At 46.1% G+C, this 144,179-nt stretch overlaps 1 protein-coding gene across 1 annotated transcript; it reads right to left on the reverse strand.

Moving 5' to 3' along the window:
• Positions 1 to 33,680: 33,680 nt before the first annotated feature.
• Positions 33,681 to 113,650, reverse strand: LOC148135804 (putative G protein-coupled receptor 139). The gene is made up of 2 exons (XM_087984223.1): positions 113,434 to 113,650; positions 33,681 to 34,591 (listed from the first exon to the last, which is right to left on the reverse strand). The coding sequence occupies exons 1-2, from the start codon at positions 113,648 to 113,650 to the stop codon at positions 33,681 to 33,683; spliced, it is 1,128 nt and encodes a 375-aa protein (XP_087840349.1).
• Between the last annotated feature and the right edge of the window lie 30,529 nt (positions 113,651 to 144,179).

Here is a 144,179-nt window from a genome sequence, read left to right on the forward strand (position 1 = left end):
CCCTCTCCTCCCTCTCTCCCCCTCTCTCACCCCCTCTCACCCCTCTTTCTCCTACCCCTCTCTCGCACCCTCTCTGTATCATCCCTTCTCTCTCAGCCCCTCTCTCATCCTGTATCACTCTCTCAGCCTGTCTCTCTCTCTCATCCCCTGTCTTCCTCACGCCTCTCTCTCCCTCACCCCTCTCTCTCACTCACCCCACTCTCTCAATACCCTCTCTCTCACACCCCTCTCTCTCACCCCCTCTCTCTCACCACCTCTCTCTCTCACCCCTCTCTCTTACCCCTCTCTTTCAACCCCTCTGTCTCATCCCCTCTCTCTCACCCCCTCTCTCAGCCTCTCGCTCTCTCTCAGCCTGTCTCTCTCTCAGCACCCTGTCTCACAACCCCCCACACCCTCTCTCTGACCCCAACTCTCCCACATACCCCCCTCTCTCCTCCCCTCTCACTCTCACCGCCCTCTCTCAAAGCCCTCTCTCTCTCAACACCCTCTGTCTCTCACCACCCTCCTGCACCTCCCCTCTCACCACCTGCTCTCTCTCACCCCTTCTCTCACACACCCCTCTCTCACACACCCCTCTCTCACACAACGCCCTCTCCCCCCCACACCCGCCTCCCTCTCACCCCTCTCTTTCTCGGCCCCTCTCTCTCTCACCCTCTCTCTCTCTCACACCCGCTCTCTCACTCACCCCTCTCTCTCACTCCCCACTCTCTCAACTCCCCCTCTCTCACCCTCCCGCACCCCTCTCTCCATTTCTCTCACCCCTCTCTCTATCTTCCCCCTCTCTCCTGCACTCTCTACCACTCTCTCTCATCCCCCATCTCACCCCTCTCTCTCTTACCCCTCTCTCTCACCTCCTCTGTCTCATCTTTTCTCTCTCACCCCCTCTCTCACCCTCTCTCTCTCAGTCTGTCTCTCTCTCACCCCCTGTCTCCCTCACGCCTCTCTCTCCCACACCCCTCTCTCTCACTCAAGCCTCTCTTTCACCCCCCTCTCTCTCACTCCCCTCTCTCTCACACACCCCTCTCTCTCAGCCCTCTCTCTCTCACCACTTCTGTCTCTCTCACCCCACTCTCTCTCACTCCCCACTCTCGCACCCCGCAACCCTCTCTCGAATTCTTATCCTCTCTCTCTATCTCCCCCTCTCCTCATCGCTCCTCCCGCTCTCCCCCTCTCTCCCCACTCTCTCTCATCCCTCTTTCTTTCTCACCCCTCTCTCTCACCCCCTCTGTCTCATCCCTTCTCTCTTACCCCTCTCTCGCCCTCTCTCCCTCTCAGCCTGTCTCTCTCTCAGCCCCCTGTCTCTCTCCACCCCAACACCCTCTCTCTCACCCCTCTCTCTAACACACCCTTTCTCTCAACCTCCTCTCTCACACCCCAACTCTTTCGCAAACCCTCGCTCTCTAACACACCCTCCCTCTCACCGCTTCTCTCACACTCTCACCCCCTCTCACTCTCAACCCCACTCTGACCCCCTCTCTCTCAAACCCCTCTCTCATCCCCTCTCACACACCCCTCTCTCTCACCCCGTCTGTCTCATCCCCTCTCTCGCTCGCCCCCTCTGTAACTCTCTCACACCCTCTCTCTCAACCCCCCGCACCCCTCTCTCCATCTCTCTCACCCTCTCTCTCTCATCACTCTCTCTCACCCCTCTCTCTCATTCCTCTCTCTCTCACCACTCTCTCTCACCACCCTCTCTCTCCCACCTGCTCTCTCTCACCCCTCTCTCCATCTCTCTCATCCCTCTCTTTCTCACCACTCTCTCACACCCTCTCCCTCAGCACAATCTCTCACCACCCCCTCTCTCTCTCACCCCCTCTCTCTCAACCCCTCGCATTCTCTCACACCCTCTCTCTCACACTTTCTCTCTCACCGCGCTCTCTCTCTCATCCCGCTCTCTCCCCTCTCTCTCACCATTTCTCTCTCACTCCATCTCTCTCCAACTCCGCTCTCTCTCATCCTGCTCTCTCCCCTCTCTCTCTTACCTTCTCTTTCTCACCCCCGCTCTCTCTCATCACAATTTCTCTCTCACACTGCTCTCTCTCATTCCCTCTCTCTCTCACACCCAGTCACTCTCTCTCACACACACACACTCTCTCTCGCTTACCCCTCTGTCCCGCACCACTCTCTTTCTCTTTCATCCTCTCTCTCTCACAGCCCCCCTCTCTCTCAGCCCCTCTCTCTCTCATCCCCTCTCTCTCTCTTACACCCTCTCTATCTCACCCCCTCTCTCTCACACCCCCTCTCTCTCAGCCCCTTTCTCTCTCATGCCCCTCGCTCTCACACCTCTGTCTCTTACCCTTCTCTCTCTCACACACCTCTCTCTCTCACCCCCTCTCTCACCCCCTCTCTCTCAGGCCCTCTCTCTCTCTCACCCCTCTCTCTCTTACACCCTCTCTATCTCACCCCCCTCTCTCTCACACCCCTCTCTCACCACATTCTCTGTTACCCCTCTCTCTCAGCCCCATTCTCTCTCACCCACACTCTCTCTGACACCTCTCTCTCACCCCTCTCTCTCTCACACCTCTCTCTCTCTCACTCCTCTCTCTCTTACGCCTCTCTCTCTCACACCCCCTCTCTCTCACCTTCTCTCAGGCACTCTCTCTCTCACCCTTCTCTCTCTCACACCCCTCTCTCGCTCACACCTCTCTCTCTTACCCCCTCTCTCTCACACCCCCTCTCTCACACACCTCCCTCCCTCTCTCACCCCTCTCTCTCTTACCCCTTTATCTCTCAGCCCCTTTCTCTCACCCCATCTCTCTTTCACTCTGCTCTACCTGTCATCCCCTCTTTCTTCGGTCTTTCTCAACCCCTAACCCTCTCTCAATCTCTCACACGCTCTCTCTCCGAGATCTCTCACTCTTTTACCCACGCCTACTCTCACTACTCTCTTTATCTCTCACCCATCTCTCTCTGCATCCGGACTCTCATCCCTCCACACCCTCTCTCTTACCCCCTCTCTCTAACACACCATCTCTCTCACACCCTCTCTCACATCCCAACACTCTCACAACCCCTCTCTCTCTAACATACCCTCGCTCTCACCCCCTCTCACTCTCAACGCCACTCTGACCCCCTCACTCTCAAACCCCTCTCTCATCTCCCTCTCACAAACCCCTCTCTCTCACACCGTCTGTCACACCTGCTCTCTCTCGCCCCATAACTCTCCCACACCCTCTCTCAACCCCCCGCACCCCTCTCTCCATCTCTCTCACCCCTCTCTCTCTCACCACTCTCTCTCACCACTCTCTCCCATCCTCTCTCTCTCAAACCCCCCGCACCCCTCTCTCCGTCTCTCTCCTCCCTCTCTCTCAGCCCTTTCTCTCACCACCCTCTCTCTCACCACTACCTCTCACCACCCCCTCTCTCTCAGCCCCTCTCTCTCAACCCCTCGCATTCTTTCACACCCTCTCTCTCACCCTCTCTCTCTCACCCCGCTCTCTCTCTCATCCCGCTCTCTCTCCCCTCTCTCTCTCACTTTCTCTTTCTCACCCCCGCTCTCACTCATCACCCTTTCTCTCTCACTCTGCTCTCTCTCATTCACTCTCTCTCACCCAGTCACTCTATCTCTCTCACACACACACACTCTTGCTTACACCTCTGTCCCTCACTACTCTCTTTCTCTCTCACACCTCTCTCTCTCACCCCTCTGTCTCTTACCCATTTCTCTCACCCGCTCTCTCACCCTCTCTCTCTCAGGCCCTCTCTTTCTCTCAGCCCCTCTCTCTCACCCCCCTCTCTCTGACACTTCTGTCTCTCTCACCCATTCTCTCATCCCCTCTCTCAGGCCCTCTCTCTTTCTCACCCCTCTCTCTTACCCCCTCTCTATCTCTCAAACTCTCTCTCTCACCCTCTCTCTTTCAGCCTGTCTCTCTCTCACCCGTCTCACTCTCACCACTCTCTCTCAGCCTGATCGCTGTCTCTCATCTCTCTCACCTCTCTCCTCCCTCTCTCCCTTCTCTCCCCCTCCCTCTCCCACTCTCTCTCATCCCTCTTTCTCTCTCACCTTTCTCTCTCTTACCCCACTCTCACACTCCCTCTCTCTCTTCCCCTCTCTCTCATCCCCTCTCTCTCACCCCCTCTCTCACCCTCTGTCTCTCTCAGCCTGTCTCTCTCTCAGCCCCTGTCTCTCACCACCCCAACACTCTCTCTCTCACCCCTCTCTCTCTAACACACCCTTTCTCTCACTCTCCTCTCTCACACCCCAACTCTCTCACAACCCCTCTCTCTCACCCCCTCTCTCTCCAACACTCCCTCGCTCTAACCCCCTCTCTCACACCCCAACTCTCTCACTCCCTCTCACTCTCAACCCCACTCTGACCCCCTCTCTCTCACCCCCCTCTCTCGCCCACTCTCTAACTCTCCCACACCCTCTCTCACCCCCGCACCCCTCTCCATCTGTCTCACGCTCTTTCCCTCATCACTCTTTCTCTCACCTCTCTCTCTCACCCCTCTCTCTCACCCATCCATTCTCTCACCACTATCTCTCACCACTCCCCCCTCTCTCACCACTCTCTCTCTCAACCCCTCACATTCTCTCACACCCTCTCTCTCTCATCCCGCTCTCTCTCCTCTCTCTCTCCCTCTCACTATTTCTCTCTCACCCCATCTCCCTCTAACTCCGCTCTCTCTCATCCCGCGCTCTCCCCTCTCTCCCTTTCCCTCTCTCTCTCACCCCCTCTCTCTCATCTCCTCTCTCTCACACCTCTCTTTCACACCCCTCTGTCTCTTACTCTTCTCTCTCTCACACACACCTCTCTCTCTCTCTCTCCCTCTCTGTCACCCCCTCTCTCACCAACTCTCTCTCTCAGGCCCCCTCTTTCCCTCAGACCCTCTTTCTCTCACACACACGCCTCTCTCTCTGACCCCTCTCTCTCTCTCACCCATTCTCTCATCCTCTCTCTCAGGCTCTCTCTCTCTCTCTCTCACCCTTCTCTCTTACATTCTCTCTATCTCACACCCCCTCTCTCTCACACACCCCTCTCTCTCAACCCTCTCTCTCTTACCCCTCTCTGTCAGCCCCATTCGCTCTCACCCACACTCTCTCTGACACCTCTCTCTCACACCCATTCTCTCTCATCCCTTCTCTCAGGCACTCTCTCTCTCTCACTCCTCTCTCTCTCACACCCCCCCTCTCTCTCACACCTCCCTCTCTTACTCCCTTTCTCTCTCACACCTCCCTCCCTCTCTCACCCCTCTCTCTCTTACCCCTTTATCTCTCAGCTCCTTTCTCTCACCCCAGCTCTCTCTCACCCCGCTCTACCTGTCATCCAGTCTCTCTCCCGTCCTCTCAATCCCTAACCCTCTCTCGCTCTCTCACGCCCTCTCTCTCTTAGATCTCTCACTCTTTTTACCCCCGCCCACTCTCACCACTCTCTTTATCTCTCACCCATCTCTCTCTGTCCCGAACTCTCATCCCCCCACATCCTCTCTCTCACCCTTCTCTCTAATACACCCTCTCTCTCAACCCCTTCTCTCACACCCCAGCTGTCTCCCACCCCCTCTCTCTCACCCCGTCTCTCTCACCCCCTCTCACTCTCACCCCATCTCTCACCCCCTCTCTCACACCCACTTTCTCTCAACACCCCACTCTCTCTCTCATCCCCCCTCTCTCTCTCACTCTCCCCGTCTCACCCTCCGCACCCCTCTCTCCATCTCTCTCACGCTCTCTCTCTACCTTCCCCCACTCACTCCTCCCTCTTTCTACCCGACTCTCCCCCTCTCTCCTCCCTCTCTCTCATTCTTCTCTCTCTCTCACCCTTCTCTCTCATCCCTCTCTCTCTCACCGCTCTTCTCTCTCACTCACACGTCTCTCTCACCCCCTCTCTCTCTCACTCCCCTCTCTCTAACACACCCTCTCTCACACCCACTCTCTCTCAACACCCTCTCTCTATCTCACCCCCCTCTCTCTCACCCCCTCTCTCTCTTCGACCCCTCTCTCTCTCTCACCGCCTCTCTCTCATACCCCTCTCTCTCACCCCTTCTCTCTCACCCCTCTCTCTCACCCTCTCTCTCTCTCAACCCCTCTCTCTCAGACCCCTTTCTCTCTCACCACCATCTCCCTCTCACCCTGCTCTCTCTCTCATCCCGCTCTCTCTGTCATCCCCCTCTCTGTCCCCTCTCTCTCACCCTCTCTCTCTCGCCCCGCTGTCTCTCATCCCGCTCTCTCCCTGCTCTCGCTCTCACCCTCTCCCTCGCTCCCCGCTCTCTCTCATCCCCTATTTATCTCACCCTGCTCTCTCATCCCTCTCTCTCAACCCCTCACTCTCCATCCCTCTCTCATTCCCCCCTCTCTCACTCCCTCTCTCTATACCCCTCTCTCATCTCTCTCATCCCTCTCTTTCTCACCGCTCCCTCTCTCTACCTCTCTCCCCACTCTTCCCCCTCGCTCTCAGCCCTCTGTTCTCACCACCTCCCTCTCTCACCCCTCCTCTCTCACCTCCCCCTCTCTCTCTGACCTCTAACTCATGCACCCACTCTCTCTGACACCTCTCTGCCCTCTCCCCACTCCCTCCTCTCTCTCCGCCCTCTCTCAACACCCTCTCTTACCCCCGCTCTCTCTCACTCCCTTCTCTCTCCCCCTCTCTCCCCTTTCCCATCCTCTCTCTCCACCTCACTCTCCCCCTCTCTTTCCCCCTTTCTCTTTCCCCCTCTCTCTCACCCCTTCTATCGCTCACCCCCTCTTTCACTCACCCCCTCACTCTCTCAGCCCCCTCTCTCAAACCCCTCTCTCTCACCCCTCTCTCTTTCTCTCTCACCCCGTCTCTCGCTCACGCCCCTCTCTCACACCCCTGTCTCTCTCAACCCCTCTCTCTCTCAACCTCTCTCTCTCTCAGCCCCCTTTCTCTCACACCCCCTCTCTCTCAACCCCCTTTCTCTCTCAGCGTCCTCTCGATCTCACCCTGCTCTCTCTCATCTCTCCCCTCTCTCACATCTTCTCTCGCTCTCACCACCTCAGCCTCTCACTCTCTCTCTCTCCCACCCCCCCTTTCCCTTTCACCCTCTCTCTCCCCCCTCTCTCTCACCCCGCATTCTCTCTCACCCCCTCTCACCTCCTCTCGCTCTCACCCCGCTCTGTCTGTCATCCCCTCTCTCTCAAGCCCTCTCTCTCACACCCCTCTCTCAACCCCTTCTCTCACCACCCAAACACCCCTCTCTCACACCCCATCTCTCACATCACCCCTCACGCCCCTCTCTCATATCCCCATCACTCCCACACTCTCACCTCTCTCACCCCTCCCTCGCTCACCCCCACTCTCCTACCCTCCTCTCCCACCCCCTCTCTCACAACCCCTCTACCCCGCTCTCTCTCTCACCCCTCTCTATCTCTCTCACACACCTCTCTCTCACCACTCTCTCTCATTCCCCTCTTCCTCTCTCACCACTCTAACTGTCTCACCCTCTCTCCCCCTCCCCCTCACCTCTCTCTCTCACCCCTCTCTCTCTCACCCCTCTGTCTCTCACCACCTCCCTCTCTCCCCACCTCAGTCTCTCACCTCCTCCCTCTATCAACCCTCCTTCTCACCTCCCCTCTCTCTCACCCTCTCTCTCTCACCCTCTAACTCTCTCACCCCTCTCACTCACTCACCCCTCTCTCTCTGACCTCTAACTCTCTCACCCCATCTCTCTGACTCCTCTCCCTCCCCCTCCCTCATCCCCTCGCTTTCATCCATTCTCTCTCACCCCTCTCTCTCACCCCTTCTCTCTCCCACCCCCCATCTCTTACCCCGCTCTCTCTCGCCACCCCTCTCTCTCTTTCACCCTCTCTCTCTCAGCCCCTCCCTCGCTCACTCCCACTCTCTCTCACTGCCTCTCTCTCACACCCTCTCTCTCACCCCCCTCTCTCAGAACCTCACTCTCAGCCCCCTTTTTCTCTCACCCCCCTCTCTCTCACTCTCCTCTCACAGCCCTCTTTCTCTCTCAGCCCCCTCTCTCTCACAGCCCCCTTTCTTTCTCAGCCCCCCTCTCCCCGACCCTCTCTTCCCCGTCTCACATCCCACTCTCTCACCCCCTCTCATACCACCCTCTCTCTCGCCCCCCTCCATCACCTCCCCACTTTCTCATCTCACCTCTGTCTCACACCCGTCTCTCACCCCTCCAACTCTCTCACTCCTCTAACTCTCTCTCCCCTTCTCTCCCCCACACCCTCTTTCTCCCCCTCCTCTCTCAACACCCTCTCTTGCCACAGCTCTCTCTCAACCCCTCATCTCTGTCCCCTGTCTCATCTCTCTCTCTCTTATCCCGCTCTATCTCTCATCCTCTCTCTTTCATCCCCTCTCTCTCTCACCCCTCTCTCTCACACCCACTCTCTGTCACCCCTCTCTCTCTCACCCCCTCTCTGTCTCTCACTGCCTCTGTCTGATCCCGCTCGCTCTCTCCTCTCTCTGTCTCTCAACCCCTCTCTCACAGCCCCCTTTCTCTCTCAGCTCCCTGTCTCTCAGCCCCCCTCTCTCTCATCCCCCCTCTCGCAGCCAACCCCTCTCTCTCCTCTCTCTCACATCCCACTCTCTCACCCCCTCTCACACCACCCTCTCTCACGACCTCTCCCTCACCTCCACACTGTCTCACCCCCTCTCTCTCACCCCACTCTAACTCTCTCACCCCTCTAACTCTCTCTCCTCCTCACTCTCCCCCTCTCCCCCTCTCTCCTCCCCTCTCTCTTTCCTCCCTCTCTCACTCCCTCTCTCTCAACCCCTCTCTCTCAACCCTCCCTCTCACCTCTATCTCTCTCTCTTGCCTCTCCCTCTCTCACCCTCTCTCTCTCTCACAGCCAGTCTCTCTCTCTCACCACTGTCTTTCTCGCCTGCTCTCTCTTCCAACCCGCTCACTCTCACACCCTCCGCTCCCTCATCCCTCTCTCTCTCACCCCTCAATTCTCTCTCATATCCCTCTCTCTCACCCCCTCTCTCTCCCTCTCTCTCGCAGCCTGTCTCTCTCACCCCTTTATCTTTCTCTCCCGCGCTCTCCCTCAACCTCTCTCCCCAGTCTCTCGCACCCTGATCTCTCTCTCAGTTCCTCTCTGCATCACCCCTCTCTCTCTCATCCCTCTCTGTCTCCCCTCTCTCTCTCTTACTCCCTCCCTCTCACACACCTCTCTATCACCCTCTCTCTCACCCCGTCTCTCTCACCTCTTCTCTCTCACCCTTCTCTCTCTCTCACCCCTCTCTCTCTCACCCCTCTCTCTTACATGTCTCTCTCTCACACCCCCTCTAGCACTCACCCTCTCTCTCTCTCTCTCTCGCACCTCTTCTCTGTCACCCCTCTCTCTCAGCCCCGTTTCTCTCTCACGACCCCTCACCCCACTCTCTCTCTCATCTCTCTCCTCACTCACACCCTTCTCTCTCTCACCGTCTCTCTCACTCTCACCCTCTCTCTCACACCCTCTCTCTCTCACACCCTCTCTCACCCCCCTCTCTCCCTCCCGCTCTTTCTCTCAGCCCCCCTCTCTCTCACCCCTCCCTCTCAACCCTCTCTCTCACACCTCTCTCTCTCACCCTCTCCCTCTCACCCCTTCTCTCTCACCCCCCTCTTTCTGTCCCCCTCTCTCTCTCACACCATTTCTCACCCCTCACCCCTCTCTCCCCCTCTCTCCCGCCCTCTTCCTCTCTCACCTCCTCCCTCACTCACACCTCTTCTCTCACCGCCCCTCTCTCCCACCCCCTCTTTCTCTTTCCCTCTCTCTCGACCCTCTCTCTCTCACCCTCTCTCTCTCACCCTCTCTCTTTCAGCCTGTCTCTCTCTCTCACCCCTCTCTCTCTCTCTTACCCTCTCTCTCACACTTCTCTCTCGCTCTCACCCCTCTCTCTCAGCCTGATCGCTGTCTCTCATCTCTCCCCTCTCTCACCTTCCCTCTCTCTCACACCCTCTCTCTCACCTCTCTGACTCTCACCCGCTCCCTCTCTTATCCTCTTCCTCTCTCACCTCCTCCCACTCTCACCCCTCCTCTCTCACCTCCCCTCTCTCCTGCCCGCTCTCTTTCTCATTCCCTCTCTCTCGCCCCAAGCTCACACCCCCTCTCTCTCTTACCCTTCTCTCTCTCACACCACTCTCTTGCTCTCACCCCTCTCTCTCACCCTTTCTCTCTCACCCTTTCTCTCTCACCCCTTCACTCTCACCCTCTCTCTCAACTCCCTCCCTCTCTCACCCTCTTCCTCTCTCACCTCCTCCCTCTCTCACCTCCCCTCTCTCTCATCCCCTCTCACTCACCCTTTTACTCTCCCACCCTCTCTTTCACCCCCTCTCTCTCTCACCCCTCTCTCACACCCCCTCTCTGTCACCCCTCTCTCTCTCAGTCCCTCTCTCTCAACCCCTGTCTCTCAGCCCCCTTTCTCTATCACTTCCTCTCTCTCATCCTACTCTGTCTCTCTCATCTTCCCCTCTCTCTCTCTCTCACCCTCCATCACTCTATCACACTCTCTCGCTCTCTCACACACACCCTGACTCCCTCTCTCTATCTCACACCCCTCTCTCTCACCCCCGATCTCTCACTTCACTTTCTCTCACCCCTCTCTCTTTCACACCCCCTCTCTGTCACCCCCCTCTCTCTGAGCCCCTCTCTCTCAACCCCTGTCTCTCAGCCCCTTTTCTCTCTCACACCCTCTCTCTCTCACCCCGCTCTCTCTCATGTTTACCCTCTCTCTCACCCTCCCTCTCTCTCACATTCCCTCTCTCTCACACACACACCGTCACTCTCTTTCTCCCCTCACTCTCACACCCTCTTTCTTTTACCCTCTCACTGACTCCCACTCTCTCACCCCCTCTCTCTAAGCCCCCTTTCTCTCTTACAACCCTCTCTCTCAAACTGCTCTCTCATCTCTCCCCTCTCTCTCATACCCTCTCTCTCACACACACTCTCTCTCTCGCTCACCCACTTCTCTCTCTCACCTCCCTCTCTCTCACCCCCTTTCTCTCAGCCCTCTCTCTCTCTCCCCCCTCTCTCACACCCTCTCTCTCACACACTCTCACTGTCTCTCTCACTCTCTCACACCCTCTCTCTCACACCGGCTCCTTCTCACCCCCTCTCACACACTCCCTCTCACACTCTCACCCCTCTCTCATCCCCTCTCTCTCTCAGCCCCTCTCTAACGACCCCCTCTCTCAGCCCCCTTTCTCTCTCACCCCCTCTTTCTAACCCCGCTCTTTGTCTGTCATCTCTCCCCTCTCTCACCTCCCTCTCTCTCTCACACTCTCTCTCTCACACGGACACCCTCACTCTCTCTCTCTATCTCACCCACCCCTCTCTCTCACCCCTATCTCTCACCCCCCTTTCTCTCAACCTCCCTATTTCTCTCTTTCCCCTCTCTCACACCCTCTCACTTCTCTGTCTCTCACACACCCCTCTCTCTGTCAGCCCCCTTTCTCTCTCACACCCCTCTCTCTTTCACGCCGCACTCTCTCTCATTTCTCACCTTTCTCTCACACCCTCCTTCTCTCTGACACTTTCTCTCTCCCCCTATCACCCTCTCTCTCTCACCACACTCTCTTTCTCACCCCCTCTCTCGCCCCTTTCTCTCACCACCTCCCTCTCTCACGTTCTCCCTCTCTCACCCCTCTCTCACTCTCAACCCCCTTGTCTCTCATTCCCCCCACACGCTCACTCTCACCCCTCTCTCTAACGCTCCCTCTTTCTCACACCCCTCTCTCACCCCCCAGCTCTCTCAAAACCCCTCTCTCTCACCGCGCTCTCACCCTTATCCCCTCTCTCATTCACCTCTCTCTCTCACCCCTCTCTCTCACCACCCTCTCTCTATACCCCCCCACCCCTCTCTCCATCTCTCACACCTCTCTCTCCCCTCTCTCCCCCTCTCTCATAACCCTCTCTCGCAAACCTCTCTCTCACCCTCTCTTTCTTATCCTCTCTCTCTCTCACACCTCTCTCTCGCTCTCACCCCTCTTTTTTTCTCTCTCACCCTCTCTCTCTCACCCCTTCTCTCTCACCGCTCTCTCAACCCTTTCCCTCTCACCGACTGTCTCTCTCTCTCTCTCACACCTCTCTCCTTCTCACCCCACTGTCTCTCACCTCCTCTGTCTCATACCCCTCTCCCCACCTCTCTCTCTCCCCTATCTCCACCACTCTCTCCCCCAACCACCCCTCTCTCTTACCCCCTGTCTCTCACATCCCCTCTCTCTCTCACCCACTCTCTCACCTCATCTCTCTCGCCCCTCTCTCTCTCTCACCCCTCTCTTTCTAACACCCACTCTCTCAACCCCCTCTCTCACCCCCCAACTCTCTCACATCTCCTTTCAGTCACTCCCCTCTCACTCTCTCCTCCTCTCTCTCTCGCCCCGCTCACTCTCATCCCCATTCTCTCTCACTTTTCTCTCTCTCATCCACCTCTCTCTCTCTTAACTCCTCACTCTCTCTTCCTCTCTCGCACCCTCTCTCTCACACCCCACCCTCTCTCCTCTTCTCCCTCCCCCCTCTCTCGCTCACCCCCTCTCTCTCACTAATCTCTCTCACGCCTCACTCACGCCTCTCTCCCCCCTCTCCACCTCCCTCTCTCACCCGTCTCTCTCTCACCTTCTCTCTCTCTCTCAGCCCTCCTCTCTCTCACACACTCTCTCTCACCCCGCTCTATCTCTCATCCCCTCTTTCTCTCCCCTCTCTCTCTCCCCCATTTCTCACCCCTCTCTCTCCCTCCCTTTCTCTCACACCTCTCTCTCACCCCCCAAACCCCTCTCTCTCACCCCCATCTCTCACATCACCCCTCGCACCCCTTCTCTCAGACCCCCTCTCCCCCTCACACCCCTCTCTCACATGCCATATGACCCCACTCTCTCACCCCCTCACCCTTCCCTCTCTCACCCCCACTATTCTACCTTCTCTCTCTCATACCCCTCTCCCTCGCTCAACACTATAACTCTCTCACCCGCTCTCCCCACCTCTCTCTCGCCCCCTCTCTCCGCCCCACTCTCTCCCCCCTCACCCCTCTTTCTCACGCCTCTCTCTCTCCCCTCTGTTTCTCACCACCTCCTTCTCTCACCATCTCTCGCTCTCTCCTCCTCCCTCTCTCACCTCCTCCCTCTCTCACCACTCCTCTCTCACCTCCCCTCTTGCTCTCACCTCCCCTCTCTCTCACCCCTCTCCCTCTCCATCAACCCTCCCTCTCTCTCCTATCCCTCTCTCACACACTGACCTCTAACTCTCTCACTCACTCTCTCTGACACCTATCTTCCATCTCCCAACTCCCCCCTCTCATCCCCCTCTCTTTTCCCCGTTCTCCCTCACCCCCTTCTCTCACCCTTCTCTCTCACCCCCTCTCTCACCCCTCTCTCTCATCCCCTCTCTTTCATCCACTCTCTCTCACCCCACCTGATTCACCCCTGTCTCTCTCAGCGCCTCTCTCAACACATCGCTCTCTCAGCCCCCTTTCTCTCTCAACCCCTCTCTCTCTCACCCCGCTCTCTGTCTCTCATATCTCCCCTCTCTCTCTCACCCTCCCTCTCTCTTTCACCCTCTGTCTCTCACCCCGCTGTCTCTCACCCCCTCCCTTTCTCAATCTCTCCCTCTCTCACCTCCTCTCTCTCACCTCACCTCATTCACCCTTTCTCTCTCAGCGCCTCTCTCAAACCCTCTCTCTCACTCTCAACCCCCTTGTCTCTCATTCCCCCCACACGCTCACTCTCACCCCTCTCTCTAACGCTCCCTCTCTCTCACACCCCTCTCTCACCCCCCAGCTCTCTCAAAACCCCTCTCTCTCACCGCGCTCTCACCCTTATCCCCTCTCTCATTCACCTCTCTCTCTCTCCCCTCTCTCTCACCCTCCCTCTCTCACACTCCCTGTCTCTCTCACACACACACTCACTCTCTCTCTCACCTCACTCTCACACCCTCTCTCTCTCACCCTCTGACTGACTCTCACTCTCTCATCCCCCATTCTAAGCCCCCTTTCTCTCTCAAACCCACTCTCTCTCACCCCGCATTCTCTCTCATCTCTCCCCTTCTCTCACACCCTCACTCTCTCTCGCACTCTCTCTCACCCCCTCACTCCCTCCATCTCTCACCCCCCTCTGTCACCCCTCTCTCTCACACACTCTTTCTCTCTCACCCCCTCACTCTCTCTCTCTCTCATCCCACTTTCACCCTCATCTCTCTCTCCCCTCTCACACCCTCTCTCTCTTAAAACCGCCTCTCTCTCAACCCCCACTCCCTCAACCCCCTCTTTCTCAGCCCTCTCTCTCAACCCCCTTTCTTTCACACCCCTCTCTCTCACACCCCTCTCTCTCACAACACTCTCACACCCCTCCCTCTCAATACCGTCTCTCTCACCACGCTCTCTCTCACCCCTCTCTATTGCTCTATCCCCCCTCTCTCTCACCGCCCTTCTCATCCCCCTCTCTCACATCACCCCTCACGCCCCCTCTCACGGCCCCCCAACCCCCTCACCCCCTCTCTCACACAACCCTATCACACCCCTCTCTCACCCCCACACCCTTCCCTCTCTCACCCCACTCTCCTTCCCCCCTTACGCACCCCTCTCTCACACCCATCTCTCTCACCCCCTCTCGCTCACCACGCTCTCTCTCTCTCACCCCTCTCTATTGCTCTCTCACCCCCTTCTCTCTTAACCCCCCCTCTCATACCCATCTCCCTCTCTCACCACTCTAACTCTCTCACCCTCTCTCCCCACCTCTCTCCCCTCTCTCCCTCCCTCTCTCCTCAACTCTCTCTACCCCCTCACCCCTCTCTCTCACCAATCTCTCTCTCACCAATCTCTCTCTCACCCCTCTGTCTCTTACCACATCCTTCTCTCACCACCTCCCTCTCTCACCTCCTCCCTCTCTCACCCCTCCTCTCTGACTTCACCTCTCTCTCAACCGTCTCTCTCTCTCACCCCTCTCATTCTACCACATCCCTCTAACTCTCTCACCCCTCTCTCTGACCTCTAACTCTCTCACCCCCTCTCTCGGACACCTCTCCACCCTCTCTTACCCCCGCTCTCCCTCACCCCCCTTGTCTCATCCTCCTGTCTCACCCCTCTCTCTCACCGCCTGTCTCTCTCATCCCCTCTCTTTCACCTCCTCTCTCTCACCCCTCTCTCACACGCCCGCTCTTTCACCCTCTCTCTCTCAGAACCTCTCTCTCAACCCCTCTCTCTCAGCCTGCTTTCTCACTCACACCCTCTCTCTCTCACCCCGCTGTCTGTCTCTCATCCCTCCCCTCTCTCTCTCATCCTCCCTCTCTCTCCCACACCCTCTCTCTCACCCCACTGTCTCTCATCCCCTCCCTCCCCCCTCTCTCACCCCTCCTCTCTCACCTCCCCTCTCTCTCAACCCCTCTCTCTCTCTCTCACGTCTCTGTCTCTCACACCGTCTCTCTGAAACCCCCCCTCTCTGTCTCAGCCCCTCTATCTCAACCCCTTGGTCTTTCAGCCCCCTTTCTCTCTCAACCCCTCTCTCTCACCCCACTCTTTGTCTCTCATCTACCTCTCTCTCACCCGCCATCACTCTCTCACATTCTTTCTCTCTCACACGCACACCCTCACTCTCTTTCTCTATCTCACACCCCTCTCTCACCCCCTGTCTCTCACCCCCCCCCACTTCTGTCATCTCCCTCGCTCTCTCTCTCCCATCTCTCACACACTCTGTCTCTCTCACGCTCTCACTGTCTCTCTTTCTCTCAGCCCACTCTCTCTCTTAGAGCCCTTTCTCTCTCACACCCCTCTCTCTCTCCGCTCTCTCTCATCTCTCTCCTCTCTCTCACCCCCTCACTCTCTCTCACCCCTTCTCTCTCAACCTCCTCTCTCTCAGCCCCCTCTCTCTCACCCCACTCTCTCTCTCACCCCTTTCTCTCTCACCCCTCTCTCACCACCTCCCTCTCTCACCCCCTCCCTCTCTCACCTCCTCCCTCTCTCACCCGTCCTCTCTCACATCACCTCTCTCTCTCACATCTCTAACTATCTCATCCCTCTATTTCTCTCACCCCTCTCTCTCTGACACCTCTCTGCCCTCTCCCCACTCCACCACCTCTCCCATTCTCAACCCCCTCTCTGACCCCCTCTCTCTTTCACCCACCCTCTCTCTCATTCCCTCTTTCAACCCCTCTCTCTCACCCTCTCTCTCTCATACCCCCTCTCTCTCACCCCTCTCTCTCTGTCCCTCTCTCTCAACCCCTGTCTCTCAGCCCCTTTTCTCTCTCACCCCGATCTCTCTCTCAGCCTCTCTCTCTCAGCCCCCTTTCTCTCTCAGCCCCTCTCTCTCAGCCCCCTTTCTCTCTCACCCCCGTCTCTCTCGCCCACTCTGGCTCTCACCACTCTCTCTCTACCCTCTCTCACCCCTCTCTCCCCCTCTCTCTCCCTGCTCTCTACCCACTCTCTGTCTCACCCCTCTCTCTCTCACCCCTCTCTCTCTCACCACCCCTTTATCTCTCACACCCTCTCTCACCCCACACTCTCTCCCACCCCTTTCTCTCTCATTCCCTCTCTTTCAACCCCTCTCTCACCCTCTCTCTCTCATACCCCTCTCTCTCACCCCTCTCTCAACACCTCCCTCTCTCACCCCCTCCCTCTCTCTACTCCTCCCTCTCTCACCCGTCCTCTCTCACATTCCCTCTCTCTCACACACCTCTAAATCTCTCATCCCTCTATTTCTCTCACCCCTCTCTCTCTGACTCCTCTCTGCCCTCTCCCCACTCCACCACCTCTCCCATTCTCAACCCCCTCTCTCACCCCCCCCTCTCTCTCACCCCTCTCTCTCATTCCCTCTCTTTCAACCCCTCTCCCTCACACTCTCTCTCTGCCCCTCTCTCTCAACCCCTGTCTCTCAGCCCCTTTTCTCTCTCACCCCCCTCTCTCACCCCCCTCTCTCTCTCACCCCCATCTCTCTCTCAGCCTCTCTCTCTCGGCCCCCTTTCTCTCTCACCCCCCCTCTAACCCCACTCTGGCTCTCACCACACTCTCTCTACCCTCTCTCACCCCTCTCTCACACCTCTATCTCCCTGCTCTCTACCCACTCACTGTCTCACCCCTCTCTCTCTCACCACCCCTTTATCTCTCACACCCTCTCTCTCGACCCTCTTTCTCTTACCCCCTCTCTCTCACCCCCTTTTCTCTCAGCCCTCTATCTCACCCACCCTCTCTCTCACCCCACTCTCTCTTACCCCTCTCTCATAACCGCCCCCAATCTTATCACTCTAACTCTCTCACCCTCTCTCCACAACTCTCTCTCGCCCTCTCTACCTCCTCACCTCTCTCTCTCACCCCTGTCTCTCTCACCCCTGTGTCTCTCAGCTCATCCCTCTCTCACCTCCACCCTCTCTCAGCTCATCCCTCTCTCACCTCCACCCTCTCTCACCTCAACCCTCTCTCACCTCCCCTCTCTCTCACTCCTCCCTCTAACTCTCCCTCATCCCTCTAACTCTCTCACCTTCTCTCTCTGACCTCTAACTCTCTCACCCCCTCGCTCTGACACCTCTCCGCCCTCTCCCCACTCCCCACTCTCACTCCCCACTCCCCTCTCTCACCTCCCTTTCACCCCCTCTCACTCACACCCCCTCTCTCTCACCCCTCTCTCTCTCACACTGCTCTCTCTCATCTCTCCCCCTCTCTCTCACCCTCCCTCTCTCACACCCCTCTCTCTCAGCCCCTTTCTCTCTCAGCCCCCTTTCTCTCTCAGCTCCCTCTCTCTCTCAGCCCCCTTTTCCTCTCACCCCCCCTCACACCGCTCTCTCATCTCTCCCCTCTCTCACACACCGTCTCTCTCCCTCACCCTCGTTCTCTCTCACCCCCTCACTCTCTCCCTCACACCCACCCCCTCACCCCACCTCTCTCTCCCCTCTCTCACACCCTCTCTCTCACCCCCCTCACTCACACCCCGCTCTGTCTCACCCCCGCTCTCTCCCAGCCCCTCTCTCTCACCCCGCTCTATCTCCCATCCCCTCTAACTCTCCTCACTCTCTCACTCTCACATTTTCTCTCATCCCCCTTCACACTGCTCTCTCACCCCCCAAACCCCTCTCTCTCACCCCCTCTCAATCCCCTCCCGCCTCTCGCTCACCCCCCTCACCCCTCCCTCTCTCACCCCCACTCTCCCACACCCCTCTCTCACCCCCATCTCTCACACCCCCATCTCTCACATCCCCTTTGTCTCTCACCACTCTCTCTCTCTCCCCTCTCACTCTCACCCCTCAATCACTCCTCTCTTCCCCTCTCTATCCCCCTCTCTAATCACTCTCTGTCTCACCCCCTCTCTCTCGTGCCACCCTCTCTCTCTCACCCCCCCCTCAGACCCTCTCTATCAGCCCCCTTTCTCTCTCACCTCCCTCTCTCTCATCCTGCTCTATCTCACATCTCTCTCACTCTTACCCTCTCTCTCAGCCCTCTTTCTCTCTCTCAGCCCCCTTCTCTTTCAGCCCTTTCTCTCCCCCTCTCTCACATCCCATTCTCTCACTCCCTCTCACATCACCCTCTCTCACGCCACGCTCTCTCAACTCCCCACTCTCTCAACTCCCCTCTCTCTTAACCCCTCTCTGTCTCACTGCTCTAACTCTCTCTCCCTTCTAAATCTCTTTCCCCACTCTCTACCCCCCTCTCTGCCCCCTCTCTCCACCGTCTCTCACCCCCTCTCTCTTTCCCCCTCTCTCTTCTCCCTCCCTCTTCCCCCTCTCTTTCCCCAATCTCTCTCACGCCCTCTCTCTCACCCCCTCTCTCTCAGCCCACGCTCTCTCAGCTCCCTCTCTCTCAGCCCCTTCTGTCTCTCTCCCCACTCTCTCTCTCACCCCTCTCTCTCTCACCCACCGTCTCTCTCTCTCTGACCCCCACTCTCACACATCCGTCTCTCTCTCTCACACCCCCTCTCTCACCCCACTCTCTCTGAGCCCCTCTCTCTCTCAGCCCCGTTTCTCTCACAGCCCCCTCTCTCAGCCCCCTTTCTCTCTCACTCCCCTCTCTCTCAGCCCCCTTTCTCTCTCAACACCCTCTCGTTATACCCTGCTCTCTCATCTCTCCCCTCCCTCACATTCGCTCTCTTTCTCACCCTCTCATCCTCTCACTCTATCTCTCTCCCCCACCCCTATTTCTCTCTCACCCACTGTCTCACCTCGCCTCTGACTACTCTAACTCTCTCTCCCCTCTAAATCTCTTTCCCCATTCTCTATCTCTTTCTCTCCCCCTCCCTCTCCACCGTCTCTCCCCCTCTCTCCACCATCTCTCAACACCTCTCTCCTTCCCCCTCTCTCTTAACCCCTCTCTCTTCCTCCTCTCTTTCCCCAATCTCTCTCACGTACACTCTCTCACTCCCCTCTCTCAGCCCGCGCTTTCTCAGCCCGCGCTCTCTCAGCCCCCTCTGTCTCTCTCCCCACTCTGTCTCTCACCAACCATCTCTCTCTCTCACCCCCCTCGCATCACCCTCTCTCCCTCACCCGCTCTCTCTCTCACCCCCCAGTCTCTCTGAGCCCCTCTCTATCAGCCCCGTTTCTCTCTCAGCTCCCACTCTCTCAGTCCCCTTTCTCTCTCACTCCCCTCTCTCTCAGCCCCCTTTCTGTCTCAGCACCCTCTCGATCTACCCTGCTCTCTCTCATCTCTCGCCTCCCTCACACTCTCTCTCTTTCTCACCCTCTCATCCTCTCACATTCTCTCACCCTCCCCACCCCATTTCTCTCTCAGCCCCACTCTCTCACCTCCCCCCTCTCTTCCCCCACTCTGTCGCACTACTCTAACTCTCTCTCCCTTCTAAATCTCTTTCCCCCACTCTCTACCCTCCTCTCTCTCCTTCTCTCTCCATCGTTTCTCTCCCCCTCTCTCTCCACCGTATCTCACCCCCTCTCACTCACCCCCTCTTTCTCACCCCCTCTCTCACACACTCTCTCACCCCCTCTCTCTCACACCCCCTCTCTCTCTCAACTCCTCTCTCTCTCTCACCCTCTCTCTTAACAAACTCTCTCAGCCCCTCTCTCCCTCTGATAACGCCTCTCTCTCATCCCCTCTCTCTCTCTCACCCTCTCTCTCACCCCCTCTCTCTCTCACCCCTCTCTCTCTCACCCCTCTCTCTCTCACCCCCTCTCTCTCACCCCTCTCTCCCTCTTTCAACCCCTCTTTCTCTCACCCCTCTCTCATCCCCTCTCTCACACACTCTCTCTTAACCTCTCTCTCAGCCCCTTCTCTCTCACTCCTCTCTCTCTCAGCCCCCTTTCTCTCTCAGCACCCTTTCGATCTCCCCCCGCTCTCTCTCATCCCTCGCCTCCCTCACACTCTCTCTCTTTCTCACCCTCTCATCCTCTCACATTCTCTCACCCTCCCCCACCCCAGTTCTCTCTCACCCCCACTCTCTCACCTCCCCTCTCTTTTCCCCCACTCTGTCTCACTACTCTAACTCTCTCTCCCTTCTAAATCTCTTTTCCCCACTCTCTACCCCCCTCTCCTCCTCTCTCTCCACCGTCTCTCACCCCCTCTCTCTCACACCCCCACTCTCTCACCCCTCTCTCTCTCCCCCTCTCTCTCACCCCTTTCTCTCACACCTCTCTTTCTCTCACACCCCCTCTCTCTCAGCCTTCTCTCTCACCCCCTCTCTCTCACCCCTCTCTCCCTCTTTCAACCCCTCTTTCTCTCACCCCTCTCTCATCCCCTCTCTCACACACTCTCTCTTAACCTCTCTCTCAGCCCCTTCTCTCTCACTCCCCTCTCTCTCAGCCCCCTTTCTCTCTCAGCACCCTTTCGATCTCCCCCCGCTCTCTCTCATCCCTCGCCTCCCTCACACTCTCTCTCTTTCTCACCCTCTCATCCTCTCACATTCTCTCACCCTCCCCCACCCCAGTTCTCTCTCACCCCCACTCTCTCACCTCCCCTCTCTCTTCCCCCACTCGGTCTCACTACTCTAACTCTCTCTCCCTTCTAAATCTCTTTTCCCCACTCTCTACCCCCCTCTCCTCCTCTCTCTCCACCGTCTCTCACCCCCTCTCTCTCACCCCCTCTTTCTCACCCCCTCTCTCACACCCCCACTCTCTCTCAACCCCTCTCTCTCACCCCTCTCTCATCCCCTCTCTCACACACTCTCTCTTAACCTCTCTCTCAGCCCCCTTTCTCTCTCAGCACCCTCTCGATCTCCCCCTGCTCTCTCTCATCCCTCGCCTCCCTCACACTCTCTCTCTTTCTCACCCTCTCATCCTCTCACATTCTCTCACCCTCCCCACCCCAGTTCTCTCTCACCCCCACTCTCTCACCTCCCCTCTCTCTTCCCCCACTCTGTCTCACTACTCTAACTCTCTCTCCCTTCTAAATCTCTTTTCCCCACTCTCTACCCCCCTCTCCTCCTCTCTCTCCACCGTCTCTCACCCCCTCTCTCTCACCCCCTCTTTCTCACCCCCTCTCTCACACCCCCACTCTCTCTCAACCCCTCCCTCTCACCCTCTCTCTCAACCCACTCTCTCAGCCCCTCTCTCCCTCTGATAACGCCTGTCTCTCATCCCTCTCTCTCTCTCACCCTCTCTCTCACCCCCTCTCTCTCTCACCCCTCTCTCTCATACCCCCACTCTCTCACCCCCTCTCTCTCACCTCCTGTCTCACACACCACCCTCTCCCTCACCCCTCTCTCTCTCCCCTCTCTCTCTCACCCCCTCTCTCTCACACCTCTCTTTTTCTCTCACCCCCCTCTCTCACCCCTCTCTCCCTCTTTCAACGCCTCTTTCTCTCACCCCTCTCTCTCATCCCCTCTCTCTCACACACACTCTCTCTCTTAACCTTTCTCTCTCAGCCCCTTCTCTCTCTCTCTCTCCCCTCTCTCTCAGCGCCCTTGCTCTCTCAGCACCCTCTCGATCTCACTCTGCTCTCTCTCATCTCTCCCCTCCCTAACACACTATCTCTTTCTCAACCTCTCATCCTCTCACTCTCTCTCTCCCCCACCCCTATTTCTCTCTCACCACCTCTCTCCCACACCCGTCTTTCTCACCCCTCTCTCTCCCACCCCAATCTCTTTCACATCCCCTCTCTCACACTACTCTCACACACCCTCGCTCTCTCACCCCCTCCATCTCTCCCACCCTCTCTCTTTCTCTTTCTCATCCCCTCTCTCTCGTTCTCACTCCCTCTCTCACCCTCTCTCTCTCATCTCACACCACTCACCCCTTATGTCTCCCATCCCCTTCTCTCTTCACCCCATCTCTCTCACTCCTCTCTCTCATCCCTTCTCTCTCCCACCCCTCTCTATCTCTCAACCCCTCTCTCTCATACACCTCTCTCATTCCCCCTCTCACAAACCCCCTCTCTCATCCCTCTCTCTCACCGCTCTCTCCCTTATCCTCTCTCTCTCTCACTCCCTCTCTCTCATTTCCTCTCTCTCATCCCCTCTCTCTCACACTCCCTCTCTCACTCACCACCCCCCTCACCACCCTCCTCTCAAACCCCTCTGTCTCATAACATCACTCTCTCACATCCTCAATCTCTCACCCTCCGCTCTCTCACCCCCTCTCTCTTCCCCCTCTCTTTCCCCAATCTCTCTCACTCCCTCTCTCTCACACCCCCTCTCTCTTACCAACCCCTCTCTCAACCCCCCTCACTCTCTAATCCCTCTCTCTCTTACAGCCATCTCTCTCTCTCACCCCCCCTCTCTCACCTTTCTCTCTCTGTCACACCCTCTCTCTCCCACCCCAATCTCTTTCACATCCCCCTCTCTCTCACTCACCCTCTCTCTCAACCCCCCTCACTCTCTCACTCCTCCTCTCTCTCACCCCTCTCTCTGTCACACCCTCTCTCTCCCACCATCTCTCTGTCTCTTTCTCATCCCCTCTCTCTTTATCACTCCCTCTCTCTCCCTCTCTCTTATCTCTCATCCCCCTTTCTCTTTACCCCTCTCTCTATCAACCCCCTCTCTCTCACCCCCTCTTTCTCTCATCACACCCTCTCTCTCAACCCCTCTCTCTCACCCCTCTCTCTCAACGCCCTCTCTCTCACTCCCTCCTTCTCACCATTCTCTCTCTCACCCCCACCTCACTCCCTCTCTCACTTACCACCCCCTCACTGCACCGTCTCTCAAAACTCTCACTCTCTCATCCCCCTCTCTCTCTCACACCCTCAGTCTCTCACTTCCCCTTTCTCTCACCACCCACTCTCTCACCCCCCTCTCTCTCACCCTCTCTCTCTCCCTCTCTCTCTCTCACTCCCTCTCTCACTCCCCTCTCTCTTGCCACCCCCTCTCTCATCCCCCCTCTCTCACGCCCATCTCTTTCTCACCCCTCTCTCTCAGTCACACCCTCACTCTCTCCCACCCCAATCTCTTTCACATCCCCTCTCTTTCTCACACACACTCTCACACACCCTCGTTCTCTCCCACTCTCTCCCACCATCTTTCTGTCTATTTCTCATCCCCTCTCTCTCCTTCTCATTCCCCCTCTCTCACTCTCTCTCTCATCTCTCACCCCCACTCTCTCCCACTCCCTCTCTATGTCTCACTCCCACCTCCCTCACACCTCCATCTTACCTCGCGCTCTCTCTCTCTCACCCACCTCTCTCACACACCCCACACTCTCTTCACCCGTCTCTCTCTCACCCCTCTCTCTCACCCCTCTCTCTCCCACCCCACTCTCTCTCACCTCTCTCTCTATCACCCCCTCTCTCTCCCACCCAACTATCTCTTCACCCCCTCTCTCTCACCCCTCTCTCTCATTTCCTCTCTCTCTCGCTTCTTCTCTCTCGCACTCCCCTCTCTCTCACTCACCCTCTCTCTCACCCCCTCTCTCAACCTCCTCACTCTTTCATCCCCTCACTCTCTCATTCCCCCTCTCTCTCACCCTCTCTCTCTGTCATACCCTGTCTCTCTCCCACCATCTCTCTGTCTCTTTCTCATCCCCTCTCTCTCTTTCTCACTCCCTCTCTCACCCTTTCTCTCATCTCTCACCCCCCTCTCTTTACCCCCTATCAACCTTCTCTCTGTCACCCCCTCTCTCTCCCACCCCTCTCTCTCTCAACCCCTCTCTCATCTCCCCCTCTCTCATCTCCCCCTCTCTCAACCCCTCTCTCTCCCCTCTCTCAACCCCTCTCACTCACTCCCCCTCTCTCTCACTCCTCCCTCTCGCTCATCCTCACCTCAATCCCTCTCTCAATCACTACCTCCCTCACCACACCCTCTCACAAAGCCCTCACTCTCTCACACCCTCAGTCTCTCATCCCCCTTTCTCTCACCCCCTCACTTTCTCACTCCCTCTCTCTCATCCCCTTCTCTCTCTTACCATCCCCTCTCTCAACTTCCCTCACTCTCTCATCCTCTCACTCTCTCACACCCTCACTCTCTCACCCCCCCTCTCTCTCAACCCTTCTCTCACACCACACTCTCTCTCACCACCCCCTCTCTCAACCCCACTCAGTCTCTCATCCCCTCACTCTCTCATCCCCTCACTCTCTCAACCCCTCTCTCTCTCACCCCCTCTCTCTCACATCGCCTCTCCCGCAACCCCTCACCCCCTCCCTTTCTCACCCCCTCACTCCCTCTCCCTCTCTCACACCCTTTCTCACTTGCCCCTCGCTCTCTCTCTCTAACCCCTCCCCCTCACCCCTCTCGCTCACACCCTCTCTCTCACCCACTCTCTCTCTCACACCCTCTCCTTCTCACTCCACTCTCTCTTACCTCCTCCCCACTTTCTCTCTCACCCCCGACCCCCTCTCTCATACCCCTCTCTCTCTCCCTGATCTCTCTTTTTCACTCACTCTCTCTCTTTCTCTCCCCTCTCTCTCACCCCCTCTCTCCCTCATCCTTATCTCTCAACCCTTCTCTCTCACAGACCCTCTCTCTGACTCCCATCTCACCCCACTCTCTCTCACCAAACTCTCTCTCTCTCTCTCTGTTCCAGCCCCTCTGTCTCACAGCCCTTCTCTCATGCCCCTTCTCTCTCACACACCACTTCTCTCTAACAGCCATTCTCTCTCACACCCCCTCTCTCTCACAAACTCTCTGTCTCTCCCCACTCTTTCTTCCCTCTCTCTCCCGCTATCTCGCCTTTCTCTTCCCCTCTCCTTCTCTCTCTCATCCCCCTCTCTGTCACCCCTCCCTCTCTCAGCCCCCTTTTTTCTGTCACCCCCCTCACCCCACGCTCTCTTATCTCTCCCCTCTCCTACACACCCTTTCTCTCCCTCACACTCGCTCTCTCTCACCCCCTCGCTCTCTCCCTCACACCCATCCTCTCTCACCCCACTCTCTGTCACCCCACTCTTTCGGACTCCTTTCACTTTCACCCACCTCACCCCGCTCTCTCTCATCTCCTCCGTCTCTCACACCCTCTCTCTCGCCCCCCTCTCTCCCACCCCCTTCTCTCTCACCCCCGCGCTCTCTCAGCCCCCCTCTCTCTCACCCCGCTCTGTCTCTCATCCCCTCTCTCTCCTCACTCTTTCACTGTCTCATTTTTTCTCATTCCCCTCATACCGCTCTCTCATCCCCCAAACCCCTCTCTCTCACCCCATCTCTCACATCACCCCCACAACCTCGCTCTCACACCCCTCTCAACCCCCTCACTCCCCTCGCTCAGCCCCCTCACCCCTCCCTCTCGCACCTCCACTCTATCACACCCCTCTCTCACCCCCATCTCTCACACCCCCATCTCTCATCCCCTCTGTCTCTCACCATCTCTCTCTACCCTCTCTCTCTCACCCCTCTATCACCCCTCTCTCCCCCTCTCTCTCTCCCTCTCTCTAATCACTCTCTGTCTCACCTCCTCTCTCTTTCGCACTACCCCTCTCTCTCTCACACCCCGCTCAGACCCTCTCTCTTTCAGCCCCCTTTCTCTCTCACCTTCCTCTCTCTCATCCCGCTCTCTCTCACACCTCTCTCTCTCTTACGCCCCCCTCTCAGCCCTCTCTCTCCCCCTTCTCTCACATCCCCTTTCTCACTCCGTCTCACACCACCCTCTCTCACGCCCCCCTCTCTCACCTCCCCACTCTCTCACCTCCCCTCTCTCTTACCCCCTCACTGTCTCACTAATCTAACTCTCTCTCCTCTCTAAATCTCTTTCCCCCACTCTCTACCCCCCTCTCTCCCCCTCACTCTCCACCGTCTCTCTCCCCCTCTCTCTCCACCGTCTCTCTCCCCCTCTCTCTCCACCGTCTCTCACCCCCTCTCTCTTTCCCCCTCTCTCTTCCCCTCTCTTTCCCCAATCTCTCTCATGCCCTCTCTCTCAACCCCTCTCCCTTGCTCACCCCCTCTCTCCCTCACCCCTCTCTCTCACCCCCACACTCTCTGAGCCCCTCTCTCTCAGCCCCCTTTCTCTCTCAGCATCCTCTCGCTCTCACCCTGCTCTGTCTCATCTCTCCCCTCCCTCACACTCTCTCTTTCTCACCCTCTCATCCTCTCGCTCTCTCTCTCCTTCTCCACTATTTCTCTCTCACCCCCTCTCTCTCCCACACCTCTCTCTCTCTCAGCCCTCTCTCTCTCCCACCCCAATCTCTTTCACATCCCCTCTCTCTCACACTACTCTCACACACCCTCGCTCTCTCAGCCCCTCAAACTTTCCCACCCTCTCTCTTTCTCTTTCTCATCCCCTCTCTCTCTCACCCTCTCTCTCATCTCTCACACCCCTCACCCCTCTCTCTCCCACCCCCTTCTCTCTTCACCCCATCTCTCTCCCACCACTCTCTATCTCTCAACCGCGCTCTCTCATACCCCCTCTCTCAAACCCCCTCTCTCACCCCTCTCCCTCACCCCTCTCTCTCTTACCCTCTCTCTCTCACTCCCTCTCTCTCACTTCCTCTCTCTCACACCCCTCTCTCTCCCTCTCTCACTCACCACAACCCTCATCACCCCCTCTCAAACTTCTCTCCCTCATAACCTCACTCTCTCACACCCTCAATCTCTCACCCTCCTCTCTCTCACCCTCTCTCTCACCCACTCTCTCGATCTCTCTCTCACATCCCCTCTCTCTTACCACCCCCTCTCTCAACCCCCATCACTCTCTCATCCCCTCTCTCTCTCACACCCATCTCTCTCACCCCCTTTCTCTCACCCCTCTCTCTCTCTGTCACACCCTCTCTCTCCCACCCCAATCTCTTTCACATCCCCTCTCTCTCACACACACTCTCACACACCCTCGCTCTCTCACCCCCTCCCTCTCTCCCACCATCTCTCTGTCTCTTTCTCATCCCCTCTCTCTTTTTGTCACTCCCTGTCTCTCACCCTCTCTCACATCACTCACCCCTCCAACCCCCTCTCTCTCCCACCCCTCTCTATCACTCCCTCTCTCTCTCACCTCCCTCTCACCGCGCCCTCTCTCTCTCACACACTCTCACACACCCTCTCATTCTCACCCTCCCCGTCTCTCCCACGATCTCTCTGTCTCTTTCTCATCCCCCTCTCTCCTTCTACTCCCCCTCTCTCACTCGCTCCCACCCCCTTTCTGTCTCTCACTCCCACCTCCCTCTCACATCCCTCTCACCTAGCTCTCTCTCTCTCACCCACCCCACTCTCTCTCCCACCCCACTCTCTCTTCACCACCTCTCTCTCACACCTCTCTCTCATCCCCTCTCTATCCCACCCCTCTCTCTCCACACCTCTGTCACATCCTGTCCCTCTCTCATCATCCTTCCCCTCTCAACCCCGCTCTCTCGCCCCTCTATCTTGTCCTTATCTCTCTCACTCTTCTCTCTCACCCTCTCTCTCATTCCCTCTCTCTCTCACTTCCTCTCTCTCGCAACCCCCTCTCTCTCACTCACCCTCTCTCTCAGGAGAAAGTGAGGTCTGCAGATGCTGGAGATCAGAGCTGGAAATGTGTTGCTGGAAAAGCGCGGCAGGTCAGGCAGCATCCAGGGAACAGGAGAATCGACGTTTCGGGCATAAGCCCTTCTTCAGGAATCATTCCTGAAGAAGGGCTTATGCCCGAAACGTCGATTCTCCTGTTCCCTGGATGCTGCCTGACCTGCTGCGCTTTTCCAGCAACACATTTCCAGCACCCTCTCTCTCACCCCACTCTCCCCACCCCCTCTCTCAAACCCCCTCACTCTCTCATCCCCTCACTCTCTCGCTCCCCCTCTCTCTCACCCCTCTCTCTCTGTCCAACCCTTTCTCTCTCCCACCATCTCTCTGTCCCTTTCTCATCTCCTCTTTATCTTTCTCACTCCCTCTCTCACCCTCTCTCTCATCTCTCATCCCCCTCTCTCTTTACCCCCTCTCTCTAACAACCCTCTCTCTCACCCCTCTCTCTCCCACCCATCACTCTCTCATCCCCTCCCTCTCTCACACCCATCTCTCTCACCCCCTCTCTCTCACCCCTCTCTCTCTGTCACACCCTCTCTCTCCCACCCCAATCTCTTTCACATCCTCTCTCTCACACACACCCTCCCTCTCTCCCACCATCTCTCTGTCTCTTTCTCATCCCCTCTCTCTCTTTCTCACTCCGTGTCTCTCACCCTCTCTCATCTCTCACGCCTCCAACCCCCGCTCTCTCACCCCTCTCTCTCACTCCCTCTCTCTCACACCCCCTCTCACCGCCCCCTCTCTCTCACACACCCTCGCTTTCTCACCCTCTCCCTCTCTCCCACGATCTCTCTGTCACTTTCTCATCCTCTCTCTCTCCTTCTCACTCCCCCTCTCTCACTCTCTTCCACCCCCTTTCTGTCTCTCACTCCCACCTCCCTCTCACCTCCCTCTCACCTAGCTCTCTCTCTCATACCCACCTCTCTCTCTCCCACCCCACTCTCTCTTCACCATCTCTCTCTCACCCCACTTTCTCACCCCCTCTCTCTCCCACCCCTCTCTCTCCACCCCTCTCTCACATCCTGTCCCTCTGTCATCATCCTCCCCCTCTCAACCCCGCTCTCTCACCCCTCTCTCTTCTCCCTATCTCTCTCACTCCTCTCTCTCACCCTCTCTCTCATTCCCTCTCTCTCTCACTTCCTCTCTCTCGCACCCCCCTCTCTCTCACTCACCCTCTCTCTCACCCTACTCTCCCCACCCCGTCTCTCAACCCTCCTCACTCTCTCACCCCCTCACTCTCTCACTCCCCCTCACTCTCACCCCCTTCTCTCTGTCCCACCCTCTCTCTCTCCCACCATTTTTCTGTCCCTTTCTCATCTCCTCTCTATCTTTCTCACTCCCTCTCTCACCCTCTCTCTCACCTCTCATCCCCCTCTCTCTTTACTCCCTCTCTCTAACAACCCTATCTCTCACCCCCTCTCTCTCCCACCCCTCTCTCACTCATCCCCCTCTCTCTCACCCCTCTCGCACCCCTCTCTCACTCCCTCTCTCTCATTCCTCTCTCTCACCCCCACCTCACTCTCTCTCTCATTCACCACCCCCCTCACCACACCCTCTCTCAAAACTCACTCTCTCATCCCCTCTCTCTCACACCTCAGTCTCTCACTGCCCCTTTCTCTCACCCCCTCTCTCTCACCCTCTCTCTCACCCTCTCTCTCTCACTCCCTCTCTCTCACTCCCCCTCTCTCTTGCCACCCCCTCATTCAATGCCCCTCACTCTCTCATCCTCTCTCTCTCTCTCACCCATCTCTCTCTCATCCCCTCTCTCTGTCACACCCTCTCTCTCTCCCACCCCAATCTCTTTCACATCTTCTCTCTCTCACACACATTCTCACATACCCTCGATCTCTCACCCTCTCCCTCTCTCCCACCATCTCGCTGTCTCTTTCTCATCCCCTCTCCTTCTCACTCCCCCTCTCTCCCCCTCTCTCCCATCTCTCTCCCCAATCTCTCGCACCCCCTCTCTGTTTCTCACTTCCACCTACCTCAAACCTCCCTCTCACCTAGCTCTCTCTATCTCACCCGCCTCTCTCTCCCTCTCCCCTCTCTCTTCACCCATTCTCTCTCACCCCTCTCTCTCCCCCACCCCTCTCTCTCAAACCCTCTCTCACACTCTCTCCCTCTCTCATCTCCCTCTCTCTCTCAACCTCTCTCTCTTATCCCTCTCTCTCACCCTCTCTCTCATTCCTTCTCTCTCTCACTTCCTCTCTCTCTCACCCCCCTCTTTCTCACTACCTCTCTCTCTCACCCACCTCTCACAACCCCCTCCCTCAACCCCCCTCACTCTCTCGTCCCCTCACTCTCTCACTTCCTCTCTCTCTCACCCCCCTTCTCTCTCTTACTATCCCCTCTCTTAACCTCCCTCACTCTCTCGTCCCCTCACTCTCTCACACACCCTCACTCTCTCATCCCCGTCTCTCAACCCCTCTCTCAACCCCACTCACTCTCTCATCCTCTCACTCTCTCATACTCTCACTCTCTCATCCTCTTTCTCTCAACCCCTCCCTCTCTCTCTCACCCGCCTCTCTCTCACATACTCTGACCCGCAACCGCTCACCCCCTTCCCTTTCTCACCCCTCACCCTCTCTCACACCCTTTGTCTCTTGCCCTTCACTCTCCCTCTCTGACCCCTCCCCTCACCCCTCTCGCTCACCCCCTCTCTCTCACCCACTCTCTCTCACACCCTCTCCTTCTCACTCCACTCTCTCTCGTACCCTCTCCCCACTTTCTCTCTCACCCCAAACCCCCTCTCTCTCATACCCCTCTCTCACCCCGATCTTTTTCACTCACTCTCTCTTTTTCTCACCCCTCTCTCTTACTCTCCCTCTCTCTCTCACGCTTATCTCTCAACCCTTCTCTCTCACAGACCCTCTCTCTCACTCCCATCTCACCCCACTCTCTCTCTCACCAAACTGTCTCTCTCTCTCTGTCCCACCCCGTCTGTCTCACACCCCTTCTCTCATGCCCCTTCTCTCTCTTACACCACTTCTCTCTAACACCCATTCTCTCTCACATCCCCTCTCTCACACAACCCCTCTCTCTCCCCCCTCTCTCTGCCTCCCCTCTATCTCTGCGCCCTCTCTCTCTCTCCGCCTTTCTCTCACCCCTCTCTCTCCCCCTCTCTTTGCCCCCTCTCTCTGCGCCCTCTCTCTGCAATCGCTCTTGCCCTCTCTCCCATTCCCTCTCCCATCCATCCCCCTCTCTCGCGCCCCCATTCCCCCTCTCTCTCTCTCACTCTGTCTGTCTGTCTGTCTCTCTCTCTTGCTCTCTCAGCTCTCCCTCCGTTTCTCGCTGCCTCTGTCTCTCTCTTGTGCCCCCTCTCTCTCTCTTATTCCTCTGTCTCTCTCTTGCCCCCTCTATGTCACTCACACTGTTTGACTCTCTGTCTCTCTCTCAGCTCTCCCTCCCTTTCTCACTGCCTCTGTCTCTCTCTTGCGAACCTCTCTCTCTTTCTCTCATCCCTCTGTCTCTCGCTCACCTCCTCTCTCTTCTCTCTCCCGATCTCTCGCTATCCGTCTCTCTGTCCCCCCCTCTCTCTCACATCCTGTCTTTCTCACTCTTTCTCTCGGTTTCTCTTTCTCATGCTTTCACCCTTCCTCACGTTCTCATGCTCTCTCTCTCTATTTCCCTCCCTCTCTCTTTCTCTCTTGCCTCCCTCTCTCTCTTCTCTCACTGTCTCTCTCGCTCGCTCTTTCACTTGTGCTCTCTCTGTCTGTCTGTCTGTCTGTCTCTCTCTCCCTCACTCTAGCTCTATCTCTCTCTCTGTCTGTCTGTTGCTCTCTCTCTCTCCGTCTCTCTTTCTCAGTCCTCCCCTCTCACCTTCTCTCTCTCGCACCCCTCTCTCTCCTCCCTCTGTCTCTCGGTTGCCCCCATCCCTTGCTCTGCCTCCTCTCTCTCACCTTCCCCGTCTCTCTACCTCTCGCTCACTCTCCCTCGCTAGCTTCTGCTATCTCTATCTCTCTCTTTATCCCCCAAGCACTTTCTATCCCTTTCTCTCCCCCTCTCTCTCCCCTTTCTCTCTGTGTTGAACCTCTCTCGCTCACTCTCTCCCTCTCCCCCCACCTTCTCTCCCACATACATCTCACTCTCTCCCACCCTTGCTCCCTTCTCTCTCTTGCTCTCTCACTCTCTCTTGCACCTCTCTCTTGCGCCTCTCTTTCTCTATCTCTTTCTCTCTCTTTCACCCCTGTCTCGCCCCACTTTTGCTCACTCTCTCCCGCGCTCTCTATGACCCCCCTCTCTCGCTCTGTCTCGCTCATCTCTTTCCAATCTGTTTCGCTCTCTCTGTCCCCTTCACTCTGTCGCCCTCCCCTCTCACTATCCCTCCCCCCACTCTCCTTCTCCTCTCACTCTCCCTTTTCTCTCTCGTCCTCCCCTCTCTCTCTCGCCCACTTCTCCTTCTCTCGCCATCCCCTCGCTCGCCCTCTTCTCTGTCGCCCTCCCCCTCTCTCCCTCCCGTCTCTCACACTCCTGTCTCTCGCCCTCCCCTCTCACACTTCCTCCCCTCGCACTCTCCCTCCCTTCTCTCGGCTTCCCCTATCTCTCTCACTCCCTCTCTCCCCGCCCCTCTCTCTCCGTCTGTCTCTCTCTCTCCTCCCTCTGTCTTCTCCCCTCTCTACCCCCTCTCTCTAACCCCCTCCCTCCTCACCCTCTTTTTAACCCCCTCTCTCTACACCCCTCTCTCTACCCCCTTTTCCCCTATCATCTCTCATGCCCTCCTCTCCCCTCCTCTCTCACTCTCCTCTCTCCCTATCCTCTCTCCCCCACCTCACTCCTCCCTCCTCTCCCCCCATACTCTCTCTTGCTTCCTCTCCTCCCTCTCTCCCCTCGTCTCTCTCCCTTCCTCTCTCTTCCCTCTTCTCTCTCCCCTCCTCTATCTCCCCTCCTCTCTCTCTTCCATCCTCTCTCTCTCCTACCCTCTCTCTCCCACCCTATCTTTTCCCTCTCACTCTCTATCTGCTCTCTCCTCCCCCCTCTCTCCACGCTCTCCCCTCACTCTCCTTCCCATCTTTCTCTCCCCCACTCTCTCTCCCCCCACTCTCTCTTCCCCCTCTCTCGGTCCCCCCCCCTCGCCCCACTCTCTCATTGTCTCCTCCCCTGTCTCTCTCTCTCTCTCTCTCTCTCCCTCTCACAGTATCTCTCTCTTGCCCCTTTCTCTCTCCGTGCTCCTTCACTCTCTCCAACTTTTCTCACTCTCGATCCCCCTCCCTTGTTCTCTCTCTCTCTCTCCCCACCTCCCATCGTTTCACTTTGACTGAATCTCTCTCCCGCCCTCCCTCTCTATCTGACACACTATGTCTCCCTGCTTCTTCCCTCTCCCTCTGACCCAGAGTTTGGGGTTTGGTGGTGGTGAGGCTGCGTGTGGGAGGTGGGGGTGGGTGTGGGATGTGGGAGGTGGGAAAATTGGGTACAGACGGAATTGTGAGAGGGAGACAGAGACGGCAGGAGATGGGGAGGGGACAGGGAGGAATGAAGGCAGGTGGAGAAACCGGGGTTGGGGGTGTGTGAGAGAGAGGGGGAAGAGGGAGAGTGAAAGGGAGAGGTGTGAGAAAGACATAGTGTGCAGAAAGAGAGAGAGGGGGGGGAATTGAGGAGGAAAAGTGGGGGAGAGGAAATGGAGAGGCCAGGTTGGAGTGGGGAGACAGAGGGAGTTAAACCCAGCTCCTGAGCTCAGGGCGTGGTGCCCTCCCCTTCCCTGAGGACCAGGACTTGGGGCTGAGTCTGTCTCTCTCCAGCTCAGCTTCTCCAACACAAAGACACACAACAACATCGGTCACTCTGCTGCTCGGCACGCTTTAATGAACATTTTTATTGTTTACAAATGGAAGTGATGGATACAGTCAGTGGGATGATGCCTTTTATCACCGGCCCCCGAGTTGTGAGAAACATTGAAATGTTTCCCTGAAACCCCTCTGCGGGATAAGGTTGGACAAATCAGCGCTACCCTCAGTCTGTTACCATAGCGACAGGCTGCTCCATCGCTGAAACACTGAACTGAAATGAGAAAATCCCGGATGGATTGATTAGTGAGGGAATTTGATGGATGGATGGATTTGGGTGAAGGGATATATCAGCACATTCTTCAGCTGCTGCCTGAACTTAGTCTGGGTCACGGCATAAATCGCAGTGTTTGTGCAGCAACTGAGGAGCTGCAGCATGAAGCCCAATTGCTGCACAATGCTATGGAGAGACACAGGGATATCCACAATCCAATACATCCGTAACCATATAGAATACAGCATTAACGTTGACCATAACAGGATGAAATTGGCCGAGATCACAAACAGTAAAATGATAGATTTTTTTCGGTTTCTCATTTCTGTGTCAGACTGACCGTCCCCATTGGTGTGAGCGCGGAGTCTCCTGCGGGCTCTGCTGGTCACTAAAATGTGTCTGACAGTGAGAACATTGAGCACCAGAATCAGGAGAAATGGGACACCCGGGGTTAGAATGTAGTGGAGGAGCTCGATTGCGGCCCAGACAATGGATAATAGAACAGCGGCTGTTCCAACACAAAACCAGGGGACGTTCTGCAGCCGATACAGACCCGTGAGCATAAAATACCAGTAAATGTTCTTTAAACAGCTCAGCACAGTCACTGCTCCCAGAACCACAGCCGCCGTTTTCTCACTGCAATATTTACTTTTCAGCTTCTGGCAACAAATGGCCACAAACCGATCAAAGGTGAAAGTGACGGTGAACCAGACAGAGCAGTCAGTGGCTGCATAAAGCAGGACAGCGTGGATATTACACACGGGGACGGAGTCCCTCAGGAAATAAAACTGTTCCCGATAAACAATAGGAATGTGTCTCAGGATCAGGTCGAAGATAATGACCAGGAGATCCGCCGCTGCCATGGCCCCCAGGTAACGTCTGACACATGGAGACAATCCACAATCTTTATAAAGCAGGACGTAGATGGTCACTACGTTAACTGTGAGGAAGGAAAACAAACCCATTATCCATCAGCCTGGAGGCAAAGGGACCCGTTTGATCAGGGACCCACTGAGATTTTCAAATGTGTCCCTGTATTCAGGGATTTATTAAAATAATTTGAGCTGGAATAACAAATGGGAAGGTCAGAATTACTGACAAAAATGTGACATAAACCACAAGAAACCCTCCCTCCCCAAACACACAGACACACATCCATAAGGACAGATGGTTTCTAGAACATTCCCACACACTTGATCACTCGAGAGCAGACACAGGTCACTCCTTCCCAGTTCCTAATACGGAGGGTGGAAACGTTGCTGCCCTGAAGGATTATCTCCCAGTTTCCTGAAGACAAACGGAGTTTGGGAATTCCTGTATTTCGGTCTAAGTTATGTTCTATTCTGTGTCATGAAGAAATGTAAACGCAGGGAAAACGTATTCACCCCTTTAACTGCCGGAGGGGCCTTCGGAACAGTGTCTCCTTCTCTCTGGAACGGGATCTCTTCCCTCGGGATCTTATCGTTTATTCTATTCACTGACGTCCGGCCGTTCACAAACAATGTCAGGGACAGAACGTTCCGGGGAATGTCAGCTATAGAATGTCAGGGACAGAACGTTCCTGATGAAGGGCTTTTGCCCGAAACGTCGAATTTGCCTGTCCTCGGATGCTGCCTGAATTGTTGTGCTCTTCCAGCACCACTGATCCAGAATCTGTTTTCCAGCATCTGCAGTCATTGTTTTTACCTGAGAGACCGAGGGTCCAATCAAAGGAATGGGAACTGAAGGCATTGCCAGATCCGCTGAAATTGTTCGATATTCTACATTCTCAATCCACCCCACAGAACCAGCCCAGACACCATAAACCCAGAGGAGATACCTGTTCACCGTGGAACACTGTGTATGCCCGGCCAGTGTACTGCTCAGTACAACCCAGCAATCTGTCCAGATTCATCCATTGCACTGGTCAATACAATCCAGCAATCTGTCCAGAGTGGAACACTGCGCAGACCACAGCAGTGCATTGACCTATAAACCCTGACCATATGTCTGTCCATCACTGGGAACTGTGCAGATCACAGCAGGACACTAATGTGTGAACCTGAAACATCATTACATTATCTATAAACCTCAACCAGAATGACTGACCAGCACAGCGACCTGTGCAGTGATCACCCGTGAATTAATTTGCAAACCAGGAGCAGTTACCCTCCAAGTGAGTAGGACTGTGTACCCCATCCCAGTGCATTGATCTGCAATTCAGGAGCAGTTAACCTCCCAGCATGTAGGACTGTATACACCACCCCAGTGCATTGATCTGTAAACAAGGAGCATTTAGCCTCTCAACATGTAGGAGTGTGTGCCCCACCCCAGTGCATTGATCTGTAAACTAGCAGATGTTAGTCTCCCAGCACGTAGGACGTTGCACCCGACCCCAGTACAATTATCACAAAAGCAGGAGTAGTTACCCTCGCAGCATGGAGGACTGTGCACACCACCCCGCTGCATTGATCTATAAACCAGGAGCAGTTACACTCCCAGAATGCAGGACTCTGTTCACCACCCCAGTGCAATGATCTGTAAACCAGGAGTAGTTACCCTCCCAGCATGTAGGAGTGTGCACACCACCCCTCTGCATTGATCTGTAACCAAGGTGCATTTACGCTCCCAGCATGTAGGACTGTGTCCATCACCCCAGTGCATTGCTCAGTAACACTTTGTTAGATCTCTGCCCAGCATGGGGAAACTTGGAGCCCATGCTGGAAGTGACAGTGTGCAGCTAACACCCATTTACAGCTCCATATCTCCACCGTGCCCTGACAACGGGGTGCTGTAGGTTTGAACATCACTGCCACAGAGAGATGGCGGGTGATTCAGTTTAAATACCACCACATGGGAGGGGTTTGGGAAATAGTCAGAGATGGGGGATACTGAGAAACAGTGTCATGGAAGGATATGTTCCCAGGTTGCAGAATGCTGAAGTGTAGACACTTCGATAGCATCCTGTAACATGAGCCAGTCTTCTCAGGAAAGCTGGGGAAAAGGGATATTGGTGTGAGGTCAGCTGCTGTGTGGTTTTGAAATTACGTTCATGTAATTTTAATAAGTGTCTTTTTGAAACTGTATATTGTTGTAGAGTTGGGTTAGGGTAATAAGCAGTTAAGAGAAATGGGGTCTCAGAGTTGTGAATAGTTGGTGTAAAATATTCAGTTTCAGAGTTAAAAAAATAAATTGATGGTTTTATTTAAACAGTGGAATTTGGGAGTTCTCTGTCACTCATATTTTAACAGTTTACAAGGCAAATTGAGCATTTCTTTGTGTTTAGTTTAAATTACCAGATGAGCTCAATGTTGTGTCCTAACGATTGCTGTGTGTGTATCTGTGTGTGTCTGTGTGGGGCAGGTCTGGCAGTCTGTGTGGTTCCTAAAGTGATACAATGCCACCCTCTGCTGACCTACCCACGCCACTGCACAGGCATTGGCAGAGGGTGAAAACCAACAGGGATTCATTCAGAGAGGGGGAGGGAGAGGGCAGCTGCTCACAGCACCATCCAAACTGATGTCTTACCATTGTACTGATCTAAATGTCCTTCAAACATTGTAAGTGTCCCTGCTTTCATCACTTCCTCTGGAAGTTCATTCCACACACAAGCCAGATTCTAACTAACACAATTACCTCTCATGACTTTTGTAAATCTTTTTCCTCGCACCTTAAAATATCCCTCAGTTTTGAACCCCCAATTCTAGGGAAAAGACATCAGCCCTTCAGCTTATCTGTACCCCTCATTATTTTATAAACCTATGTAAAGTTACCGCAGAATCTCATATTCTTCAGTGAAAAAAAGTCCCAGCCTATCCAGCCTCTCCTTGTAGCTCACTCCCTCCTTTCCCAGCAACATCCAGGTTAATCTCTTCGGAACCCTCTCCAGTTTAATAATATCAAGGTCAGTAATATCAAAGTGAATAGTCAAGGCATTTTCTACGTGTACGGGGAGTCCAAAACGAGAGGACATAGGTTTAAGGTGAGAGGGTAAACATTTAAAAGTGACCTAAGGGCCAGCTTTTTCACCCAGAGGGTGGTGTGCCGATGGAATGAGCGGGCAGGATGACCAGACTGGACACAGTATTCCAGAAGGGGCCTCACCAATGAACTGTTCAGCCACAATATGACGTCCCAATTCCGATACTCAAAGGTCTAACCGATGAAGACAAGTGTTTTAAACACCTTCTTAACCACACGATCTATATGAGGTACAAATTTTAAAGAATTGAACCTGACAGCCTAGGTCTCTGTCCTACAACACTGCCAAAGGCTCTACTTTTAATTGTATAGGTCCTGTTCTTGTTTGATTTACCAAATCCAGTACCTCGCATTAATCCAAACTAAACTCCATCTGCCACCCCTCAGCCCAGTGTGTGGTATTACTGCCTTCTCACCCTCCCCCTTCAATTTTAAAATGCCCATCTCTCGCCAGGATGCCTACACACTCCGGCCTTGATTTTCACAAAGACCCCGAGCTCGGTTTGCCTTGTGTGGTTAGGGGGAGGAGGGATAGATTGCAGACACAGTCAGTTGGGAGGAGAGGCTGGACAGTAATCAGCGGCTTGGTATCATTTCATGGTTTTAGGAAGAGGGCAGTCGCACGTTTGAGGTGGGTAAGAGTGATCCGTGTTTTGGAGTCAGAAATTAAGCTCTTCCTTCGTCTCTGGTGTTCAGTCATAAATATCTATTTGAGACCCTTCATTGGGCAGAGTGTGTCTGCAGGATTTCTTTCCTTAATATTGCAGACTACAGATAATAGCAATTAAAGATGTTTATAATTAATTTCGATAGCATAGCAAGTACACTCAATATCTGACAGTTGAGGCAAATATCTTGCATTTGTTTAATAATACAAAGTGTTTTTTTTGTAGTTCAGTAATGGTAACCTACTCATAATAAATCACACCAAGCTGAAAGTGGGCACTTAAAATATGACCAAAATATGGTATGGTAGTTTTAGTGGGTTATGTCCCTGTCTCTAAGCCAGAACTCTGGATTTGATTCCAATTCCTGAACTTGTGTGGTAGTGCTCCTAGCTCAGGAATAGAAGGCCTGGATTCAAGTCCTGCCTGTTGTAGAGGTATGTCACATCATGTCAGAACAGGCTGATGAACAAACACACAGGAGAATAATGTTACAGCTTTATGGGTATTGCTGAGTGATGCTAATATCCCTACTTCTGGGCACAAAGGTCTAGGTGTAAATCCCACAGAAGTGTCTCATGATACATTTGAACAAACTGATTAAAATGGATTTAGAATTGTGACCTGATGGAGAAGGAAGAGGTGTCAATATTGCATTTCGGAATTTAGGCCCAGGATGACTGAAAGTACAGCCATTCGTGTTGATTGAAGTCACATTTCGCAGCAGTGAAGGTTTATAAAGTCAGAACGGTCATGGATAGGTTGAGTCGTCAGGGTTTTTCCCCAGGTTAGGGGGGTCCAAAACTAGAGGGCATTTGTGGAAAGTGAGAGGGGAATGGTTTTGATGAGGCCGAAAGGGCACCTTTTCACACAGAGGGTGGTGTGAGTATGGAATGAGCTGCCAGAGGAATTGGTGGAGACTGGCACAACTACAGCATGTAAAAGGCATCTGGATGCAGACAGACCAGCCGAGCTTTTCCAGCAATTTCTGTATTTCTTTAAAAAATGCACCATTTTAACAAGGTATTCTGAATAAATAAAGCATTTTTATTTTTTAATGACGCAGGGACATATAAACATATCTTCAAATCGACCAAGACCATTTTCTGCTAGGGGTATGGCTCTGTATATGACAGCAACAATGATGCATCTACATGGAACAGGGAATGTGATGGAGACATAGTTTGGACAATGTACAAGGAGACCTCACATGGTCCAGTTTGGGAGAGGATGACATTCCTGTGTGATTCAGCTCAGTGAGGGAGAAAATACAATCTGCCTGAGAGGGAAAGGCCTATTGCACTTTCTCTCCATTATTCCTCATTTCAACAATGTGTGCAAGCCAAAAAAAAAAAAACTCTAAAGTCATCATTACCATTCTTATTTTTATGGAATCCCTTCAGTCCAACAAGTCCATACCAACCTTCCCAACCCATTTCCCTATATTTACCCCTGACTAATGCATCTAACCTAGAAATCCCTGAACACTACAGACAATTTAGCATGACCAATCCACCGAACCTACACAGTTTAAGCTGTGGTAGGAAACTCGATCACCTATTTAGAAGCTCACAAAGACAAGGGGAGAATGTGCAAATTCCACACAGACAGTCACCCAAGGCTGGAATCGAACCCAAGTCCCTGGTGCTGGGAGGCAGCAGTGCTAACCACCGTGCTACCCTTTGGGTGATCCCTGACCAGAATTCACTGGAATATCCTCACTGCCTAAAGCAAAGGGAATTCAGCCAAATCCAAACTCTGCCAGGATGAAATCCCATTGCTAGCAGCTATGTGAGTACAATATCTTCAGAAGCAGAATAACGTTTTAGACAATCTCACAATTTTTCCTTTGTCATGAGTTTCAATAATATCTGGACAAAGTTCTTTCAAGTTAAAGTTGCAGAGATTTTGTGTGAGAGAGTGTGTGTGATAGTGTGTGTGAGAGTGTGTGTGTTTGTGTGTTTGTGTGTGTGTGTGTTTTTAAAAAGGGAAATATTGATTATATATTGACAATACCCAAACAGTTTGCCATTCATCTTTCCATCATAGTTTGAGTAACATTGCACTGGATCATAAACGTGTTGTTTTAGCAGATTAAAGAAACTAGCCTGACTTGTTCCTAAAACTGACCCTGACCCAGTCTGAGACCGACATCATCTGTCATATCACAAACCTGGTTACATTTAACATTTGATGGGAGCAGTACAACCAGAATACAATTAGATGGGATAAAGGGGCACGGAGTGACAGATGAAATTTAGTTTAGATAAATACGAGGTTTTGCATTTTTGGAAGGCAAATCAGGGCAGACATTATATACTTAATGGTAAGGTCCTGGGGCGTGTTGTGGAACAAAGGGACCTAGGGCTGCAGGTGCATAGTTCCTTGAAAGTGGAGTCGCAGGTAGACAGAGTGGTGCTGAACACATTTGGCACATTTGCCTTAGTCAGAATATTGAGTATAGGAGTTGTGGTGGTATGTTGCATCTGTACACGATGTTGGTGAGGCCACTTTAAGAATACTGCGTACAATTCGGTTTTCTGCAGAAATGACTTACACACAGATGTTCCAGGACTGGAAGTTTGAGCTTTAGGGATAGGTTAATTAGGTTGAGGCGTTTCCCCCTGGAGTGCCAGAGGCTGAGGGCTGACATTATAGAGGTTTATAAAATAATCAGAGGCATGGATATTCTGAACAGCCACGTTCTGCTCCCCAGGATAGGGGAGTCCAGAACAAGAGAGCACAGACTGAAGGCGACAGGAAGAATGATTTAGAAGGGACCTGAAGATAAATGTTTCACACAGAGAGTGGTGTGTGTACAGAAAGTGCTGTCAGAGGAAGTGCTGAAGGCGGTTACAATCGCATATTTAAAAATTATCTGAAAGAGGAGGGATATTGGTCAAATGCTGGCAAATGGGACTGGATCAGATTTGATATCTGATCGGAGTGAACAGATTGCACTAACATGTCTGTTTCCGTTCTGCACGACTCTCTGATTCTATAAGAAGGATGACGAATAATTCTGAAAGGAACTTTCAAGTGGGAATTCTCATCACTGGAAGTTTATCATACCTCTATGTTCACATTGATTGAAAGCTGCGTTAGTTAAATATTTGACAGGGGAAGTGAGTCACGGTTAATGGGACACAGACAGGAAAGTGGGGCTGAGACCCCAACCTGATCAGCCACAATCTTACTGCCTGGTGGAGAAGGATCAAGGTATCTTATGGCCCACTCCTGCTCCTCAGTCCCATGTTTCTGTGTTCCATTCAGCCCCTAAAACCTGCTAGACAGGAACAGTTGGAGGCTACTTACTCCTATAACCTGGTGCACAGAAACAGAGGAGACCATTCAGTCCCTCAAGACTGTCACACATGCTTTGAGGTGATTTGGTAAATGTAATTGGAAAATCCAGGCTGGGTATGAAAGAGGCCCCTTATCTCTCTTTACAGAGCTTCCCCTACCTGCAACTTGTGCTCCATTTGTTGGTCATGCTGTAGACCCAGATTCACTGAGAATACAGGCCCTATACCTCACCCAGAGATGGCTCACAAAATCATCTTGTCTCCCTGATTGCAATATTCAATAACATAACATTCATGAAAATAACACCCACTAACTTTCCAATAACAGAATGTGAGAACATCAGAAACATGGGCAGGTCGTTCACTCCCCAAGCCTGCCTTGCCCTTCACTAAGATCATGGCTGATCTGCTCCTGGCCTCAAATCCTCTTTCATACCCAATTCTTCATAGCCCTCAACTCTCTGACAGGTCAATTTCCATCTACCTCCTCTTCAAATACTTTCAGTCACCTAACTCCCAGAACACCCTTGAGAACAGAAATCCTGACATTCAATCCCACCTGTTTGGAGAAAACATTTGCTGCTCCTATATCATGATCTATTGATATGAACAAAAGAGGTTGGCTCAAGGGTTCAGCATCAAGAGAAATTTCAGAGAGAGTAGCAGCCAGGAAACATTCACTGAAGCTTCCAACTCTGTGGAGTCCCCAATAGTTTCTGATGTTGCCGAGAAACCAAAACCCAGAGATCCTAATCTGTGAGAGCTGGTCACACCCATTCAGGCTGCATTAAAATAAACCTAAGGCGTCCCTAGCTGTTTACTCAAGTGGTCTTACCTAGCCAGCTTGGCAACGGTCATTCAATCTCTCTTAAAAGAATCCAGAACAAAATGACCTCTTAAAGCTACAGTATCATCACACTTGTCAGCACATCGAGCTGTCAAACAGGAACCAGCGGTAACCCAATCAGGCCCTTGGCCCTGTCCAATTGGACGAGGAAGGAGCCAGTCAGTCCCGTGCGTCACTGACACAGCAACAGGATGAGGCCATTCAGCCGCTTCAGCCACTTATACAGGAACAGGAGGAGGCCATTCCCCCTCAATGCACTTACACAGGGACAGAATGAGATAATTGATGCTGATTCCTGATGAACGGCTTATGCCCAAAATATCAATTCTCCTGCTTCTCGGATACTGCCTGACCTGCTGTCCTTTTCCAGCAATCCACTCTCTACTCTGTTCTCCAGCATCAGCAGTCCTCACTATCTCCTAATTGATGCTCTAACATGATGAACAAGTGGAGCAGAGGCTGCACAGACGGACTGCTCCACGTTGTTCCTCCTGGCTCCGTTGCTCATGACACACACGTGGGACTTTAACGTGGTTTTCTAGTGTTGAGGAGGGAAGCCAAATGTCTTGTGTGAAGTCTCAAGAAGTCATTGTTCATCTCTGAGAAGCCAGCCTGGTGTTCTCTATGTAGGGTGGAAGCTGGTTAGAATGGCTACCTGTTTCAGATGGAAGGTATTGTGGGTGCTGTTGGGGATTGTGAACAACATGCATTCAGTACGGGTTCACACGCCGACTGCACAATAACATGGGGAGAGTTAATTTAGGCCTAGAAACTATTAGGAAAGTCACGTTAGACTGATGAATGGACTCTCTAAGTTCAAATAATGCTGATCTTGCTCATGTTGATCTTGTCTAGTGCACGTCCTGTTCAGTGTAACCTGTATGCCTTACTCTGTCCAAGACTATTTCCACCCTATGATCTGTCTAGCCATGCTTACTGTGATCTGCTGCTTATAAATAAAGTGTTTCCCTGTACTGAGGTACACGTGACAATAAATGAAACCAATCAATCCTGGGTAAAGTATGGAATTCCTCTCCCTGTCAATGTCTCTTTTGGAATAAGTGCTCGCTGCCACTCCTCATGTTTCAGCATCACCATTTCTTCGTCTCTCATAGCTCTACAGATTAAACACTCAGCTTATTCACTCTATCCTCATGTTACCATCACCCATGTCTGTGGTAAGGAGATCATTCCTTACAAAGGAGATCAAATCTGTAGAGAGTGCCCCAAAAGCTCTCTCCGCAAGGCTCTACAACAGCAGGAAGATGGCTTTGCTTATGTACTCGAATCATCTTACAATGAAGGACAGCATACAATTGACTGCACCCATTACTTACACAGGGTTTGGTTCAGAGCAGTCAGCATAGATTTGTGAGTGGGAGAGCATGCTTCCCAAATTTGTTAGCGTTCTTTGATGAAATGACCAGCAAGGTTGATGAGGTCAGACCGGTAGATGTAGTCTCTATGCATTTCAATAAGGCCTTTGATAAGTTTTCACGTGTTAGGCTGCTCAGGAAGGTTACATCACGTGGAATGCTGGGGGGACTGACAAATTGGATGCACAGTTGGCTTGATGGTAGGAAGCAGAGGGTTTAGCGGAAGGATGCTTGTCAGACTGGAGGCTGGGTCCATAGCTGTTTGTTATCTATGATTTGGTTGAGAATGTACAAGGCATGATTAGTAAGTTTGCAGATGACACTAAAATAAGTGGGAGCATGATCAGTGAGAAAGTTTATCAGAAATTGCAGCAGGACCTTCATCAGGTGGGGAAGTGGGCCGAGAAACGGCAAATGGAATTTAATATAGATGTGTGAGGTCTTGCATTTTGGAAACTCAAATCAGGGTAGGAGTTTCACGGTGAATGGGAGGGTCTTAAGGGGTGGAGTGGGCAGAGAGACCTTGGTGTTCAGGTGCACACAGTTCTCTAAGAGTGGAGTCATAGGTAAAGGGCAGTGAAGAAGGCTTTTGGCACATTGGCCTTCATCAGGCAGGATATTAAGTATAGAAGTTGGGAATTTATGTTGCAGTTCCGCAGGATTTGGGGAAGGCCGCACTTGGAGCATTGTGCTCAGTGTTGTCACCTTGCTATAGGGAGGATGTTATTAAATTAGAAAGAGTGCAGAAGAAATTCAGAAAGACGTGTTGCCAGGACCCAATGGTCTGAGTTATAGGGTGAGTTTGGACAAGATAGGACATTTCCTTTAGCATGTAGGAGACTGAGAGAGTCCTTGTAGAGCTGTATAAGATCACGAGGGTTAACGAGAGGGTTAATGCTCTCTTTCTCTTTCCAAGATGTAGAGAATCGAGGATTAGATGGGATCAGTTTAAGATTAAAGGGGAAGGAATAAATAGGAACCTGAGGGTTCACTCCTTTACACAGAGGATGTTACGTGGATGAGCTGCCAACGGATGTGGTTGAAGGGGATACATTAACAACATTTCAAAAGCATTTAGATAAATATGTGGATAGGAAAGGACTAGAACGATATGGGCCAACTGCAGGGAAATTGGGTGAGCGTGGATGGACATTTACAAGGTGGAGTCAATTAACCTTTCTGTTAATTGAAACCAAACATCCAGAAAACCCCCCATCTCCTCATAATCTGTTAAAATATGAACGACACAGGTCTCCTACATTCCACTATTTAAACAAAAAATAACAAGTTAGTTTATTAACTTTAAAAGTGAATACTAAACAACAACTATTCACAAATACAAGCCCCTCTTTTCTTAGCTACTTACTATCTGACTCCAACTCTGTAAAAAATTCTAGTCCAACAACCCACATGTTAAACATTACAATCTCAAGACCACACAGAATCCATCTTCCCCGCTGTGTTCACTCATCCAGCTGTAAATCTCCCTGGGTAGTTTTTTTTATTGCAAGTAGCTTTTACATGGACAAGTATCTTTGAGATGGTCAGTTCGCACTCCTGCTCTGCAGCAGTTACTCTGCTGTTGGGTGGCAGTGGCTCTCCATCTAGTGTTCAAAATGCTGGCTTTATATATTTCCAATGATATAATCATTCTCATAACTTGATTGCTTTCCAGGTGTCCAAATAATAACATTCAAATTCCGTTGGCTTCTGGTATCCTGAGCGTTATTTAAACTCTTTGGTTGTATTTGAATTATTGTCAAAACAGCAACCAAAACTCAGGTATCCATTTCCCAGCTAATTGTTACATTTGGAACAGTCTGACCTTTAGCTGGCATCTGTGGCTGTACTTTCTATTCAGCAAAACCCGTTCTGTCTTAAAGTGACCAGATATGCTCTCGGCTTCCCCCCTTCAGATAAAGAAAATGAACCAGCAGAATGAAGAGATGGCTTCATTTCTTTTCCTCTAATTCTCAATTCCATTATTATGAATTACAAAAGTATTAATCTCAGCTATACCATACATATTAATTCTGCACACATATATAACACTGCAATAAGTCAAAACTTATCTCAACGTTTTCCTTTAAATCTGCGATAACACATCTGCTATCACATTTTAGGACCCACAGCATATACATTTTGTAAGATTAAAGTCGGTAAGATAAGACTCCAATTAAATACTCTCACATTCTGGCCTTTAAATATTCAAAAAATGTGAGAGGTTTGTCTTTATCCACAATCATCACCGACATTTTTTTGGCATAGAAACATTAAAATACTGTCAGTCCAGTGCGAAACTTAATCATTCTTTTTCAATAATGGAAATTTTGTTTTTCTTTCTGGTTGATATTGACAAGTATCGACAGTAGCCAATTGGCCATTCAATTCCATCATCAACTTTCTGTATCAGTACATCTCCGAGCCCTATATCCCTAGTATCAAAAATACAATTTTCCAAGATTTTCAAAATATTTGGTGCAGCTAAAACTGGTGTGGTGATTAATCCTGCTGTAAAATTCTCAAAAGCCTCCTGGTATTGTTCTGTCACCACAATTCTGTGATCTTCTTTAATAACTCCATCAGTGGTCCAATACGCTGCTGAAGTTTGCAACAAACTTCCGATAGAATCCACTCAGTTCCAAAAATCGAAGCACCTCTTTCTTCGAGGATGGTCGTGGAAATTCCTCAAAGCCCTTCATCTTTGTGTTCCATGGGGTCAACCTTCCATGTCCAATGTTTTGTCCCAAGAACGTCACCTCTGCCATCGCGAATTCTGTTTTCTTTAAGTTTATTACCAAGTTTGCTTCTTGAAATCGTTCAACATGCTCTGCCAACTGTAACATGTGAGCTATCAAGCACTTGCTAAAATACACTACATCATACAGATAAACTGTACAATTTGTTCATCTGGTCACAACTCTGTTCCTCAGTCTTCAATGCGTCTGGAGCATTTTTCATTCACATGACATTCTCGAACATTTTTTGTCATATCCGGTAGCTTTACCAGATAGTTTAACTGTTAGACTCAACATTTTTTTAATTTGAAAGGGGTCACTAAACCTGACTTTGAAGGCATTTCCTACCACTGGTGGCAATACTAATACGTCATCCCTACGGGAAATCGTCAAAGTTTCAGAGTTTTTACCTGCCACCTGCTTCAATCAGCACTGTGCCCTCTTCAGGTGTTGTTTAGTTAACTCACCTACTCCATCTAAACTCTCCCTCATCTCAGATACATAATCCAAGTATGAGATCTCTGACTTCGGTCCTGTCATTTTATATTTAATTAATTTCAAAAGACCTCTCACTTCATGTACGAATATTAAGACAAAGGAAGTAAAGTGAGTAGATTTATATGGGACATCTTAATGGCAAACAATATAATGAGACGCCTTCATTCCAATCATTCGGGGAATTCTGACAGAACGTTGTTAATATTGCCTTCAGCTTCTAATGCCAAATTTCCGAGGCCCCCTGTAATTTGGGATGCGATGCACTTGGTTTAAACTGCTGTGTGCCGAAGCAATCCATGACGGCCTTAAACAGCTGAGCGGTAAAATGAGACCCTTGTTCTGACTGAATCACACTGTGTAGCCCACAGTGAGTAAAGAAAGCTACCAACTCCTCTACCTCTCCTTTTGCCTTTACACCCCATAATGGAATTATCCATGGAAATTAGGTAGACACATCCATTATGATCAACAGATATTGGTTTCCACTTTAATTTGGAAAGTGGAGCTCCACAATTAATCATAACCCACGTGAAAGGTTCTTCAAATGCAGGAATTGGCAACAAAGGTGATGGTTTTATTACTGCCTGTGACGGACCTACCATTCGGCATGTATGACATGTACAACAAAAATTAACCACGTCCTTGTGCATTCCAGCCACTAGAAATGCTTTAGCCTGAGTCTTCCGTGCATCAACTCCTTTGGCTTTTTCTTTCGGTTTTCCTTCCTGTTGGAACGTTTGACAGTGGGATCGTGTTACTACACAGTTTGGAAAAATCCCTGGGTATTTTTCTTTTAAATGCCCAGTTTCCTGGTCTTACTTTGGCTTCTCCACCACAAGGGGTGCCTTTCCCACCTTGGATCCTGTAAAATCATTCCCAACAACAAACTGTATTCCTGGAACTGACACTCTGTCAATCAATCTCATCGTTACTTCCCCAACCTTGATTTGGCACTCCAACCTAATGTTACACAAGGGAATGCTTAATTTCTGTCCCCATTTCACAAATTATCACGCTGTTGATTAACATGCCAGAAAGAGTGAAAATACTTCCATCTCTTACTATTGGAGGCCGAGGGAAAGTGAGGACTGCAGATGCTGTAGATCAGAGTTGAAAAGATTAGTGCTGGAAAAGCACAGCAGGTTGGCAGCATCCGAGGGGCAGGAGAGTTGACGTTTCAGGCATAAGTCCTTCATCAGGAAAGTGGGGGGTAAGGGAGGGGGAAAGCGGCTGAAAATTAAATAAGAGGGTGGGGGTGGAGCTGGGTGGAAGGGAGCTTGGAAGGCGATGGGTAGATGTAGGTGGGGTCAGATGATGATAAGTCGGAGACGAGGGTGAAGTGGATAGGTGGTAGGACAGCTGGAACCCTCAAACTATACAGCATCAACGTTGAATTCACTAATTTCCAAATCTCCCCTTCCCCAGCCTCAACCCAGATCCAACCGTTCAACTTAGCTCTGCCCTCTTGAACTGTCCATCTTCCTTCACACCTATCCACTCCACCCTCCCCTCCGCCCTATCACTATCACTCCCACCTACATCTTCCTAACGTCCTCCCAGTGACCATCCTGCCAGCCCAGCTCGTACCCTCGTTTTTATCTTTCAGCCCCCTTGTCCCCCCGCCACATTTCTGACGATTGGTTTATGCCTGATGTGTCGATTGTCCTGCCCTTCGGATGCTGCCTGATCTATTGTGCCTTTCTGGCCCCTTACTTCTCAATATTAGAGACTGAGCCGATCCCATATCTTGGAAAATTGTAAGTACTTGTCCTCCCCCAACACCCCGGTTTTCCTTATTAAGGTTTATCTACGGAGGCGAATTTTTTATAGAGACCAGGCACTGACTCCATACACAGCCCCTGCCTCGACTGTGCACTCTCCTGCAGCTACTCGGCTCTACTTGGGCTCTCCTTTACCAGGTTCACTAATGCCACTGGCTTAAACTCTTTTACCACATCTTTTCCCAAAGTGTCTTTCTTGAATGCCCAGCACTGTGTGTCCCAGCTTACTGCAGTACAAACACCTTTTCTTAGAGCCCTTCTTAAACCATCGGCACTGTTATTTTTATGTGTTCCACTACGTTATTGTAAGAACACCTGAGGCCTTTCACTTCCTTTCAACTCCTTGGACTTGTTTATTTCACCTGTGCTAAACTATTTGCAGTATGCTTTTCTCTATGTTTTGGAGTATAGGATCTCCCTTTCTCCCAATTTCTATCCCTCACAGGATGAAATTCCTCCCAGAAGCTAAATTTCATCTCATGCACCAATGCATACTCACCTGCCATTTCTGCCGTGCTTCTCACTTCTTGAACTGTCTGTTCATTCACGTGAATTCTTACCATCTCTGGAAGTGAGTCTTTAAACTCCTCCAGCAGAATAGTCTCCCTTCAGGCCTCACATGTCTTATCCATTTTTAAGGCCTGCACCCATCTATCAAAATGACTGTGTTTAATTCTTTCAAACTCAATAAAAGTCTGACCTGGTTCCGTCTCTATATTTCTGAACCGCTGCCTATATTCTTCTAGTACCAATTCATAAGCACTCAGCATAGCCTGTTTGACATCTGCATAATCTCTTGCTCCCTCATGTGACAGCACTGCATTTACCTCTCAAGCTGTACCCACCAGCTTCGTCTGAACTCGAATTACCCACAGGTTCACTGGACACGCCATCTGCCGAGCCAATTTTGCAAATGAAATAAAAACGGTTTTGGCATTTTTCGGACCGAAATATGGCAATGTATTAACATAGTTGTATACATCCGTCCATTCTCCCTTCATCTTCATCCTGCTAATTTAACTTTCGTATCTAATTCCAAACTTCTGAATTTCAAATTCTCCCTCTCTTCCTTTTTCCTCTCTTTCTCTTTCTCTATCTTCTCTCTCTTTCAGTCTCTCTCTTTATCTTCTAACTGCAGTTGTCATATTTTCAATTTGAGTTTTTTCGAACTCGACTGCAGTTTCCTGCTTCTCTGATACATCAAAGTGCTTGACCAACTCCATTATGGTGACAGCTTTCCTTTTGTCTCTGGTGAAACCCAATTCTAATCTACATGTTAGTTCTAAAAGTATGTCCTTCCTTTGTCTTTCTACACTTTCTTGGAAAATTCGGGTACCATCTTCAAATCTCAGAACCTCTTTAGTAATATTAAAAGCCATTTCTTTTAATTTAACCAACCACAAGGAAACAAAATTAAATGAATTTTCTCACCTGTTTTGTTTGAAGGTCGAGGTCACTAACTGCCAAGTGATGGAATCTGCTGGGACCTTTTGTACCCCAAATCTGTTCAAATCCCATACCTCAAGCCCTCAAACCGTTATGATTTCAATGTTGAACCATTCTGTTAATTAAAACCACACACCCAGAAAAGCTCACTTCACCTTGTTATCTGTTAAAACATGAGTGACAAAGTAGTCGCAAATTCCATGATTAAGAGAAAAATAACCATTTATAAGTATGTATGTCAACTCGCTGAGCTTGAAGGTTTGTTTTCAGATGTTTTGTCACCATGACTGGGTAACATCATCAGTGAGAGTCTCTGGTGATGCACTGGTGGTATGTCGTGTCTTTCTATTTCTAGGTCTTGGTTTCTTAAGGTGCGTGATGTCATTTCCAGTTTTTTGTTCAAGGGAAGGTAGGTAGGATCTAAATTGATGTGTGTATTGATGTACTTCTGGCTAGAATGTCATGCTTCTAAGAACTTTCGTGCGTGGCTTTGTCCTAGAAAGTGTGTGTTGTCACAGTCAACGTGGTGTCCTTCTTTTTCTGTATGTATGGAAACTAGAGAGAGTGGGTCATGTCTTTTGGTAGCCAGTTGGTGTTCATACATCCTGCTAGCACGACAACAGGACAGTCTGAAATGGAGGAGAAATGATTTTTTATGCACTGTTTAATCAGTGTGTGTTCAGATAAGGAAGATTGTTCATATGTGTACAACACATTCTGAATGAACAACGTAGACACAGGTAACGAAAAATGATGGACACGATGTATAACATTTATAAAGCATTAAAACATTATTTGATCCTTATCTGAAGTGATACCTTCCCTTTTTCTCAACGTTCCCCCTTTTCTGGGATTCCCAACTCTAGCCTCTCATTCTTATCACGATGTGTGTTATAAATTCTTGTTTCTGGTTTCCCAACTTATTTCAGTTAATCCCCTTTCTACCAGGAACTAAATATGTTGGCCTGCTGGGTTCTTTCCAAAGCTAGTGACTGTCATATTGTTGGAGAGAAAAGTTATGGCATCAGACACAGCATTTGAACATATTGCTCTGTTGTACGTGCACTGTACAAAGGACCACAGCACACAGGAATTGCCAAAACATTGAGGGAAGCATCTCTACTTCTTTTGATAATATAGTTTTCTCATTTTCCACATCTCCATATCTATATACTCTCTCTCGTTCTCCCTTTGTATCTAGTTAAGAAATCCACCAATTATTCTTCGTGGCCCATCTCTCAAAACTCCTTCTTTCAGTTTATACGCAATGCTCACTTCAAGATGTAATGTGTTTATAATTGAGCAATGTAACTACAAAGACATGCGGGAGGAGCTGGCCAGAATTAATTGGGAGGGGAGCTGAGCAGGAAAGACCATGGAGCAGCAACAGCAGAGGTTTGTGGGGATAATTCGGAAGATAATACCAGAAATGCAACCCCAAGAAAATGAAACATACTCATGGGAGGACAAGGCAGCCATGATTTACAAGAAAACATACAATATGGTGAAGATGATTGGGAATCCAGAGAATTCATTGGCTCTGAAACTACATACGGCTGGCATCACTGACACTACAGAGCTCTTAATCATGGTCAGGAAGAGAAACAGAGGAAACACATTCACTTTAAACACAGAAGGTGGCATTTCTCAATGAAAAAGATTCAGGTGAATTAAATATTCGAGTTAAGATCAATTAAATGCTTTTGCGGAATGTGTCAGATTGGAAGCAAGACCCGGGGAGACAGACCCTCAGCAGAATGAGAGTTTGAAAATGGAAGCATTTCCACATCAGAAACCAGGTTAGGTCACTGAGTGCAGGGCTGATGGGTGAATGGGTCTCAGTGAGAATTGGGGAACACACAGCAGAATTGCATTGCAGATATTGCAGCTCGAAACCGCGTATTCATGTAGTGCTGTAGACCACAGCAGCAGGATAAGCAGACCTGCATTCAATCACAACCTGTAACATTTTGCCAGGATAACACCTCAGTCTGCCATTACCATCAACACCATCTTTAGCTCGGTGACGAGTGTGGGTGAACATGTCAGAGTCCGAATCACATAAACCTTAAACTGATGCTAACTCATTAAAACTACCGGTCTTGACCAACAGATCTGAACGAAGTCCTGCAGTTCTGCCAAAGTCAGTCATAAATGGTGATGGAGAAAGTGAGGTCTGCAGATGCTGGAGATCAAAGTTGAAACTTTATTGCTGGAACAGCACAGCAGGTCAGGCAGCATCCTTCCTGAAGAAGGGCCTGTGCCCGAAACGTCGAATCTCCTGTTCCCTGGATGCTGCCTGACCTGCTGTGCTGTTCCAGCAATAAAGTTTCAACCATAAATGGTGATGGACGATTAAACAAATGACTGGAGGAGAGGGCTCCACAAACATCCCCATCCTAAATAATGAAACAGACCTGTACATCAATATAAAAGAGAAGGATGTTTTATCTGCACCATCCTCTGCCAGAAGTGTTGAGTCGATGATACACCTCACCCTCATCATGATGCCCACAAAATCACAGATGACAGTCTTCAACTAATTCGATTTGCTGCACGTGACATGAAGAAACAGCTGAACACAGTAGATACGACAAAGGCAATGGGCGCTGACCCCATTTCTGCAACAGGACTGAAGCCTTGTGCTACACAACAAGCCGTGTCTCTGGGGAAGCTGTTTCAGTCCAACTCCAACTGTAACATCTCCCTGGCAATGTGGATAATTACTCAGCTATGTCCAGTCCCCTAAGAGTAGATTAATTACAATCTGACCAATTATCACCCCCTCAGTCCCATCACGACAGTCAAGTTGGTGGGAGTTCTTTTTGACAGAGATGTCAAGCAGCACAGAAATACCCTGCACAGTGTGGTTTCCGACAGGTCCCCATATGAAGATCGTGTTGTGGAAATGTCACTGGATTACTAATCTAGACAAGGCTAATGCTCTGGCAGCGGGTGGAAGTTAAAAACAATTAATAAAATATCGAGATCTAAAATCTGGTGTCAGTAACAGTGACCTTGAAGCCAATATGGATTCAGAATTTCCTTCGCCAATGTACTTTTAGGAAGTGAATCTCCCATGATTTCCTGGGCTGGCCTAAAACTGACTCCAAAGACGCTGACATGCGATAAACATTTCAATGGTCTCTGAAACGGCCAAGCAAGGGCACGCATTTGTATCTAACTACTCCGAGGTCTGAAAGGATGAAACCGGGCAGAACATCCGGTCTCAGCATCAGTGTCGGAAAAGGGAATGGGAACACAGTCCTGTCGACCCTGCAGAGACCTCCTTCTTAACATCTAAGAGCTTGTGACAACATTTTCCGAGCTTTCCCAGAGAACAGAAACAGCGGGAAAGGAGTAGATCATACAACACATTGAGCCTCCCCCATTCTAGTTCATGGAAAAGATCTCCTCAATGCACTTACCCCACGCGATATACATATCCGTTAATGTGAGTAACCTTGGGAAGCTATAAAATAGGCAGTGCAGTAGTACGTTTGGTCCATCGAGTTTGCAACCCAATTCAATGTCATGATGGTTGGCCCTTTATTTCCACACCGTACTCCTGCTCTCCCATCATCCCTTTACTGCCTATAAATCCTTATTTATAATCAGTGTCTCGGTTTCCAGGTGCGAGCGAATTCCCCAGGTTCACCAGTCAGTGAGTACAGGCATTTATTCTCATCTCAATGCAGAGTGGCCTGGCTGTACCGAATACTGTGGCTCCTTGATTTAGACGTCCCAGCCAGGGGAATTATCATCCCTGCTTCCAATCTGTCTCACCCTGTCAGAGTTTTGTATATTTCACTGAGATCTCCACTCATTTTCCTAAACCCCATGGAATACTGGACCAGTCTTCCAAACTCTGCTCCCACAACAAGCCCGTCATCCCAAAGACCAGTCTGGTCATCCTTCACTGCTCTCCATCAATGTCAGGTTTGTTCTTTATAAGGTAAGGAGACCAAACCTGAACACAATACTGCACAATGCTCGATATGGGGTCTCTCCAAGGGCCTCTACAGCTGCAGTAAGACACCCTTTCTCCTGGACTCGCATCCCCCTGAAATGAAGGTCAACACACCATTTATCTTCCTCACTGCTTTCTGTTTCTGCAATAGTGCTTTCAATGACTGGTGTACAAGGAGATGCAGATCCTTTTCAATGTTATAGCTCCCCACTTGCTGGTTGTATATACACTGGTCAGCGCACCAATGCCATGCCCAGTATTGACTTCTGGTTACAGAACTCACTGCGCTGCAGGGGCCTCAGAGGTTTATGCAGAAGGAAACAACAAAAAGGAGCATATGTCCCTTTGTAAATCAACATGTTTCAACCAATCCTTTTCAAATGGTAGGCAGCCAATTTATCGTTTCCACCAAAGGGCACACCGTCACCTCTATCCACTTTGTTCTCCATCTGTCACATGTTTACCAATTCACTCCACTTGTCTTAGTCTTCTCGGTGCCTTTTTACATCCTCCTCAACCACTCACAATCCCACATCAGTTAGTGCTGTCAGCAGGCTGGGATATATTGCATCTGATTCCAGCAACCAAATGTTTAAAGGGCATTGTGAACAGCTGGGCCCCAAGCACCGATCCCTGCGACACCTCAGCAACTGTCCTCTGTTAATTTCTATTTATTTATTTCGTGAATCTGGGTGTCACTGGCTGGGCCAGCATTTATTGCCTGTCCCTAGTTGCCCTTGAGAAGGTGGTGGTGAGCTGCCTTGTTGAACGCTGCAGTCAACCTGCTGTGGTTGACCTCCAATGCCATTATGGAGGGAATTCCAGGATTCTGACCCAGCGACTGTGAAGGAGCGGTGATATATTTCCAAGTCAGGATGGTGACTGGCTTGGAGGGAACCTGAAGATGATGGTGTTTCCATACATCTGCAGCCCTTGTCCTTCCAGATAGATGTAGTCGTGTTTGGGAAGATGGTCTCTGAGGATCTTTGGTGAATCATTTCATTGCAGCATGTAGATAGTAAAACACTGCTGCTGCTGCTGAGCGTTGATGGTGGAGCATTGTGGATGAAGGGACAGTCAGACTGGCCGCTTTGTTCTGGATGGTATAAAGCTTCTTGAGTGTTGTTGGGTCTGCACTCATCCAGGCAAATTGGGAGTCTTCTATCACACTTCTGACTTATGCATTGTAGATGATGGGCAGACTTTTGGAAGTCAGGATGTGAGTTACTCGCCGCAGTATTCCTAGCTTCTGACCTGCTCTTCTAGTTGCTGTGTTTATGTGGCGAGACCAGTGAGTGTCTGAGTAATGATTACCCACCAGGACTTTGATACTGGGCGATTCACTGATAGTAACACCATTGAATGCCAAGGGGCAGGTTAGATTGTATTTTAATGGTGATGGTCACGGTCTGGCATTTGTGTGGGCTGAATATTACTTGCCACTTGTCAGATTGGATACTGTCCAGATCTTGTCGCATTTGAACATGGACTGCTTCAGTATCTGAGGAGACACAAATGTTGCAGAACATTGTACATTAATTGGCGAGCATCCCCACTTCTGACCTTAAAATTGAGGAAAGCTCATTGATGAAGCAGCCCTGAAGAACTTTTCGGCCACTGCTCGAGGGACTCCTACAGACTTGGAGCTGAGTTGACTGACCTTCAACAACCATGACCACCTTCCTACGTGTGAGGTATGATTCCAAACAGCGGGGAGTTTGCCTCTGATGCCCATTGATTCCAGTTTTAATATATCCCCTTGATACCACACTTGGTCGAAGGAAACCTTGATTGAAAGGGCTATCGCTCTCACCCCACTTCTGGAAGTCAGCTCTTTTGTCCATGTTTGAACCACGATAATGAGGTCAGGAGCTGAGTGGCCCTGGTGGAGCCCAAACTGGGCGTCATTGACCAGGGTATTGCTGAGCACGTGCTGCTTAAAAGCACTGAGATCTTCCATCACTTTACTGATGATCGAGAGTAGGCTGATGTGGTGGTAATTGGCCGGATTGGATTTGTTCTGCTTTTTTATATACAGGAGATACTTGGGGAAATTTCCACAGAATCGGTGAAAGCCATTGTTGTAACTGTATTGAAACAGTTTGGCTAGGGGAGTGGCAAGTTATGGAGCACAAGTGTTCAATACTATTGCCAGAATGTTGTCAGATTATGGACTCTATGGAGTATCCAGTATCTCCAACCGTTTCTGGATATCACGTGGACTGACTCGAATTGGTTGATGACAGGTAACTGAATCGCTGCGGTTTACTGGAGGAGGCTGAGATGGATCATCCACTCAGCACTTCTGACTGAAGATTGTTGCGAATGCATCAGCCTTATTTTATACACTGAAGTGCTGGGCTCTTCCATCATGGAGGAAGGGGTTATTTGTGGAATCTCTTCCTCCAGTGAATTGTTTAATTGTCCCCAACGTTTCTCGACTAGATGTGGAAGGACTGCAGAGCTTAGATCTGATCCTTTGCTCGTGGGATCACTTAGCTCTGTGTATCACTTACTGCTTATGCTGGTTGGCGCTCAGGTAGTCCTGTTTGGTGGCTTCAACTGGCTGACACCTCATTTGCAGGTATTTCCAGTGCTGCTCCTGCCATCCTGCACACTCCATTGAACCAATGTTGATCCTCTGGATTGATAGAAATTGTTGTGAGGGGGATACGCCAGGCCATGAGGTTGTGTGGTGTACAATTCTGCTGCTACTGATGACCCACGGCACCTTATGGACACCCAGATTTGAGCTGCTCGATCTGTTCAAAGTCTGCCCTATTTAGCACCGTGATAGTACCATCCAAAATGGTAGAGGTTATTCTCAATGTGCAGGTCTGACTTTGTCACCACAATTACAATGCGGTGGCTGCTCTTACCGATACTGTCATGGATACAGGCAGATGAGTAAGGCTGTGGTCAAGTATGTAATTTCCTCTTGTTGGTTCCTTCACTACCTGCTGCAGAACCAATCTCGCAGCTATATCCGTTGGGACCCGGCCAGCTCGCTCAGTATTGCTGTAGCTGAGATACTCTTGGAGGTGGACATTGAAATCCCCCACCCAGAGCACATCTCACGTCCGTGCTACCCTCAATGCTTCCTCCAAGTGTTGATCAACATGGAGGAGTACTGATTCATCAGTTGAGAGAGGTTGGTACATGGTAATCAGCAGAAGGTTTCCTTTCCCATGTGCAAACTAATGCCATGAGACGTCATGGGATACGGAGTCACTGCTGAGGACTCCAAGAGCAATGCCCTTCCAATTGTATCCCACTGTGCCGCCACTCCTGCTGTGTCCGTCCTGCTGGTGAGACAGGAGATATTCGGGGAAGGTAATGGGGTGTCTGGGACATGGTCATACTCACAGAATCATACCTTACACACAATGTCAGGCTGTTGCTTGACGAGCCTGTTTATTTCTATTTACTGTTTCCTACCAGCTGTCCAGTTCTAGAAACATGACCAAACATTAGCTGCAATCCACTCAGATTTGATTTTGTAAACTGGGCTTGGAGCTTTACCAAAATCTTTCTAAAAATGAACATGTTTTACATCCGTTGCTTCTCTTTCATTTGTCTCTCAGTCTGTTTCTCAAACACAATTCCCATTTCATAAATCTATGTTAGTGTTGTCTATGACCATTACTTTCAGTCCCAATAATTTCTCCCAAACCATGAACTTACTATGTTCTATGTTCCATACTCTACCATTTTCGCACACCAGACTTGGTTTTCCTAGTATTGTTAGAAAGTTTTGTGAAGACAGAACTGAAGTAGTAGCTTCATAGTTCTGCCATTTCCCTGTTCCCCATTCTCAATTCCCTGGTTTCAAACTGTAAGAAAACTGCATTTGTTTTTTTCATATTTCTCACATTGACATGATTTAATAATTTATTAGAGTTATTCTTATAACCCTTGTGAATATACTCTTCAGAAACTCATCAATTCCTGCCTTAAAATGCTCAATAATTGACCTTCCACACGGTACACTCACAGGGGCATAGACTCTGTGCCTACAGAAGTACAGCACGATCTATATTAGTCCCACTTTCTACAGCAGGCCCACAGCCTAAAATGTTATTACACTTCCAAATGCTCGTCCAAGTACTTTTTTACGATTGTGAGGTTATCCGTGATAATTGCCCTCTCAGGAAGTAATCCCAGAACCTGAAATGCTCTCTCGGTAAAAATAAAAGTGAAATCCTCTCCGAACCTCACACTTTTCACTTTAAAAGTGTGCTCCTTTGTTCATGACCCTCTGACTAAAAGGACCAGCTGCTGTCTATCCACCCTGCCCGTGTTGTTCATAAACTTATCCTTCTGAATCACTGACTCCTCAGCTTTCTCTGCTCCAAAGTAAACAACCCGAGCTTATCCAGCCTCTCTCCATAGCTGATATAGTCCATCCCAGGGAACATCCTGGTGAATCCCTCTGCACTCTCTCCAGTACAATCACATCCTTCCTGGAATGTGGCTCCCAGAACAACATACAGTACTCAATTTTGGCCGAACCAAAGCCCTGTATTACTCTTACGGTCTACGCCCTGATTAGGAAACGCAACACCAAAGGTCCAATTCTTAACCTTTTCCATTTGCCTGTCCAGTCATTCAGGGATGTGTGGAGAAGCACACTCTGAGGTTCCCAGTGTGCTGCCAATCATTGAGTCCTCCCCTGCCTGGTTCTTTCCCCAATGTGCATCACCTCATGTTTATCAGGATTACATTCTGTCTGCCATTGATCTGCCCATCTGACCATTCCTTCTGCATTTTTCTATAACTTAAGGCCTTCCTCCTCACTGCTAACCACCCAGCCAATCTTTATGTCAAACATACACTTACTTATCACACCTTCCCCACTCTCCAACTAGCCCCCTCCACATTCACATATTGTTTTTATGAATAACACAAACAATAAGGGCCACAGCACTGATCCGTGTGGTACACCAGGAGACACTGGTCTCCAGTCACACAAACAGCCTTCTCCCACCACTCTCTGTCTCCTGCCAATAAGACAATTTTCGTTGTAACTTGTCAAGTTATTCTTCATGTTGTGAGATTTTACTTTATTTTTCAGTTTCCCAGGTGGAAATTTGTCAAAGGCCTCCCTACAAAACTAAACATTCGACCTCCTCAAACTAATTCAATCAAATCCATTGGATGTGACTTTCTTCTGATAAAGTCATGATGATTATCCATGATCAAACCTTTTGACTCTGATTGGAGTTCGATTTTCTTCTTCCCAATTTTCTCCAGTAGTTTCCTTAACAGTGATCTAATACTCGCTAGTCTATAGTTCCCTAGTCTATCTCTCCCACCCTTACTGTGAAGTGGAATCGTATTAGCAGTTCTCCAGTTCTCTGGCACCTCCCCTATGGTCAGATCCTAATTAAAATATTCAGTCAGGGTCTTTCCTCTCTTGGCCCCAACACCTGCCTGTGATTCAACTCATCCAGACATGGAGATTGGACGAAATTTACAGAACAAAACCTCAAATCCCTGCTCATATTTTACATCAATCTGTTCAAGAGTTTTCCAGTCCATCTTCTTGAATTCTGTACCTGCCTCCTCCTTCTCCCAAGTAAAATAGATGGGAAGGTCTCATGTAACAATCCATCAATGTTCTCCAGCTTGACACACAGATCGCCCCCCCTTAGTTTCTAATGGACACGAACTGTTTGCTGATTATTCTGTTCTACTTGTCCGTGTAGAATATTGTGGGATTTTCCTTGATCTCGCCTACTTGTACTTCTCCATGTCCCTCTGTTATCCTGTCTCCCCCCCAAGTTTCTAAGTTTCACTGCAATTACCTCTCATGTTTTGAAACTCGAGATCACAGGCTGAGTTTCCACATCAAACAATCTTGCCATTTTAGGGATTAATCTGGATAATCAATTTAGGGATTAATCTGGATGATACCTTTTGCAGATCCTCTATAGTCAGTATGTTCTTTCTGAGATTGGGACTCCGAACGATACACAATACTCTCAGGTTAGCCTCACCAACATTCGATGCAACTGGTTCACTACATCCTCTATATTCCAAATACATTCACATGAATGTAAACCTAATTTTTACTTTCCCATTTGCATATGTTCTTCCCAATACCTCTCGCTTTAACTTTTTTATGAGCTTACTGTGTGAGTTCTTAAAAAAAGAGCTCCTGAATATCCAACTATACGTTACCCATTGGTTCTTCATTGCCTATGTCTCCAAGAATCATCTTCAAACTGTTCCAAAAAATGTTTGCCACTTCTGGTTTTCCTTTCATCGGTACATTCTCACACTCCCCAGTTATGTTATTACCTTCCAAATATCTAGTAGCATGTTCTTTATAATTGAGTCCAACAGACACCCGACTGTGAATGACAAGTTACTGATCTGTAGTTCAACACTCTCCACCTTCATCCTTTCTTAAACTGTTAGATAATATTTGTAACCTTTGCTTTATCCAGGTTGGCTAAATGCCTTTCGGGAATGTGTCGGAAAAGAAAGTGAAAATCCGCCATGCAATCAACATGTCTATTTCTGCTTCCTCTGAAATTCTTGTATGAAGTACATCTAGTCTGTCAGATTTACAAATACTCAATCCAGTTTTCTTTTCAAAGATGACCTCAACATTGATAAGAATGATCTTAAAATTTACTTACACAATTCCCATGGTCACTTGATATTTCTGGAAGAATTTCTTTATATTCTTCCATGAAGATAGACACAAAGTAACTGTTTCTTTTCTCTTTGATTTCTCTGTTCTCTGCAATAAATTATCCTGAACGCACACTAACTGTTCCACATTTGACCTTGTTTTTATTTTTTTTTCATACATTGATAGACGCTTTTTAGCAGTCTTTATGTGTTTCTTTCGTTTGCACGCTTTTTCTCTTCTTGATTTTCTTCTCAGTTTCTTGGTCATCCTTTGCTGGGTCCTACATTTCTCTGAATCCACTGGCTTACTGCAACACTTGGTATTTTTCTAAGCTGCCTCCATTCGTCTAATAGGTAGATGAAGGTGGGGTTGAAAGTGGTAGTCAGAGAGGAGGGTGGACACATAGGAACGTTCAAAAGGGCGGTGCTGACTTGGAAGGGTGGAGTGGAATAAGGTGGGATTAGGGAAAATGGGGAAATAGGGAAATCCACTATGATCCCCTGTGATTGGAGGGTCCCAAGGCAGAAGACGAGGCTTTCTTCCTCTAATCTTCTGGTGGCTCTGGTTTGGCGATGGAGCATGTCTCGAACACTCATGTCCTTTGCAAAGTGGGAAGGGGAGTTAAAGTGCTCATCCGCAAGGCGATTGAGTTGTTCAATGTGGCTGTCCCAGAGATTTTCTCTGAAATGATCCTCAAGTTGACCTCCTGTCTCGCCAATGTAGGGAAGACCACATTGGGTTGAATGGATGCGGTAGATGAGGTGTTCTGTCTCCCTTCGTCACCTATCACTTTCAACCTCAGCTTCATCTACCTATCGCAATCCCAGATAACTCCCCCCTGACGCACCCACTTGTCATTTATCTCTCAGCCCCCTTGGCTCATAAGCTTCATTCCTGATGAAGGGCTTATGCCCGAAACATCGATTTATCTGCTCTTAGTATGCTGCCTGACTGTGCTTTTCCAGCACCACATTCTTCGACTCTGATCTCCAGCATCTGTAGTCCCCACTTTCTGCTCACACCTTCATGGCTTGCATGACTCAGATTTATAACGGTTACTTCAAATAAAACAAAAACTGCCGTGTACTCAAACAGCATAAAAGAAAACCAATGCATTTTTGTCACTGTTCCCAAAAGGTTCCTTACAGCAAATGTTTCAATTAGCTCTTCTGATCACTCAGCACCAATTCCTAAATAACCTGATCTCGAGCTCAGTGCTCGTCATAATGTTAACGTAAACCATCTCACAAGTGGCCATGAAATCCATTTTTCCCGGCATTAGCATTCAGTTGGGTTAACACAGTTTAGATATAATTTAAATAGTACATTATTACTAATGTACTTCCAACAATAATCTTCCAACAATGCTCTGTATTCCCCCAGAGAGCTGAGACAGCTCTAAGCTGGGTGGGAACCTTACAACAGGCTGGTAAAGTGTTGTTGCTGCTGTACAGGGTCTTAGTGAGATCACGTCTGGAGTAGTGTGTACAGATTTAATCTCTTCAATGAAGAAAGGATGTTGTTATATTGGAAGAAGCTCATAGATGGTTCCCTCAACTGATTCCTGCAATGAAGGTGCTAGCTTATAACGAAAGGATGATCAGATTGACCCAGTAGCCATTGGATTTTACATAAATTAAGGATGATCTTATTTCAACATAGATGACAGAAGGAGTTAACATGTGAAGTGAATTACACAGATAGTGGAGGAATCCATTCCGTTCTCCAGCCTGTTACACAGGAACAACAGGAGGATATTCAGGCCTTCGAACCTGTTACACCAAAACAGGACGAGGCTAGTCAGCCCCTGGAACCCGATATACATTTACAGAAGGAGGCCAATCAGCCACTCGAGCCTGTAACAGTAGGCCATGCTGCATCAGTATCCTGTTAAACAGCAACAGGATCAGTCCATTCAGCCTCCTCAAGTCTGTAACGTAGGAACTGGAAGAGGTCACACAGTGACTGGAGATTGTTACACTGGGATAACAGGAGGCCATTCAGACCCACCGAGCCCATTGCAAGGGAATTGGATAAGGATAAAAACTATCTGAGACTTCTTTCATGAAAAAGGAAGAGGTAATTTAGACACATGTCTGTAGTATGGGAACAAGATAAGACCAATCAATCCTTCGGTCCCATCTCCGGGATGCATGAGGAGACCGTTCAGTATATCCACCTGTCATGGAGAAATATGAGAAGACCGATCAGCCCCTCAAAATGTTACACAGCAACGGGAAGATTCCATTATCCCCCAAACCTCTAACGCATCAACAGGAGGAGGTCATTCTGGTCTTGGAGACGACAACATGGGAACACCAGAAAGATGTCAGCACATCGATTTTGTACACCAGCAGGATGATGAGTCCATTCAAGCATACATGGCTCTTACACAGCAATTGGAGCAGATCTCTTAAAACCTTTTGCCCATTAAACAGGAATTCAAATAAAACATAAAGCGTTTCAAAATGGAAGAACTTATAATAACTGTATACATTAGGGAGTAAAACGTAACGATAATCTATTGTAATTTAAGACAATTATTAGAATCCATCGTTGAGGACATTTGCAAAGTTAAACCTCAATCCATCGGAGTCAACATGGTTTTACAAAGGATAAATCGAGTTTGAAATGTTTGCTTGAGTTACTTAAAGATGTGACAAACAAGCTGGATACTGGGAATCCTGGAGATGGAGTATATCTGGTCTTCCAGAAAGCATTTGATATGTCGCTTCTCCAAAGAGTAAGTGGTAAGATCAGATAACATCGGTTGAGGAGTAATTTATTAGCTTGGATGAAGGATTAGTGAACCAACGAAATGAAATCAGATGGAATAAATGTGTCATTTTCTTTTGGCAAATGCAATTTGTGGGGTGCCATTGATTTCAGTTCTCATGCCCAACCATTTGCAATTCATAGTATTACTGTGCTCGATTTATTGGATAGAAAATACGATACCACATTTTCAGACGACACTAACATCGGTGGGAAATTACTTCGGAATGATGATGCAAGAGATTTTAAAACATATGGATAGGTTGGGTGAATGGGCCAACATTTGTCAAGGAAAATTAAAGTGAATAAATATGGGACTATTCAAGTTGGTCAGCATAATAAAAAGACAAATTATTATCGAAATGGAGAGAAAGTTCAAAGTGCTTAAGCGCAGAGGGACCTGGGTGTCTGCTTGCATATCACAGAAAACCTGCATGCAGGTACTGCAAATAATGAGAAATGCAAGCACAATTTAAGTGTCTATTTATAAAAGTTTTGGGTAGAAAGGTAGGGAGTGTTCGTGAAGCTACACGAGGCCTTAGTAAGGCTGGAACTGGAGTACAGTTTGGGTTTCCTGCAGAATAAAGTATTTCCATTGGAAGCAATTCAGTAGAGCTTCATTAGATTGATTCCATATTTGAAGTGTTTGTCTTATGAAGAGAAATTGAGCAGTTTCGACTTATACTCTTGAGTTTATAAGAATGAAATGAGATCTCATTGAAGTCTATAAAATGCTAAATGTAATTGAAAGTGTAGATGTGGAGTTGATTTTTTTTCCATGTGGCGCAATCTACAACAAGAGGCAAGAGTTTTAGGATGGAGAGATGGCAGGAAAGTGGAACAGAGGCTGCGACGACATCAGCCCTGGTTGTATTCAATGGCGTAGTTGGTTCGAGGGGTTGTATGCCTCACAGATACTCCTTGTTCTTATTCAACCCTTTGACTGTGTTGCACAGGAACTGGGGAGGACTGGGTATCATACAGGAAGCAGGGACTCCGGATAAAGCAGTCTTAATCAGTTTGACAGAACGTAACCAGTGGAGTCACACAGCGACCAGTGCGAGGACCTCAACTATTTACAATCGATATTAATGATCAGGAGGATGGAACAGATATACAGATACTGAGGTTGATGATGTCGCTATGATAAGGAAGAGATTAAATTATCAAGAGAGCGTGGAGAGTCTGCAAATACATTCAGAAAGGTAAAGGCAATGGCGAATAATTTCGTAGGTGGAATTTAACATGATATAACCTGTCATTTCATTTATAGCAATAAGTATGTTACTGAAATGGAGAGGGATTACAGGACTTAATGATACTGTGTACTGGGGGGTTCACTCAGATCCGTTCAGACATGGGAGGTTTTGTTCCATCCCTGATCGTCTGCTCCTTGACACTCCAAGTAACCCCATTGCTCTCTGTACACATGCAATATTTTGATGTGGTTGGTTGGTGGTGGGGGTGGTGTTTTGAAACGTGCATCAAGGGGACGGCCTTTATCCAAGATATATTCATTTCTTTCTACGTGGAGACCCGATGACGAAGGGAATGGCTGACTGCTTCTGAATGAGGAGGCCGTGACTGCTGCCAGGACAGTGGGTATTCACCAAAATGATGTACTGTGCATGGGCACGCTTCAACATTAATAGAGAGAGCTCATTCAGTTCCTCTACCCCTCCCCATTGACATGGGTACTCCGCAAATGCCATGTACACCATCGGGAATCTCACTATACTGGATACACTCGGCAGCTCCCTGCTGTGGGAGAAACCATTTATTTACACATCCACTATATATATCCACCATCACCGAATGCTGACATTGATGTTGAGATACTGGTAAATGATGGATATGTCACCTAGTCCTGCCTGGAAAGTTCTGGATCAGAGAAGCTGAATGAAACTGTGACCCTCACAGCCACTGGTAGCACCCTCCTCCCCCTGGTGTGAAGCTGCAGGTCGTGTTGAAGGAGGTAACACTGCTCTGTGACCAGCTCCTTGTTCAATCAGTGTCCCTCACAATCTGTTCCTGGGTTAAGTGGATCTTGGGAAGCTGTTCCTGGAATACTCGGGGTGGATACAGCAGATCCCTTTCCCCATACACACTTACTCCTTGGTTTCAGAGCTTCCGCTCTCTGCAGCCTCTGCTCCATTTGTTGTTCATGTTCCTGATCCAGATGCAGTAACTACACTCCCCATGCTCCAACCAAAGTTGAGACACCAAATCTTCAGGTCTCCCTGAATGTCTGAGGCAGCTCACAGTACAACCTCCAGCAAACCATCTCCAGCCCCTTCACTAACCTTTCAATAACAGGAGTCAATCAGAAACCTCTCGGCTACAAGTGTTGTGGACCAGACCAGGTCCCCGCAAAATAATTTAAGAAGCCACTTAGACCCAAACCTTTCCTTATTTTAAACATAGATGTGATATGTGCGTTCCAGATATGTTGTGACTGGTCAAACCACTCAAAATTAAGCAAAATATATTCTATTCAAATGCTTTATTTAAAATCCAATCAAAGAAAAGAACATTTTGGGATAGCTTACATGTTTGAACACTTACGCATACAATGGATACCGTACCTTCTTGGTATACACCACTTGACACAAAGATAAATTCAAATACAGATTCCTACATGCAATTTTCCGATCCAGGAGAAATCAACATCACCAGAGATCTCAGAGAGAAAGGCAGCTGGGGATCTTGTATTGAAACTCCCAGCCCTTCTAGGATCCCCAACAGCTTCTGAATGCTGCAGCTAAAAACAAAACGAGGAGACCTGGTCTGGGAGAGCTGGCCACTGCCCTTCCATTATTACCACCATTTAATGAAACCTAAAGGCCTCCTCAGTTATTTACTTAAACTGTTTTCAGACAGCAGTTCTGCATCTCTGCCTTTAGAAACTCTTTTCAAAAACAACCTAAGACAACATAACCACCTTACAGTGACAGTATAGTCACATCTCCATCTTTAATAAAATGATCCATCAATATACAAAGATGGATTAATTTTAGACCTCCTAATTATCCTCTATTGCATATATATTACATTGATTCTGAGCATACAAATGTTCATAACTAGATTCGATTTCAATCGTTTTACACCTGCGACAGAACGACTTTGTATTTCTTCATCCACGTCTCCACAACATGTCAAAACTTAGATTTTCTCGCCCTGTCAACTGTATAATTTCAAATTGAATGGCAGAAATAATAAGTTCAATCGAAGCAGACTGTTATCCTTCTCCCTAAACGACTCCAAAAACTTTAAGGGGTCACGATCAGTGAAAAAGATTTTTCTCATGTATGTTATTCACAATTTAAATGCTGAAATATTGTAACGCCAACACCAAGCTCAAGGCCTCCTTCCCCATTGTGGAATAAATCTGTTGATGTTTCCACTGGACACTCCAACCACACGTTACATAATGGAGCACTTCTCATCTCTCCAATACTCCCTCTGAATGACATAGTTTCTCATATCTCAGCATAAAAGAAGAATATGCTTCTGTACCTCTTAATGCTGTAATCTCTTTACCTGTTAATCCTGGCCTATGCCAGTAAACCTTACTTTCACAGGTAAATGTTCTAAGAAGATCTCGCACATTCTTCTCAATCCCTCACAGAAACCAAAATTTGATTTCTGAACCAAAACATCATCATCAGCCATTTCAGTTTCTAACCTTGCCATTGTAACTCTCTGCTCTTCCACACGAGTTCTCACGACTGCAGGAAGTGAATTGTTGAACTTCTCCAAAATAAGAATTTCTCTCAGAGTGTCATAGCTTTGCTCTGTTTTTAATACCCTTACCCACCTTTCAAAATTACTTTGTTTGATTCTTTCAAACTCAATGTGCGTTTAACCAGGGATCCATTTTTAGATTCCTGAAACACTGTCTGTAGGCTTCTGGCACAAGCTCATATGCACTTCCGATGGCTTTCTTCACTTCCTCATACTCCCCAGATACCTCATCCGATCGGGATGCAAACACCTATCAGCTTTGTTTGAATCAACTAAATCCACATGGTCACTGGGCACTGCATTTGTTTCACCACTTTCTCAAATGAAATTAAAAAGGCTCCCCAATCCTTATCATCAAATTTAAATAATGCCTGGACGTATTTAAACAGATTTCCATCAGGCCTTTGGCTACTATAGGGTCGCTCATCCTCACTATCCTCGTCATCCAGCATAGCGTTTACCTTCATCACCACCTTCTATGTCAACTTTCCTCTCTAATTGCTAACTTTTGAAGTTAAAACTCTCTACTTTTCTTCTCTTTTTCTCCCCTTCTTCTTCATTTCGTTTTCTTTTACTTCTACTTTTCATCATCATTCAAACTGTTTCAATTCCTTCTCATGTTCAAAATGCCTCATTTGAAATTAAATTCTAGCCATTTCCAAAGATTCTGATGGTCGTTCCATTAAATGTAATTGCCAAGCTCTAGCTGTAATTATCTCTCATTTTCTCACAGACAGACACAACCCCAACTCCTGATTGTCTGCCAATTCCTACAGCTTTGCCTTCATTAACTTTTGTAAAACCCCCAACTTCACTTCTTCCACACCCAGAGAACTGTCAGTGACTGAAAGAATCTTTATTCACAAAACACTGTTTAAACCAACCGAATTCAACATCCGGAACCAAAGACACGAACAACTTCAATATGCGAACTTTGAACTCAATAGTCTCCCGGTGCATAACCTCCAGTGTCTGCATGAGCTTATTCTGGATTCTCTGGTTTCCTCCCATAATCCAAAGATGTGCATGTCAGGTGAATTAGCCATGATAAATTGTTCGTAGTTTTTAGGGATGGTCAGGATAAATGACAGCCATACTACTGCGACCACTAGGACACAAACCAACAGCCACTCTCAGACAACAACTCACCAGGGCGAAGGACCCGATACCCAGCATGAGCAAAACCAATTTAGTGTATAAAGTCCCATGCAAGGACTGCACAAAACACTACATAGGAAAAACAGGAAGACAGCTAACGATCCGCATCCATGAATACCAACTAGCCACGAAACGACATGACCAGCTATCCTTAGTAGCCATACACTCAGATGACAAGCACCATGAGTTCGACTGGGACACTCTACTATTACAGGACAAGCCAAACAGAGAACAGCCAGGGAATTCCTAGAGGCATGACACTCATCCACAGATTCAATCATCAAGCACATCGACCTGGACCCAATATACCGGCCAATGCAGCGGATTGTTGGAACTGACAACCGGAAACGGCAGATACAAATCACTATAAATGCCGGAGGAACATCACAGAAGCGCTTCACAGGAGGCTCACAAGCACTGAGGATGTCACCTAGGCAGGGGACGAAATGTCTGCAACACAAATTCCCAGCTCGACGAACAGAACCACAACAGATGGATGGGACTTTAGCGTGAGTTCGAAACAGATTTGCTTGGGCAGGTTGAAGCCGAGAGCGTCAGCAGCAGATTATTGGCTTCATTAAGACGATACTTCATAACTCAAGATTCAAACAGCAGATGAAATAAACAAGTGAGATATATTCTGTAGAGGTGAGTGTTTCAAGTTAGAAATGGTCAGGGAATGGTGTTAGGAATCAGATCATGGTCAAAGGGACCTCCCACAGTTGTGACTTGTCTGCTTCAGCTGCAGATATTGGCCGGGGATGGGATGGAAACAATGGAAGGAAGTTAAATTTGTAACCAGAACAGTAGACAGTGACCTCCATGCTCTTAGTATTTACATAACAAAGGCAATGATACAACACATTGCAGTTCTCCGCTTTAACTGAGTAGGTCAACATAGAGACCCATGAGTAACACTGCCAGAGAGGGAGACAGTAATTGAACACCTTCATTGATGCAGTTAGTAGTGGTCTGGAGAGTGAATATCTGGATTGAGAGTTTCAACAGGAACAGTAATAGTGGTGAGAAGTGTAGACTATATGAAAGAACAGTAATACTGTCATAATTGTTTTATGGAAAACAAAATCTGGGCAGTGACGCTTCCCAGGAACACCAACGATAGCCAGGAAGGGATAATAAAAGTATTGAATAATGAGAAGACCGGAATAGATCTGTGATGATAATGACAACCAATAAAATGCAGAAAGATAACACTCATAATCAGATAAGCGTCTGTCCATTGTTGGAACATTCCAGTCTAATGTTCTCAGATTCTGATCCATTGTTGGAACATTCCAGTCTAATGTTCTTAGATTCTGATCCATTGTTGGAACATCCCAGTCTAATGTTCTCAGATTCTGCCCATTGCTGAAACATTCCAGTCTAATGTTCGCATATTATGATCCATTGTTGGAATATTCCAGGACAATGTTCTCAGATTCTGATCCATTGTTGGAACATTCCAGTTAAATGTTCTCAGATTCTGATCTCTTCTCCCCTTTCTCTGGAGCTGCTGATCCCTGTCAGTGCTGTCGGTGATGCTCCCGCTCATGTTATGGTATAACACATTGAACAGCGCCCATTTATCATTAAAAGATGGAAACCCTCCACTGGCATAATTAGAATCCATGGTGACTGGCATTAATCATAGTCACTGCACAAATAGGCTCAATTAACCAGTTCCATACATCACTTTTCAGAACACGATATTGGGTTTGGATGGAATGGTTGAGGGTTGCTGAGGGATGGATCATAAATCTTTCAATCTTTTTAATCTTTTTTTCTTTGTATATGAGAGTATTAACAGAACACTGCAGGTGTCCATATATATGTTCCACTCTGTTTATGAAAGGAGGCAGTTATAAAATAACAGATCATCTGCATAAAAAAAAATGTTGGGTAGGCAAGTTTCTAGATACCCTAACACAAAGTACGGTACTTATTGACCAGTGTGAGGCTACTCCTGGTTTTAATGCCCTATTATCAAATCCTTTCATAACCTTGAGACAGAACATTGAGACTGCTGCTCAGGAACAGGCCGAAGCAATTCTGTCCCTATGGACCTCTTACAGAGGGATAAGAGAAGGCATTCAGCCCATATTAGCCTGTTGCTACTTGAAAGGTGGAAAGCTGGAATATTGGCACATTTTGTCAACAGAATCATTCAGAACGAAGAGATGTGCCGCTGCAGCTGCATGAGGTGTTACTGAGAGGGTACCTGGAGAACATTGTGTTGTTTGTGTTTCTGTAACTGAGAAGGAATGGGCCTCCATTAGATACAGTTTACTGGCTGCTCATAATCCACGGGTTGCAGTGTCATTTCATGTCTCGGGTCTGTTACACAGGGACAGGAGGAGGCCATGAAGCCTCTCGAGTGTGCTATAGAAGAACAGGAAGAGGTCATTCAGCCTCTTGCGTCTTTGACAGAGGAACAGGAGGAGGTCATTCAGCCTCTCCAGTCTATTACAGAGGGACAGGAGGAGGCCATTCAGCCCCTCAAGCCTGTTACACAGGGTCAGGGAGTGTCTATTTAACATTTCAAGTCTGTTATGCATAAATATTAGTTTTACACTAGTTGTGGAACAGGAAAGACTTGATGTAAGCATTCAAGTTCTAAATTTGAATAAGGCCAATTTTAAAAGTGTTAGGCGATCCTTGTGAAAGGCTGATTGGGATACCCTATTCACAGGTAAAGGAATGGTTGGAAAATGCAAGGCCATCAAAACTTGGTTTCCGAGAGTCCAGAGAAAACGTGCTCTGGAATTTCTGAAGAAGGGCTTATGCCCGGAACGTCGATTCTCCTGCTCCTTGGATGCTGACTGATCTGCTGCATTTTTCCAGCAACACATTTTTCAGCTCTGATCTCCAGCACCTGCAGTCCTCAGTTTCTCAAAGATGGCTTGATAGCTGGTAGGGCTGTTTGTTCTAGTTTTTGCATTACCGCTTCTGCTATGAATCCTGATATCGGATATTCCATGGGTATGCCGTTGGTATGTTTGTAGATTATGTTGTTGAAGGTGAAGTGGGTGGGGAGGCAGAGGTCCACTAGCTTCATGATATTTTCGTTGGTAATGTGATAGATGGTAGTTGGGGTGCGTGTGATCGTCTCTTCTAAAAGTGTGGCAAGTGTTTCCTCTGCCATGTTTATGTTGATAAGGTGAACAGTGCTGTTACGTCGAATAAGATCATTGTTTCGTCTACATCTATTTTGCTGTTCTTGATGATATTTAGGAAATCCTGGGTGGAGTGGATGGAGTGTTGTGACTCTTCGACTAGGTAGATGGCTTTAGAAATAGCGTTAACGCGGCATTGACGAAATTCTACAAATCCTTTAATGGAATAAGATTAATTAGGCAGAGAATAGGTCTCCTTAAAGATCAGTAAAGCTACCTGTGTGTGGAACTACACGAGATGGGAGGGATACGAAACAAGTATTCCTCCTCAGGATTTAATGTGGAGGGGATTATACAAGAGCGAGAGAATGAAGAAATACCTTTCAAGAAAAGTCAGGGCAAGACAGAAAAGTAGGGTCCTGTCGAAAGTTGCTAATTAAGGAGAACTCCATAGAAATGATAGAATCTATACAGTTAGAAAACAGGCTATTCGGCACATCGAGGCCACAGCGACCATCTAAACAGCATCCCACTGGACAAACACCTGCCCTATCCCTCTAAGCCTGCATTTCCCATGGCTAATCCATCTTGCCTACACATCCCTGGGTACTATACACAATCTAGCATGGCCAGTCTACCCTTATCTGTATATCTTTATACTGTCGGAGGGAAACATAACATCCGGAAGAAAGTCATGCAGACACGGGGAAAATGTACAAACTCCACACAGCCAGTCATTCAAGGATGGAATTCAACTCCAGTCGTTGTCCTGTGAGGCAGCAAAGCTAGCCTTGTGGTGCAGGTTCTCCGTTCCTTGAAAGTGCTGTCACAGGTAGATAGCGCAGTGAAGAAGGCATTTGGTGATCTTCCCTTTATTGGTGCGTGCTTTGAGTCGAAGCATTTGCATAACATGTTAAATCTGTACAGGACATTGGTTTGGCCACTTTTGTAATATTGCCTTTAATTCTGGTCTCCCTTCTTTGGGAAGGGTGTTGTCAAACTTGAAGGGTGCAGAAGAGATTTTTAAAAATGTTGCAGGTGTTAGAGGGTTAGAGTTACAGTGAGAGTTTGAATAGGTTGGGGGCTATTTTCAAGTGTTGAAGCTGAGGGAGGACCTTAAAGAGGTTTATAAAATCATGAGGGGCATAGATAAGGTAAACAGTCAACGTTTTTTCCCAGGATAGGCGAGTCCAAAATTAGAAGACAAAGGTTTAAAGTGAGAGGAGAAAGATTTAAATAGGGACATGAGAGAAACATTTTCACACAAAGACTGCTGTGTGTATGGATTGAAAAGCCAAGAGAGATGGTGGAGACAGGTACAGTTACACCATTTAAAAGGCATTTGAATGGATACATGCATGGGAAGTGTGTAAAGGGGGATATGGGCTAACTGCTGGTAAGGGGGACGAGATTAATTTAGGATATTTGGTCGGTATGGATGATCTGACCGAAGGATCTTTTTCCATGCTGTACATCTCTAAGAGTCTATTGAAGCTTGAGTTTTTAACACCGGAACAGGAGGAGGCTATTCAGCTTCTGAATTCTGCCAGTCGGCTTGTTTGCTCAATTCCTGACAGTCAAATACAAACATACATCATTCAGATTTTGATGGCGTTTTACAGAAACAGGAGAAATGCTTTCAATCAAGAAAAACCGTAAAGAATGTGAAGAGGCTAGTCAGTCCCTCAATTCCATTCCACAGCAGCAGCAGGAGAGCACAGAGTTATTGCAGCCTGTTAATCTGGAGCGGGAGGAGGACATCTATTTTCACAAAACTTGGATTAAGACTTAGATTGGGACACAGGGACAGGAGGCAGTCATTCAACCGCTCGAGACTGGGGCAAAAGTCACAGGAGACAGTCACTCAACTGCTCGAGACTGGGACACAGGAACAGGAGGCAGTCACTCAACTGCGCGAGACTGGGACACAGAACAGGAAGGAGTCATTCAACCGCTCGAGATTGGGACACAGGAACAGGAGGGAGTTACTCAGCTGCTCGAAACTGGGACACTTGAAATCTGGAGGCTAGTGAGGCTGAGGATCCTGTTACACAGGAACTGGAGGAGGTGACTCACTCCCCACCAGTATGAGACACTGGGAGAGAAGGGGAGTTTGCTTGGAACAAGCAGAAATATATGAATAAGCTGCATTAGTGGTCCATTCAATCCTGCCCCACCATTCACTAAGACCACGGCTGATCTGATTGTGATTCTGCCATTCCATTTTACAGAGTCTCCCCTCTCTGCAGTGTCTGCTCCATTTGTTGGTTGTGTTGCAGACCCTGATGCTGTAACAACAGTCACCATGACTTACCCAAAGGGATGGGTCCAACCAGATGAGTCAGGATTTGAAGGGTCAAATCGCAAGAATGAAAACACAAAATAAAGGTATTGCCAGATGTTTAGTTCTCTCACATTCGCAATCCAACTCACATAACCAGCCCATCCATTATACTTTCAGGATGGAGCACTGTGTAGATATGGCTAGTGTACTGCTGAATACAACCCAGCACTGTCCAGAGTGGAACCCTGTGCAGCCCACACTGTTTGATCTATAATCCTGGGCTAAATGTTCAGTGTGGGGAGCTGTGCAGACCGCACTGTTTCATTCACATATAAACCCAGACTGTTGCATTGTTTGGTAACACTGTGTTAGATCGCTGCCCAGTGTGGGGAAAATTGCAGCCAATGCTGGAAGTGACAGGATGTGCCGCTCCCATCCATTTACATTTCCATATCTTCACTGTGCCTTGACAAGGGGTGCCATGGATGTGAAAATCACTGCGAGGGAGAGATGCAAATGGAAGCAGTTTAAATGTCATTAGTTCTAATTAAGGCGGGTATCACTCCAGTATTTAAAGATGAAATAACTGAGATCGTATTCAATGAGGTTTCGTGAATGGAGAAAAGTAATTAGTGGGGAATGGTAATGTTATAGTGGTTGCACTATAAACCCCCAACTCATCAATAGGAATTAGAGGAAGAAATATGCAGATAGACAGTGGAGAATTGCGGGAACAATAGGGTTGTTATAACAGGTGATTTCAATTTTCCTAACATCGACTGGGACTTCCAGATGGTTAATAACTTAGATGGAACGTAATTTCTAAGTGTGTTCGGGAAAGTTTCGACAAGCAATATATAGAGTATCCTACTCGGAAAGGGACAAACTCGACCTACTGTAGAGAACGAGGGCAGGATAGGTGAAGGAGATAAAGTTGGGGGGCATTTTGGGAAAAGTAATTAGAGTTGTATTAATTTTATAATAGTTATCGGAGGGACAGATTTGGTCCACAGATTCAAGTTCTAAGTTGGGGCAATGCATATGTTGTTCGAATTAGACTGGGGATTGCAGGGGATGATTGGAATAGTTTGTTTCAAGGTAAAAGGATCTCGGGCAAGTGGGAGGGCTTTAAAAGTGAGATAGCTTGAGTTCAATGTTTCAACTTTCCTGTGAAGGTGAAGGCAAAGTGAGACTGGAAGAGAGAACCCTGGATGTCAAGAGATATTGAGGCTTTGACCAGAAAAAAGGAGGCGTAGTTCAGGTTCAGGCAGCTGTATCAAGGGAATCCCTGGAAGTATACAGGGGATAGAGGAGTTTACTGAAGAAGGAAATCAGGAAGGCGAAAAGGAGGTATGAAATATACTTGGTTGCGAAGATTAGGGTGAATCCAAATTCAGGATAGTAAATAAAAAGAACAACTAGAGAGAGAATAGGGTACCTGAAAATCCAAAAGAGGCATGCATGTGTAAAACCTGAAAAGATGGGTAAGGTCCTCATTTTCCCCTCTGTGTTTACCATGAAGAAAGACATGAAGACCTGCAAACTTTGGGAGGTTAATTGTGATATCTCGGTACTGTCCATATCACAGTAGAGGTGTGTTGGAAATATTAGAATGCACAAAGTCAGACAAATTTCTTGGTCCTGACCAGATATATCGAAAAGCACTGCAAGAGGCAAAAGAAAAAGTTTATGGGCCAAGGTCCCAGAAGACTGGGTGGAAGCAAATGTTGTGCCCTTATTCAGGAAGGGCTGCAAAGAAAAAACCTGAGAAATATAGATCAGTATGCTTCACACTTGTTGTCGGTAAATGACTTGAGAAGGTTCTGCGAGATAAGAGAAAGGGTGTAGGTTTGCTCGCTGAGCTGTAGGTTTGATATCGAGACGTTTCATTACCTGGCTAGGTAACATCATCAGTGGCGACCTCCAAGTGAAGCGAAGCTGTTGTCTCCTGCTTTCTAACGAACAGGAAATGACATCACCACAAACCCCAGGAACCCCATCCATGAGAAAGATATAAATAGAGAGCAGGAGACAACAGCTTCGCTTCACTTGGAGGTCGCCACTGATGATGTTACCTAACCAGGTAATGAAACTTTTGGATATCAAACCTATAGCTCAGCGAGCAAACCTACACCCTAAACCTCAATCTGAGCTACAAACCTTCACAAACCTTGCAACAGATAAGATGTGCATGCATTTTAAAAGACTGAGTTTGACATGGAGTAGTCAGCATGGTTTTGTGTGTGGCGGATCATACCTTACAAATTTTGTCAGTGATTTTTGAGGAAGTGACCAGGAAAGTTGACGAGAGCAGGGTGGTGGACATAGTCTATATGGATATCAGTAAAGCCTTTAATAAGGTTCTACATTGTAGGCCGCTCTACAAGGTTAATCGCATGAACTGCAAATTGGTGACATAATTGGCTTGACATTAGGAAGCAAATGGCTATGGTTGGAGGCGTGCTTGTCAGAATGGATGCCTGTGACAATTGGAGTGCTTCAGCGGACGTTGCGGGGCCCATTGCTGTTTGTTATCTATATCAATGGTTTGGATGAGAGTCCACAACGCAAGGTTAGTAAGTTTTCAGATGACACAAAAATAGGAGGCATCGTTTACAACGAGGAACATTATCAGAAATTGCAGCAGTACCTTGACCAGCTGGGAAAGTGGCCTGAGAATTAGCAAATGGAGTTTAATATAGATAAGTGTGACGTCTTGAATGTTGGAAAGTCAAATCCAGATAGGATTTTAATGATGAATGAGATGGTCTTTAGGAGTGTAGTTGAAAAAAAGGACGTTGGAGATCAGGTGCACGGTTGTCTGAAATTTGAGTCTCGGATACACAGGATAGTGAAGAAGGCTGTTTGCACACTGGCCTTCATCAGGGCATTGAGTATAGAAGTTGGGACGTTATGTTGCAGTTGTACCGGATGTTGGTCAGGCTGCAGTTGGAGTATTGTGTTCAGTTTTGTTCACCTTGCTCTAGAAAGGATATTATTGAATTAGAAAGAGTGTAGAAGAAATTTACAAAGGTGTTTCCTGGGCTAAAGCGTCTGAATTATAGGGAGAAGTTGGACACGTTAGAATTTATTTCTTTACAGAGTAGGAAACTGAGGGGGTTCTTCTGGAAACTTCGATCTTATCAAATAATGAGAGGCATGCACATGGGTGAATACTTCAAATTTGTTTTGCAAGTTTGGGGAATCGAAGACTAGAGTATATCCGTTAATGTTTGGAGAGGAAAAAATTAAAATGGAACCTGAGGGTCAACTGTTTTACACAGAGTGTGATACGCATATGGACTGAGCTGCCAGAGGAAGTGGTTAAAGTGAGTACAATAAGAACATTGAAAAGGCATTTGGACAAATACACAGATAGGAAAGGTTTTGATGAATACTGAGCAAAGGCGGGCATACGGCAGATTGACAGATAAGGGTTTGTTGACGGAGCACGGCGGGCATATTGGATGGGCGAGTACAGAGGGAGAACATTCCCATCCCAGAGGGTGACACACCACCAGACCCACCGAGCATGGTCTGAGTTCACCACCCAGCTTAGTGCAGTATCTGAAGTCTAATGAAATGTCCAGCAATACAGGACAAGCATCAATACCCTTCCCCACTCTCCCAGAATAAGTTACCTCGTATTCTCTCTGCTCCCTCACACTCACTGGACATCTGTTATAGCACCGGCCCCTGAACAATGCTCATGGTCCCCCACTCTCACTACTGCAAACAGCAGCTTCACTCTCTCTCTTTCTTTCTCTCTCTATGTGTCCCCTTTGCAATACCTCCCACACAGTTATAGAATATTCCAGAGAATGCCGATTATGGAATGTTCCAGATAATGTTCCAAATAATTCCCAGTTTCAGCAAAATGGCAGTGTCCCAGTGTGTAACACATAAGAGGAAGAAGTAGAGATGTACGTTTTTCAAATCACACACAATTCAAACCATGCTGAAGCCATTCAGCCCTTCAAATGTGCTCTAGTATTTAATAAGGTCCCCGCTGATCTGATGGTTTTCTCAGCTCCATGTTACGGGAACTTTCAATCATTCAACCCCCTGGGTTCCTGTCACTGACCAGACAGCACAAAGGCACTTTTACCCCGGTTTTTTCAAGCACCTGTTTGAGGGCATTTCCCATGGGGATGGGCACTCCTAACAATATATTCAATTAGCTATATACAGTCATGCGACGGTCAGCATGCTTTACACAGATCAAGCAAAAATCTACACTTATTTTATGGTTATTGATATCCAATCACACTTAGTAATTCTGGTTATTTCACTTGACTCACCTTAATGATATTAAACCAAAGACAGCTTCTAAGCACGTCTTGTTATAAAGTACAATTTAGAGCAGAGAACGTTTTTACCCTCAGCCATTATCTTGATCGTTACCTGAACTGAATCACTTTCCTTGTTATGAATGTTTCTCTTTCCCTTTGTCTGTGACTGTTTCTGTCTGTAACAGTTGCACAGTCTCCCACTCAGTTGGCTGGATGGCTGGTTTGTGATGCAGACGGAGGCAACCAGTGCAGGTTCAGTTCCTCACACTGACAGAGGTTACACTGAAGGGGGCGCTCTCTCAAAATCACCCCATCACCCGAGGTGTGGTGATCCTCAGGGTAAACCACCACGAGTGGTCTCTCTAATGAGAGTTCTATGGACTCTATTCTATCAACTTTTAATTTTAATTTTTTAAAAAAATATTTTATTGAAAAATATATTTTTAATATTATAATAAACCAATAACAACACAACTCAAATAACTGATCAAAATTATACCCATGTGCATGTAAATACAAAACTAGTAAAAAAAAACACTAAACAGACAGAAGAAAAACAGAAATAAACAATAAATAATGAATAAATAATACAGCTCAGTACAACAAATCGATAGCACTCGTTCTTCAGGAGCATTAACTGATACACATTTTTTAAAGTGCAGTATTCTTCCTATCTGGATATAACTTTCATTAGATAATATCGTCATCGTTTTATAAAATCCCTTCTGAGAGTGGCATATAAGCCTGTCTCACGGTAATCCAAAAAACGTCTGCCATGTCTGATATAAATCTCTGTTTTTGGTGCACCATGCTGGTGAGAAAGTCGAAAGGGATATTTGCAGAAGACCTTACGATGACCCAACAGACCCGGGGGGTTTTCAGTCATCCAACAAAACAGAATGCTTTTCCTTGCACAGAAAGTAAGGATTTTTTTTCCCATGTGCATGTGTGTAAAGTACACTGGGCAGACCAAGGAAAAGAAAAAACAGGTCCATCTCCAATTCAGTCCGCTAGACCCACTCTATCACACCTGACATAGTGCTCCAATATATATGAAGCCTGCAAAAGGACCACAAGCAATGATTAAGAGTGCCTGTAGTCATTCTGCATTTCGTACATGCTGAAAATAATCCGAGTTTGAATTTTGAGAGATAATCTGGGGTCAGATTGACCTTTTGAAGAATTTTCAACTGCATGGAATGGGTCCTATTACAGATGAAATCCTTTGAGAATTTACACAAATATCCTCCCATGTTTCCGAAGTGTTCTGAACCCTCAACTCTCGCTCGCTGACATCACAAAGTTGCACAGTCTCGTCTGAGGGGACACTCTCCAAACAATGATAAAGGGTACTGACAGAGAGTGTATTCTAAACAATAGGCACCCTCTTCTCTCCATCGGATCTGCAAGAGAACGTTAAAAGTGTGTTTTTTAAATCAAATCTCTGATCTGGAAAAAAATCAGAAGAGGTCTATCCTCGGTAGCCCATACGTATGAGTTATTTGATCAAATGACATAATTGTTTCTCCCTCAATAACATGTGGTGGCTCAGTGTTGAGCATTGCTGCCTCACAGCACCAGTGTCTCGGCTTTGGTTCCGGCCTTGGATGACTGATAGTGTGGAGTTAACATTCTCGCCGTGTCTGTGTGGGTTTCCTCACACAGTACAAAGATGTGCATGTTAGATGAATTGGCCATTGATAAATCACCCATAGTGTTCAGGGTTGTGAAGGTTGTGGCATTAGTCAGGATAAATTTAGGATGGTAGGGGAATGGGTCTGGGTTGGTTACTCTTCAAAGCGTCGAAGTGGACTTGCTGGGCCCAAGGGCTTGTATCCACACTGTAGGGATTCTACTAATTCTAAATTACTCAAGCAAGGCACACCACTTGCTGCCCATAGTTTTAACCTGGAATCCATTATCCCCGGATGACAACCCAGTATACCAATTATAGGGGTAGGAAATATGGTTTTGGCTGCATTGCCCTCGATCTGACGCATTGTCATTCATGCTTTAACAGTATTGATATTATTAGGTTATGACAATACTGCATAAATGTTGTCATTTTGTCTAAGAACAACAAGGGTTCTCTTTGTCTGAGAGGGTTCAATATCTAACCGTATTGAAGCTGACTCCTCAGCGGCCCAAGCACGAATGCAGAATAAAAGAGGTTAATTGATACTTTTAATCTGGGAGATCTACTTCCCACAATCTGTGGGAAGTTGTAATTTGATTAGTTTGTAAAATAGTTGCTTATGCTGCCAAATGAAAGAGCTAAACCAGCCTTTGCTTCGAAATTTCTGTCTGGGAAACTTCAAAGGAAGCATTCACACGGGGTATAGCAAATGAGGAAGGACATTCATTTAATAAGACCTATCCGACCTAGCCAGGATATTGTAAGTGCCTCTCATCTTTGGAGGGCTTGTTTAATTTTGACAAACACATGAACATAGTTCACGGTAAATAAATTATCAAAGACAGATATAATGAATATACCAAAATAGAGAAACCATCCCCACCCCCGTGACCATTTAAAAGGAAACCAGGATTTGCCCTCTACATCAGATATTTCCCTATGTCCTCCCATAGGCATAGCCTCCAATGTTGTGAAATTAATCTTATAGCCCGAAAAGGCGACAAGCAAATTAATGCATTACATCAGGTGAGCTGCCGAAATTATGGGATTTAACAAAACCATAAGACACTCATCTGTATCCAACATAATCTTAGGTGACATCGATCCCACTTCTGGGCTAGCTATGTTGTGATAATATTCCAAATTGTGCAGCATGCCACCGAATCTAAGATTTGTGAAGGGATGGGAAGAGATCAACCGTCGTGTGGCATTTCTGGGGGTTAAAGAGGAAAATAAACTCACTACTTGTGAGGTAGATATGCCTCCAGACATCTAGTTCTGCACACAAATTCACTATGTTTTACATCATAACAAGGGCACTGGGGGAACTTTGGACATTCTGTCCACCGTGGGGTCTATAAGACAGTTGAAATCTCCTTCGACAATAATGTGCCACGATGCAAGATAACTGAATTTGGGAAAGGCAATTGCCAGGATTTTAAGAGGGTGGGCCGGAGGCCAATAAACATTCAAAATACTCAATTTTTCCCCATAAGGCTTTGTGGATTATGATCCTCCCGTAAGTGTCTAATACAATCTAGCAATTTAAATGGAAGATTCTTCCTGTCCAGTATGGCTTCTCACCTACTCCTAGTATTAAAAGATGAGAAATAAACCCAATCAAAGCCACCCTGCTGTAATGTCAAATGTTTCTTGTCATCAAGGTGCATCTCCTGCAATAAGACAACATTCACCCTTTCCTTTTTAAGCCTAGAAAATATATTTTTCCTCTTGACTGGCAGATGGATCGCCTTAATGTTCCCGGTACACCATTTAAGCACATCATTATCTATAACACACTGTAGCAACATTTCAACTCCAGAGTTTCATATGGAATTGCACATCGCTGATCAGTAATGAAAAAATACTCATCGAACCTAAAAACTGTACAAACTAAAACTACTACACATAACTCAAAACTTTCCAAAGCTAAACACATTAAAAATCAAAGAACGAAACAAAGTCCAAAGTGCCAGTGACACTTGATAGGATAATTTACCGCCACATCACCCCCGCCCACTGGGGACGCTTACATATCACAAAACTTTATCTTCTGCCCGGTACCAATATGGCATCCCGGGCAAGTAACAACAAAAATCGGGCTTGACCTGCCCTTAGATGGGCACTTAGTCATCATAACCACATTTGTAGCTTCCTCCAGCTTGAGCCGCATCCCAGACACAAGCAAAGAAAGAGAAAATGATTAGTAATATTAATGAAGAAGTTAAAATTGAGTACTCTACCCATCCCTGACTTTAATTAAACACTGGTTATTACCAGAAAAATCCAACAAAATTTCTTTAAGAGAGAAATATGATTATCTAAACATCCAGCTTACTTTAAAATATCCACAAAATTTTCGCTTTCTCTGGAGAGTCAGATGGGCTCACGGAGATATTCAAAGCAATACGGAGCACCGCTGGGTACCGTAAGGAATACTGAATCCTGAGTTCCCTTACTCTTCTCGTGATGTCATCAAAGGATTTTCTTTCCTGAATCATTGCCGCTGAAATGTCCTGAAAGAACATAATCCTGGAGATCTCGTGAATTAAACCCATCGGACCTTTCCCCTGCGTTCTGAAAGATTCCATCAGTCTTTGTTTGTCCCATAACTACGTAATTGCACAAGGACAGGGCAAAGGCGTTGGTCCGAGTCTGATCTCGGCGCCGTAACCCGATGAACTGTCTCAGTATTCACCCGTCCCTCTTCAGCTTCGATGTGAAAGAATCACTGCAGCCAGTTCCCAAAAATGCTCACTGGCTAACCACCTGCCATCTGGTCTGGCAGACTGATGATGTGAACATTCTTCATCCTGCCCCTCTTCTCAAGATCGTGATTTTGTTCAGTTAAGTTGCAGAACTATTTTTCAAGGGCGAACATCTGCTCCTTAGAGCAATCAATTGGGTCTCTGCCACTGCAGTTCGGTGCTCAAACCCATCCGTTCTGTTTCCAAGGCTTTCAAGTCATGTTTTTGGAGCACGGCTGGGAACGGCTCTAGCCCACTACTTAACCTTTCTTTAATCATGGCTTCAATCATTTCACATAACTTGGTGAACTCAGTGACCAAGGCCTGGTGAGTAACTGGGTCTATCGAACGAGCAGCGGCGGCTCTTTGCTTCTGATGGGTGCACTGCGTGTTGGGACTCACTCGATTCCTTCCCGCGTTTTGTCATTTCCACTTGAGAAAACGGGATTAGTAAAGACTGTATAGCTCTTTTAGTGTTGAATCTTAAGTAAATAGCTGGGATGGAGTGAGTTAGAGCACCACTTTGCCTGTGCTGTGATGCAGAGCCCTGTAAAGCAGACATTCTGGATCGCCACCATCTTGTATTCCCCCTTAACATTATATTAATATTATCATTTAATTTTGCATTATATTCCTGGAGGTTCTGAAGTGGTTTCATTTGATACCACTGTCTACATTTTCTCCCACACCGCACATTCCTGCCAATCCCTGATAATCCTCGACTCTTGTTATTTATGAAACTTTTGTCTGTACTTCAAAAATATTCAATATTTCTGCCTCCAATGCTCTGCGAGGAAGAGTTCCAAAGACCTACAGTGCTGAGAAAACAAAAATGAACCTCAAGACCTAAGTTTAAAATTAATTTTTCTTTGTTTCCTTATCGAGAAATAAGAACATTGGAAGCTGTTCGAAGATTATTCACTTCACGTATTCCATGGCTGCGGGACTGACATTGTGGAGGCTTCAACAGGTTACTCGTGGAATGAGAGATGATCTTATTGAAACATACAAGACCGAGAGGAGAGTGGGTCCACTGGGTATAGTCCAAATTTTTTTTGTCATTTATATAGAATCTCTACAGTATGGAAGCATCAAGTCCACACTGACCCTCCAAAAAGAATCTCCCCGGACCTGCCCCCACCCACCCTATCCATGTAACCCTGAATTTCCCATGAATAACCTAGATATCCCTGGGCACTATGGGCAATTTAGCATGGCCAATCCACACTAAGCTGCATTTCTTTGCAGGAAATTGGAGCATTGTGAGGAGACCCACATAGATAGCTGCACAGAGAATACTCAAACTCCACACAGAGCGTCGCCCGAGATTGGAATTGAACCCAGCTCCTTCGTGATAGGAGGTAGCAGAACTAACCACAGATCCACCATGCACACCCGTCAGTTCTATTAGTTACTTGTGGCTGACTAAAGAAATCTGCCTGACTTTTTCATATCACTGAACCTGACCCAGTGTGAGACCTTTATCTTATGCCATATCACCAACCTGGTTACATTGAAAATTTGTTGCGAGCAGTGGAGGAGTGGGACGAGGAAAGGAAACAGTGACTCCCTCCAACCTCAGTCAAAGCAGGAATTAGGAGAAATTCACAAAGTGGAATTACATTCAAGTGGGAATTCTCTTTCCCAGAAGATTGGGATGGCTGGATCTTTATATTATATCAAAGCTGGCTTTGTCTGATTTTCCACAGACACGAGAATCAGGGAAAATGGTGCTTGGAGAGAAACGTGCAGCTGGGAGCACAATGAGATGAGCCACCAGCTTACTTACTGGTGGAGTAGTGTCAAAGGGCCGAATGGCCCACTCGTGTCCCTCAGCCCTGTGTTCTGATGTTATATTTAGCCCTCCGGACCTGCTACACAGGGGCAGATCGAGGCCACTACGATGGTTCGGTGCAGTTTTGGAAATGTACTTGGAAAATGCAGGCTGGGTCAGGAAGTTACCTTCTCCACCCCTCAATCCCTGTTTCCAGGCTTCCCCTTTCTGTAACTTCTGCTCCAGATGTGGATCATGTTGCAGACCCAGATATGCTGGGAATACAGCCCCGATACCCCAGCCAGGGTTAACTCAAACAAATCCTCTGCTCTCCCGAATGCAACATTGTACAACACAATTTCCAGGAAAGTAATCCGTTACTTTCCAAAAGCATAACATGTGAAATTAATAAATAGGAACAGGAGTAGGCCATTCGGCCCCTCAAGCTAACCCTGTCATTTCAAAGGAACATGGCTGATCTACTCCAGAGCTCAACTCCACTTTCTTCCAGACTCCTTGTATCCTTGTATCCTTCCACACCTTTCTGGATCAGGAAAATCCAGACATTCACTGCCTTCGGAGAGAATACATTACTCTGCACCTCAGATTAAAATCGATGTTCCATATTCGGTATCTATACCCTTGAGTTCAACACTTTGCCCAAGAATGGAAACAACTTCTCAACATCGACCTTCTCCAACCCCTTCTGTGTCTTGTAGGTTTCAGCAGTATCACTCCTCATTCATTTAAACCCCAAGGAATAATCGCATCACCATTTTAGAGATTCTCAATTACACAACCCTTTCATGCCAGGAAGCCACCTAATGTACCAACCTAGTTACTTGCTGTATCAGCATGCTGACTTTATGTTTCATACACAGGAAGACTCTAAACTCTTTGTACTGCTCCTTTTCTGGAAGTCCACTCCATTAAATAGCAGCGTACCATTGTCATCCACAAACTCGGATGTATATTGCACTCAGTTCTCTCCTTCAGGCTGTCAGCATAGATTGCAAATAACTGATGCCATCAGACTGATATTTGTTGTACTCCAGCAGATACACCTTTATCATAAAGCACCACTAATCCTGACTCTCCGATTCCTGTGTTAACCAATCATCATCCCATGTTAATACAGTATCCGACGTCCTGGAGCTTCTGTTTTGTGTAAGATCTTTTATTTAATAATACCTTGTGTAAAATCTCTAGAAAGCCTTGTGTCTACCAGATCCCCTTTATCAAGTCCACTTGTTACATTTTCAGGCATCTCCAGAAAAACTTTGCATGATTTTACAGGGTAAAATATAATTTCCCTTTCACAAAACCACACTGACTCTGCGTGAAGCTTTTCTAAATGTCCATGCTGGACAGGTTTACCAAACTATACTAGTCCCATCTGCTTTCCTTTGGCTCATATGAATGGGAAACATTTAGAGTCATATGTTTGTCCAAATGAGTTTTAAACGTTATAGCTGTCCTTGCATCTCCCACTCTTCCTCTGGCAGCTCATTCCATACTCACACCACCCTGTGTGTAAATACTTTGCCCCTTCGTCCCTTTTAAATCTACCCTCTTTCACCTTAAACCTATTCCCTTTATGTTTGGACTCCTCTATCCTGTGGAAATGACCCTGACTATTCACCCTATCCATACCTCTCATGACCTTATAAGCTTCTGGAATGTCACTCCTCAACCTCCTACACTCCACCTGATACTAACTTCAAGAACTAGCGTTTAAAGATAAGCACTGAAAAATTGAAATAATATTAAAAATGACAGGTACCAGCACTCAGCCCAAACGTCATACTGTGTTTTTTTTTCCTCCATGTTACAATACTAAGGCAGCATGAAACGCTTACTAGTGCCAATAAGAAGTCAAACACTCGAATTCCTTTGTGTAAAGGGGGTGATTATCACTACAGTGAAAATGTATCTGTGGCCAGATCTATATAATACCACACGGTCAACATTTCCCCTCGTTGCCTCCCTATGACCTTGTGTGGTTGTGCCTTCATTGTCTTGCATTCAATAGAGAGAACCCCTTTTCCCCATTCAAAAATTTATTTAAACCCTTCGTACAGAATCTTCTCATTCACCACTGCTAAAAGCCCGTTTATCTTTTGCTACACCCTGTTTTCCCTCCCACCCATTCTCCAAGTGATTAAAAGACCATTTTGCAATTGTATTCAGTTTTGAAGAATTGTCACACTGGACTGGAAATGTAAACTTTGTTTCTCTGTCTCTGCAGATGCTGAAAGACCTGCTGAGTATCTCCAGAAATGAATAGGCAAAGAACAATTTTTCAATTAAACAAATACCATTACCATCAAGCCGATCCATGGGTCAGTGACGAGTGTGGGTGAATATGACAGGGTCGGAATCACGTGCACCTAAACCTGATGACAACCCATTAAAGCTACCGCACCTGACTGGTTACACTACGAAGAGCAGGGCTAACATCTGATACAGAGAGAGGGAGATAATCCCAAGACTAACAAATCAGATCTAAGCTCTGTCGTCCTGTCAAATCCATGCATAAAAGTCGATGGACCATTAAACAAATTAATGAAACAGCCCTATACATCCATGTAAAAGATACAGTATCAGCACCATCCTCAGCCAGAAGAGTTGAGTCACCCTCGCAATAATGCCCTCTGAATCGCAGATGCCCGTCTTCAACTAATTCAATTCACTGCACGTGACATAAAGAAACAGCTGATTACAGTAGATACGACAAAAGCAATTGGCCCTGACCCCATTCCTGAAATAGGACTGAAGACTTGTTCTGCACAACAAGCCGTGTCCCTGGGGAAGCTGTTTCACTACAGCTCCAACTCTGACATCTCTCTAGCAATGTGGAAAATTACTCAGCTATTTCCCATCCCTAAGAGGGGAATAATTACAATTTGACCAATTACCATGCCTTCAGTCCCATCACGATAGTCAAATTGGTGTGAATTCTTTTCGACAGAGCTGTCAAGCAGCACAGAAATAACCAGCTCAGTGTGGTTTCCGATTGGCCACCATGTGGCGATTGTGCTGTTGTGGAAATGTCACTGATTACTGATCCAGACCAGGCTAATGCTCTGGCAACTGATGCAAGTTAAAAACAATTAATAAAATATCGATATATAATATCTGGTGCCAGTAACAGTGACCTTGTGTCCAATGTTGACTGTAAACATCGATCTCCTTCCCCAATGTACTTTCAGGAAGTGAATCCCCTGTGCTTTCCTGGTCTGGCCTAAAAGTGACTCCAGACACACAGACATGTGATAAACTCTTCAATGGTCTCTGAATCGGCCAAGCAAGGCACTCAATTGTATCAAACTGCTCCGACGTCTTAAAGGATAAACTCGGAGAGAACAGCCGGCACCAGCCTCGTTATTACAAAAGGGAACGGAAACATAATCCTGTCAACCCTGCAGAGACCTCCCTCCTAACAACTGAGAGCTTGTGACAACACTTACAGAGCTTTCCCACGCAATGCACAAAAGCATCGGGAAAGGAGTACATCATACAACTCATTGAGCTTTCCCCATGCTAGTTAATGGCCGGACATCTCCTCAACGCATTTTTCCCCATACAATATTCATATCCCTTAATATGTTTAAACATTGTGAAATATAAAGTGAGAAATGCTGTAGTCCATTCAGCCCATCAGTTTTGCGCCTCCCTTCTATGTCCAGGCAGTTCACCGATAACGTGCGTTGATTAAATACAATGTGGCTGCAATACGTTTCGTGAACCTTTTTCGACAAAATGATGTCGCATTCACTGTGATGCGATTCCATGCCAGGCACCAGCTGAACAGCAAACCCTGCCTCAGGATCCCTCTGTCTAAAAAAGGTACAATCAATGTGTTCAGCAAAAACAGGAATGCAATCGGCTCTGCAGGCCTTGAAACTGAGCCTGAAACTGGGAATTGTTATTTATATTTAGAAAGAACTTTATTTCTAACTGTGGGGAGAATCATGGGGATAACTGGAATTCTGCGCTGGCATCACATGGTCAGTCAGCCTCCGCGCGCTTTCTGGTGAAGATTGTGGTGAAAGGTACAGTGCTCCAGTGAGTGACTGTATTGTGAAAGCATTACATTTACAGCACTGTCCCATTACAAAATGTGATTTAAAGATTTATTTAGACTGTCTTGTTGTGTGTTAGACTAAATTTAATTTTGGGGGTTCGCCCCTACCCTCTTTTTCCACAGACCCCATTATTAGTATTGCACGATTTTCTATAATACGGTGTTGCACAGGAACACAGTTATCGCGTTAATCGAGAACAACCTGGAATGAGAACTGATTTTCTATCTTCACACCATACTCCTGCTCTCTCCCTATCCCTTTAGTTTCCAGAAATCCTCATTTACGTTCAGCGCCTGGACTTCCAAGGGAGCGAGTATCCCTGGTTCACCAGTCTCTGAGTGCAGGCATTTCTTCTCATCTCAATGCAAAGTGGCCTGTCTGTACCTAATATTGTGGCCCTTTGTTTTAGACGTCTGAGCCAGGAAATTATCATCCCTGCTTCGAACTTGTCTCGCCCTGTCAGAGTGTTATATATTTCACTGAGATCTCCACTCATTTTCCTAAACCCCATGGAATACAGGTCCAGTCGCCCCAAACTCTGCTCCCGCAACAAGTCTGTCATTCCAGAGATCAGTCTGGTCATCCTTTGCTGCTTTCCCTCACTATCAGGTTTGTCCTCTGTTCGGAAAAGAGACCAAAACTGCACACAATACTGCACAATGTTCGAGATGGGGTCTCACCAAGGCCTTGTCCAGCTGCAGTAAGACACTTACTCCTGTACTCAAATCCCATGAAATGAAGATGAATACAACATTTACCTTCCCACCTGCTTTCTACTCCTGCAATATTGCTTTCAGTGACTGGTGTACAGGGAGATCCAGGTTCCTTTCAATGTTACAGTGCCCCACTTACTGGGCCTATATTCAGTGGTCAGCGTGCCAATGCCATTCCCAGTATAGACTTCTGGCTTCAGAACTCATTGCCCTACATGGACTCGGAGGGCTACGCAGAAATAAACAAAAATGCAGCTAAGTTCATTTATGGAGCAACATTTTTCAACCACTCCATTTACAAATGGGAGGCTGCCATTCTATTGTTCCCATTAAAGTACAGTACACATCTCATTTCCCCCATTACTCTCCATCTGCCACGTATTCGCCCAGTCACTCCACTTGTCTCAATCACCTTGGAGCTTTTTTACATCCTCATCCACTCACAAGCTGACATCGTTTAGTGCTGTCAGCAGACTTGGGAATATTGCACTTGTGCCCCTCACCCAAAGATATGTTGTGTATTGGGAATAGCTGGAGCCCAAGCAACGATCCTTTCAATATCCTTCTAGCCTTCCATTAAAAAAAATGTTTTATTCCTGCTCACTGTTTCCTCTCCCATTCTAAAACCATGGCCGTATATTAGCCATATCCCATAGGATTCGAATTTGCACAATACGCTTGGGGCTTTATCAAAAATCTTTCTGAGATTCCACTCATAAAGCATTGATACCTTCTACATAATTTTGCTAAAAGCCACTTTCTCAAATATGATTCCCATTTCATAAATCTCTGTTGACTTTGTCTATGCCCATTAATTTCAGTCCAATACTTTCTCTAAACTGTTCGTTGCTAATTCCATTCTATTCCCTTTTTCTCACCAGACCCAAGTAACCTAGTATTGCTAGGTAGTTTTCATTCTTTTTTTTGTTTTTTTCTGTGAAGGCATAACTAAATATTTGCTCCACAGTTCTGCTATTTTCCGGTCCTCAATTATCTGGCATCAGACTGTAAGAAAGATACACCTTTTTTCTCTTAATTTTGCAAATAATATAATTTCAGAAAATATTACAACTTCTCTCTTATCAACTGTGTTAAGATATTTTTCAGAAACCCATCAATTCCTACCTTAACCTTCTCAATGATTGACTTTCCACCGCCATACAATCACAGAAGCAAAGACTCTGTACTACCAGAAATACAGCACAGTGTACATTTGGCCAACTTTCCGACACAAGACCGTAGCCGTGAATCTTAAAGCATTTGAAGTGCAAAACCGTGTTGTTTCTAACGGTTTTGAGGTTACCATGACAACTCCACTCTCAAGCAGTGCATTCTAGACCTCAACACCCTCTGGTTGAAAAACAAGTCTCAAATCCTCACTAAACCGCAAACCCTTCACTTTAAATGTGTGGCCCTTTGACTAAAAGTAACAACTGCTGTCTATCCACCCTGTCCATGTCCCTCGTAATCCTATCCGTCTGAATCACGGACCCTCAGCCTTCTCTCCTCCAAACTAAACAACCCGAGCTTATCCAACCTCTCTCCATAGCTGATATGCTTCATCCCAGGGAACATCCTGGTGAATCTGCTCTGCACCCTCTCCAGTACAATCACATTCTTCCTGTAATGTTGTTACCAGAACTACACACATTATTCCAGCTTGCCCTCACCAAAGTTCTGCATAGTTCTTATAATCTATGCCTTGATGAATAATGGCTATGTTTACAGCCCCCTATCCTTTCCCAAATTGTGTACTAACCTGTCCAGTCACATTCAGCGATGTGTGGAGAAGCACCCTCTTAGCTTCCTAGTGTGTGCCATTCATTGAGTACTCCCCTGTCCGGTTCCTTCTTCCAAAGTGCATCATCTCATAGTTATCAGTGCTACATTCCTTCTGCAATGATCCACCCATCTGACCATTCCATCTGTATCAACCTGTAACATAAGGCCTTCCTCTTAACTGCCCCCCACCCAGCCAATCTTTGTATAAAACACAAACTTATTTATTACATACCCCAGCCCTCATCAATATTCACAGCTGCATCATTTATGAATACCACAAACAATAAGATCAAAAATCTCTCAACATCAGTTACTTCACGTGGTTGTGCACCTTGATGAAGAAGCAGGCTAATGCTGCCAAATAAACCTCTTAGACTATAATCTGGTGTTATGCTATTTTTAGATTTGTCCACCCCAGCCTAACGCCAGTACCTCTGAATCACAAATAAGAAGGGACCCAGCACTGATGCCCGTAGTACACCATCAGACACTGGCCTCCAGTCACACAAATAGCCTGCAAACACACACCTCTTTCTCCTACTACTAAAGTTGATTTAGATGCAACTTGGCAAGTCACTAATGAGTCCTACCTGTTCACTGGTTATTCTGTTCCACTTGACACACTTGTAGATTATCTAGGGTTTCTCCGTAATCTTGCCCTGCCATACCCCTGTGTTTTCAGTCCCCTCCACATGCAGAATTTCCTCTTTATTGCAGTCTTAAATGGTCTGTCCTTTACCCTGCCATTGTTTGCCTTGAATGTGGATTAGACAGCCTGATAAACATTCTGTTAATTTCCAACTTGTCGTATGTTTTGCGAATTTTAAGAAGTTCACAGTGGCCCACCTCTGATTCTTTAAAATTCTTGAGAACATCGGCCGAGTTTCCTCATCACGCAATCTCGCCATCTGAGGAATTTATCTGGAAAATGTCCATTACACTTCCTCTGTGGTCAGTATATTCTTTCGCAGATTTGGTCACCAAAATTGTTCTCAATACTCCAGGTACAGTCTCACCAACACTCTGTGAAACTGCTTCAACATGTCTATAGATCTATATACTGACTCCTTTAAAGGAAGACAAACCAAGCTTAAAGTTTCCACTTACATATATTCCTCCACGTGCCCTTCACATTCATTGCATTTTCGAACTCACTGTGTGAGTTCTTATAGAAAGCCTTCTGAGAATCTAAATTATGCCAATTCTAATGGATCCCCAAATTCTACGCTGTAAGAATCAACTTCAAACAATTCCAAAGTTTGTCAAGTATGATTTCCCTTTCAGAAATGCATACTGATTCTCTCAAATGTTGCTGTTAATGTCAAAATATCCAATACCACATCCTATATAATAGATTCCAACAGTTTCCCGACAAATGTCATGTTAGTTTGGAGAACTGCCGAAAAATTATCTCTTCTTCCTTTTGTAGATGCTTGGATCATGTTTACTTATGCACATTGTCTACATTGGCTTCCAGATTCTGCAGAATGTACAGTAAAATAAAACGCAGTAATCGACATCACAATTAATACTTCTATTGGTGATTTTTTTCTGACGATTTTGGTATGAAGTACATCTGGTTTGTCAAGCTTAGCAATGCTCAATCCAGCTGCATGTTCAATATTGCCTTGTTACTGATATGAATTGACTTTATGCCTTTACTTCCATAAGTCGTATATGAACACTTGGTATTTTTGCGTGATTTTCTGGATCTTCCACCATGAAGACAGATGTAAAGTAACTGGTCATTTGCTTGACTATTTGCCTGTTATCCACAATAAACTCATCTCTCCCGATTGCAAATTTCCACATTTGACTTTTTTTTTCCTTTAAAATATAGATCATAGAGTTTTGGAGTCTTTGTGTTCCTGTTTGTTTGCATGCATGTTCGCTTTTTGATTTCCTTATCAGTTTCATGACCCTCCTTTTCTGGATTGCAATTTTCTGAGGATTCTCAGGGCTCCACAAAGTCGAGAATTCTTCTAAAATCACTTCCTGTGATTAATATAATCTTTAATTTGTTATGTTAGTCATCATTAAGCACTTTCTCACTCTTTGGTATTTTCATCTGAAATAAATAGATATATCTTTCAGACTATGCAGTATTTCTATAAATCTCCTGGTCCTGACCAGATATAGTCAGGAACACTACAGGAGGACAGAGAAGTAATAGCGGGGGCCTTGGTTGGTACTTTTGTATCATCGGTAGCCAATGGGTGAGGTCCCGGAGGACTGGAGTGTAGCAAATGCTGTGCCCTTCTTCAAGAAGAACTAAAAAGAAAAACCTGGGAACTATAGACCAGTAAACGTAACATCTCTAGTTTCTTGAGAAGATTCTGAGAGAGAAGATATACATGCATTTGGAAAGGCAGGGTGTGATTATGAGCAGTCAGCACGGCTTTGTGCATGGGGGATTATGGCTCAGAAATTTGTTAAAGTGCTTTGGTGAAATGACCAGTAACTTTGACAAGGGCATGGTGGTATACCTGGTGTATATGGATTTCACTGAGACCTTCAGTAAGGTTCCACATGGGACGCTGCTCCGGAAGTTTAGATCACATGGAATTGAGGGGGAGCTGGCAAATTAGATCCAAAATTTGCTTGATGGTAGGAAACATAGAGTTATAGTGGAAGGATGCTTGTCGGACTGCAGGCCTGTGATGAGTAGAATGCCTCAGGGGTCGGTTCTGGGACTATTATTGTTTGTTTTATGCTTGTATATTGTATATATATTTACATATTACATATATCCACGATTTAAATAAGAATGTACAGGCATAATCATAAGTTTCAAGGTGACATTAAAATAGGCGGTATCGTGGACAGTGAGGAAGATAATCAGAAATTGCAGAAATTACAGCAGTGCCTTCATCAAGTGAGGAAGTGGGCCAAGAAGTGGCAAATGGAGTTTAGTACAGATAAGTGTAAGTTCTTGCATTTTAGAAAGTCAAATCAAGGTAGGAGTTTCATGGTGAATGGCAGGGTCTTAAGGAGTGTATTAAGACAAAGGGACCTTAAAATACAGGTTCAAGGTTCTCTGAAAGTGGAGTCACAGATAGATAGGGCAGTGAAAAAAGGCATTTGGCACACTGGCCTTCATCAGTCAGAGTAATGAGTATCGAAATTAGGGAGTTATGTTGCAGTTATACAGGATACTGGTTAGGCAATACTGGTAGTGTTATGTTCAGTGTTGTTCACTTTGCTATTGGAAGGATGTTATTAAACTGGAAATAGTGCAGAAGAAATTTACAAGAATGTTGCCCGGACTCAATGGTCTGAGATATAGTGCGAGGTTGGGTAAGCTAGGAGTTTTTACATTCGAGTGTACGAGACTGATGGGGATCTGATAGAAGTGCATAAGATCATGGGAGGCATGGATAGAGTGAATGCACTCAGTCTTTTTTCCCCAGGATTGAGCAACCCACAGACCAGAGGGCATCAATTTAAGATCCGAGGGGAAAGAGTAAAAGGGAACCTGAGGGGCAATTTCTTTTACACACAGGGTGGTGTGTACATGGAATTAGCTGCCAGCAGAAGTGGTTGAGGCGGGTACATTCACAAAATTTAAAATGCATTTGGACAAATACGCGGATAGGAAACAATAATCAGGATTCGGGACAAGGGCAGGAAAATTGGGTTAATGTGAATGGACATTTAGTTTGGAATGGACCAGTGCTGTCGGACTCTATGACTCTCACAATCATTGCTTCTCCCACTGAATGTTATATTATACTTCCCCAATTCACTGGAGTGTACTTGACCCTCTAGCCTCTGGGCTTCCATAATGTTTGATCAGAATGTTCAAACATTCGATATTGTTTTCATACGCCGTGTAAAAATGCAACATATTGAATTCACTCTTCCTCCAAAGTTGCTTCAGAGAAAGGTTATTAATTCGTCCTCCTGACAAAACAACACCAAATCTGAAATAACCTGTTCTCTAGTTTCGTTCACAACATACTCTTCAACCTACCTGATATACACTTCATGGAAGTTATTCTTCACAGCATTAGTAGTCACTTAGTTAATGGAGTTTCGGTGCAACTTGAGACCATCTATTATTACTGCAGCAACCACGATTATTTGTTACTCATTCACAGGATGAGGGCGTCGCTGGATAACCAGTATTTTTTGCCCATGCCAGAGGGCAGTTAAGAGTAAACAGCGTTACCTTGGGTCTGGAGTCATATGCAGGCCAGACCAGTTAAGTAGAGCAGTATCCTTCCCTCAAGGACATCAGTGAACCAGATGCGTTTTTTCAACAATCGACAATGGATTCCTGATTATCATAAACCTTTGATTCTGGATACGTATTGAATTCAGATTCCACCATCTGCCATGGCAAGATTTGAATTCATGGCTCCAGAATATTACCTGGGTCTCTGGCTTAAGAGGCCAGCAATAATATCGCAATGTCATTGCTTCCCTTTGCATATACTTGCATACCTAATTTCCAGAACATATGATGTAAAGTTTTTGCGTGAGAGATTTGGTTTTGATATACAACACACTAATGTTTGCTTCACCTTGCTATTTGTAAGATCTACCCAAACTTATTCTGTGGGAAGTGATGAAAGGGTCTGTGGCGTTATTAGCGATAGACTTGGACAAGACGTTCAGGGAGACTCAACTCAACGCTGAGATGATCTGAAGATTTGGTCAGCAATACAGGAGAAGCATCAATATTCTTTCCCCCCACTTTGCCAGGATAAGTGTAACCATATTCTTCTGCTCCCTCGCACTCATTGTATATCTGTAAAACACCTACCCCGAACAAGGCTCACACGCTATCTCCAAATAAAGCTCAAGCACGACCACACTCACTGTTGAATTCAGCACTTTCCCTCCCCCACTTTTTCTGTCACTGACGCAATAGCCCCTCACACTAATACCACTGCATGGATACAACACTGTGGTCAGACTCCCTCCGGACATCTCACCATTCTCCCTTCCCCTATACCAGCATTAACAGCAGGGACACCCACTCCCACCCTCACTCCGTTCCTCCTCTTCTCCCATTCCAGGAGAAACAGCCTGGAATAGGACATAAAGGGCCAGGCCGGATGTTAGAGTGCCCGATATCCGTTCCCTCACCCTCTACCTCGACATGTGGGGAGGATCCTAGAAAGAGCTGGAGAGGACCAGGACGCCTTGTGTGGAGATTCTGAAACATCCACATCCCACCAACCAAGTAAGCAGCAATGTTCAGCAAACAACAATTCTCAATTTAAACTCACTGGCAGTTTCAATCTCATCTCTGTCACTTGAAGAAGAACAGATACCCAATTGCACAATGATGCAGGCATTAAATTACACAGAAGTAATGGTATATACCCCAATATACGAACATGCACAATGCATACAAGGGGATAGATATACACACATAGAAGCAGACAATGATATATACAGTGACAAACAAATAGACACAAAAGCAGATAGAAACTCAGATAGAAAGTCTGATACACAGACAGACATAGTCACACAAATACACAGATAACAAGCACATGGACACACACAGACACACACATATGCCTACACGCAGAGACACAGACACTAGTAACATTATGACACAAATAAATAAGTTTTTGATTTATAATGAGGTCAAGGATTCTAGGGAGAAGGTAGGAGAATGATGTTGAGGAACATATGCGAAATTATAGTATGACATATCAGACTGGATGGGCCGAAGGGCGTCATTCCGCACCATTTGTAATGCTTGTGTAGTGCTTTGCTATCAGGTATTCTCTTCCTGAGATAGCATCCGAGAGTGGATTTGATACATATTTGATTGGAAAAGCTGAGTGGGATAGTGGGACAGAGTTGGAGGGAGGAATGGTTTATGTCTATTCCTAGTTTGTTTTTTCATTTATATCTATAAAGGGGCAGTGATTTGATGTGAGGTTAACACAGTTTTAAAATAATGGGTCCCACAATGAAACACGGATGTCCCTTTCCCTTTAGTGTTGCGCTATCTGTGGTGTCCTCATCCTCAGGGAACAGTGAAGACTCGGTTATTGAAGATAATCAAGACTGAGCTCGACTGATTTTTGCTGGACAGGTGAGTCAGTGTTTATTGGGAACAGATAGGAGGCGGATGGTCAAACATAATCGGATCTGCCATGAGCATTCTGACTGGTGGCGCCGAATGGCCAACTGTTGTCCCTACCCCAATGTGTTGTTCCTCAATGCACCCTCGAGTCTGTAACAGAGATATACTGCTCCCCCTACCCCATGTGTTGTTCCCTCAATCCACCCTCGAGGCTGTTACAAAGATATACTGCTGCACCTACCCCTTGTATTGTTCCATCAATCCACCCCTCAATGCGATTACAGGGCAGAGGTCTATCCCATTCAGCCAGACTGGATCGTTCCAATGAGACGGGAGGAGACCATTCTGGCCCTCGAAGGAGTTACACAGGAATATAGAAGGAAGTAATTCAGCTCGTTGAGTACATTCCACAGCCCAGGGGAAGGTCATTTAAATTGCCTGAACTGCTACACAGGATCAAGGATGCTGTCTATAACAGGAAATAGATAGTGGAGAAAAAATAATATTTTTACAAAACTGTAGCTTATTTTGCCTCAGAGATCACCGTGGGGTCATCAATGATCAATAAGCTATATCAAATACCTGGATGAAGGGACTGAATGGATTAAAACTAAATTTATTTGTACACCAAGATGATCAATCAATATATCTTCAAATGGAGGTAGTGAAATTGCATTGTGATATAGACAGGGAAGGATAGTGAGCAAACCTTCAGTAGAAATATCATAACGTGAGTTGTCTATTGTGGTAGGGAGGATAGAACAGCAGGAAACAATTTAAATGGAGAGAGATCGCAGAACTCTGTGATGCAGACATTTTTCATATTCCTGGTACATGACTCATATGAAGTCTGTCTGCAGATGCAGCAAGTGATTTGGGAGGTAAGTGGAATGATGCTGTTTGTGGCAACGGGTATTGGGTTTAATCAGGAATGTTTTACTGCATCTGTACGGACATTGCTGAGACCACATCTGATACACTGCCTGCAGTTTTGATCCTCTAAATTAATAAAAATATGTAACTCTTTCGAAGATTTTCAAATATGCTTCAAATATGCTCATTCCTGAAATGAAGGCCTTTTCTTATTGGAGTTATCTGTTCAGGTCTTCGATGAGAAATCTTATTGAACCACGATTTTCAGAAAATTGCATCAGCTGGATACATGTTTTTTTTAAGGAGACTAAAATGAGAGACTTTTTTTATTAATGAGACGTATTGATAATAACACAAATATTATGAAGATATCAACCCATTTAAAAAAAAACGCAGACACATATAAACATGTCCTCAAATTATAAAGCGGGCACATTTTTTGTTTTGCGCATGAAAGGCACTTTGCACAACAACAGCAATGATGTACCTGCATATGGTTCGTTATCATCCATTCCAGAAAATGGTCATGGAGATCGCACAAGGTCCAGTTTGGTGTTCAGTTGTCATTACAGTATTTTTCCACGCAGAGAGGGAGAAAAATATTACCTGCCTCAGAGGCAGCAGACAATTGGACTCTCTCTCTTATTTTGTTTTGCTTGAAAACAAGGTGTAAGAGCAGAAAATCCCTGAGTCACCTTTACCACTCATGGAGGATTCCCGGAGTGGGACCATTCGGCGCAGCCACTTTGGTGCGGCCTGTTTGGTGCAGCCCATTTTGCCGCAGACCCATTTAGGGCAGAACTATTTCAGCGCAGCTCATATTTATTCTTTTTCAGGCTTCGATAAAAGCATTAATCAAAGCAATAAAAATAAAAATAATGTTTATTCTCTTCAGTAAAAATATTAAAAAGAAAAACTAAAAGAAATAAGTTAATTACAAAAAACTAAAATATAACGTTTATTCAAAATTATGGGCAATTCCTCATAAATACTCAACCTCATTTGTCTCACTAAATCTTCTTACCAGTGTTTGTATTCTAGCGTCTGCTTCTTTAATTTCAACGGAATATCGTGCCCTGCTATCAAATGCTCATAGTAAATGTCCCTTCCTCTCTGAACGTTTCGTAAACTGTCAATAAATTTCCAAATAACTGGACGTTCCACTCCAAGTTCGCATTGTCATCTCCTGTGGGCAGCTTCTACCTGATTGTTTGTTCTGTCCTCATTGTTTAAAGTTCTTTCATATAAATTCCACATTCCAACTGGAAAAAGCGTTGGACGGGACAATTTCGTCTGTGTAATCTCACACCTCCATAGTTATCCTCGAACCAGTCCAGCAGCGGTTGCATCTGGAAGCGCATCAGTCAGATGTTCAATAGCTTCATGAATGTTTTCTTTGTGAATAAATGCAAGACCAATTATCATTGTAGCTCTGAACGAAAACTCTGAGTCAATGTTATACTTACTCAAGGATCTTTTTTAACATTTTTACTGAAGGGAATAATCATTATTTTTATTTTTATTGCTTTGATTAATGCTTTTATGGAAGCCTGAAAAGGAATAAATAAGAGCTGCGCTGAAATAGTTCTGCCCTAAATGGGTCTGCGGCAAAATGGGCTGCACCAAACAGGCCGCACCAAACAGAATGAAGTACTCAGTAAATTACACAGCATGCGGGACGCCATATAACCATCCCAGGCTGTTATGCAGAAGCAGGGACGCCCTGGGTAGCTGTCAGGGACTGTAGAGTATAGATCATTACTCATTTTATGTTTGGAAAGCGGTAACGAGTGGAATTTTTCAGGGATCTGTATGAGGTCATCAACAAATTACAATCCATACCAATGAATTGGATGAATGGGATGGAGCTCAGTTTGCTCATGCACCAGGATAGTCATTCAATAAGATGTCAAATGGAGACAGAGCGTCTGCAATGGCACACAGACAGGGGGAGGGCAGAGCGTCTGCAATGGGATACAGACAGGGGGAGGGCAGGGCATCTGCAATGGGAGACAGACAGGGGGAGGGCAGAGACTCTGCAATGGGTCACAGACTGGCAGAGGACAGATCATCTGCAATGGAATACGGACGGGGAAGGGCAGAGCATCTGCAATGGGATACAGACAGGGGAGAGGGCAGGACATCTGCAATGGGATACACACAGTGTCCGCAGTGGGATACAGGCGGGGGAGGACAGAGCGTCTGTAACGGGATATGGCGGGGGAGGGCAGAGCATCTGCAATGGGATACAGACAGGAGGGCAGAGCATTTGCGGTGGGATACAGACAGGGGGGCGGCAGAGCGTCTTCAATGGGATACAGACGGGGAGGGCAGAGCGTCTGCAATGGTATACCGACAGGGGGAGGGCATTGCATCTGCAATAGGAGACAGACAGGTGGAGGGCAGAGGGTCCGCAATGGGACACAGACTGGGAGAGGACAGCACATCTGCAATGGGTTACAGACGGGGTAGGGCAGAGCGTCTGCAATGGTATACAGACAGCATGAGTGCAGAGCGTCTGCAATGGGATAGGGACAGGAGGAGGGCAGGGTGACTGCAATGGGATACAGACAGGGGAGGCTGAGTGTCTACAATGGGATACAGACAGAGGGAGTTCAGAACGTCTGCAATAAGATACAGACCGCGGAGGGAAGACAGAGGGCAGTGCGTCTACAATGGGATACAGACAATGGAGGGCAGAACGTCTGCAATGAGATATAGACCGGGGGAGGGGAGACCTTTAACAATGGGATACAGACGGCTGAGGGCAGTGATGGCAGTGTGTCTGCAGTCGAATACAAACGGGTGAGGCATAGCGTCTACAGTGTGACACTGACAGGGGGAGGGCAGAGTATCTGCAATGGGATACAGATCGGGTGTCGGCACGCCAGGGTGTCTGCAATGGGATACTGAAAGGGAAAAGGGCAGATCATCTGCAATGGGATACAGACATTGGAAGGGTTGAGTGTCTGCAATGGGATGCAGACAGGGGAGGGGAGAGCATCTACAATGGGATACAGACAGAAGGAGGGCAGTGCGTCAGCATTGGGATACAGACGGGGAGGGCAGAGCGTCTGCAATGGTATACAGGTAGGGGGAGGGCAGAGCGTCTGCAATGGGATACAGACAGGAGGAGGGCAGAGCGTCTGCAACGAGATACAGACAGTGGACGAAGACTGTCTGCTGTGGGATACAGACGGGAAAGCGGAAAAGACAAAACAGCAGAAATTGATTTCAATGCAAGGAGGATGCAGAACTCAGTGTTACAGAGGGATTTGTGTATCTGTACATGAATCACATCAAATTAACCTGAAGATGTAGCAAATGATTTGGAAGGTAAATGTAATGATTCTGAGTCATGCAAGGGGTGTTGGGTATGATCTTAGCGATGTTTTCTGCATCAGTACAGGGCATTGCTGAGATTGCATCTGTTATATTATGTGTAGTTATAATTGCCTAAACTGGAAAAAAAACTAAAATTGCTTTCGAAACCTTTCAAAGATGTTTCTCTTTACTCATTCTTGGGATGAAGGCATTACGTTATGAAGAATTAACAGTTCGGCTTGAGAATGAAGGATGTTTTATTGACCATATAAGATCTTGAGAAGAGTATAGTTGGTGAATACCAGATGGATATTTCTTCTTGTGTGGGAGAATAAAACTGGGGAAAAAATTTCAGAATAAGTCAGTTTGAAAGGAAAGGTCAATGGACAGAAAAATTGAACTCTGAATTCTGTTCCTACATGCTGACAGACAGGCTGAGCTTTTCCAGCAATTACTGTATATGTTTAAGAACATTCATTTTAACACAGATATTGTGAAGACATGAAACGCTTAATTTTACATTATGCAACCACATATTAACACATCTTCAAAACAAGTAGGGCCATTTATCGTTAATGAATTGATTCTGCAATAACACACTGACCTGGAGTGGAGAATGTGATGGAGTCGTATAGTTTGGACAATGTTCAAGAAGAGCTCACATAGTCCAGTGGGACTAATAACGTTATTGATTTAAGTTCCAGATGGAAAATATAGCCTATTTGTGAAGGGACAGTCTATTGCTCCCTTTCTGTTTCCCTATCGTTCATCACAGCAATGCGTGGAAAGAAAATAAGCCCAGTCGTCTTTCCCACTAATGGACGATTCCTGATGACGATGGTGCAGGGGGCAGAGATTTTTGGATGACTGGGATCTTTTGTGGGGCAAGGTGACGTGTTCCGGAAGGACGGGTTGTAACTGAACTGGAAGGGGACCAGTATCCTAGCAGGCAGGTTTGCAACTGCTGCAAGGGAGGGTTTCAACTAGATTGGCTGGGGGTTGGGGAGGAGTGGGATCCTCAACAGCAGGGAGGCAAGTGAGAGGCCGGAAGGAGATATAGTAATCCGAAACAGTAAAATGAAGAGACAGGTCAGGCTAGACAACGACAGGGAGCAAGGAATGCCTGTTGGATTAAATTGCAACTGTTTCAATGCAAGATGGCTGACAGGTAAGGCCGATGAACTCAGGGCCTGGATCGGTGCGTGGGACTGGGATATCATAGCCATTACTGAAACATGGCTAAGGGAGGGACAGCACTGGCAGCTTAATGTACCAGGGTACAGGTGCTTTATGCGGGACAGAGATGGTGGAAGGAGGGGACGGGGAGTTTCATTTTTGATTAAGGCGAGTATCACAGCAGTAATCAGAGATAAATTAACTGATGGATCATCCTGTGAGGATTTGTCTTGGGAGCTAATAAATAAGAAGGGAATGGTGATAGTATTTGGATTGTACTATAGGTCCCTAAATAGTAAACAAGGAATTAGGGGAACAAAATATGTAGACAGACCGGGGAGAATTTCAGGCCAATAGGATTGCATTAGTAGGAGATTTTAATTTTCCGAACATAGACTGGGAATGACAGAGAATTAAAGACTGAGGTGGGATGTATTTATTAAGTGTGTTCAGAATAGTTTCCTCAAGCAGTATGTAGAGGGTGAAACTCGGGAAGGGACGAAACTTGACCTATTCTAAGATCTAGGGCAAGGCAGGTGACTGAGATGACAGCGGGGGAGCACTCTGGGACCAGTGACCATAGTTCTGTTAATTTTTAAATAATTATGGAAAAGGACAAAACTGCTCCACATGTTCAAGTTCAAAATTGGGGCAAGGCGAATTTTGTTGGAATTAGACAGGAGCTTGTCGGGGTTTGTTGGAGGAGTTTGTTTGCAGGCGAAGGGACGTCCTGCAAGTGGGAGGTCTTTAAAAGTGAAATGTCTACAGTTCAAGGTCAATATGTTCCTGTGAGGGTAAAAGGCAATGTTGGTAGGAAGAGGGACCCTCGGATGTCAGGAGATTTTGAGGCTTTGACCAGCAAAAAGGAGGCGTGGCTCATGTCCAGGCATCTGGGATCGAGGGAATACCTGGAGGTGTACAGGGGATACAGTAGTTTACTGAAGAAGGAAATCAGGAGGGCGAAAAGTGGGCACAAGATAGCTTTGGCTGAGAAGATTAGTGTGAATGCAAAGAGGTTCTTCAAGTATATTAAAGTAAAAAGAATAACTAAATGAAAGTATGACCCCTCAAGTTCCAAAGTGGACATGCATGTCCACTTTGGAACTTGAGAGATTCTTAATGAATATTTCTCCTCTGCCTTTACCGTGGAGAAAATCATGAAGACTTGGGAGGTTAACCAAGGTAGTAGTGTTATCTTGGTGTGAGTCAATATCACAGGAGAAGACGTGGTGGACCATTAGAATGTATGAAGGTGAATAAATCTCCTGATCCTAAACAGATGCATCCAAGAACACTGCAAAAGACTACAGAAGAAACTACGGGGACACTGGTTAATACTTTTGCATCGTCGTTAGCTATAGATTAGGTTTGAGAATATTGGAGAGTAGCAAATGTGTGCCATTTTTGAAGAAGGGAAGCAAAGAAAAATCTGAAAGCTACAGACCAGGAAACCTAACAACTCTGATAGGTATGTTACTTGATAAGACTCTGAGGGATGAGATATACATGCATTTAGAAAGATAAGGTTTGTTTAGAAATAGTTTTTTGACAGATTCCCTACAGTATGGCAACAGGCCATTTGGTCCAACAGGATCACACCGACCCTCCAAACAGTAACCCACCCAGTCCCATTCCCCTACGCTATATTTACCCCTGACGAATGCACATAACACTATGGGTAACTTAGCATGGCCAATTCACCTGACCTATACATCTTTGGATTGTGGGAGGAAAATGGAGCACCCAGATGAAACACACACAAATACAGTGAGAATGTACAAACTCCACACAGAGAGTCACCCGAAGCTGGAACCAAACCCGGATCCATGGCACTATGAGGCAGCAGTACTAGCCACTGAATCACCATGCCACCCTTGCATTTTCAACATAGTTCAATGACACAGGGACAAAATCTATTCTGCCCTTCACCCATGATACAATATCTCATACCATGGATAATGTATTCTCCACTGAAAATGTCATCTTATTATTTTTTACTAATTCGTTTGTTATTACTAATTTTAATAATTATTGTTAATAGATATTTTTTGACTGGAAAGATTGAATGGCTTTGTGAGTGGAAGATCATGCATCTCAAGTTTGTTTGAGTTCATCGACGAAGTCTTCGAGGAGACTCTCCTGTTCTCCTGTTCCCTGGATGCTGCCTGACCTGCTGCGCTTTTCCAGCAAAATATTTTCAGCTTCATTGATGAAGTGACCAGTAATGTTGATGAGGGTAGGGCGGTATATGTAGTCTGTATGGTTTTCACTGAGGCCTTTGACAAGGTTGCCATTGATAGGCTGTTCTGGAAGGTTGGCATCGCATGGACCCCAGAGGGAGCTGGCAAATTGTACACACAATTGGCTTCATGGTAGTTAGCAGAGGGTAATAGTGGAAGGGTACTCTCGGACTGGAGGCCTGTGAAACATGAAGTGCCTCAGGGGTCGCTGCTGCGCCCATTGCTGTTTGTTATCTGTATCAATGATATTCTTGCGAATGTACAAGGCATGATTAGGAAACTTGAAGATGACACTAAAAGAAGTGGTATCGTGGACAGTGAGGACATATATCAGAAATTGCAGCAGGACCTTGATCAAACTGGAGAAGTTGGCCGAGGAATATTTTGGCAACGTTAGATCAAGATAGGAGTTTCATGGTGATTGGTAGGACTTTAATGAGTGTAGTTGAGCAGAGGGACCATGGAGTTTAGGTCCACTGTTCTCTGATAGTGGGGTCATAGTTAGACATGGTAGTGAAGAAGGCTTTTCCCACATTAGCATGCATCGGTCAGGACATGGAGGAGAGCAGTTGGGAAGTTATGTGCAGTTATACAGGATGTTGGTGAGGCTGCACTTGTAGTGTTGTGTTCAGTATCATTCACATTGCGATCGGAAGGATGTTTTTAATTTGGAATGTGTGCAGACGGAATTTACAAAAATATTGCCAGGTCTCAACAGTATGAATTATAGGGAGAGGTTGGACAAGCGAGGACTTTTTTCTTTAGAGAATAGGAGACTGGGAGGGATCTTATAGAAGTTTACATGGATAGGATAGATCCAGCCTTTGTTTTCCCTAGAGTTGGGGAATCGAGGAGGCGAGGGCATCAATTTAAGATGAGAGAGGAATGAATAAAAGGGAAACTGATGGAAACTGTTTTACACAGAGAGTCGTACACAAAGGGAATGAGGTGCCAACGGAAGTTGTTGAAGCATTTATATTAACGATATTTAACTGGCATTTGGGCAATTACATGGATAGGATAGGACGAGAATGCTATGGGCCAAGTGCTGGGAATGAGGTTAGTGTGGTTGGATGTTTGGATCACCATGGACGAGTTTGGGCCAAAGGGCCTCTCTGCCTCATTCTATGCTGAAGGACTTGATGACTCTACAAATAGAACAGCATTTGGGTCAAACTCTCATTTTTCCTTAGGTCATGAGTTCGAATCATATTTGGACAATGTTCTTTCAAGTTAACTTTGCTGATATTTTGCTTTTCAGTTTATTATTGACAATACGTGTGTGTGCGTGCATGTGCGTGTGTGTGTGTCTCTGTGTGTTTCTCAGTATTTTTCAAAGGAAAATATCACTTTACGTATTTACAATATCCTCTCGTCATTCCTCTTTCCATCATAGTTTGAGTAACTTTGTTTTGGTCATAAATGTGTTGTTTTTGCAGATTAAAGAAATCTGCCTGACTTGTTCCGAACACTGACCCTGACACACTCTGAGAACTATATCATTGGCCATATCACCAACATAGTTATCATTATTTTTTGTGGCCAGTGGAGGAGTGGGGCTAGAAAAAGGAGCTGTGAGCCAAAACAACACAGGGAATTATCGATTCAATCAGCCAACATCAGTGTCGAGGAGTTCATTGGAGGGGATTTGCATCTATTTAGAAAGACAAGGACTGATTAGAATCAGTCAATATGGATTTGTGTGGTGGAAATAATGTTTAATTAATGTGATTGAGTATTATGAAGAGGTGACAAAGAAGATTGAAGAAGACACTGTGATATATATTGTTTACACAGACTTCAGCAAGGCATTTAATAACGTTCCCCATCGTAGACAGATTACTAAAATTAGGTTATATGTTATCTAGCAAAAACTAACCAATTGGATACAAAATTGGATTGAAAGTAATGGATTGTTTTCCAGACTGAAGACCTGTGGCCAGTGGTGTGCTGAAAGAAGCAGTGCTGAGCTCACTGCTTTTCATCACGGATATAAACAACTTTGATGTGATTATCAGAGGCATGGTTAGGAAGTTTACAGATAACATCACCAACGTGGTGCAGTTCACAGTAACGAAGACTATCTCAGAATATAACGGGATCCTTGACCACCAAGGACTGGCAGATTGAGTTTAATTTGGATATTTGTAAGGTTTTGCATTTTGGTAAGTTAAAGCACGGTAGTACCCTGGGGAAAGTTGTTGAACAAAGAAACCTATGGGTGAAGATTCATAGTTCCTTGAAAGTGGAGTTTAGGTCGGTAGAGTGGTGAGCAATGTAGTTAGCATGCTTACCTTAATCGGTCAGAACATTGAGTTAGGAGTGGGGTAGCGTTTTGCGCTTGTAAAGGACGTAGGTGAGGCCACTTTAAGAATACTGCGTACATGCCAGTTGACTCTGCTAAAGGATGGATGTTGTTAAGCTTGAAAGGGTGCAGAAAAGATTTACAAGGATTTTCTGGAACCTGAGGGTTTGAGCTACAGGGCGATGATGAACAGGTTGAGGTCTTTTCCCCTGGACGGTCAGAGGCAGAATGGTGATATGACAGAGGTTTAAAAAAGTCCTAATGGACATGGATAGTCTGAATGGGCAAGATCTTTTTCCCAGTGTAGGGGCATCCAGAACTAACCGGCATAGTGTGAAGGTGACATGGCAAAGACTTAGAAGGGATTTGAGAGGAAAAGTTTTCATACAGAGGCTGGTGGGTGTACTGTCAGAGGAAGTGGTGAAAGCGGGTACAATTACACGTTTAAAATGTATCTGGAAAAGTAAATAAATAGGAATGGTTAAGAGGGATGTGAGCCAAATGCTGGCAAGTGAGACGAGATCTGATTAAGATGCCAGATTGGCATAGACAGTTTGGACAAAAGGTTCAGTTTCCATGCTGTATTACTCTCTTATTCTCACAACGGAATGAGGGAAAATTCTAAGGGCCATTCGAATGGGAATTCTCTTCCCCAGAAGTTTGTGGTGCCTCTCTGGTTACAAGTATTCACAGCTGAGTTAGTTAAAGATTTGACAGAGGTGTGTCACTGATAATGGGACACAGGCAGGAAATGAGGCTGAGACCACAATCTGATCAGCGACAATCTTAATGCCTGGTGGAGAAGGCTCAATTTCTCGAATGACCCACTCCTGCTCCTCAGTCCCATGTTTCTGTGTTCCATTCCACCTCTCTAACCTGTTAGACAGGAGCAGTTAGAGTCCACTTACTGTTATAGCATGGTGCACAGAAACAGAGGAGATGATTTCGTCCCTCAAGACTGTCCCACACGGTTTGGGAGATTTGGAAAATGTAATTGGAACCCCAGGCTCGACCTAAAAGAGGTCGCTCATCTTCTTTACAGAACTTCCCCTCTCTGTAACTTGTGCTTCATTTGTAAATCATGTTGTGGACCCAGATTCACTGTGAATACAGCCCCCAAATCTCACTCAGCGATGGCTCACAAAATCCGCTGGTCTCCCTAATTGCAACATTCCATAAAAGACCTTCCAGGACAATAAACACCAACTAACTTTCCAATAACAGAATGGGAGAACATCAGAAACAAGGGCAGGTCATTCACATCCTAATCCTGTCTTGTCCTTCACGAAGAGCAAGGCTGATCTGCTCCAAGTCTCAAATCCTCCTCAATGTCCAAGTCTTCTTGAACACTTCCATAGAATGCAGAACAAAGAACAGTACTGATTTGGAGACGGCGGTGTTGGACTGGAGTGTACAAATTTAAAAATCACACAGCACCAGGTTATAGTCCAACAGGTTTAATTGGAAGCACACTACCTTTCACAGCGTCGATCCTTCATCAGGTGATAGTGGAGGGCTTATTCCTAACACATAATTGAAAGCAGAAGTTTGCAGTGAGATATAACTGAAATTATACATTGGAAAATTGATTGTTAAGCCTTTCATACGTTAGAATACCATGATAGTTTCACTTCCTTCATTTGTAAATCAAAAAACTTTTTTTTTAAGTTGCATTCTCTGGTTAGCTGTTAAAAATGGTGATATCTAGACAATATGGTAAGGTGTTGCCCCCCTGTGTTTTCTGTCTATGCCATGATGTTTCGAATGATTCTCATCTAAAAAGTGAGATAACACAGTTTTACATGAATTCATGCAGTGTTTGAGCTCAGAGTTCTACATGAATGCATGCAGTTTGGATCTTCAGCCCTCGACGTTTTACCGTTTAACCTACTCTAAGATCAGACTAACCTACATGCTTCCGTTCACTTTGTTCCATGTGCCTATGCAAGGGACTCTTAAGTTTCCCTCACGTATTTGACTCTACTACCACCGGTGTTGACTTGTTGGGCCGAAGTGCCTGTTTCCAAACTGTAAGTAATCTAATCTAATCTAACCGACCCTCCAAAGAGTAACCCACCCAGACACATTTCCCTCTGACTAATGCACCTAACATAATGGACAATTTAGCATGGTCAATTCACCCGGCCTGAACATCTTCGGACTGTGGTAGGAAACCAGGACACCCGGAGGAAACTCACTCAGAATGTGCAAACTCTACACAGACAGTTGCCCAAGGCTTGAATCGAACCTGGGACCCTTGTGCTGTCAGAAAGCAGTGTAAGCTACTGAGCCACCGTGCCAGCAGAAGAGGGGGCATTCACTGAAATTTACAAAATTTTCAGGATAAGTTGTCCCTCTTCAGCTCTGTGACCATGTGCAGCAAGGCTTGGACAACATTCAAGATTGTGTTGTTAACGTCTGGGTAACATTTATGTAACACACAGTACATTTCCACAGTAAAAGGAGGAGTTCATTCAGCACCTCAATCTAGTTTCACAAGAATGTGGGGAAGCCATTCATCCCATCAAAACTACTGGGCAAGAAGAAGGATAGATCATTCAGTCCCTCCTGCCTGTTGCACAGGAAGACAGGGAGTCTGCTCTCTCCCACATGTCACATACATGGGAACAGAAAGAACCATTTCATACCCGGAGTCACTTACAAAGTAACAGGAAGAGGCTATTCAGCTTGTCAAGCCACTAACTCAGGAACAGGAAAGTGTCAGAGATGCTCCAACATCACAAACAAATGGATCAGGTGCTGCACAGACAGACTGCTTCAAATTGATCCACATGGCTTAATTACTCATGGTACATATGTGTTACTTTAACATGTTCTCTGGCAGTCGGAATGAAGCCAACATTTTTTAGCCATTCTCCAAGTTATCTTCCATCTCCAAGAAGGCAGACCCATGGTCTCCGTGGAGGTCAGAAACCGGTGGGGAATAACTAACTGTTTCAGAATTAAGGTATTTTGGCTGCTGACAGGATTGTGTACAAAGTGACATTCAATGCAGTGTCACACAGTAATTGTGCATTAAAGTGCTCAGAGTTGATTCAGAGCCTGAACCTCTCTGTCAATCGACATGGCGGCTCTGCAGATGCATGTAAACTGTCGTGAATCAAACATCTAATGAAAGGCATGAAATTTGCACCCTATTCAGCTGTTTGGGACATAATGAGTTTCTGTCCATACCCATCAAGCTTCAACTTCTTATTCTCTCACAGCGCTACAGATTAAACAGATAGTTACTACACTTTCTCCTCATGATAACATCATGCCAGTGTTTAGTCTGGTCAAACTACTTTTCACTCTCTCAGTGACAAAGGGATCATTGTTTATAAAGCAGACCAAACCTTTACAAAATGCACCAAATACTCTCTCAAAAAACACGATCAGTGGGAAAGATATTCTAACTTTTGTACTTCAATAATTTTGCCTGAAGAGCCACATATCTTTTACCTCCTGCCCCTGTATGAATTCTGTCAGTGACGTATGACCAAGGACATCCAGGTCATTTTCAACAAAAGCACTCGCCAACCTCTCTACCATTTAATAAATATAAATGTACATGATGATATTTGTTGGTCACATCTGAATCATTTTCATACCTTGTGAACAGCTGTTGCCCAAACACTGATCCTGCTGCCGGAGAAAGTGAGGTCTGCAGATGCTGGAGATCAGAGCTGGAAATGTGTTGCTGGAAAAGCGCAGCAGGTCAGGCAGCATCCAGGGAATAGGAGAATCGACGTTTCGGGCATAAGCCCTTCTTCTTTCCTGAAGAAGGGCTTATGCCCGAAACGTTGATTCTCCTATTCCCTGGATGCTGCCTGACCTGCTGCGCTTTTCCAGCAACACATTTCCAGCACTGATCCTGCTGCCACCCATCAATTCTTCAGTCCAGAGAAAAACAGTATTCTTCTCGTATCTCCATTACCCAAATTTTAATCCATGTGGTATATATTCCACCCCTACCTACCCATGGACTCGAACATTCCCCATTCTCCTGTATTCAAACATGTAAAACGTTTCATAAAAATACAAATACTCCATTCCCATTGGTTCTCAACTGTCGATGTCACAACAGATAATCTCCAGGTTTATCAAAGATAATTTCTCTTTCCTGAATCTAGGCCGAATGTACCAAATCAAATCATTATTCTCCAAGTATCTAGTTGTCACGTTCCTTATAAAACGTTCCAATATTTTATTCCCACAGCTGACATCAAGCTATTTAGTTTTCCGTCTCCCCTCTCCATCCTGTTTTAAATATTTAGGTTTACAATAGTTGTTTTCCAGTCTGCAGCATCCTTTCCAGAATCTAACTAGCTTTGAAGAATAATCAGTAATTCTTTCACTTGCTCTGTTCTGATCTCAATCACTCTGGAATGTAACTCATCAGATGCAGCAACTTATGAAACTTCAATTCAATTAGAGCTTAAATAACATACTCTTCATTGCTTCTGATATCCTGAAGTCTCCCATTGTTTCCAATCACTCTGTTCCCTAATATATCTGCAAGTTAGTTTCTGTACCTTCCCCTGTGGAGATGGAACCAATGCATTCCTCTTAGTAGGCAGGTAGTTTCTGACCGCTTGTGAATACATTGGAGGACTGCACTTCGGAGATGGTGGATATATTACCCACTGCTGCCTGCAAAGTTCCAGAATCAATCCAGTTTAATTCATCGTGAGTGTCAGTACAGTCCTGTCCCTGGTGTGAGACGGCAGGTTATATTGAAGTTCGGGGTACAGCTCAGTGATCACCTCAATTTTGAGACAAGCTGATTTTATACTTTACATCTGAATGCGTGCAGCTTAGACAAATGTTCCTGGAAATCCCAGAGAGTATAGTACAGTGCCCTGTTCCTCCCAGTTTACACAGCTTCCTTTCTTTGTAGTCCCAGCTCCATTTGTTTACCATGGACCCAGACACACTGTAAATGCAGTATTCAGAGTGGGGTCCCCAGATCCTCGGGTTCCCTGAATGAAGCAAGTAGTTGACATCACAATCCTGAACAAAACCATCCACAGAGCCTCCACTGACTTTCTAGATGACAGCATCAAGTCAATTCCCCACACACATAGTGTATCCACTCAGTTTTAAAAATGTCTCGGTCTCCTCAGCTTCTTTTCCCGGCTGAGAAATCTGTTACATCTCCACACAGTCGCACAGTAACAGTTCCTCTCTCCAAAGAAGCAGTTGACAATGGAACATTACGTTTCTCTATATCTCAGCGACTATAAGTATTGCCGATGGAGTTGATCACCACACTCAGAGACGAGAGATAGAGGGAACATAACAAACGGTAAGCAGGGTCATCTCGTAATAAATATTATATTCAGGAATATGTGAAAAGGGGAAATGTTAGAATAACTTCCCATTCTGTTTTCCTTCCAGTCCATCATCAGCAATCCTTTTGCTTGCGTTTCCTCTCTCTCTCTCTCTCTCTCTCTCTCATGCTGGACATCATCCACTCAACACAAACCGCCCGCTCACCCTTCCAACCATCCCTGATATAATAATATTATTTCTCAGTTGCATTCAGTTTTGATAGTTTCACTAACAGCCTGCCATACCTGCTGTTTCTTCTGACACACTGCCATACCGTCTGAGATTCTCCAACATTCTTTCAGACGGTGGAGAATTTTATTTTAGATAGCCAGCATCCGCATTTCCTTGGTTAGTTCACCTTTAATGTTGTTGTTTCGCGGGATGCCAGCATCACTGGCAAGGGCAGCATTTGTTGTCCATCCTAATTGCCCTTGACCATGCGGCCATTTGTCAAGACAATATGGAGGCAACCATATTGTTGTGGATCTGAGGTAACACTTAGTTCAGACAGGGCGAAAGTGTTCGGCTTCTTTACCAAAGGTTACTAATAAAATAATAAAATAAATCCTGATGGTCTATGGTTGCCATGATTGAAATTAGGTTTCATTCCAAATTTTGTCATTGGAATTTAAATTTCGTCATCGGCTGTGATAGGATTTCAGACAATGGTTTTAGAGTCATAACGTGCACCTCTGAATTACAGTCAGTGACATTATTACTCTGTTTAAGAGTCCATGTCGTGAATTAACTGTAGAGACAAGAACAAGTTTGTGGTCAAAATATTTGTAACTGGAAGAGAGGTCAGGAGAGAACTGGAGCCATAAAATCTGTCATTAATGAAAGGGTAGATGATGGCGAATTCAGCAGCAGAACTCAGGCAGAGCTGGTGATTGGGGATATTATGAAGGTGGGTGTCAGCAGGTTTGATAACATAGAGAATACGGAGACATAAAACAGTTCACGGGAAAAAGGGACTCAAGGTTCCGAACAGTCTTATTCCTTCTCAGATGTTTATGAAAGTAGTTTGGAAATGCATGAGAAGGAAGTGGCGTTTGTGACTGAAAGTTTATGTATTTGTTAAATATAATCAACCAGAAAAGCAATAACATTCAGCATCGTTTATAGAATTGACAGAGCTAGGCTTACCTGGAACACCAACAATAGCGAGGATGGGATAGTACCCAGCTGGAATAATCATCAGTACGGCTAGTATCCGCAACTGTAACCATGCCCAATTCAGAGAAAGATAGTGAAGACCCAAGGATAAACTCCTGTCCATTGTTGGAACGTTCCAGTCTAATATTCTCAGATTCTGATCCATTGTTGTAAGATTCCAGCCTAATGTTCTCAGATTCAAATCCATTGTTGGACCATTCTAATGTTCTCAGATTCTGATTTCTCTCTCTTTCTCTGTAGCTGCTGATCCCAATATTGTTGAGTTTGACTCTGCCCCGAATACTATGGCATAACAAGTTGAAAGACGGTCCTAATTATGGAAGAGGGAAAGCCTCCAGTGACCCAGTTAGGTCCAGGAAGACTGATATTAATCACAATCACTGCACAAACAGCTCCAGTTAACCCATTTTACAGCAACTCTGATATATCACAATAATAATTGGTGTGGCTGGGATTTTGATATCGCTGATTATTAGGCTCATGGCATGTCTCCAGTTGTAAACATAGAGGTGAGGGAGAGAGATAATTCTTTCTGAACACAAGCTCGATGATTCTGCTGTGTTTTGGCAGTATCGGAATTGCTGGGCTCCCGAGGCCGTCTGTGTCTAATCACCAGGCCTGCTGCATCTTTTCGTTTTATTTATTTATGTTTAACTTTGACTTTTGTCTGTCCAGCATTTAATGGCTTAGGTGGGATTAGGCATTTTTGAGAGACACCTACAGAGCCATAGACGATGTAGATACAGTCCAGTCCTTGTGTTCTTGCAGCCGCGGCCTGGTCCTGTGGAGTGATGGTCAAACTCTCACAGAACCAGGATACTTTGTTTTACCTTTCGTCCGTTATTGCTGGGATCTCAGCAGCGTTGGAAGGCAGGAAATCTCTCCCCGGTTCTACACATTCTCTCTGTGATTTCTCTCGGAACTATCTTTTGATGTTCTTTCCTCCTGGATTGGAGAACTGCATGTGAGACAATCTGTTTCCTGCATTTGTTTTTTGACATTTGTGTGCTTATTGGATGTTACCATATTGGAGCAGTTACTGTATAGCTGTTAAATAAATTATTATTCTGCTAAGTTTTCCAATAGAATTAAGTTATTGCAAATTCCCCTTCCTTTTGTTGTCTTTTATCGACAATATTCGAATAAATAGTGTTTTGCTTAATGACGAATATTTTGACCAAGTAAATTCTATCTCAAACACAGCACCTCACACTTACCAGCGGAATGGGCCGAGCTGTACCAGTGATAATCATGTCAGGAATTACATCGGATACTCAATCCACCTCTCAGATCCAGCCCGGATACGTATAGGCCCAGATGAGGTACCTGCTCAGCATGAAGCACTGCATAGACCACGCTAGTGTACTGCTCAGCAATCCTTCCAGGATCGAACACTGTTTAGAGCTCACCAGTCTACTACGTATCTGTCCAACAGTGCACTGACCTATGAACTGGACTCGATGATCTGTTCAGCACAGGGTACTGTGCAGAACACACAAAGGCATTGTTCTACACACACGGACTGGATATCTGTGCAGCATGGGGAGCTGTGCAGTGAATAGCAGTGAATTTATCCATTAATCTGGAGAAGTTACCTTCCCAGTATACACAGCTGTGTGCAGCAATCACTGCATTGCTGAGTAACACTGTATCAGATCACTGCCCAGCGTGGGGAAACTTGCAGATCATGATGGAAGTGACAGGATGTGCAGCTCCCTCCATTTGCAGCTCCATATCTCCATTGTGGCATGGCACAGGGGTGTTGTGGGTGTGAAACCCACTGCCAGAGAGAGATGGCGGGGGAATCAGTTTAAATACCAACAAATGGGAGGAGCTTGGTTAAAAGAGAGGGGGAGATTGAGAGAGAATTTCAGAGAAAGATCTGATGGTAGGTTTAAAAATTGTGAAATGAAAACATTTCGATAGCAGCTTGCAATATAGGGCACTGTTTACAGGAATGGTGGGTGAGCAGGATATTGGTGTAAGTTAAGATGATGGAGAGGTTTGGATAAGCATTTCTCCTGCAGCGTTGTAACTGGCAGTAGGATCAGCAGAATCTTCGATTCATTGGGCTGAAAAGAAGAATAATTTGTCTCAGTGCCATTTTCATTGAATGTGACAGAAGGAATGTCTGCACGAGGCAGAGCTAGTTTCCTGGTGTTATCTTATCGAACTCACCTCATTAACTATCCACCCCACTCCATGGTGTCCCTCTCATTCAATACCAGCCCGATTCTCCCACCCATCATGGCTGGAGGTACACAGTATCTCCCGGATGCCCCTGGATATTCAGTGATCCCTGGTACTGCTGCTATCATTAAAAGGCCAATGGGCACATGATTGAGCTTTCTTAGCTTGGAGCTGCCCTGCTAGTTTACCCGAGCATGGCAGATAAGGGGAAATTTCACCCAGCTTGCCGACAGGGGCACGGAGGTCCTGGTGAATAGTATAGTACAGAGGGAAACCATTCTCTTCCCAGAACATGGTCTGAGCACACCACCCAGCTCAGTGCAGGATATTCGATGAGAATAAAAGTCCAGTAATACAGGAAAAGCATCAATAACCTTCCCCGCTCTGTCAGGATAAGGGTCACCTTATTCTCTCTACTCACTCACAATCACTGCATATCTGTTAGCGCCTTCCCCTGAATAAGGCTCAATCACTCTCACCACTGCAATGCAGCACCTTCTCTCCCTCTCCGTCTCTCACCTATGAAATACCCCCACATGGTTATAAAATGTTCTTATGAGTGCAGTTTCTAGAATTTTCTGTATGATGTCGTTTGTACAATGTTCCAGATAATTTTCAAAATAATTCAACTTGAGCAAAATGTTTATCCGCAGTATGTAACGCATCAGAGGAAGGAGCAGGATTTTACTTTTTTTAAAATCACTCAGGATGAAAGTGCATCATGAGGCTATTAAGCCTCTCAAATATGCTCCACTATTCAGACAAAGGGAGCACCTAAACACCTGAAGACTTACTCTCTTCTTGAAGAAAGGCGCCACTTTGGAGTTTCAAAAGGTGTTGCTGGAAAAGCGCAGCAGGTCAGGCAGCATCAAAGGAGCAGTAGAATCGACGTTTCAGGCATAAGCCCTTCTTCAGGAATCTTTGGAGTTTCGTCAATTTCACTGGAACACTCCTGTAATCCCGAGAGTTATGGAATATTTCACACAGTGCCACCAGTCACTCTGTAACCACTTCTATTAAAGCAAGCTATGAATTGCTGAAGAGCTGTTTACCCTTGGTCTTTTCTGTTTGAGAAAAACCTTATTCATTTTGTTAGAGACAGTGCAAAACTTTTATCTGACTACAATTTTGTTTATAATATTGAAACTCTTTTTGCCTTCCCCTGTGAGGAACGATGTAAAATACTGTTTTAAATTCCCTGCCTGTTCCCTGAAACCAGTTCCCCAGTCACATCCACCAGGTGCCCCACGTATTCTTTCCTGCCTTTCTTCCAAGGGTCACACACACATTATGAACGGTTTTTATTCGATATGGGAAAACTCTTGCGGTTAGTTTATTTTCATATTTCTTGCCAGTTTTGAAATGTTTTCCTTTGTATTTTATTTTATACAATCTGCTTCTGGTTCCAAAAGTAAACTTCCCAAATGTGGCCGACGCTAGAGCTCACCAATCTGAATTCTTTAGTTTGTGATTGATGAGTATCCTTCACAGCCTTTGTGCATCATGGGTGGTTCATCTTCACATCTTCATATCGCCTTCTTTTTGACCAGAATCAATCATTACTGAGCATTATTAAGCAGTACCTGCTTAAATGTTCCCACCCCCCACCCCCACCCACACATCTGCTGACCTTCATCTATGTCTGTTTTCACACTCCGTGTTTGACCAGATATATGACATAAAACTGCATTTGAAATGCCTGGCTCTTTTCAATCATGGGGGGGGGGGAACCTACGTATGTGGCTGAACACATGATCAGCTGAGGGTGACTCCATTCTCCCAGTTTTCCTGGCTCTGTCATTTCTGTTCGATGATGCCACATTCCTTTGGGAAGCTTCCTTCATGTCATCCTTTTCTCTCAATCGAAAAATCCTCTAACTCTGACGGACAGAGCTTTCAGCTGTGTCTGTCCCATCTCCCTCACTTCTGCCTTCACTCCGTCCCCTCCTTCCCAGAATAATGATCGATCTCCCCTTGCCCTCACTTCCTACTGCACTAGAATCTGCATTCACAGAACCATCCTCCGCCACTTCCACCACCTCCAGCAGGACAGCACTATCAAACACATCTCCTCCCCCCCCACCGTCCAATGTCAGTATTTCACAGGGACCATTCCTTCTGTGACACCCTCCATCATCGCGAACACTTTCCCACACCTCCATAGCACCTTCCCATGTAAATGCAGAAGCTGGAACATTTGCCCATTCATCTCTTCCCTCCTCACTGCCCAAGGCCCTAAAACACTTTCCAGGTGAAACAGCATTTCACTTGCACTCTTTCAATCCAGTCTCCTGTCAATGCTGCTCACAAAGCAGTTTCCTTCACGTTAGTGAGCCAAACAGAAACTGTTTTGAGGAACATCTCCACTCTGTCTGTAGGAATGACACTGGCCTTCTGGTTGCTCCCCATTTCAATAACCAACATTGTTCTCAAGATAATTAGAATTCTTTGAGGAGGCAACGAAGCGTTGAACCAGAGAGAGTCACCTATCTGAACTTCCAGAATGCCTCTCATATAGTACCGCACAGGACGCTGCAGAGTAAGATAAGGACCCATGGTGTCAGAGGCCAGTTAGTAGCATCGATAAAAGGTTGGATCTCTGGCAGGAGGCATAGTGAGGATAAAATTGTCCTTCTCAGGATAGCAGCCGGTGACTAGCAGTGTTCCCCAAGAGTCTGTGTTGTGACCACAACATTTCACTTCATAGGTTAATGATCTGAGTGGCGGGACAGAAGGCATTCTGGCTACGTTTGCAGATGATGCAAAGATAGGTGACGGGGCATATAGTATTGAGGAGGCAGGGAGCCGGCAGAAAGATTTCGACAGTTTAGGAGAGTGAGAAAAGGAGTAGCAGATGGAATACAATGTGCGAGAGTGTGAGGTCATGCACTTTGGTATGAAGAATACAGGCATGGACTATTTATTAAATGGGCAAAAATTGAGAAATCTGAGTAACAAAGTGACTTGGGATTCGAAGCCCAGGATTCCCGAAGATAAACTTGAAGGTTGAGTCAGTAGTTAAAAAGGCAGATACAATGTTGTCATTCATCTCGAGAGGAGTACGATATAATGGTAGGGATTCTGAGGCTTTCTAAGGCTCTGGTCAGATCATATTTCCAGTATTTTGTGCCTCATACCTCAGGAAGGATGTATTGGCTTGGCGCATGTCGAGCGAAGGTTCAGCAGAAATGAAAAGCTTAATACATGAGGAACGTTTGAGGATTCTGGGTTTATACTCGATGGAGATTAGAAGGATGAGGGGGGATCCAATTGAAACTTACAGAATACTGAATGCCCTGGATACAGACAAAATTGGGAGCATGTTTGCACTAGCAGGAGGGCACAGGTGTAGAGCAAAGGGAAAACCCATTAGAACGGAGATAAGATGAAACGTCTTCAGCCAGCTAGTGGTGGAATTGTGGAATAGGCCATACAGCACATTTAGCCTGCCCCATTCTAGTTAATGTCGGAACATCTCCTCAATGCACTTTCTCCACACACTGCACACATCCCTTAATATGATTAACCTTGTGAATCTATAAAATAGGAACTGCGGTAGTCCCTTTGGTCTGTCGAGTTTGCTATCCAATTCAATATAATGACGGCTGACCCTTTATTTCTACACCATACTCCTGCTCTCTCCCCCATCCTTTAGGTGTCCAGACATCTTTATTAGTCTTTAGTGTCTTGTCTTCCACAGCCTTATGTGAGAGGGAATTTCCAGGTTCACCAGTCTCTGAGTGCAGACATTTATTCTTATCTAAATGCAATGTGACCTGCCTGTACCTAACACTGTGGCCCTTGTTTTAGACGTCCCAGCCAGGAGATTTATCATTACTGCTTCCAATCTATCTAACCCTGTCAGTGTTTTACCTATCTCACTGAGATCTCCACTCATTTTCCTAAACCCCATGGAATACAGGATCAGTCGCCCCAAACTCTGCTCCCACAACAAACCTGTCATCCCAGAGATCAGTCTGGTCATCCTTCACCGCTCTCCCTCAATGTCAGGTATGTCCTTTATTTGGTACGGAGACCAAAACTGCACACGATACTGCACAATGCTCGAGTTGAGGCCTCACCAAGGGCCTGTACAGCTGCACTGAGACACCCTTACTGCTGGACTCACATCCCCCTGAAATGAGGTTCAACACTCCATTTATCTTCCTGACTGCTTTCTGCACCTGCAATATTGCTTTCAGTCACTGGTGTACAGGGAGATCCCAGATCCTTTTCAATGTTCCAGCTCCCCACATGGTGAGTCTGCGTAAACTGCTCTGTGTGATAATGTATTCCCAGTATTAGCTTCTGTCTTCAGAACTCACTGCCCTGCATGGAACTCAAAGGTCTGTTCAAACAATAACAAAAGAAAAGTGCAGTTCCCTTTCCAGATCGACATTTCTCAACCACTCCCTTATCAAATGGTTAGCTGGCATTTTACTGTTTCCCAATAAAGTAGACAACATCACATCTATCCACACCGCTTTTCATCTGCCACATATTTACTCATTCACTCCATTTGTTAAAATCACCTTGAAGTTTTTTTTCACATCCTCCTCACTTTTCAAAATCCTAGTTCCGTCCGCAGACTTGGAAACTTTGCATTTGATTGCCTCAACGAGATGTTTGAGATGTATTGTGAATATCTGGCGCCCCAGCACCAATCATTGCGATGCCTCATGAGCCTTCCAAACTGAATACCGTCCATTTATTCCTACTCATTGTTTCCTGACAAATCTCCTATTTTAACACCATTTTCATATATTATCCCCTATCCGATGTGCTTTTACTTTGCACACTAGGCTTGGGACTCTATTAAAATTCTTGCTGAAAATCCAAGTTCAGTGCCTCTATTGGTTTTTTTTCTTTAAGTAATCTACCAGTCAGTTTCTCAAGTATGTTTCCCATTTCATCAATGTGTGCTTATTTTTTTCCTATGCCCATTATTTTCAGCTCCAATAATTATTCCAAATTAGTTTATTTACTAATTTAATTCTACATCATTTTCTCATCAGACTCAGGTTTTCTCCTATTGCTGGGAAGGCTTTGTTTATGTATTTTTCTGTGAAGACAGAAGTGAAGTAGTTGTGTCATGTTTCTCTGTTCTCCATTCTCCATTTCTTGGTTTCAGACTGTAAGGAAACTGAAACTTTGACTAAAAAGAACAGCTGTTGTCTATTCACCCTGTCAATGCCCCTTGTAATCTTAAACCTGAATTACTTACCCACTCAACTTCCTCTGCTCCAAAATAAACAACTCGAGCTTACCCAGCCTCTCTCCACAGCTCATATGGCCCATCCCAGGGAGCATCCTGATGAATCTCTTCTGCACCTCATCCAGTACAATCACATCCTTCCTGTAATGTGACTCCCAGAACTGCACACAATATTTAATTTGGCCTTACCAAAGTGCTATATAATACTCGTATAATCTTTGGATCAATGAATAAAGGCTTTATCTACAGTCATGCTGAACTCATCAATTATCATATCCAGTCACATTCAGGGATTTGTGGAGAAGCACGTTCTGAGCTTCCTAGTGTGATGCCATTCTTTGTGTACTCCCCTGTCTGTTTCCTTCTTACAAAGTGCATTACCTCATATTTATCAGGGTTACATTCCATCTGCCATTGATCTGACCATTCCATCTGTATCTTCCTATAACATAAGACCTTCATCCTCACTGCCAACCACCTGGCCAATCTTTGTGTCAAACACAAACTTACTTATTACACTCCCCCTACCCACTTCACATTCACATCACTTATGAATACACAAATAATAAGGGACACAACATTGATCTCTGTGGTACACCGGGAAAATTGGGTTCCTGTCACATAAACACCCTTCTACCACGAAATTGAGTTGGGATGCAACTTGGCAAGTCATTAATAGGCACTACATATTCGCTGGTTGTTCTGTTCCACTTGATATACGTGAAGAATATCTGGGGATTCTCCTTAATCTTGCCCTGCCAACAGGTTTCAAATGCCCCTGTGTTAGTCAGTCCCCTCCGAGGGAAGAATTTCCTCCTTATTATGGTCTTAAATGGCATACCCCTTATCCTGTCATTATTTGCCTTAAATATAGAGTAGACACTTAGAGAAACATCCCATGTATTTCCACCTCATCACATGTATCATAGATTTTTGAAATTTCACTGCAATCACCTCTCATGCTTTGAAACTGGAGAGGTCGCAAGAAAAATCTCCTCATCAGAAATACTTGTCATCTCAGGAATTAATCTGGAGAATGTCCATTGCACGTCCTCTGTGATCAGTGTAATCTTTCTTAGATTAGGTCACCAACAGTCACTCATACCTCAGGTACACTCTCACCAACACTCTATGCAACTGCTTCATGATGTCTTTACCTCTATATTCCAATTCCCTTAAACAAACTCCAACCTAACTTTAAGTTTCCAATTACACGTATTGCGCCAAATACCATTCACACTAATTGCATTTACGAACTCACTCTGTGAGGTATCGAGGCATAGAAATGTACAGCATGGAAACAGACCATTCAGTCCAATCCGTCCATGTCTCGCAGATATCCCAACCCAATCTAATCCCACTTGCCTGCATCCGACCCATATCCCTCCAAACACTTCCTATTCATATAACCATGTCTTTTAAATGCTGCAAGTGTACCAGCCTCCACCACATCCTCTGATAGCTCATTCCATACACGTACCACTGTCTGTGTGAAAAAGTTGTCCCTGAGGTCTCTTTTACGTTTAGATTTTTTAAAGTGTGGAAACAAGTCCACACCGACGCGCCAAAGCGCAACCCACCCAGACCCATCCCCCTTTATTTACCCTTTAACCTAACACTACGGGCAATTTAGCATAGCCAATTCAACTAGCCTGCACATTTTTGGATTGTGGGAGGAAACCCACGCTTCTCACCATAAGCCTATGCCCTTTAGATCTGGACTCCCCGACGCCAGGGAAAAGACTTTATCCATTTATCCTTTCCATGCCCTTCACAATTTTGTACATCTGTAGATGGTCACCACTCAGCCTCCAACGCTTAAGGGAAAAGAGCCCCAGCATGTATAGCCTCTCCTTATACCTCAAATCCTCCAACCCTGTCAACATCCTTGTAAATCTTTCCTGAACCCTTTCAATTTTCACAACATATTTCCGATAGGAAGGAGACCAGAATTCCACGCAATATTCCAACAGTGGCCTAACCAGTGTCCCGTACAGCCGCAACATGACCTCCCAACTCCAATACTCAATACTCTAACCAATAAAGGAAAGCATACCAAACACCACCTTAACTATCTTATCTACCTGCGCCTCCACATTCAAGGAGCCAAGAACCTGCACTTCAAGGTCTCTTTGTTCAGCAACACTCCTCAGGACCTTGACATTAAGTGTATAAGTCCTGCTAAAATTTGCTTTCCCAAAATGCAGCACCTCGCATTTATTTCAATTAAACTCCATCTGCCACTTCTCAGCCCATTGGCGCATCTGATCAAGATCCTGTGGTACTCTGAGGTAACCTTCTTCGCTGTCCACTAGACCTCCAATTTTGCTGTCATCTGCAAACTTACTAACAATACCTCTTACGCTCGCATCCAAATCATTTATATAAATGATAAAACATAGAGGACCCAGCTCTGATCCTTGTAGTACTCCACTGATCACAGGCCTCCAGTCTGAAAAACAACCCTCCACCACCACCCTCTGTCTTCAACCTTTGAGCCAGTTCTGTATCCAAGTGGCTAGTTGTCCCTGTATTCCTTGAGATCTAAACTTGCTAACCAGTCTCCCATGGAGAATCGTGACGAAAGCATTACTGAAGTCCATATAGATCACATCTACCGCTCTGCCCTCTTCGTTACTTCTTCAAAAAACTCAATCAAGATCGTGCGATATGATTTCCCACGCACAAAGCCATGTTGACTATACCTAATCAGTCCTTGCCTTTCCAAATTCATGTACATCCTGTTCTTCAGGATACCCTCCAACAACTTGTCCACCGCCGAGGTCAGGCTCACCGGTCTATAGTTCCATGGTTTGTCCGTACCACCCTTCTTAAACAGTGGCACCATGTTTGCCAAACTCCAGTCTTCTGGCACCTCTCCTGTGACTATCAACGGTACAAATGTCTTCACAAGAAGCCAACAATCACTTCTCGAGCTTCCCACAGAGTTCTATGGTACACCTGTTTGGGTCCTGGCGATTTATCCACTTTTACACGTGTCAAGACATCCAGCACTTCCTCCTCTGTAATATGGACATTTTTCAAAGTGTAACCATCTATTTCCTGCCATTCTATATCTTCCATATCCGTTTCCATAGTAAATACTGATGCAAAATACTCGTTTATATCTCCCCCATTTCCTGCAGCTCCATACAAGGGCTACCTTGCTGATCTTTGAGGGGCTCTATTCTCTCCCTAGTTATAATTTTGTCCTTAATGTATTTGTAAAAATCCTTTGGAGTCTCCTTAATTCTACTTGCAAAAGCTATCTCATGTCCCCTTTTTGCCCTCCTGATTTCCCTCTTAAGTACTGCCTTTATACTCTTTAGATTAGATTTGATTAGATTACTTTACAGTGTGTAAACAGGCCCTTCTAAGGATTCACTCGATCTATCCTGTCTAAACCTGACATATGCTTCCTTCTTTTTATTAATCAAACACTTTAGTTAGCCAGCATTGCCTATGCCTACCAGCCTTTCTTTTCATCCTAACAGGAAAATACTTTCTCTGGATTCTTGTTTTGTCATTTCTGAAGGCTTCCCATTTTCCAGCCGTCCGTTTACCTGTGAACATCTGCCCCCAATCAGGTTTTGAAAGTTCTTGCCAAATACTGTCAAAATTGGCCTTTCTCCAGTTTAGAACTCTAACTTTAAGATCTGGTCTATCCTTTTCCATAATTATTTTAAATCTAATAGTATTATGGTAGCTCGTCCCAAAGTGCACCTGCACTGACACCTCAGTCACCTGCCCTGCCTTATTTCCCCAGAGTGGGTCAAGTTTTGCACCTTCTCTAGTAGATACATCCACATACTGAATCAGAAAATTTTCTTGTACACACTGAATAAATTCCTCTCCATCTAGACTCTTAACGCTATGGCAGCCCCAGTCTATGTTTGGAAAGTTAAAATCTCCTACCATAATCACCCGACTTTCTTACAGATAGCTGAGATCTCCTTGCAAGTTTGTTTCTCATTTTCCCTCTGACTATTAACGTGTCTATAATACAATCCCAATAAGGTGATCATCCTGTTCTTATTTCTCAGTTCTACCCAAATAACTTCCCTGGATGTATTTCCAGGAATATCCTCCCTCAGTACAGCTGTAATGCCATCCCTATCAAAAACTCCACTCCCCCTCCTGTCCTCCTCCGTTTCTATCCTTCCTGTAGCATTTGTATCCTGGAACATTTAGCTGCCAGTCCTGCCCATCCCTGAGCCATGTTTCTGTAATTGCTATGATATCCCAGCCCCATGTTCCTAACCATGCCCTGAGTTCATCTGCCTTCTCTGTTCAGCTCCTTTGCTTTGAAATAAATTCAGTTTACTTTATTAGTCCTACCTTGTCCCTGCCTGCCCTGACTGTTTGACTCGTTTCTGTTCTCACTTGTACCAATCTCAGATTGATCTATTTCCTCACTATCTCCCTGCCCCCAGCTCCCCCCGCCCCCCCCCCCCCACCTTTACTCGTTTAAATCCTCCCGAGCAGCTCTAGCAAATCACCTTGCCAGTATATTCTGCCCCTTTCAATTTAGGTGCAATCCGTCCTTCTGGTACAGGTTCCTTCTACCCCAAAAGAGATACCTGTGATCCAAAAATGTGAATACTTCTCCCATACACCAGCTCCACAGCCATGCATTCATCTGCTCTATCCCTCTATTCCTGTCCTCACTAGCTCGTAGTGCCGGGAGTAATCCAGATATTATTACTCTCAACAACCTCCTTTTTAAACTTCTGCCTATCACCCTGCAATCTCCGTCCATAATCTCAAACTTTTCCCTTCCTGTGTCGTTGGTTCCAATTTGGACAATGACCTCTTGCTGCCCCCCTCCCCCGTGAGAACATCCTGCACCCTTTCTGAGACATCATTCATCCTGGCACCAGGGAAGCAACACACCATTCTGCTTATTTCTCTGCTGGCCACAGAACCGTCTGTCTGTACCTCAGACTAGCAAGTCCCCTAAAACAATTGACTTCGTGGAATCCGACATATCCCTTGATAGATTAGAGCCAGTCTCCATATCAGAAACTTGCCTCTTCGTGCTACGTTCCCCTGAGAATCCATCACCTGCTACATTTTCCAAAACAGCATATTTGTTTGAAATGGGGACAGCCCCAGAACACTTCTGCACTAGCTGCTTAACTCTCTTGCCTTTCTTGGAGTTAACCCATCTATGTAACTGTATCTGAGACTTCCCCCCTTCCTATAACTGCCATCTATCACGTACTGTTGCTGTTACCAATTCTTCATTTTCTTAAACTGTCTCTCCAACCGATCCATTCGATCTGATAGGATTCGCAACCAGAAGCATTTATTGCAGATATAATCCACAGTAACCCTTAAATCCTCCTTAAACTCCCACATCTGACAAGAAGCGCATATGATTCTACTAAGGCCATTTGTGCTCCTTCACAATCTACAGACCCAGAAAAAGAAAACTGTCTTATTCCTCTACAAAACACTGCCCAAGGTTATATTAATATTTATGGCTTATATTTTAAGATTAATCAACAGACATATCTCAAAAACATATAGTCAAGGAAGAACCCATTCTACCCTCTTCTGCAGACTTTCTGTAGGACACAGTTAAAACAATTCACTATCTGTCTGGGAACTTTGCCCAAACAGTTCCTCCACACCAGTTGTAAATTTCACTGTTTGTTAATTTTTCTAGACGCACTCCGATACATGAATTCAAACAGCAAGGCAGTATCTGTGCAGGTGCGCTGTCCTGTCAGTTTCTTCCCCTCACCATGTGCTTCCTTTGTCTGTTCTTTTCCCTCTTGAAACTGCTGTTTCTTTGACATTTTTTTCCCAAGTTTCCAAAACAATGCAAGAGCATACAAAAATGTAATTGCTGCTTCTGGAATTCGAGGAAATAACCTCCAACACCTAAAATACGTCAACAAAGGAGCAGTCGTTACAGCCAGAAATGTTTCCTGCCTAGACTTCTGAAAATCCAAATACATTACTTCCACTGGTTGTCTGTGGTCTATGCTGCAAGAAACAACTTCAAATAATTCCGGAGTGTGTCAGGCATGATTTCTCTGTCAGAAATGCATTGTGATTCTCTGCAATTTTGCTGTTCATTTCTAAGAACCCAATATCACATCTTATATCATGGATTCCAACTCTTTCTATACATATGTCAAATTAATTGGTCGGCAGTCCTCCACATCATCTCTTCTTTCCTGCGTACTTAGATGGATCATGTTTACTACCTTTCAGTTATCCACAATGGCTATGGCCTTTGCAGGAACTGCAAGAAAATAAAACACAGTCACCGACAGTTCAATTAATATGCTGTTTTATTTCTGATATTTTGATATGAAGTATATCTGGCCCATCAGACTTAGCAATGATCAATCTAGCTCCATTTTCAAGTACTACCTTGTTGCTAAAATGAATTGACTTTATGTGTTTAGTTCCACAAGTCCCATGTGATCACTTGCTTTCCACTGAGATTTCCTGGCACTCTCTCCATGAAGACAGATGCAAAGTAGCTGGTTAGTTTCTCTGCCATTTCTTTGTTCCCCACAAAGAATTCTCGAAAACCTACAAATTTCCACTTTTGTTTTTTTTGGCATATGGATCGTAGGTTTGAGCAGTCTTTGTGTTTCCTGTTTGTTTGTATCCATGTCCTTTTTGATTTCCTTAATACTTTCTTCGTCCTTATTTTCAGAAAGGTAAATCTCTCAGAATGTTCAGGTTTGCACAATATCTGGAATTCTTCTGAAGCTGCTTCCTTAGATTTAATGCAATCATTGATTTCTTACGTAAATCATTAATGAGTCACCTTACCTTTCAGTGATACATACGTATTTTTTAGACATTACAGTATTTCTATCGTTAACAAACATTGTTTGTCTCATACTAAATGTCATATTGTATTTTTCCAATTCACTTGACCCTCTCGCCTTCGGGTTTCCATGATATTTTAGTGTAACATTAAAAAAATTCTATTTTGCTTGCAGGCACCGTGTAAAATGCAACATATTAATGTCATGATTGCCCAATAGCTGCCTCAGAGCACGGTAAGTAATTAGTCCTTCTGACCACATAACACCACGCCCGAAATAACCTGCTCTCTACTTTGGTTCACAATATACTGTTCAACCTACCTCATATACACATGAAATTTATTTTTCACAGCATAAGCAATCATTTAATTAACGCAGTTTAGATGCAATTTTAGATCACCCAGTATTACTGCAGCACCCACGATATTTGCATATCTAATTTCCAGAGAATCGGATGCACAAAATTGCACAACAGTTTTGGTTTAGATATGTAAGGCACCAATGTGTGTTCCTCCTTGTTGTTTGCAAGATCCATACAAACTGATTCTGAAGAAGCTGTGGGATGTGCTCTGTGGTGTTGTTACTGATAGACGTGGACAGGACATTGGGGAGGCTCACCCCGATGCTGAGATGATCTGAAGAAATGCCCATCAATACAGGACAAGCATCAATAACCTTCCCCGCTCGGCCAGGACAAATGTCTCCCTATTCTCTCTACTCCCTCATACTGTCTGTATATCTGTTACAGCACCTACCCCCGAACAAGACTCTTTCTCCACCACTCTCAATTTTACATGCAACACTCTCTTTCCTTCACTCTCTCTGTCACTGAAAGCAAACGGAGATTGAATTTATTGTTTTGCCAACATTGAACCAGTAGGACAATTTGATGCTGGGGACATAAAAATGCGAACAGTTTGAAAATTAGGGAGAGAGCAGATGGCATCGAGATGGAAGAAGCTGGGGATCAACCACCTTGCTCTCCAAGAAATTAGGAAATACTCACTATCATATATAATTTTTCAGTTGAAACATGTTCATTGTAAACAAAAGTACGACGACCCAGGGAATTCAACAGCCAGGAGAGTAACATCACAGAGGACGGCAGTGGCTGTGCGGTTTTGAAATTAAGTTGATGTAATCTTCATAAGTGTCTTATTGAAATGCATATTGTTAGAGATTTGGGGGCAGTTGTGGGGGTGGGTTTGTTAAAGTTGTAAATAGTTGTGGCGTAATGTTCACTTTTATAGTTAAAAATAAATTGGCGTTATTTTCTTTAAATAGTGGAATTTGGGAGTTCTCTGTCACTCATATTCTAATAGATGACGAACTGAGGTGAGCTTTCCTGGGTGTTTGGTATAATTAACAGAGGCGTTCACCACCACGTTGTAACACTTACAAAGACCAACAGAGAGCAACAAAAAAAGAAATAAGGAGTGAGAAGATTAAATATGAGGTTAAGTCAGCCAGTCATGTAAAGAAAGACTGTAAGAGCTTTTTTGGATCTATAAAGGGCAAACGAGAGGCAAAAATGGGCATCTGATCGCTAGAAATTGACGCAGGAGAGATCGTAATGTTGTGTTCTGTTCGCCGAGCTGGGAATTTGTGTTGCAGACGCTTCGTCCCATGTCTAGTGACATCCTCAGTGCTTGGGAGCCTCCTGTGAAGCGTTTCTGTGATGTTTCCGCCGGCATTTATAGTGGTTTGAATCTGCCGCTTCCGGTTGTCAGTTCCAGCTGTCCGTTGCAGTGGTCGGTATATTGGATCCAGGTTGATGTGCTTATTGATTGAATCTGTGGATGAGTGCCATGCCTCTAGGAATTCCCTGACTGTTCTCTGATTGGTTTGTCCTATAATAGTAGTGTTGTCCCAGTCGAATTCATGTTGCTTGTCATCTGCGTGTGTGGCTACTAAGGATAGCTGGTCGTGTCGTTTCGTGGCTAATTGGTGTTCATAGATGCGGATCGTTAGCTGTCTTCCTGTGTCTTCCTGTTTGTCCTATGTAGTGTTTTGTGCAGTCCTTGCATGGGATTTAGAACACTACATTCGATGTAACGGCACTGTTTCCCTCTATCGAAAAAACCCTAACCAGAGAAACAATAGAGGAGAAAGTGAGGACTGCAGATGCTGGAGATCAGAGCTGAAACTGTGTTGCTGGAAAAGCGCAGCAGGTCAGGCAGCATCCAAGGAACAGGAGAATCGACGTTTCGGGCATAAGCCTATCAACAAAGACGGCATGCTCAAACTACCGGACCTGTGCCTCACAACACACTTCACATTCAACAACAAAATATATGAACAAATCAACGGCACACTCATGGGCTCACCCATCTCTGGACTCATAGCAGAAGCGGTAATGCAATGATTAGAACAGTCTTACCGCAAATTCAACCCAAACTCTGGGTCAGATATGTGGACGACACCTTTGTAATCATTAAAAACACAGAAATAGAGAACACACACCGGTTCATCAACGACACACTCACAGGAATCCGATTCACTAGAGAGGAAGAAAACGACAACCAACTCCCACTCCTAGACGTGATAGTACAGAGAAGACCGAACGGAGAATTCACCACAAAGGTACACAGGAAAGCAACCAAGTCCTGAACTACGAAAGTAACCACCCCAATACACACAAAAGAAGTTGCAGCAAAACACTATTCAAAAGGGCCACAACACACTGCAGTACACCAGAACTGCAAAAAGAGGAGGAAGAACACCTGTACAATGTATTCGCCAAAAACGGATACCCGCGCAATTTCATCAACAGATACCCAAGGGAAAGACAACGGAACGAGGACATGCCACAAACCAAAGGACTAGCCACACTACCATACATCAAGAGCATTTCCGAACTGACAGCCAGACTACTGCGACCACTAGGACTCATAACAGCACACAAACCAACAGCCACTCTCAGACAACAACTCACCAGGACGAAGGAGCCGATATGCAGCATGAGCAAAACCAATGTAGTGTACAAAATCCCATGCAAGGACTGCACAGAACACTACATAGGACAAACAGGAAGACAGCTAACGATCCGCGTCCATGAATACCAACTAGCCACGAAACGACACGACCAGCTATCCTTAGTAGCCACAAACGCAGATGACAAGCAACATGAATTCGATTGGGACAACACTACTATTATAGGACAAGCCAAACAGAGAACAGCCAGGGGATTCCAAGAGGCATGGCACTCATCCACAGATTCAATCAATAAGCACATCAACCTGGATCTAATATACCGACCACTGCAACGGACAGCTGGAACTGGCCACCGGAATCTGCAGATTCAAACCACTATAAATGCCGGAGGAAACATCACAGAAGTGCTTCACAGGAGGCTCCCAAGCACTGAGTATGTCACCTAGACAGGGGACGAAACGTCTGCAACACAAATTCTAGCTCGGCGAACAGAACCACAACAATGAGCCCCCGGGCTACAAATCTTCTCACAAACTTTGAAGAGTTAGTAATGTGGAACAAGGAAATGGCTGAGGAGCTGAAAAATTAATCGTGTCAGTCTTCACGGTTGAAAACACGAGTAATATCCTAAACATTGTAAAGACTTAGTGGACAGACCTAAGTAAGGTGGCCATCACCAAGGAGAAGGTGCTGGGAAAACTGAATGGCCTGTAGGTAAGTAAATCACCTGGACCAGATGGACTCCACTCCAGATGTCTAAGGCAGATAGCTGATGAGACAGTGGAGGCGTTGGTGGTGATCTTTCAGGAACCTATCGAATTAGGGAGATTCCCAGTGGACTGGAAAATCGCTAACGTGATACCCCTGTTTGAAAAGGGAGTAAAGCACATCACGGAAAATTACAGACTGATGAATCTAAACTTGGCTGTGGGTAAGATCCTTGAATCCATTGTGAAGGCTGAGATTTCTGAATATTTGGATGTGGATGGTATAGTAGGACAAAGTTAGCATGGCTTCATCAAGGGGGGGTCATGCTGGAAATCTGCTAGAAAACCTTGAGGACGTAATGTTCAGCTTATAACAAGGAGATCCAATGGACGTCATCCACCTGGACTTCCAGAAGGTCTTTGACAATGTGCCGACAGGAGGCTACTGAGTAAGGCAAGGGCCCATGGCGTTAGAGGCAAGGTGCTAGCATGGATAGAAGTTTGGCTGTCTGGCAGGAATCAGAGAGTGTCGATAAAAGTGCCCTTCTCAGGATGACAGCTGGTGACAAGTGGTGTTGCAAAAGCCACAGTTTTGGGACCACAACTTTTCATTTTAAACCTTAACGATCGAGATGAAGGATCTGAAGGCATTCTGGCTACTTTTGAAGACGAAAGACAGATAGGTAGATGGACAGGTAAAGTCGAAAAGGCAGGGAGGCTCACGAAGGATTTGGATAGGTTAGGATAATAGGCAAAGGAATGGAAGATGGAGTACAAAGTGGGAAATTGTGGGAACATGCACTTTGTTAGCAAGAATAAAAACATGGACTACCGAGAAAATTCAGATGTCTGATGTGCAAAGGGACTTGGGAGTTCTATTCCAGGATGCTCTCAATGTAAACTTGCAGGTTGAGTCAGTAGTTAGGAAGGCAAAAGTAGGAATGGAATTTATTTGGATAGGATTTGAATATAAAAGCAGGGACGTACTTCTGAGGCTCTATAAGGCTCTTGTCAGAACATATTTGGAGTATTGTGCGCTGTTTTGAGCCCCATATCTCAGGAAGGATGTGCTAACCTTGGAATGGGTTCACAAGATGTACATGAGAATGGTCCCAGGAATGAAAAGCTTAACATATGAGAACGTTTGAGGACTCTGGATCTGTTCTTGATGGAGTTCAGAGGGATGTGGGGGGATCAAATTGAAACACACAGAATGCTAAATGGCCTGGACAGTGCGGATGGTGAGAAGACTTCCATTGTTAAGAGACTCTAGCACCCAAGGAAACAACCTTAGGGAGATCCTTTTAGAACGGAGGGAAGGAGAAACGTCTTCAGCCAGAGAGTGGAGAATCTATGGAATTCGTTTTCACAGAAGGCAGTGGAGGTCAGGTCATTGTGTATATTTAAGACAGAGATAGTTCGCTTCTTGAGTATCAAACGGATCAAGGGTTACAGAGAGAAAGCAGTAGAACTTTGTTGAGAAACTTGTCAGCCATAATTGAATAGTGGATCAGACTCGATGGGGTGTATGGCCTACTTTCTGTTCCTGTATCCGATGATCTTATGGTCGTAAGCCACAGTCTATTGCTCCCTCTCTCTCACTTTGTCCCTTCTGACAGTAAGAGTAAAAAAAACCCTGAGTCATCTCTACCAAACTTGGAGCATTCCTGTTGAGGATTCATGGGGATCGCTCTACAACCCGAAGGAAAGGAAATTCTGCCAAATCCAACTGTTCCCGGAAGAAGTCTCATACCAGCAGCTTGTTTGAGTAGAATAACGTCGGAGACAGAGTATCAGTTGGGACACATTATGTCTTTTCCATTTGAAATGAGTTCAACTACTATGAAACTCTGGAAACCTTTTCCTATTCTTTTTCCTCTTCAGACAGGTGTGATTGTTATGTGTCTGTACGTGTGTGACTCTGTGTCTCACATTTTTCGAGAGAATGAGCTAGGTTGCACTTCAAACCTGTTGTAACCAGTGGAGAAGTGGGGTTGCAAAAGGACACAGTGACCCTCCGACATTTGTCGGAGCAGAAATGAGAAATTCGCTGTTCAAATGGGAATTCTCTTCCCTAGAGGTTTTAGCCCAAGATGGCAGCTCAACACCACCACTTCCAGTGTAATTAGACATGGTCCATAAATGTTAGCCTATCAACAACACCCACATTCCATAAACAAATCTAAAATGATAAACTACAGCAGAATTAATTGGATGAGAATAAGACTGATAGATAAATGCTGTTGTCTTCCAGAATTGTGCTACCTGTGTACTTTGGCTTTGTGCAGTTCCCTAGTATTGTGCCTGAGTGCTCGCATTTATTCAACGTTGTGTTTTGCAACATTTGACAGACATGTGAATGGAGGAAAATTGTGGACAGACAGAAAAGTGCTGCGGAGACCACACTCAGATCAGCCATGATCTTACTGTCTGGCCGAGCAATGACAACGTGTCTGATGACCCACTCCTGCTCCTCAGGTCTCTGTTCCTATGTTCCACTCAGTCCTCAAAACCACCTGAACAGGAGCAGATAGAGACAACTTGCTCCACATACTTGGTCCGCAGTATTACAGGATATCATTCAGTCCCTCAACACTGTATGGTTAGCTGTGGGTTGGAAAATATGATGGGAAATCCACGCTGAATATGAAAGTGGTCTCCCACCTCTTTGCAGAGTGTTTCCTCTCTGCAAGAGGTGTTTCATTTGTTGGTCATGTTATTGACCCAGATTCACTGTGAATATCGGGCCATGTCTCTCCCAGAGATGGGTCACAATTTTTTTTCTCTCACTGTCCTCAATATTCAATAATAACACTGACAGGAAAATTACAACCATTCATTTTCCAAAGACAGAATATGAGAACATAAAAACAGGAATAGGTAATTTGGATGCTCACGCCATTATACGCTATCATGGCTAACCTACTGTTGGCATGAACTCTTCTTTAATGCACAATACTTCACGCCCCTCAGCTCTCTGACAGGTCAAACATCCATCTACCTCCTCTTTAAATACTTGGAATGGTATCGCTCCCCTAACTTTCTAGACCTGAAAATTCCTGACATTCACTATCCTCCATGAGAAGAAAACACTCTCCACACAGACACCATCACGTATTAACATCAACAAAAGTGTTTAACTGACCTGCTCAGGTAAGAGGGATTGACCCTGGTATCAAGGCAGGAATTGACTGAAGATTTTATCCTCAGAGGCACTCAAATATCCAGAAACATGCATCACGAGTTAGAATAAAAATACAAGCAATGGAATTTATCACCTTCTTAGTGCCTGTGTAGAACATAACGAGTGATTGTCCATTCCCATCAAGTTTCAATGCAATGACCTCTTATTCTCTGAAAGTGCTACAGATTGACCTTCACTCACTCCTCTTTTACCATCAGTCCAGGGATTAGTCTCGTGAAATTCCTTTATACAACCTCTATTGCAACGAGATAATTCCTTTTAAAGGAGAAATCATCTGTCCATAATACCCCAAATACTGCCTCAACTACACTCTCAGTCATGATCACAATAATTCCTTTCCCTCACTGACTGGCCTCCGTATCTTTATTATGACATAATAACCCATTCCTTCTCTATGCACTGCCGCTGTTGTGAAATTTAAAAGTTCCTTACATCTGCATGTCAGCATCAGTAAAGCCAGCACCAGAGATGCCGTGGAGATGACCATCACCATTGGTGAGAGACTCGGTCAGACAGATTGCACTTGAAATAGGGAATGGTCACCTACCTGAATGGAAATAAAGTGTAGAAATAAGGAAAACAGGCAGAGGAAGGGAGCTAACTTTACTTTTGTTCTTCTCTCACAGGATGTGTGCAGCCATGGTCAAGCCACCATGTTATGCTGAGCTCGAACTGAGTGACTGTTTCAGGTGTTCCACAGGGCAGTAAAGAGTAAAACACATTGCTGTGGGTTTGCCCAGACATGACTGGGGAAGGATAATGCATTGCCTTCTCTAAAGAACATGAAGCAAGCAGATGGGCCTTTTCTCACAAATGATGATAGTTTCAGTTCAATTTCATCAATTTCGTTAATGAGCTATCAACAGATTATTATTCTGTGCCTCTAGATTATGTGTCAATGACTTAACCAGCATGCAGTGTCTTTCCGTCTGACAGTGAAGAAGATAAACATACTCAAGAGCAATTGTTCTTAATTGACATGTGGTTAGAAGGGACTTGATGAATTGTATCCAGATTTAACAAAGGCACAACTGATGATTTATTCAGAAGATGCACTGAGGCAGAGGAGGAGTCGGGGATATCATGATGGTGGTATTGGACAGGATCAGTGAGTGGGGAGGATATAGAAATGTAGATCTGTGCAGGGCTAGAAGGATTATGGAGTTTGAGAATAGTCTGTTTCTCCTCACAATTTGGTGAGTAATTTGTCATGAGTAATTTGCTCGATACAATTTGTGAGGAATGGAATATGTCATTGGAATTGAAAATGTTGACATCCACCTTTCTAAATTTTAAATAATATGGGCTGCAATTCAGTTTAACCTGGCTTAATGAACAGACAGAATGACTTACCAAGACACCAACTATATGGGATAGTAAACAGCTTGAATAACCATCAGTACATCATAGATCCGCAAAACTAATGAGATCCAAGGTCGAGAAAACCCATAAAGACCCTCGGATAAACTCCTGTCCATTGTTGGAACATTCCAGTCTAATGTTCTCAGATTCTGATCTCTCCTTTCCCTCTGTCTCGATCTGCTGATGCCTTTTGTGCTATCGGTGATGCTCCCGCTGATACTATTGGATACCACATTGAACCGAATCACTAATTAATAGAAGAGGAAAGCCTTCCAGTGACACATTTAGGATGCACGGAGACTGACATCAATCACAGTCGCTGAACAAATACCACCCGTTAATACGTTTTGATTCAATACTTTTTATTAAAATTCAAAATTATGATTGAAATTTCCACATTCTCGATGGGATATGTGGGGGTGACTAAGGGAACAAATGTTGTGTCTGGTAAATCAATCATGTGTAAACTTTCAATCTGCCTTGGATATGGGTGCAATGCCCGAGGTTTATCAGAATATAAGCATGCTTCTCCGTTTATAAGTTGAAACATAAATTCTGCATCTACTGATCAGGCACTGCAATATCAGGAACACATTGAGTGAACTTTTATCATCCATGATCTGAGAAGAAAATATCCCTAAGAATACATGCGGTAAAAACAGACAACAACATGTTTATGTTAACAGGGAATTGTACCTAAGAGATAATTGGGACTGCAGATATTGGATGATTCAGTGTAGGTAAAGCATGGCGGTGGAAAAGGCACAGTAAGCCAGGCCACATCCAAGGAACAAGAGAGTCGACGTTTCAGGCAGGACCTTTCTTCAAGACTGGGGAGGGAGAAGGGGCTAACAGCAAATGGGTGCTGTGATGATGCTGGGGGAAAGATGAGTGATAGGTGAGTAAAGGTAGGAGGTGATAGTGAAAGATCGGTGGGGAGTGTGGAGCAGTTGATGGGAAGGAAGATGGACATTAGGTCTCCTCGAGAGGGCAGATGTGAGTCAGGGGATTGGATCTGGGATCTAGGTTGGCCAGGGGAGATTTGTAAATCAGTGAATCCAATGTTCATGCTGTGTGTTTGTTGGCTTCCGAGGCAGAAGATGAGGTGTTACTGGTAACATCCTGGTAAATCTCTTCTCAAACATCTCCAGCTTAATAATCTCCTTCCTATAACAGAACTGCACACAGTACTTCAGAAGATGCTTTATCAATGTCCTGCACGATCTTAGCATGACTTCCCAACTTCTCACCTCAAAGGTATGACCAATGAAGTCACCTTAAACACTCTGTGCCACAAACTTCACAGAATTATACCCGCGCCCCGGGGTCCCTCTTTTCTATATAACTACCAAAGCCCAGCATTAATTGTGTAAGCCCTGCCCTTGTTTGTTTCACCAAAATGCAGTACCTCACATGTATTCATGTTAAACCCCATCTTCCACACCTCAGCCCAGTGAATGATATAAGTAACCCCCTCATATTTCCCCTTCGGAGTAAAGTGATAATCCCCTCTGCAGAAGGCCTACAGACACCAGCCTTGAGTTTCCCAAAGACCCAGAGCTTGGTTTGCCTTGCACAGAGAGAGGGAGGAGTCGGTGAGCAAAAGCTGGAAAGGAAACAGTTGCCTTTATCAATGAATGATTTTAGGAGGAGGGAAGTTACATGCTTGAGATTTGAAATAGTGACCGGTGTTTTGGGCCCAGAATTGTGCTCCTTCCTCGTCTCTGGTGTTCAGTATTGATATCTACTCGAGATCCTTCATAGTGCAGAGTGTGTTGCAGGATTTCTTCCCCTAATATCGCAGACTACTGGTAATAGCCATTTAAACCAGAAATCATAGCCAAGCAATTGAACATGTTCATAGTTTATCTCAATGGCACAGCGAATGCACTCAACATCCATTAGTTGAGGCTAATAAATTGTACTTTTTTCAATGAGAAATATCCCCTGTATAATTTGATAATGTTAACCAGAATTTAATAAATCCATACACTTCAAATATGACCCAAAATCTGGGCATGGTTTAGGCCGTGTTTAAGGGATGATGCCCACGTTTCTGAGCCGGAACGCTGGATTCGATTCCAGTTCATGACTGTCTGATAGTGCCCCTATCTCTGGAGAAGGTGAAGTGTACTCATGTCCTGTGGAGGTGTGTCACAGCATGTTACAACAGGCTGATGAACAAACACACAGGAGCATCATGTTGCAGCTTTAGGGGCTAATGCTGAATGATGGTAGTGTCCCTATCGCTGCGCCGAAAATTCTTGTTTCAAATCCCACAGAGCTGTTTCATAATACGTCTGAACAAATTGATTAAACTTTTTTTTGGAATCGTGTCTTAATGGAGAAGGAAGAGGTACGACTAATGATTTGAGAATTTAGAAGGAGGATGACTGAAAGCATAGCAAATCGTCTTGATCAGAGTCACATTTGCACTTTCTAGAGGTTTATTAGGTTTATTAGGAAGGGCATGGATAGGGTGAGTGGCCAAGGTCTTTCCCCCCAGGGTAGGAGGGTCTAAAACTAGAAGGCATAGGTTTAAGGTGGGAAGAGAAAGAATTGAAAGATAAGGAAGGGCATCTTTTGCTTTCCTGCAGAGGATGTTGCTTCTATGACATAAGTTGCCAGAGGAACTGATGGAGGCTAGAGCAATTACAGCATTTGAAAGGCAACTGGGAGGCTTAATGAATAGTGGCATATGGGTCAAATGCTGGCAAACAGGACTGGATTAATTTAGAATTTTTGGATGGCATAAACGAGTTCTGTTTCGCTGTTGTACATCTCTATGAATCATTGATTTAATGAATGAAATCTCTTTGTAATCTTCAATTATGCAAACACTACCCACTATACACCCAAGCTTGATGTTATCTGCAAATTTGCAAAACGTAACTTCTACAAATCTCATCTAAATCATTTTTATAAATGACAAACAAAAGTGGACCAACAATTTTGCCTGTGGATCATCGCTGCTCACAGGCTTCTAGTTCGAAATGCAAACATCCATGACCACCTAGTCTCCTACCATTAAACAGATATACGCAGAAACACACACTCACACAAACATACATGTAGAGACACAGATACAACGACCACTTTAAGGCAAAGGTAGGTAAAGTTGGATTAAAACAACGATCAAGAGTTACAGTGAGAAGGCGGGAGAATTGTATTGAGAAATTCTTAACACCAGACAGATCAAACAGCGACGTAGAATTGATGGGCCAAATGGCTTAATTCTAATTTCTTATTTTCTGTGGACTTAAGATGTCAGGAGTATTTTCCCAAGGGTGCAATAGAAGCTAAGTTAGATAAATAATTGATTGAACAGTCAATGGGACTGTGGGATAGTTTTGGGGGGCTGAATGGTCAATGTTTGTGCCTATTTGCTGAGCACTTGTTTCTGAAAAGAGGAGGTGACTTGCTGTGAGGTTAACACACTTTAAAATGAAAGTTGTCTCTCATTTCCATTTGAGATAACATTGTTCCTTTCTACTTTGTGCGATCTGTGGCGTTCTCATCCCCCGGGAACAGTGAAATATTGGTCATTGAGGATACTCAAGGCTTACATTGACTCTCGTTTGATGGACAGGGGAGTCAATGTTTATTGGGAAGAGACAGGAGAGGGGGTGGTTAGCTACAATCAGACCAGCCATCATGTTTCTAAATCGAGTAGCAGGCTGCAGGGGCCGAATGGCCAACTGCTATTCCTATCTCACACGTTGTTTTGTCAATTCGCCTTTCGAGGTTGACACAGAGGGAGAGAAAGATCCTATTCAGCCAGTCAACATCGTGACAATATAGCAGGGGAAGTCCATAATGCACCTCCATGGGGTCAGACTGGAATAGAATGAAGTATTCAAATCATTTCAGTAGATTGCACAGCACAGGAGGATGACGCATAACCATCCCAGGCTGTTAGGCAGAGGCAGGTGGACCTTGGGTGACGTCAGGAAATAGAGTAGAGATCATTACTCATTTTGTGTTTGGAAAGCTGTAACGCGTGGAATTCTTCAGAGATCTGTGTGAGGTTATCAACAAATTACAATCCATACCAATGAATTGGATGAAGGGGATGGAGCTCAGTTTGCTCATGCACCAGGATAGTCACTCAATAAGGTGTCAAATGGAGACAAGGGAAGGGCAGAGCATCTGCAATGGGATACAGACAGGGAGGGCAGGGCGTCTGCAGTGTCATACAGACAGGGGAGGCTGAACGTCTGCAATGGGATACAGACAGTGGAGGGAAGACCGTCTGCAATGGGAAACAGACAGGGGAGGTTAGAGCGTCTGCAGTGGAATACAGATGGGGGATGGCAAAGCGTCTGCAATGGGATACAAACATTAGAGGGCAGACCGTCTGCAATGGGTTACAGACAGGGGGTGGGCATAGAGTCTGCAATGGGATACAGACAGGGAGAAGGCAGAGAGTCTGCAACAGAATACAGAAAGTGGGAGTTCAGAACGTCTGCAATGCGACACAGTCTGGGGGAGGTCAGAGCATCAAGCAATGGCATGCAGACAGAGGACAGTTGTGATCAAACCTTCAGCAGAAAAAATAATAGTACAATACATATGTGATGGGAATTTTCTGATTTTGGGAAAAGACAAAATAGCAGAAAATTATTTAAGTGCAAGGAGAATGCAGAACTCAGTGGTACAGAGGGATCTGTGTGTCTTAGTACATGAATGACATCAAATTACTCTGAAGATGCAGCAAGTGATTTGGAAGGTAAATGGAATGATTCTGATTCGTGCAAGGGGTGTTGGGTATGATCTTAGCCATGTTTGTCTGCATCAGTACAGGGCATGGCTGAGATCACATCTGATGTATTATGTGTCGTTATAATTGCCTAAACTGAAAAAAAAAGCAAAATTCCTTTCGAAACGTTTCAAACATTTTTCTCTTTACTCATTCTTGGGATGAAGGCATTACGTTATGAAGAATTAACTGTTCAGCCTGAGAATGAGCGTTGTTTATTGACCATGTAAGATCTTGAGAAGAGTGTAGCTGGTGAATACCGGAAGGATATTTCTTCTTGTGTGGGAGAATAAAACTGGAGAAATAATGTAAGAAAACGTCAGTTTCAAAGGAAAGGTCATTGGACCGAAAAAATGAACTCTGATTTCTCTTCATACATGCTGCAAGACAGGCTGAACCTTTTCAGCAATTTCTGTATTTGCTTAAGAATAAAACATAATCATCTTAAAACAAATATTGAGAAGTCATGAAACGCTTAATTTTACACTATGCAGGTACATATTAACACATCTCCAAAACAAATAGGGCTATTTATTGTTAATGAATTGATTATGTGTACGACAACAGCAATAATGCACTGACCTGGAGTCGAGAATGTGATGGGGTCATATAGTTCGGACAATGTTCAAGGAGAGCTCACGTGGTCCAGTTTGGGCACTGGTAATTGTAACTGATTTAACTTTCAGATAGAAAAATACAGCCTATCTGTGAAGGGACAATCTATTGCTCCTTTTCTGTTTCCCTGTCGCTCATCACAGCAATGTGTGGGAGTGAAAAAAAGCCCAGTCGTCTTTCCCACTCATGGAGGATTCCTGATGAGGATTCATTGGAATTTCCCCACGGCCTGAAGAAAAGCAATTCAGCCAAATCCAACTGTTGCAGGAAGAAATTCCATTGTCAGAAGGTTGTGCGAGCAGAATAACTTCATAAGTAATTGTTCAAACTTGATAGTGAGAGGGACAGCAGGAGATTCTGTGGCTGCAAATGGGAATCCAGAATGGTGTGTAGCCTCCCACGTGCCAGGGTCGAGGATGACTCAGAGTGGCTGCAGAACGTTCTCACCGGGGCGTGGAAAGCAGCCAGAAGTCATTGAGCACATTGGTACAAATGACACAGGTAGAAATAGGGCTGAGGTCCTGTAGATTGACGATAGAGAGCTCGGCAAACGATAAAAGACAGGACCACCACAGTGGAAATATCCAGTTTACTTCCAGTGCCAGTAAGGATAAGAACAGAAAGGTATGGCAGATGAATGTGTAGCTAAAGAATTGGTGCAGGGGGCAGAGTTTTGGATTACTGGGATCTTTTCTGGGGCAGCGGTGACCTGTTCAGGAAGGATCGGTTGTACCTGAACTGGAAGGGGATCAATATCCTAGTAGGCATGTTTTCTCGTGCTTCAAGGGAGGATTTCAACTAGATTAGCTGGGGTTGGGGAGGAATGGGATCCTCAACAGCAGGGAGGCAATTGCAAGGCTGGAAGGAGATACAGTAATCAGAAACAGTAAAGTGAAGGGACAGGTTCAGCTGGAACGCGACAAGGAGCAAGGAATGCATGTTGGATTAAATTGCAACTGTTTAAATGCAAGATGACTGACACGTAAGACTGATGAACTCAGGGCGTGAATAGGTACGTGGGACTGAGATATTATAGCATTCCAGAAACATGACGAATGGATGGACAGGACTGGCAGCTTAATGTACCGGGGTACAGGTCCTTTATGCGGGACAGGGATGTTGGAAAGAGGGGACAGGGAGTTTCATTTTTGACTAAGGCCAGTATCACAGCAGTAATCAGAGATAAAAGGATCATCTAGTGAGGATTTGTGGGGGAGCTTCGAAATAAGAAGGAAATTGTGATATTATTTGGGTTCTTCCACAGGCCCTCAAATAGTAAACGAGGAATTAGCGGAACAAAAACATGTAGAGTGATTGGGGAGACTTCCAGGGCCAATGGGATTGCCATAGTAGGAGATTTAATGTTTGTAACATAGACTGGGAATGACATCGAACTAAGGACTGAAATGGGCTGTATCTATTAAGTGTGTTCAGGAAAGTTTCCCAAGCAGTATGTAGAGGGTGCAACTTGGGAAGGGGTAAAACATGACCTACTCTAAGAACTAGGGCAGGACGGGTGACTGAGGTGAATGTGGGGGAGCACTCTGGGACCAGTGACCATAGTTGTATTAGTTTTAAATATTGTGCAGAAGGACAAAACTGGTTCATATGTTCAAGTTCTAATTTAGGGCAAGGCGAATTTTGATGGAATTAGACAGGAGCTTGTAGGGATTGGTTGGAGGAATTTGTTTGCAGGCGAAGAGACCTCCAGCAAGTGAGAGGCCTTTAAAAGTGAAATGTCTAGAGTTCAAGGTCTATATGTTCCTTTGATGTAAAAAGGCAAGGTTAGCAGGCATAGGGAACCCTGAATGTCAGGACGTCTTGAGTCTTTGACCAGCAAAAAGGCGCCGTGGATCAGGTCCATGCAGCTGGGTTCGAGGGAATCCCTGGAGGTATATAGGGTGATGCAGGAGTTTACTGAAGAAGGAAATCAGGAGGGCGAAAGGGGGGCACAAAATAGCCTTGGCTGAGAAGATTTGGGTGAATCCAAAGGGGTTCATTCAATATATTAAAGCAAAAAAGAATAACTAAACGAGAATATGATCCCTCAAGGTCCAAAGTGAACATCCATGTCAGGAACCATAGGAGGTGTGCGAGATTCTCAATGAATATTTCTCCTCTGTCTTTATCGTGGAGAAATACATGAAGACTTAGGAGTTTAAAAAAAGTCGTGGTGACATCTTGGGTTAGTCAATATCACAGGAGAGGACTTATTGGATACAATAGAATGTATGAAGGAGGATAAATCTCCTGGTGCTAAACAGATGCATCCAAGAACACTGCAAGAGACGACAGAAGAAACTACAGGGACCCTGGTTGATATTTTTGCATCATCGTTAGCTACAGGTTAGGTTACAGATTATTGGAGGGCAGCAAATGTTGCGCCATTATTCAAGAAGGGAAGCAAAACAAAATCTGGGAACTATAGACCAGGAAGCGTAACATCTGTGGTAGGTAGGTTACTTGAGAAGACTCCGAGGGATAAGATGTACGTGCATTTGGAAAGATAGCTTTTGATTATAAATATTTTTTTTTAGATTCCCTACAATATGGAAACAGGCCACTTGGCCCAACAAGGCCACGCCGACCCTCCAAACAGTAACACACCCAGTCCCATCCTCCTACGCGATATTTACCCCTGACTAATGCACACAACTCTACGGGTAATTTAGCATGGCTAATTCGCCTGAACTCTGCATCTTTGGATTGTGAGAGGCAAATGGAGTACCCAGAGGAAACATACATAAACACAGCAAGAATGTGCAAACTCAACACAGAGTGTCACCCACAGCTGGAATCGAGCCTGGATCCATGGCACTATGAGGGAGCAGTACTAGCCACTGAGCCACCATGCCACTCTTGCTTTTGGTCAACATAGTTCAATGACATAGGTACAAAATCTACTCTGCCCTTGACCCATGATGCAAGTTCC

Source organism: Chiloscyllium plagiosum, unplaced genomic scaffold (genome assembly GCF_037043375.1).
Source record: "Chiloscyllium plagiosum isolate Xiang-an unplaced genomic scaffold, Cpla_swu_hap1 HiC_scaffold_48, whole genome shotgun sequence".
In the NCBI taxonomy this organism is placed as follows: Eukaryota; Metazoa; Chordata; class Chondrichthyes; order Orectolobiformes; family Hemiscylliidae; genus Chiloscyllium; species Chiloscyllium plagiosum.

Coding starts and splice junctions, on each gene's coding strand:
- LOC148135804 (XM_087984223.1), bottom strand. CDS start 113,650: ATGGATTTGAATCTGAGAACATTAGGCTGGAATCTTACAACAATGGAT. Junction 34,592..113,433: donor CGCTATTGTTGGTGTTCCAG/GTAAGCCTAGCT, acceptor CCTTCCTCACAG/TTAACGTAGTGACCATCTAC.